Below are 139999 nucleotides of genomic sequence, written 5' to 3'. Positions count from 1 at the left end.
AAGGTACCTGCTCTGCTGTGCCTGGTGGCGTTTGGGTGGGCATCCTGCTCTGCTCCCTGGGACCTCCCCCTGCTCAAGAGAGACTGGTGCTGAGCTGACAGGAACAGGTACCTGCCTTGGGTACAAAATCTAAAAAGCTTAAAAAAATCATGACTAACGAAAAAGGATGCTTATTGTGGGGAGTGCAAGTGCACGAGTGTGCGCTGAGGATGACGTTCCCTTCGGCTCATCCGCTTCTTGTGCACTACTTGACCCTGACTGTCTTGGCACCGATCAAAGCCCGCTGCGGGTGAGGCTGGTGGTGCTCAGCGTACCTTACACAGTGGTGTGCAAGCTCATCGCTTCAGTAATGTGTGGGCACGTTCTCAGATAGCCAGGTGGGGCTGTGCATACTCATAAATATGTTTGCACAAGCAATCACCCACCTCTGGTGTGATGGCTTGGGGAGGGACATGGCCCTACCACCTGTGGGAGCCATCCCTGCAGGAGGGTGAGGCACAGCCACCATCATCTATTAATGGCACCAGGAGCCTCGTATCGAGGCCAATGGAGGTTGAGTAGTTGGTGCCAGGAGGGATTGTACTAAAGGTACACGGGAGCATCCTCCTCCTCCTCAGTCACCAAACCCATGTATCGTGTGAATGCTTGTCTAGAAAGCACACATATTTCTTGCAGTGAAGCAGTGTGTCATGTGGGTATCGCATTCTCCCACGTTTCACTTTTAAAGGCTCAAGCCTTAAAGCTTAAGGCAGATTCAGCTCCAAAACGCAGCCGTGGATGTCATCAGGTTGAGGATAATACTGTGGCTTTTCCACTTCATATCACTCTTGATCCGTGCTCGCCTGTTGCTTCTGAATGGGTGTATGGAGTGAGTTTCTGGTGAGGATAACTGCTCCTAGCAGCATGCTTTCATAAACCCAGATTTGGGGAACGCAGTTCATTCTTTTTGCAGTGATTTGCATTGGTCTTACCTCTTGTTGAATTTTGCTCTCTGTTAATGTTTTCCAGGCAGGTGTACCTAACAGTTGACAAACGACAGCTGTAATTACTCTGTTTTTCAGTTATTTCAGAGATCAATAGAGTGAACTTTAAATTATCACCTTTTAATGTGCTCATAAATAATCCTGAGCAAAGTCACTGCTAAGGGTTTTAAAATGATGCAACTTTAGCAGCTGCCTGGATTATTTATTAACATCTGCTGGAAACCATCGAAATAAAAGGTGAGGCTGGTGTTAACGTGTCACAGTGTTAGGGTTTTGTTCATTGTGTATAGTTTTTTAAAGACCCTAAAGCCACCTAGTACAGAAATTCCCTTAGCTTGGATGGTACTTTTTGTGCCGCATAATAGGCAAACTGAGCAGTTACCAGCTCTGCCGTGGTCCACTGAGCAAACCGTAGAGCAAGAGAGAAATTCTGATGGGTTGACTGTAACTGCAAATACTCTGGTTAACTTTTCCCCCTTAATTTCACTACATTGAAAATAATCAGACTTGATCTTTGACCGGCACGTACTTGTTTGCAGTCCCGCATTTTGTGCTGGAATTTCCTTGTGAGGCTTATGAAGTTTCAAAGAAAACATTTTGGTGTTTTCAGAAGACAGAAGTCAACCCAGAGCCCTTCAAACTTCTGCTTTTTCAAATCTGACCCGGGTTGCTGGTATCTGCCCTCATGGCTCACGTGCTGTGCTTGAGCTAAAACTTCCTTTGCATAAAAATGGAAAGCGCTGGGTTTGCTGTGACGGGCTCGCTGGGGGCTCTCTGTGCTGAGGGCTCACAATTTGTGGCCAGTTACATCTTTTGACCTCATCCCTCAACTCAAAGGAGTTGTCCTTTCGACAGCTCTTCAGTGAAACTCGGAGATTTTATTGCATTGCAGTGTGGTGATTTGATGGTCATTGAGCTCATGGTGCTGAGGAGGTGTGGAAGAAGGGTTGAAGGGTGGCTACACTAAGATGGTCTTGAGGGTCCTCACCGTAGCTGCAGGAAGAGCGGAGCTCCTGCCCTAGGAAGGTGTTGGAGAGCTCTGCTTCCTCATTCTTCATCAGAGCAAACATTACTGCCTGCAGGTCTGCTGTGAGAAATGAAGGCACCACTGGTTCCAGGATGGTTGAAGGCTCCTCTCTGGTGCTGTGGTGCTGTTTGGGTCCTGGACCAAGTGTTGAGATCCCATTTAATCTATGCGTGCAGGCTTCTTCTCCGAATAAACTGAAGGGTTTTGGGTGGGAAACCACATACGTGTGGACCTCAGTGTGCCCAAGAGCAGAGCCCTGGAAGAGGCGCTGGGCTCTTGCCTTTGCCTCATTTCTGCTTGCTCAGGCATTGTCGCCTGGAGCCACAGCTCAGAGAAAACTCTTTCATCTTTATCTGACTGCTTTCCTTGACTCAAAGCAAGGTCATGGCACCCACTTGTAGCTGGAAAAGTCTTGTGCTTTATTTACCCAAAACACACACGCAGGAAGAGAGCTGAAATGTAATCTGCAGCGAGCAGCCTCCCACTGACCAAAGCCTGCAGGGTTTGGGAGCGAGGCGCCTGGGGGAGCTGAGCTGCTGCGTTGTGCCTCTGCTGACTGCATCCTTATCTATGTCCGGCTCTTGGTGGAGACCCTTGTAGGCAAACCTTTACTTCTCTTGAACGCCCTTTGGTAATCTCAGTAGCATAAGTTCGTTCTCAGCTGCAAACAAGCACTGATCTTGAGGAACCCCACAACTTGTTCGGATTAAGCAGCATTGCACAAGAGTTTCTTAGCACTTAGTTTAGGTCCTCAAGACACAAATAAATGCATAGCAGGGGATGAAAAGCCTGTTGGTGGTGTTGGAGAGGAAACTTGCTGCTTTACAAGCATCTCGCCAGCTGTAGTGGCGGAAGGAGGTGCGTGGATGAAGGACACCATTGGATTTGCTTTTGCATTGATGGAAGTGTCACATTGGGGTGTTCTGCAGGAAACACTTGAGAAATGCTTGGAGTGAGATGAGCTCTGTAGGTTTGGGTTGCTTGGGTTTTGTATCCAGCACAAGCAAGTTTCAAGCCTGTAACTCCATCAGAGGCTCACAAGGGCTGTTGAAAACCTCAAGGAATGGAGCTTGCATGATTTGGAAATAGGAATCAGAGCTCAAGAGTGGAAAATGTGCCAGGCGTCCACATCTGGTGATGCAGATCATGTCTATAGACTGTTATTTTATCTGCTGCTTCTCAGGACATTTAGTCCTCATAAACAGGATTGTGTAACTCGAGTTGAGGGGAAAGATCAGGTTTTGCCCTTTAAAAAATCTTCATCCCTGTTGATTCAGATCATGTCTTAAGGAGAAGTGACAGAGATATATTTTTGCAACCTGCCAGCAGTGGTGTCTGTGGGGATATTCATGACCCCTGAGCCAGCAGGATCAGCAGCTTGAGCTGTCCTGAGCCTGGCACCTACACTTTGCATCCCACTGGTGCACATTTCAGTGATAGTTTCGTGTCCATCCCATGGAGGTGGCCTGAACCCAAGCACCTTCCCACCCCAGCAGCAGTGACCTTCTGCAGCAGGAGCAGTCAATGGAAGCGCTGGCTGGGAGTCAGGAGATGGGTGTTTGCACCTTCACAGCAAGCATCTAGGGCTGCGGGAGGAGGTGGGGATGGAGCAAGCTCATGAGCATCACTGCGCACTGCAGAGATGGGCACTGCCAGCCCTGCAGCGGGAGCTGGGCCAGCGGCGTCGAGCTCACGTCAGCTGCTTGTGGATGCTTCAGAGGAGAGCAAAAGGATCTAGAGGCTGATGTTACCCATTGCCCTGCTTGTAGGGAGCGCTTATTTTCCTTCCAGCTCCTCGTTGTTACTGCTTGATGCATATCCTGACACTAGAGGGTTTGTGGTTTTAATTAGTAATCCTCAGTAGTTTAGTTATCCATGCAAATACCCAGTCCTGTTCTGAATCCTCAGCATCCTGCAGCAGACACCTATACAGGAAAATCTGCACAATGTTAGAGCTAACAAGAACTTTGTGTATCAAGTTGCTGCTCTGTTGTTTCAAAGTACGTATTTTGTAGGCTATTCCGTTGCTTAAAATGAAAACAAGTCATATGAAGATCGAGATGAAACATTTTACAGCTAATATTTTCCTTCCCAGTTTGACTTCCAAATGACTTCTGTCATGTTCCTCCCAGCTCCTAATGGGAAAAGCTTGCTTTTGCTTTTCTGGAGCTCTTTCTCCAAAATCCATTGTTTCAGCTATACTCGGGTTTCAGAGTGAAGAGATCTGTTACTGGCCTGGTTTTAGTGAGTCAAAATTGAAGTATTTTGAAACCAACTTCTTAGCTCGATGGGGCAATGCTTGTTCTTTTTACTTTTTGCAGCACCTTGTACCATGGTGACCACGTATGGGATTAGAAACGCTGTAATCTCTGATAATGCCAAGCAATTAACAATCTGTGAGAAGCTGATTCTTGGAAGTGAAGTCAAAGGTTTTGCATAGTTATTCTTAGCAAAAGAATTGATGCTCGGGTGTCTGTGAATTCAAAGAGCAGCAAGCTGGAAAGCAAAGGTGTTTGGGGTTTTCTTTTTTCACTCCCCACACTCTTAAGCCGTGCAACCTAAATGAGGATAGGGCTGTTCCTGAAAATGACTGGAAAAAGAATAACTTTCTAAGGATCCCTTAAATGTGTGAGCTGCAGCAGCAATAAGAAGATATTTAGACAATACTTTAGCTATTGGAAAATAAACTTAAAATGAATGTATATTTTAAATGGTTCTTTTGCTTCCTTGTCATGGCTTTGTCCCTGTATTGGCTGCGTTTATACCCATTTTAGCACCAGCTGCTTATCTCTAAACTTTTGCTGCAGCACTAAGAGTACCTCACTGATTTCTCTTTATCTTATTGCAGGTAGAGCTTCACGTCCACTTGGATGGAGCCATTAGACCAGAAACAATCCTGCACTTTGGCAGGTGAGTTGTAGGGGGAAGAAAGCTCTGGGAACTGCAGTTCAAAAGCATCACCCCTTCTGCTTGTCCAGTTCTCCAGCAGAAGAGGCAGGCTGGGGAAGCTCTCCACCTTGCTGTGCAGGAGCAAACCTGGCTGCTGCTGGTCTCACCTTTGCACTTCGGGTCCTCTGGCTGCCTGGTGTGAGAACTATGAGCACATCCCAAAAGGCAGTGCTGCGGCAGGAGTGTGGTGGTCATTGGTCCTGTGAGCCGGGTGAGCTAAGAGGTGCCACTATGAGCAAAGTACAGAAGATGTATCATAAACTGAGCTGTCAGCTTTTGAAGTGTGCCCGGGCAGCAGCAGTCAGTGTATTCTTATTCCTCTTTTCACATCCCTAATTGCAAAAGCAAGTGTAATGGAAGCGGGCTGGGAGCATCTCCTTGGTGGTGGTGCTGGACCGTAGTCTTGGGAGGAGAAACCAGCTTGGATGTTCCTGCCCTCCTGACTGCTGTGTGCCTTTGAACCCCACATTGTCTGCCTGGTGCCAGCAGCCAAGGAGTTATGCTCTTGTGACCCAGGAAAGCGCTTGGCAGTGACTTAAAGAGAGGTTATTTCCTTGACAGAGCCCATGTGCATCTTCTTGCTTCGGTGTAGCTTGTGGGAGAAGCACCAGGGTAATCATTAACTGGTGCAAGGACCTGGCTTCATGGCTGTAAGCAAAATAAACATAAGGCTTCTTCCAGCTGTTCAAAAAGATAAATGGAGACTAACAGATACCCGCAGGTAGAGAAAGTGGCAAGTTTAATGATTTCAGGAAGCAGCTGTTGGCCAAAACTCTGATACTTTGGGGAGAACTCAGTCCTGAGGAGGATGGGAAGTGGTTCTGGCATCCCATGAGCCCAGCAGACTCCAATCCTGGAAGGAAATACTCTTTATAAAGTAGCTCTTTCTGCAGGGAGCTGCCATACGTTTTGCAGTGTAGTCAGAGTAGGGAGGTTAAGTCAGAGATATCCATCTTGTTGGTTGCAGGACGTTGGCACAATGAGCTGAGTCAGGGTTCCCCATGTCTCTGCTGGGGTGCAGGGCTGGCATACAAATCCCAATGGACAGAAGAGTTGCTGCTGGCTCCCTGGGGCTCTGCTGGGTCCTCTCAGCAAAGGAGAGATGCTGGTGTAGTCCTCAAGGAGGGTTGTAGGAGCCCAGGAGGCAGCAGCCATCTGAGGATCCTGTGCTTCTCCCCTGCTTAGGGCAGAAACCTTCACTGCCTGAGTGTGTGCTGAGTTCCCTCTTATTTTTAAACAGCCCTTGGCATGCCCTGGAGCTGCCAGCCCTCGGGTGGAGCAAGGCTATGCTATTCATGGGCTCCAGAACGAGTGCTCACACAGATCTAAAAGCAGTGGGGCAGTGCAGGAGACTCTAGGGCACTGCCTCAGTAACCTCACCCTGGGCACAGGAAGATGCTTGTGGTCTATTTTTAAAGGTAAAGAGCTGGAAATACATTTGCCAGCTGGTGGCTGACCCCATACAAACAACCCGGAGCTGCTGGGATGCACAAGGCTCCTGGGCAGTGGCTGAACTCCGCTGGTTTTAGAAACTTTGGCTCCAGTTCTGTTAGGTCTGGGTCAGGCTTTGCATCCCCCCTGCCCAGCCAAGGGGTTTAGAGCTGTGCCAAACCCCTCATAGCACTGAGTGTCCCCAGGAGAGGTGCCCTCTCTGCAGTGGGACAGTGTGCATGGTGCTGCCATGGCTGGAGGTAGCTCTGGGCAGGACACTGAGGTTCCAGTGGGCAAGAGCACGTTCCCTTGAGGCAGCTTTGCTGTAGGAAGGCTCCCAGCTACCGGGCCAGTTGGATGGGGCAGCAGCAGTTTCCAAAGCCTGACTCCAGTGTCTCTACACTGTGGGTTGTCCCAAAGCACTGTCTCTACAGGCTTTATGGAGGCAATCCTTTGGGAAGCACATGGAAGGGGTCAAGGAAATGGCTTTGCTGTAGGAAACTTTCCCTGGGCAGATGGAGGAAGATGTGGGTTGGAGCAGATGTGTTGGTACTATGGAAGCAGCAATGTGGGGAGGAAAGCTTAGCAGTGATGAACATCCCCTGCTGAGTGCCAGCAAGTTAAACTGTGCAGGTTGCGTGTGAAGGCTGAGCATGGAGCTGGTTTCCTTTCTACTCCAGCAGGGAATGAGCAATGCTTACTAAGCCCAGTGCCCTTGGGCTGCTTCCCTGCAGGCTGCTCATTGGGATTGGTTGCTGGCATCAGGACACTAAAGCTGTCGGTGTGTCTTTATTAGCAAAGGCACATCAATTCGCTGTAATTCAGCTTGGCAGGAAAGAGGATTAAAAACAAATGTCTAGTTATTATAACCAATTTAGGTTGGTGTGTGCAGGGTAGCAGGACGCAGGAGGCAAAGCCTGCCCAGGAAGCATGCAGCATCCTTGGCTGGCTGTCACCCCTCCAGGGACACCTTCACCCAACCAGGACTCCAGGTGCTCCAGGGAAAAATGTCTTCTTCCCTCTTGGAAGTGTTTAGGTGGCTTTCCCATCACCACCCTTTTGGTGAGAGCAGTTGTTGGCACTGCCATTTGCTCCTCTGTTGAAGGTAGACCCATCAGAGACGATGCCACCATGATGTTGGGCTTGGGAACCGACTCACTTACATTAAACCCATGCACGATCCTGGGCCTGGGAGCATCTCCATGACTTTTCAAGCCTTTGAGTCTGCCTAAGTGGAAATTAACTTTTCTAAGGAATTTTGGCAATTCTGCTGCTGGGACTGGGAGGTGCCAAGAAATAAATAATCCAGAGCCCCTTTAGACGAACTTCTCCTCAAGCTTCAAATGTGCTCTGGCTGTGTTCCTGCCAGGTCAGTCTGCGCTTGTATTCCGATTTGTTTGTGCTTTGCCTGTGTTTTGGATTGCCGTGCTCCCCGCTGAGATTCAGGGCTGTATCTGCAGGGAGATTTTGGAAGGACAACATGTGCTGTATCTTTTCAGTGAAGCAGTGGAGGTTAAAGCTGCCAGCTTGGAATGCGATTGCTGAATGGAATAGCTTGATTGAAAATGTGATAGCCTTCCCCATCAGTAACACGTGGCTTCGTTTCCAGGAAAAGAGGGGTTCCTCTCCCCGGCAGCACTGTTGATGACCTCCTGAAGCATGTCAGCTACAAAACACCACTGACGCTTACCCAGTTCCTAGAGAAGTTTAATCACTACATGCCCGCCATTGCGTAAGTACCCTGCTTTTTTGCTTCTTCGCCTTCATCCCATGGCAGGACCCCTTGACTAACATTGCTCAGCCTTGGAGGTCACCTCCAAGCGTCCCCAGGGTGTCCCGAGAGTGATGGGTGCCATTGCTGTCCCTGCAGGGGTGACCGTGAGGCGGTGAGGAGGATCGCCTACGAGCTTGTGGAGACGAAAGCAAAGGAAGGCGTCATCTACGTGGAGGTCCGGTACAGCCCTCACCTCCTGGCCAACTGCAGCGTGGATCCCATCCCCTGGGGCCAGACTGAGTGAGTGATCCCACTAAGCATGGAGAAGGCATGGCCTGTGCTGGCAGCCAGAATCTGGTGTAACCAAACCTCGTCTCTCCTCCCATGCTGGCGTGTTTCCACCTCTCTTTCCCATCGATAGGGTTTTTCATCTTGCAATGTGCTGCCATGTTTTAATGTCTCTTGCTTTGTGCACCAAATTCTGCATGTGCAGAGCAGCTGTGCTTAAGCTTCTGGCTGAAGCTGTTCTCTGCATGAGGGAAAGCAGCTCTCAGATATGGATTTGCCTGCCTGCAGAATGTGAATTTGAGCTGGTAGAGATGATGGACATGTTGGAGGGGGCTGGTGATGTGATCCCTTCTTTGCATGTCATTCCCTCTGTGATGTCTGCCTCTGATTAAATCACTGCTGGGCTTTGTGGCCCTTGCAAATGTGCTGTAGTGGGCACTGAGACGCTGTGCTTGCCTCTGCCCAGTTGCAGGCCCTTGTGTACCCTAATGGGATGCTCTGGCAGAGTGGGTTCCTCTGTTTGGGCAGGATTGGCATCTGGTTCCCTGAGGCTTTTCTAAATCTTTCTATCATCTTTGCATGCTTTTGTGCCTGACATGTGGTAGATCTGGGCATGGCATATGTGTAAAAGGTGCTATTCAGCTCTGGGCAGTCTCACTGGGCTCCTCTGGATGCTAAGGTGAGTGGGACCCCAGGCAGGCTGGGTTTTGTATGGGGTGTCCCATAGGGATGCTGGACTGGACCTGGGCTCCTGCCTGCCTCCCTGGTATGTATGTGGCCTCACGCTGACGGCTTTTCTTCCCTGCAGGGGAGACCTCACTCCAGATGAAGTCGTTAACCTCGTAAATCAGGGACTCCAGGATGGAGAAAGGGATTTCCGCATCAAAGCCAGGTCTATTCTATGCTGCATGCGCCATATGCCAAGTAATGTATTGCAGCTCCCCTGCTGCTCTGCTCCCCTTCCCTGATGCGTGGCGGGAGGTGACATCCCCTGGGTTCAGGTCCCCACAGAAATGCAGGGAAAGCCCCAGTCCTGTGGCCCTGAGTCCAATGTGGGACCAGACAGTGCTGAGGAGTAGTTTTTGTCTTGGTGGGGGTCCTCTGCTCCCTTCACTATGGGGAATGCTGGATGTAAGAGTGGGGGTCTCTGGGTACAACCAGTATCTGAAAGACGGGCTCTTGTGTCCTCTCCTGGGGAAGGTGTGATTTCTGCTCATACCTTGCTCCCTACCCAAAGGCTGCAGCTCTCCTTGGACCAGTTGAAGCCATTGCCACAGTGAGTGGTTGCATCAAGCTCTTACTCAGAGCAAGTGATGTGCTCAATACAAGTCTTTAGGGCTTCATTCAGGATGTGCTGCACAGTGAGAAGCCACCCTGTAATTTATGAACTGCTGAGAGAAAGGCAGAGATGCCAGCCAGGACTAGCTCATATTAAACTTGTTAATAGAATAACTGCTGTAACCCAGAGAGTTGGAAACTGATGAAAATGAAGATGAAATTGCGCATGTTTTCTTATGGGTTGGTATGATTTTGGGATTGTATGTACGCAGCAGGTGCCTGTTAATAATTAACACTGCCCTTTATCTCTGTTTCTTGGCTTTATTGCTAAGGGTAGGTAAGTGCTATATGAGCTGGTAAATGCATGTCCTTTCTCAGAGGTTATCTATCCTGATCAGAGATAGCTCTGAAAGTAGTTGTTGGCCACCTGTTACTCTCTTTCTCACTGATGCCATAAGATAAACCTCTGTGAGTGTTTAAAGTCAGTCTTACAGGATGCTGACCAGCTCTTTCCCACCAGGAGTAGTATCCATCCTCTTGTCTGGGGCAGTTGAGGATGCTCTGCATCTGCTGTAAGAGTCAGCCCCAGAGATCCCTCCCAGCCTGAACTCCTCAGTAACACAACACATCCGAAAGGCTGGTGCTTCCTTTGCCCAGCCTGGGATGGAGTGAAAGCTTAGGAGCGAGTTGAGGGATTTCTTCCGTGCACCATGTTACAGCCCCTGGGCTGTGCAGGTCAGCTTCCCTTGGGCTTGCAGCAATCACCACCATGGTTGGAGGTTGTTTCTATGTTATCTTTTCGCCTGCTCAAAGTGAGCAACAAAACAGGATGAGAGCAGTTTTATGTCTGGTAAATGATTTTTATTTCCCTTTCACTGGTGATGGACTGAGTTGGCAGCTTTTATTTGACTGAAGATGACAGAACTTTCTAGGAGTTTTTAGCATTCTTTATGAGCACCAAAAAGTAAATAGCCCTCCTACCCTTACAGCTATAGGTCCAAGATCTGTTCAGGAGAATGCTGGAGGTGTGACCCTGACGAATGCTTTCTGCTGAACCCTGGTGCTGTCTCTTCCAGGCTGGTCTCCAGAGGTGGTGGAGCTCTGCAAGAAGTATCAAAACAACTCTGTGGTGGCCATTGACCTGGCTGGGGATGAGTCTCTGAAAGTGGAGGATTCCTCCGAGCATAAGAAGGCTTATGAGGTTTGTTGAATAAGCTGCTGGAAAGAAAAACAAGCTATTGAGGGAATGTGTGTGAGGGGGGACACAGTGCGTTATTGCAACTGCACACAGCTGGGACAGCTTAAAACTTCATTGCGGCTATTGAAAACATTCCGTTAAATAGCAGAAGTATTTGTTTGTATTTCCTAAATGATTAATGACAGGCATCATTGCTTAAACATGGCCCTAGGGCTGGAGATCAGCACGCTACCCGCGGCTGGGGTCTGCTCCTGGGGCCACAGCCAAGGCTGGAAGAGACTGGCCTTTCCAGTCTGGCAGAAATCACCCAAAGCAGAGAAGCTGCATGTTTGAAGTGCTTTTATCTGATCATCTCAAATGCAAGCTCTGGAATGGCTTCAGGAGCCTGGTCTGAGACTCTCACTGGACCTCAGTGCTTTGGAGCGGCTCAAAGGGAAAGCTTCCTGCCTTGCTCCTTTTGCCAGTGGGATTTTGGGGTTGTTGGTCCCCTGCATCAGTGGAAGAGGAGGTTGTGCGCCATCGCTGTCAAAAAGGCAGTTTGCAAGCAGCGCTCAGATCTGAAATGACACAGGGCTTTCTTGGGGAAGCATAGAGCCAAGGATTCTAGGACCACCATGTCCAAGGAAACAGAGATCCTTGGAGAAGAAGCCAAGGGAAGCACTGTGTCCTCGGACAAATGGGTTGAAAAAGGGATTAAAGCACTCCAGGGAGGATATGATGGAAGGATGTTAGAGCTCTCTCCTAAGTGGAGGAGCTTAGGCTTCGGCAACCAGGAGGGTTAGTGGGGAAGGGTACCGAAGCATGTGCTCTCCCTGACCCCTCTGCTTGCATCCTTGGCTCCTATTGGAATAGTTAGGGATGTCTTGGGAGTGCAGGGGTGAGAGTTCTTGGTTTCTCTTCATCCTGTGTAGAAACAAGTGGAAGATCTCTGTGCTGGTGTGAGTCTGTCTCTCTTCTCAGTCTGATACTTCAGCCAGAGGGGCTTCCTCATTTAAAAGTGTCAAAAATTAGCTTTTTGGGAAAAATCAACACTCTCTTAAATGTAGAGAGCACAGAGTGCCTGTCAGGTCATTGTACATGGAGCTCTTCTGTAGGTGCCCCAGGCAGAGTCTGGCCTGTCCTTCACTGAGCCTAGGTGTCTGCTGCAAGATGGGGCTTGCAGCCTCCCCTCCTGACTGGGCTGCCTCCATCCCCAGCCCCTTGCAAGAGGGAGGTGCTGGTGTCTGAGCATCCCTTAATCCCTGCCGTGGGGGCTTTTCAGTTCTCGCACTTGGCTGCAGCCAGTCAGAGAGGTGGAAGTTCCAAAGACAGGAACTGCTGCAAGGTTCACGCAGAAGGGCAAGTGGGTGGAGGAGGGAGAGCTTCGAGCTTGCTGCTGTCTGGAGAGGAGACAGTGGTGACCTCATCTGGTAATAAAAGACCCTGAGGACTCTGGCTGGGCTCCAGGGGAAGGTAACCAGGCTTTCTAAGTTTCTCTGTGTCTGGCGTTGCTGAGCTCTTCTCTCACAGCCTGTGCTATAGCAGAGCGTGTGCGCTTCTCAGGGTGCAGGGCTTGTGATCTGCGGGCTCTTTGCACAGACCCCTATTGCTTGCTATGCCCTGTGAGCGGTGCCAGCCCTGGGGCTTGCTGACCTTGCTGCAGGTGATGGGACAGGAGCGTGTCCTCCTTTGCTTTGCAGGAAGCTGAAAGATGTGGGATTCACCGTACTGTCCATGCTGGGGAGGCCGGCCCGCCTGCCATGATCAAAGAGGTACGAGGAGCTCCTGGTGTGGGACAGAGAGAGGGGCAGAGGTGGGAAGTGCCCTGGCATCCCAAGCACTGGGGATAGAGGAGCCCAACTCCTCTCCTTATTCATAGCAGAGCAAACTTCAGGGACAGGCAGAGATCTGCCCCGACAGCTCGGAGCAGAACCTCCTGATGCTGGCTCAGTGATATGGGCTGTACCTGTGGTGGGCAGGGATCTCCGGGCAGGGAGGAGCAGAGCTGGTGCTCGGAGGCTGTGCGTGGTTTTCCTGTGCTCTCCAGGCAGTTTATCTCCTGAAGGCTGAGCGCATTGGCCATGGCTACCGTGTCCTGGATGATCCTGAGCTCTACAAGGAGCTCTTGAGAGCAAAGATGCATTTTGAGGTAAGGATGTCTGTTGGGAATGTGGGCTACAGCCAGGAACACAACCTGACACCCGAGTGCTGACCATGTGTATGGTGACATTGCCATTGAATCCAGATGTTCAAAGCTCCTCAGCAGAAATGGGGGGGATGGCGGGCTGGGATCTTTGCACTGGTGCCCCAGCAGCCTGCAGGAGGCACATAGCAGGGAGAAATGGATCCTGGTCTGGCTGAGGTTACATTTTGGAGGGTTTATTCACTAATTTATGTATCTCGAGCCTGCAGGCTCCTCCTGACACAAATCAGGCTGCTGTTACTGCAGTCTGTCTGGTTGGAGGGTGGAAGTTCCTGGGAGTTACTGGGCATGGACAGATTTCCTTGGCTTTTCTCCAGAATGGGTGTATCCAGCTAATATATGGAATATATCTATATACTTAAGTCAGTGGTTTCTTTATGGTTGACATACAGCTGATGGCTGACTGGCCATGGGAAATACCCCACCAGCTTCTGTGCTGTCGCACAGACTGTGGGCTCTTTGCATCCATGTCCTGGGATGTGCACCGGTCCATTGAAGTAGTGCTGAGGGGTAGCTATGAACAAAGCTCTAAACCTGTATCTGGCTTTGCCAGCATGCTTAGCTATCTGTATACACAGCTGGGGTTCAGATCTGTGTGACTGATTCTAGTTTTCGTGTTTAACTCCCCCAAACAGGTCTGTCCTTGGTCCAGTTATCTCACTGGTGCATGTCTTCCGGACTTTGGGAAACACCCAGTAGCACAGTAAGACTTCTCAGTTATGTGCAGTCTTAAATAACCAGGACTGGGGTTGGTTATAGCTGTTTTATTGCTTTACAAAGGTAACACACATCTAACAGCTTAGGAGAATATGGTACCCCTCGTCCTTTGGCATAGAGGGACCCGGTGCAGTTGGAGGGGATGTGGGGCTCTGTCTTGTCCCTCCTGCCCCTGCTCAGAGCTGTGGGGCACGAGATGCTGCACACTGGCCACTAGCCCTGGTTGGTGGGTGAGAGCTGAGGTTGCTGAACCTTTAGGTAAGAGATGCCCCGCTCCTTGCTACACCAGAGAAGCAGGTTAGTGCAAGAGGGGTGGTGAGACCAGCCAAGCCCTGTGTTTGTGTCCAGCAGTGCAAGCTACAGGGAGAGCCGTGAGGTCTCTTACTGCATTTTGCCCTGAGAAATCCATGGGCAGTGCTGTGTCCAGTGTTTTACCCACCGGTTCAACTCAATTTCATTGCAGGTTTAGGAAGGATCGTGCTAATTATTCCATAAACACAGATGATCCCCTCATCTTTAACTCCAATATTTACAAGGATTACAGCATAGTGAAGGACTACATGGGCTTCACTGAAGAGGAGTTCAAGAGAGTGGTAAGTCAGCCTTGTCTGGATGCTCTGCTGATGTCCCAGTGCAGCCCAGCACCACCCACTGTGTTTCTTTATATGATAAAGGGTTAAGCATTGGGCTTCATGGGGAACAGGTCACAGTGGAAATTGTCCACTGATGTCCTCACAGCAGGTCTTGGCAGTAAGGAAGGGAGGTGCCTGTTGCTTTTTTTTCTCTGGATTTGGAATTGCAGGTAGCTTATTTCAAGGCCTGGCTCTGAAATGAGAGAGATTGAGCAGGTATGGAAGTGTTTGCAGTTTTTGTATGTGTAACATACAAAACTGAGCTAGAAACACAGTCTTGATTACGTCCTCGGTTTTCTATTCACCCAGAACAGAAAAACAGGATAACTGTTTGACTTACCTGGTTACCAAGTGAAACTTTCCTGGTTTGCATTCAGAGTCATGCTCACCCCTTCCACCTTATGTGACTCCCAAGATACTTCATTAGATTGGGAAGTGCAGGATGCACTTTACAAGAGAGCATCAGTCCTGCTTTCAGCTCGGGCTGAAGAAACGAGTCCCTTTCTTCTACAGACATCACTCTCTGGGTACGGAAGGAGGAGCTAGAACAGCTCTGGGATGCTGGATCCACAGCTGTTCTGCTGCTGGTGTCCTGCTCTTGCAAAAGCCAGGTTATCCCTGCACAAGTCAGATGAGCAGGTTAAATTGCACAGCCAGGCTGTGTCTCAGAGGCAGCACATCAGCCCCCGGCAGAGGCTCTTCTGCAAACGGGAGCTGGGAGTGTAGGAGAAGGTATAAAGTACATATCCTAAACACTCCCAAGTATTGAAAAGCCTTTACTTTGCACCTGCCTTGTTCCTCTGGGATTTGCTGTGAGTGATGGGCCAGAGCAGTTGCCTTGTAAAATGAGGCTGTGGAAATGGATCTCGGAGTGGAAACATTACACTCTCCCTCGCCTATTGCTGCTCAGAGCCAGATGTTGGGATGTGCACAACCATGTGTTCATATCTGATGTATCTTAATGTCTCCCTTATGTTGCCCCTCTGCCTCCCCAGAACATCAATGCAGCTCAGTCCAGCTTCTTACCTGAGAAGGAAAAGCAGGAGCTGCTCAACAAGCTGTATGAAGCCTATGGGATGGTCCCCAATGCATCGTGATCCATCCCCGCGAACCAGCATGGAGCTGTGGCCCTTCCTCATGCGTGCTTGACTCTCCTCTGTGCTAGGGGGAGCACCTGGAGAAGGTGCCCAGGGTTGGTCTCTATTCCTGGCAGCCCTGTGTTAACCCCTACAGTGCTAAACAGAATGAGGCTATCACATACACCTACCTATACCCCCATAAACCCTCTCCCAGTGGATATCCAGTTTCCTATCTTGCTGGTGGGCAAGCAGACTGAAACTGCCTCCTGGCCTGACACCCTTCTCCATCTGCCAGTGTTTCTTTACTCCAAATGCAAACATAAGAACCTCCCATGCTTTTTTCCCCTCCTCTTCCCCTGCTTTATCTGTCCTGCCCCACTGACCTGCCTAGCCCTTGTCTGCAGTGCAGAAATAACCACCTTTAACTGTGCCTGTGGCCTAAGTTAATCTTCACCTTTCTAGGAAAAAGCTGTGTTAGAGCTGACAGGGAGTGCACAGGCACTTCAGAAACAGAGGCTTTATTCCCATCCGTGTTGGGCAGGAGGGTTTGGCCCTGGCTATATTTACCCAGGGTTAGCCTTGTACTAACAAGACTGGAACAAGAACAAGCTGGACACTGGTGCTCCTGCCCATGCACAGGTCTGAAGGGCATTAAAGAACCCCACAGGTTTTTGGCATCTTTTTTGGTTAAGGACTCGTGTCTCAGGCCTTCCATTGTCACCGCTGTAGAAGCACACACCTTGGGCTGTGTGCTCACAGCTGGCCGTGACCATGGGCTCACATGCATAGGAAGTTGGAACATATTTTTAGTGTTTTGGGCCAAAATCTGCCTTCTGGGATTTTCCCCAGTTTTGTACTCATCCTGGAGGATTCCTATGAACTGCAGTTTGCTCTTCCTCGATCTTTGTTTAGGACTTGGGAAAACCATGATTGATTGATTGCTTGATTGCCTGTTTTAACCACTCTGCCCTCTTCCTGACTTGACAACCTTTAGGCACTATTAAAACTGAATAAATTAATAAGCTAGGGCCCATTGTTACATGTTGACTTGGGTCCCACCTGAAATGCTTCTCTCACCCAACCACTACACTGGCTAGAAGTCAGATCTTCTGTTTGGTGGCGGATTTATGCGGAGACATTCACCAAAATTCCGCAGTTATTTTGGTGCATTACAGTGTTTTTACTTACCATGCAATAGAGCTGTGCGCCCAGAGAAGAGACCATCCTTTTCTTACATGAGTGTGTGGTGTGCTTTAGCATCCCAGGTATCTGCCAAGATGCTTACTCCAAAGATACCGTACCAAAAAGTTGCCTTTGACAAGGAGCCGTGGTCACCATTACCATGGACAGTGTATGAGACTGATCCAGTCTCAGCCACTAGCAACCACGTGCTGGGAGTATTTCCCTTCTTTCTGGGCTTCCATATTTCTTTTCTGAGTAAAATGCTCATCTCTGAAGTACACGGTGCATATATATACACATATATAGCTAGATAGCTGGGTATGAGAGAGTGAATTTCTTACTTTTATAAAGCAAATGATAAAGCATCACTTTCAAGAACATGATTGCGGTAAGAACCAAGCTTTTTTGGTAATTTTTCTCCAAAAGTTGTTTCTGAAGATGAGTTGCTTGTTTGGATTCTGGACAGTGGCTTGTTAATCCTGTTTAATAAAATAACAGATTTATATTAAAAGATAAACTCTCTTGCCTTTCTATTCAAGGGTGGCTGTTAGGAGCTGTGGTCCACAACGTGAGCCAGCTTACCCCTGCTAGAGCATGAGAGTCAATCGGTAGGTGTGATGGGGCTTTGGGAGCCTGATCCCTGCCTTCTCCTGTTGGCAGGTCAGAGCACTTTGACAGCCAGAGGAAAGGTACGCCTGCTCCCTCACTATGGGCGAGTTGGATTTATGGCTGCAGGTTGTTCCAACCTCACGGGTCCTTTTTCCTTTTGGTGATCAAAGGGATACGTGTCACTTTGTGGTGGCAGCGCCATCACTGTGTGCTCTCACTTTTTCTGGCATGTATCAAAAGTAGTTTACAATCTCTATTCCCTGTCACCCAAGTTCTACAGTGTCAGTTGATGCCAAGAGCCAGAAGTGGTGTAGCTTGGGCTGCCCGGCTGTTGGACTGCACTGGCCCACAGGCAGGGGAATGTTTGCTGAAAGACTTTATGATCATTTGGTGCTCAGTAAGAGTTCCGGGGGGTCTGGCATGCCCTTGTGTTCAATGAAATGAAAGGCTGGGAGCATCTGTGTGCTCAACAACATTGCAAGTCAGGATGTGGCTGGATTAAGCCAGTGCTCTTGGTCTTAGAGCACAATCAGTGGCAGCGGCAGGGCTGGCTCTTTCACTTGCAAGGGGAACCTGATGCCTCTCGCCTGTCCTTTGAGGGTAGCTGGCCAACAGGCTAATCACCTGCCTAATATAATTCTGGAACAGATATTTTCTGACCAGGAGAGCTAAGATTAGCCCACATTTGACTGCTGGAGGTCTTGCCTGGTGCACAGGCCCTCTGCACCGCCTTTTAGCTTTCTCTGTGTGTGTCAGCATGAGCCAGAAATATTGTTCAGTGGCAGTGAGGAGAGCTGGAAATGGGGCTTAAAGACCCAACTGTGTGGTCAGCCAAGCACAGAAGCTACCTGCTGTTTTGCCCCTGAGTGTGGGGAAATGGGAGCAGGCTCTTGGCCGCAGTCCGGGCACAGAGATGCAAAAGTATCCAGGCAGCTCCGGCAGCCGAGCTGGTTTGCAGCTGCCAAAGCAGCAGATGCAGCCACTACCTGGCTGCCAAATCCTTGTTTCCTGTGGAGGCTGGAGCCACGAACAGCTCTGTGCTGGCCCTGTGGCCATCACTTCCTGGACGCCCACAGACAATTCTTCTGTCTGGCACACGTTTCTCTGCTTATTTATGGCCTTGTTTTCTCTGATAAATCCTGAACTCGTAACATTCAGTTCTGCCTGAGGCTGTCAGGGTGATGCTTGTCCTTGTGTCACCAGTGGAAACTATTTCTGCCATGTTCCTGTGTTTGCCCATAGACCCCAGCCGGCCTATAGCTGTTTCCCACAGCTCCGGCAGGATTGGCTTTGCTGGAGCTGAGTGAAACATTGGGTGAAGACACCTCTTCCCACCAGCACCTTTTCTGCTGGTGTCTGGACCAGCTGGCCAAGTCCTCAGCCAGCCTTCGCTTGACTTTCTGTGGTAGTAATGTGGAGGCAGCCATGGGAAAGGTGCTGCCTGGCAGCAAAGTTGGGAATGTGGGGGCAGACTTCTAGGATTTTCTGTGCCCAATGGCATCTGCTTCCATCTGGGTGCTGCACACCCATGGGGTTTCACAGACCCAAAGAGAAGAAGCTTGTAACACAGCTCCATATCTCCTTGTGAGGGGAAGCTGGTGTAACCACCCTGAGCTGCAGCTCAATCAACTACAAGGCAAAAGAAAGGAAGAGGAAACATCCAGGCAGAAAAAACCCACCTTCAGTACTTGAAGGCTGTGTTATTTATTCCAACAACTTATATAGTTTTATCAAACCATCTTTAACACAAAACATGTCTCCTAAAAGAGAGAATGGTGTGAGATCCTACCAGAGATCATCTCAGCTAACAGTTTGCAAAGTTAAGTCTGAATTTCAACAGTCAAACCAGCAAAATGTTTCTCCCTTCCCCTTAACAATATCTCAAAATGCTAAAACCCAAAGGAAAAGATGCCTGTGGCTGGTGCTGCTGCGTCTGTAGGTGGAGCTCATCCACACAGAGCGGTGCTTTGGTCCTTTCCTGATGCTAAGCGGCAGCAGCACAGGTGAGTGGTGCTTAGCTTGAAGGCAGAGGGACTGGCCAGGCCCCTTCCCCACTGCCCACCCTGACGAGAGGCTGCATGGACAGTCCATTGGCCAAGTCAGGTCTAAGTTACAGATGAGGCTTAGAAAAACCAATAATCTACATTTCTAATCTATGGAAACAGAATAAATAATAATATAAATTCGCAAGGGAGGAAGGTACCTTGGACAGGAAAGTCTGATGTGTTTATTATTACTGAAATGATTTTTTCCCCTAGGGGAAAATTGCAGCTAAGGCATCTTGAGAATGGCTCATAGCACTACAACCACGGCAGTGTTGCTCTAAATCATTAGGGATAGGAGCAGAAGTCTTTTGGAGGTGCCAGTCCTTGTACAGCATCACGTAGCTCTCTAAACAAAAACAGTTGCAGCAGACACTTGACATTTGACAACTTGCTGTTCCAGGTTGGCTTTTGTCCACAGATTCAATAGCAAATAGTTGTTTAAGATGGCCCTCCTCCTGCCCATCCCACCCCCTGTGCACTGTCATGGGGAAGGGCTGTTTTCTTGCCCCTCTGGGCTTGCTCCTGGGTCGTTCTCAGAAGAAGTGGCATCACTTTGGCTTTCTGCAGAAGGGAGCATTGGGAAGAAAGCACTGTTACACTCTGCTGAGGACACAAGTGATCAGTAATTGCTATAGCTGATCTTATTCAAACTGCCACCTGAAGACCCGTCACTACCCTTCTGTGGCCAGATGCTTAGAGGATTGGTTCTCCCTTCGTGTTGCTGGAGTACAAACGCTTCTCAACACATCTGGTGATGCTGGGAGGGAGCTTTGGGGCAGGGATATGTTCTCCTTGTCTAACCTGTAAGGGCAACTTGCAAGTGCTCCAGGAATGTCTGCCAGACAGCCTGGCAGCTATCTCAGTTGCTCACTGTTAGAAGAGCTCCAGTTTGTGCTTACTGCAGATGGGTGGATGGACAAACGCTGGTATGGGCATGTTGAAAGAGGTACAGTTGGGCAAATGTGTTTTATAGTGTTTTTATAGTTACAGATGTAGGCTGGAGGAGTCAAAGAGCAAGAGCAAATCCTGAGTCTGCCCTTTGCAGCGGTGCTGTACGTTTTGCTGCTTATTAGTGGAATCAGAGTGGCTGGTTTGCTTGTGCTCTGAGCAGAGGATTCATGCTTCTTGTAGTCAGCTGGCTGGCTTATACTGAGCAGGCTGCTACCGCTGCCGTGTTTGGGCTACAGGGGAAGATCTGAAGATAGCTGGTGATGTTTAAATTCTTTCTGTTGTTATTTAAAATACTGTGGAACTATGTGAAGGCTGACTCAAAACAAAACAAACCCAACCAACAAAGAGAAAGCAAACCACAACTTGCCCCACACTTGATTTTTAGAAAGCCTTTTTATATACCTGATGTGTAATTTGCCCTGGGAAGGCTCTTAGTCAGTCCCTGTCTTGTTTAAGCATCAGTGCCTCTACAAACCAATTGAGCAAAGGACCTTGGCTGGAGTGTGCAGTGCTCATGTGCCAGGAACCCTGGGACCATCCCATGTACTCTTAAGAGCCCCTCAGCCCAGTGAGTCTCCCACCAAGCATGAAGGCACTGATGCAGCAAGGAATGGGATGTTCCTCTTGAGCATCTGTTTGATGCTCCCAGTGACAGCTGCGCTGCCATTTCATGCCTTGCCCTTCCAGCCTGTGTGCTGGGAGCTGGCCTTACTGGTGTCTGCAGCAGCTCACCTGCTCCTTCAACGGCGAGGTCACCGAGGTCCTCGGTCAGCTTGCGCACGCTGACGGTGGTTGCATCTTGGTGGATGTCGTGGACAGCGTTCCTCCGACCGGCCCGATCGCAGGAAATGAAGTCAGTGTACATGCTGGACTCTACCTCCATTGCATTGCTGCGGAGAAAACACAGCTGTGAGGCCAAGGATGCTCAGCAAGCCTCAACTCATGGCTCCCTCCAGGTTAGGTTACTCTGTGGAGTTAAGTTACTGCATGAAAAAATAGTCCCTGTAACTCTGCTCCGGTTCCTCTAACAGCAGCTACCAAAATCTCAGATATCAAACCCATCACGTGGGGCAGCGTGTGGGGTGACCCGTGGTGCTGGGTGACACACCGTGTTGGGTGAGGGCAGATAGGCAAGAAGGATCTGCCCAAGCTGCCTTTACTGGCCCTTGTTCTACCTTCCCATTGCAAAGCAAGGCAGACAAGGCATTTGCCTCTCCTTTTGAGTTCCTGGCCTTCTTTAAGAGCTGCAAGGTCGCTGGCTAGCAGCTTTTTCCTACAGCAAAACCATTACAGAAAAAGCCCTCCTTTCTCCTCAAAATGCCACGGGATCTTTGAACAGAGGCCAGATTTGGCTTACTGCATCGGGGGATGGGGTGAGGATCCAGCCTGAATCTGTAATGGGAAATGATCAGAGCGCTGATGAATATGCAGTGGAAAGCTTGGAGAGCAGGGAAGTATTTTCTCAGTACAGGGCTTTGGATCAGTACTGGCCTCCACTGGTTGTTGGATGTCACTGAGAAAGTGCTGGGCTGTAGTGCTTTCAGATAAGCACTTTAACATGTGAATATCAGCCCTTCTATGAGATCTCTGGATCCCTTCACTCCAACCTTGCGTCTGTGCCAAGCACAGAGCACAAAGAAAGGCTCGAAGCAGCCACTTGTCACACACGAGCTCTGCTGTGAGCCAGCTCCTAGTCCAGTCCTTAAGTTGTTGGGTTTTCACTTTAGCTGGTGGTTTAACTTGCCAGCACACAGAGCCCAGGGACCCCAGCAGCTTGGGAATGTGTCGCAGGCTGCTTGGCTCCGGGCACAGAGCTAGCGAGCACACACTGCCTCTGCACTGGTGACCTGAGGCTCTTGGTTCCTGCTCCTGTTTACTCAGCTTGGTTTTCTACATGGAAGTAAGAGATTAATCTTAATCTTATCTATTCACTGTGAAAAATGCTTTCAGCCTTGCTGATGTTGTCAATACTTGAAGGAGGTCCCAGTTAGAAATGCTTGTGTTCAAACTCAGCTTCTTGTCATTGACTTGCTTTTATGTCTTGGGGTTAATGACCCACCGAGAAACTTGCTCAGCCTCCTGTACAAATCTTGCTTAATATTGATCTTCCTACCAGGGAAATCTGCTGGCAGACTGCAAGCCTGGGCAAGAATCACACTCCTCACTCTATAATCTCCAATGTTATGTCAGTGGAAAGAAAATGCTGGTGAAGATGCAATAGCCAGGAAAAAAGAGGTTAAATTCCCCCCATTCCTGAGACCGAGCAGAGTGCAGTAACCTCAAACCTGCATAAACCCAGTGTGGTATTTCCATAGCCCAAGGAGCTCCTCTCTTGGCAGCAGCTCACTGGTGGGACGTGAGGCTTGGTCCCCCCAGACCTCCCAGGGGAACCTGCTTCTCCAAATCCAGCAAATCTCCCAGGGCTTGGCATCCATCTAGCCCCTGTTAAATGGGTAAAAACTGCGTCCTTTGCCCGAGGAAGAGATCCCAGCTGTTGTTGTTCCTCATCTTTCATCCTTCCTTTCCAGCTGTGTCCTTCCCAGGATGAGGTGTCTGCTCTGGATGCAGCAGGCTTGCTGCAGTGAGCAAAAGCACCTTTTCCATCATTCCCAGACAAGTCCTCACAGCTCATTGGAGCCCAGACCTTCTGTAGCTGCTAGACAGGTGTCATAGGGACTTGGAAGGCTTCCCTAAGAGCTGTCCACAAAAGCCTGGATCCATCTCCACATCCGTAAGGTCAATCCAGAGCTGATATGCTCTGTTCTGGGGGCTGGACCACCTAGTTCATAGGATGGACACCACAAACTGGGATGTAGGAGCTGACCAGCCCTCCTGGGATACAGCATTTTCCCAGTGTCCCTTGATGTCGCTGCCAACAGCAGATGTGCTCGGCTGCAGGAGCACTGTGCCAAGTGACTAATTGCCCCATCACATGGAAAAAGGATGGGATCGTGATTAAAAATAGGACCCAAGTGTGCAGAACCAGGTCCTACTCGGGCAGGTTTGGTTCCAAACTCGGTGGCCAGGAGATGGCGTGTGTGATTTATTTATTTCCATGGCTGGGAAGGTTCCTGCCTTTGGTTCTTCATGGAAAGAGCTGGAGAGGGGCGGATTTATGAGCAAAGCTTACAAATGTGTGCAGTTCCTTCAGGATTTTCAAGGTGGCGGCTCTCAAAAGCCTTTAAGGCAGATCCCCTTCTGCTGGCAGAGACACTCCAGCCTCTGCTTCCAGGAAGCTGTTGGACTGAGGAGGTGATGGGAGCGGTGGCCTGATAGAAAAACCTCATTTTGCACAGAGCATTTCCACATTTCCAGGCAAGTGAAGAACAGTTCAGTGGGGTTTTAGTCAGTGGAAACATCTTCTAACATCTGTCAGGGACAAGAAAGGAACCACCTTCCCTCCTGCCCATGTAGACCTGAAACTGCGTCACCATGGGCAGTCATTTAGCGGTGGCAGGGGGTGCAAAGGGGGTGCATCACCCAGTGGCTCCCCACCTTTGATTTTCATGCCTCTTTGGGCCAGCAGGAGGGAATGATGTGCCAGCTTTTGCCAGGCGTTGTGAGAATAAGCCGGCAAGCACACAAACACTGCACAAAGGTTTCCAGGGCACCTCAAAGAGATGATTCAACTTGTCCCCAGAGGGTCATTTCCTGCCTCCCTTTCCTCCTTGCTGTTGAGGGCAACAGAAACAGTCGCTGTGCCCTTGATGCAGCGTGCCAGCCGGCGGGGACGGGGCAGGGGATGCACGGCATGGTGACAGAGGCCATTGGCATGGGGCTGGGACCTGCTGCACGCTCCTCAAAAAGCTTTTCTGTGCTGCTTGGAGGGAGGCTGTGTCCCTTCCGCCATGGGAACACGGTGCTGCCTGTCAAGGGCAGCTGGCCAAAAGCAAGGAAGCCCCTTGCAAGCTGCCACAGCCACCAGACATCCCCAGAGCCGCCTCTGCTCCTGTGCCCTCCCCAAATAACCTGTGCCCCTCTCAGACCCACTGACAAGCCTGCATTTAATTCCCGTTTCCCACCTTGCCTGCTTCTCCACAGCACAGATCCTGGGCACTACAAGCAAAGTTACTGCTAATAATACAAGAGTGGCCTGGAACAATAGAAATGACCTGGAAACACCACGGACAGGTTAAACTCGGCGCAGGGCCGAGCGCCTGCAGAGCAAACACAAGCCCTGTGACCCGAGCCAGCAGCCAGGGCCTGACTCCAGGGGGTCGGATGGATGTTACAGTCACACCCAGCCCCAGATTCCAGTTTCAAGGAAACCCTTTGCACGATGCTACATCTGTCCCTTGTCTAGGTTAAACTGTAAGCTTTTTATGGCTAGGAAGGGCTATTTTTGGGCTCTGTATGGATGGTGGCTATCAGCAGGCTGTGCTGAATCCAGCCAGCTCCCTCTCTACCACCTGCTTTCCTGCTTTCTGCTCTGCCTCTCTTACCTCTTGCTTTCCTCTTTACCTAACTCGCCCTTGCAGTCACTGCAAGGGGTCTCTACATGAGAGGAAGCCTTGTCCATCTGCACGTGGCGTCTGTCACACGTTTGGGCATAGGGCAGGTTAATCCCCTGCTCAGACATTTGTGGCACAGCACACCTGGGCTGCTGTGAGGAAGGAGGTTCCAAGGTTAAACACAGCAATGGCTCCGGGCTTCACTAAGCCTGAGTCACCTCCCTGCCTTCCTTTAGAGGCCTCTCTGCTCCACTGGGACACCGGCCCAAGGAGGGAACCTGCTCCTCGCCCCTGCTTGGCCACAGCAGATCCCAAGGGCACCCTCGTCCCGGGGCAGGAGCCCCAGCAGACACGTCCTGGGTGCTGCTGCCGGCTGCGGCCCTGCCCCTGCCCGGTGCCAGAGGCCGTTGGGAGCAACCGCTGCGGCGTCTGCCTGCAGGTCATGGAGTCATGGAGTCGTGTAAGTACAGAATGACAGGATCAGCCGGGGTGGAACACAGCTTTAAGCTCATCCACTCCAACCTCTGCCCCAGCACTGCCAAGGCCACCACTACCCATGGCACTGAGGGCCTCGTCTATGTGACTTTTGAACCCCTCCATGGGCAGTGACTGCAGCCCTGCCCTGGGCAGCCTGTTCCAATGCCTGAGCACCCTCTGGGGCAGGAATTGTTCCTCAGCTCCATCTAAACCTGCCCTGGTGCAGCTTGAGGTCGGTTCCTCTTGTCCCATCCCTTGTTCCTTGGGAGCAGAGCCCAGCCCCTCCTGGCTCCATCCTCCTCTCAGGCAGTTGTAGGGAGCGATCAGGTCCCCCCTGAGCCTTCTCTTCTCCAGACTGAACCCCCCCGGTCCCTCAGCCCTTCCCCATCACACTGTGCTCCAGGCCCTGCACCAGCTCTGTTGCCCTTCTCTGGCCCCACTCCAGCCCCTCAATGTCTCTCTTGTAGTGAGGGACCCAGAACTGAACACAGGATTTGAGGTGCAGCCTCACCAGTGCCCAGCGCAGGCAGACAATCACTGCCCCAGTCCTGCTGCCGCACTGGTGCTGATACAGGCCAGGATGTTACTGTCCTTCTTGGCTCCTCTGTCCCACCGCCTGGCGGGGGACATGCTTTCCCATTTCTTCGTATCACACCAGAGGATCTAACACTGTTCTTTGCCCCCCAAGCTTCTGCAGTCATAAAGACACGAATCCAAGCTAATCCTTGCTGTGTTTCTGGGGTAAAATGTCAAAGTTCTGCCATTCAACAGGGATGTGACCCTCTCTTCTGCTCATGCATCGCATCCCACTTCTCCCCCTTTCACTGCCAGCCTGCAGGGACCAAGGCATGAAGCCCTACAGTCTGCCTTCAAGCTCTCCGCATTGTGTAGTGCCCCTTGCCCTTTCATTCCAGGGTACAGTGACTATTATTAGCCCTCTCCTGCTGGGGCCGGATCCATAACAACAGCAAAACACACTCAGCAGCCCTGCTGGGCTGTTAAAATATTTACAGTGTGAGATGGTTTACTGCAGAGGGGGGCCTGGTAGAGCACAGAGACGGGAGCACCGGGATTTCTGTGCTCCCTGTGGCTCTGCTGCGAGGTTTCCTGCTGGGAGAGTCACATCCAGTGAGGAGGGGAAAACAATCCCACAGGGCTGAAGCCAGCACTTGAGGTCAGGGGGTTTCCACCAACTCTCTGACAACTTCCAGCTGGAATTTCAGCAGATTTTCCACTGGGTCTTGTCTGGGAACATGCACAAGCGGCTGCACATCAAAGGAGGAGCGCTCTGAAATGGTGTTATCAGGGTTACAGCGTATTTTTAGACCTGTGCTTGTGCCTTAAAGGCCTTGCTATTGCTCGTGACCCCCATGCACTAGAGCTTAGATTCACTTCAGAAGCTGAAGATGGAGATGTTCTGCTGGGAGCCGAGTCTGGTAGTGGCTACATAAGCAACAAGCATTGTTAATGCTGGTGACAGGGTCTGCACCAGGCATGGAGCTTCCCTGCTGGGTCTGTGTTCTCCAAAATGTGGTGGGAATGGGTCTTGTTGGCCAGAATTGCTGTGCCCCAAACTGCTGAGCCCCAGCTTCCTGGCTGGGTGAGGAAACAGGCAGGACCACGGCAGCAGCCTGATCTCCTACCAGGGCATGTGTGTCCAGCTCACATGCTGAGCAGCTTCTTTCCAAGTGAGAATAGCATGGAAAAGCCTCACCACACTTCAGTGGTGAAGAGATGTCAAGGTTGGCTATGGCATGTGGCATTTTTGGAAGACTTTTGCTGTGGGATTCCTCATAATAACTCTGCACCCTCTGGCTCTTCTGCTAAATACAGTTAATTCAGCCAGCGCAGACATCACAGCATCTCCAGCCACTGCAGCGGTTTTGCAGGTTCAGAGCTTCCAGGGCTCTCTAAGACTTAGTGGAAAATTGTAATTCATAGAGGAGGAGCAGATACTACCGTGGGACTGAGGCTCTGTGTGCGTAAACAGATCCCTCCTTTTACAGCATAAATCACTTAATGCCTGTACAACTGGTAGCTGATTGCTTAGCCTCAGGCTTAAGATTAGGCTTAGACTGACCCCTCTACAACTTCACAAACCTTGCATTTAGCTTTACCAAGCACCCCAAACATCCTCGCCTCCCTCCTGGCCTTTAGCACATCCCCAGGGACCCTCGCTGCAGTGTTTCTGCTGTCCCAAGGCACCTCTTGCTGCCCCACATCCTCCCGGCAGTGCCTGGCTCCAGGCTGACGTAAGATGCTCCAGCCGGATTTCAAAATCACGGCTGACCTTGGCACTGGGGTAGAGCGAGTCCTTGCGGGTGCTGCTGCGGTCCCCAGGGGAGAGGGGAAGGCTTGGGGAGGAATGGGGGAGGTGGAGGGGATTGCTCAGCACCACCAGCATCCTGTTAGCATCAGGATGTGTAGGAGGGAGCTGGCTGTCCATCCATCCGTCTGTCCACCAGGATGGCAGCCCAGTGCCATGCAGCCCTGCCTGCCTGCATCCCCATGCCTGGAGCAGGCAGGACCCCTCTTGCAGTCCCATGGGGCATGAGTGCTGAGCACCTGCTCCAATAATCCTCTGCCACTGGAGAAATCATGGTTTGCCTTGGCAACCAGGGTGTGATGGAGCTCTCTGCTCCTCCCTCCCCTCAGCACCGAGCCTCAGCTGCAGCTTAAGCCTCTTCTGCAGCTTCTCAGTAAGTTGATTAATGGAAATAATTGGTCTCTTCATGCATCTGCAGACAGTTGCCGTGACAGCAGTTGTATTTTTGTTTTGCTCCCAAGTCGAGCTTGTTTTCCACATCCCACAGCTCTGAGGTGCTAATAAATCAGGGCACTCCACTCTGCCCCCCCTTCTGAAGGACACACATCCCTCTGAGGGATGGGGTGGCACAGCGGGATGAGGCACGCTCAGGACACAGAAAGCTGGCACCTTTCTGCTCCCCATTTATCAGCCCTCAGGCTCGCACTGGCTGGACACGGTGTTCTGTGTCCAGCAGACAGCAGCGAGCTGGACCCCTTGTGGTTGCCCAGCATGGCCACAAGCACCCGTCACCTTGTGAGCCAGCACCCTCTGGTCCCCTGCAGAGTCCCTTTCAAAGCTGTAAGGACTATGAGGCTATGAGTCCCTTCTCCATTAGTTTTATTTCCTCCCAACTTCTTATTTAACTGCCTTTATTTGTCAGTTTCTTTTTACATGCACAAAACCAACAACTGTGTGGAGGATCTGCTGACGCCTGAACTTACAAAGCAGACAAACCACAGACCAGTCACTTTAAACCCTTCAGCTGCAGAAGCCCCACAGCTGCTATTGCAGGCATGTTCCAGGAAGACTCATGTATTGTCCCTGCTTGTGATTTGCAGACACCTCATCACATCCAGGCCATGGGGTGGATTCCTTTGCAAAGGGGATCCCCTTCACACTCGGGTTCCCTGCCTTCCCCAGAATAATTCAGGAAGAAAAGTCCCTGCTGGATTTCATTTCAAGCCTGGAAACTCTCTGGTGGTCCCATAGCTTTTCTGATCACACCAACACACTGTGAACATCACCTACTCAAACCCTGCTTTAATTCCTCACCCAGGGATGCTTATCCCAGCACAACATCCCCAGTACCTTCCAGGCTTCCCTGGGCAAGAAGAAATTAAGTAATTGCAGAGGAGATGCAGCTGGGGCTATTTTCTAGCAGAGTGGCCCTGGTCAGTATAAAAAGAAGGTGAAACCATAGCAGGTTTTGATGGGATAGCTGTTTCTGGGTGGAGGAAGAACTTTCTACAAGGAGAGAGGTAAGAAAGGATGGGTCTTTATTTTTATGTCTAGCAGGAAAAAGAGCAATTTTGTCCAGCTTCTGTTTCTAATCGGAGGTGTGGAGTTCTGCTGCTGTGTGAAAGCAGTGCTCACATTGCTGCGGAGGGAGCTTAGCTTGGAGGAGGTGTTGTGCAGGCTGTAACTATGCAGTTTTGGCTGCTGCTAGTTGAGGGGGCTCTGCTCAGCACAGAGTGCATGAAGCTGAGGAGCCACCTGCCTTAGCTCTTCCTCATTCAGGCTTGCACAATCCCATAGGAACTCACATCCAGCATCCAAAGGGTCCCTCTGCCTCTGTGTGGTGTAAGGGGCTGAGTGAGAAGGTGTGAGAGCCCTGGCAGCTCCCAGCAGTGCCTAAAAATAGCCAGGGCAACTCTTAAAAGCATCAGTGTGGAATGAGGCTGATTAGCAAAACCAGGCTCAGCTCTGCTCCCTGGAGCTGCCTGCCCTGCCCCACACACCCCACTGCACAGAAGAAAGCCACCAGCAGGACTCCCACCCCAGGGGCTGGGAAGGGGGAAATAGGGGTAAAAATCTGTCTTTGGGAGCTGTGAGAAGGGTTGGATGGGGGGAATGGCGCTATTGGTGCCTTATGTATGATAGGAAGGGAAAGTGTAGGAGTTAAAAACAGCTGGCAGTGACAGGTGGCTGAGCTAAGCCCTTTTGGTTGTTACCCACTGAAATCTGGAGTCTCTTTGGATGTGCTACCTGGCTGGGAGCCCTACCTGGGCAGAGAAAGCACTGCTGGCCTGCACACCCCCTTCTCTGAGTATTTTTGTGATGGATAGGGAATTTCTGTACATCTAGTTCAGGTGACAGCAGCTTCTGATCCTTTCTGCAGGCAGGGTAAATCTGTCTACAGAAGTTACCAGGGATGTGACATTTAGACACAAGTTGAAGCACTGCTTGAGACATGCCTGTAAGATCACACTGGGGATGCTCAGCGATCACTGCAAGTTATACTGTCAGAAAAGGGAAAGGTCCTAAGGAAATGAATTGCCAACTATTTTATGGTCCACTGAAATGCAGCCTGGGTGTAGAAGAACATGGGCTTTCTAGCATACATGGAAAAGGTGCTGGATACAAGGGGTGAATTGCCCTGTGAGACCTGTAGGAGGAATGTCTGCATGCACCGGAGTCCTGAGATCCTATATGGCCACATCTGCAAACAATATGACTGTGGTAGCTCCAAATAGGGGAATACTTGGTGCAGGAATATAGAAAGCAGTGAGATGATCTAAGGACTGAGGAGATGCTTTCAGTGCAGGGGCCATGGCAGAGAGACCATGGAAAGGACCATGAGCTGGTGGCTCTGCCACTTATGCAAGTGCCACAGAAGGTCAAGCTTTGGGGGTTCCCTGAATCTGCCTGGGCTGACTCTACATGCACAGGAAAACCTCACTGACATGATTATTCACAGGGGAAAAAACCATCCTCATGTGAAACATGCAGGCAGGATTAGCACACCACATCCTCATTGCTGGCAGGGGAGAGGCCGTGCAGCACTGCTTGCACCAGGGGCTGCCTGTAGAGTCAGTGTTGGAACAGGGCTTGGGACAAGTACATGGCTGTAAGTGTGGAAGATACAGCAGGAAAGTCATTATGGTGGAATTGTTGATATTTTTTTCCCTCCTTGTAACAGCTTTCTAGCATCTAGGAATTGAGAGTACAGAGGGAGGTCAAATGACTCTATGAAACGAGAAGGAAAATAACCCCATTCCTGTTTATGTAATATCTCCTTGTGAATACAAGTTATATCAGTCCATAGTGTGAATTCCTACCTGATTTAGTTGACTTTCCTTCTGGACATGACTTCAAATGAGTTTCATACGCAGGATGCAGCAACTTCTGCAGAAGGAAAAGAAAATAAGCATAAGAAAACATCTGTGCTTTTGTTGGGAAGCATAAAGCTCAGCTGCTTTTCCCACTGCCTGTGACTAGGACAGCAAAGGGGACGTGGGGTTTGACAGAGCTCAGTCTGAGCCTGTCTTGGTGAGCATGGAGACACCGACTGAAGGGCTGCAGACGGTGGTGGTCATATGGCCCCTTCTCAGGAGGGTTTGTGCTACTAAAGATGTGGTCTGTTGTATCTAAAAGCAAGGGAAGTACAGCCAGGGCCTGGCTTCACGGAGAAGTTCTCTTTGGTTTTGCTTCTGCTTCTGTTGACCTTCTGTAGGTGTGCTAGGGAGAACTGCAGCAACTTGCGTCTCCTGACCTGCACCATGGAGGGACCCTAGGGCTGCCTTGAGAGTATAAATGAACGTTGGTTTGCAGCTCCACTGCCCTTTAAAGAAGTGAAACTTCCAGATAAGGCTCTGAGGCAAAAGGGGAAGCTTGATCTGGTGCTTTTGGTTGCCTTGCTGGGTCCTCCGGTTTCTCTGCTGTTTGCGCACAGCTGTGCCTTCTCCTGTTGTCCCCAAGCCCTACTCAAAGCCATTTCCTCTGTGGCCTTAACATCTGTGGGTGCATTGCAATCTCCTGACCTGCAGAGCCCAGCCAACAAGACACTTGCTTATTTTAGCAGCTGTTTCAGCTTTCAGGCTTTTTGGAACATCATGGACTGTGCTTTTTTCACTTTATCCCAGGGACAAATATTAGCAGAACAGAAAGCAAGAGATAAACCATTTAACCATGTAAGCAGTAGCTCACCCAGCAATTCATCTGCCTGGTCCACCTGGGTTGAGTGCTGCTCTGACTGGAACTATTCCCCATCATTTTCCAACGTAAGACAGATCTACAGCCTTTGTTTTTATGACCCACTTTTTAAACTCCCAAGTTATAGAGCTGACTACTTGCTGGCTCTGGCCTTGCTTCAAGGAGGGGGCACTTGCTGCTTTCTGTTTGCCCATCTGTTAAATGGAGCTATTAATACTTGCTCCCCTTGCTAGATGCTTCAAATATTTGTAAAGCACTTTCAGATCTGCAGATGACAGGTTTAGAGAAGTGGAAAATACTAATTATGATCCTGACAGGAGCCAAACAAAGGCACAGGGATTTAACAATATGCTTTTGTTGGTGTTTACCCCATTTACAGTGAGGTGCTTACTGGAAAACACTTGACCGGAAAAGAAACAGTATTCTCACAACACTGGGAATATACATCACCCCTTTGGGGCACCAAAAAAGGCAAACAAAAGCAGGAAGGAAGAAAGCAAGGCAACTTTGGAAATCCATGAGTCTCCATTTTCCTCCTTTGCCTTCCTTCCTCGCTCTGGCTCCTGTGTTCCGCAGCCCAAACAGTTAAACCTCCAGTGCTTCAGATGTGTTGCAAAATATCTCCAAATACGTGGCCCTCTGCCAAGAGAGGCTTGAGGCAAATTGGAGCAATGATGCTCTGAAGTAGAAGTTATCACTGAGCAGCCCTGTTCCTGATGGGATGTGGGAGGAAACCCCCATTTTCTCTGTCTTTCAAAAGAAGAGCTGATCTCGGAGACAGAAATTCTTCAGGAGCTGGTATTGCCTTCCCAGCCCTACAGCCCTGGCTCTGACCAGATGTTTCTTCCCACAGCCTTTGCTTGGGGGTTTGGAATCTTCAGATCTGAAGCTGTGCCCCTTGCTCCACCTCTAAAGGTTCAACCTCTTCTGGGTCATGCAGTCCTGGGGCAATGGGCAGAGCTGTGAAGGCCCCACTGTGCAAAGGCTGGGCAATCCCCCACACAGAATTCAGAGATTTAAGGGTGGTGGATTAACCCATGCAGTGTGACTAAGGATGGGCTAAAGCAACTTGTTAAGGGAATCTTGTAAAGTGTTCTTTATCTAGTCCTGTAATCCATCAAGGTAGCATGGATTACTTTGAGATCCCTGTGGAAATGTTCATTGGATAGCTATGCATCCCTACCCCATGGTATCAAGGAGTTACCTAAAAGGGACAAACACACAAAATAAACTCGAGGCTCTCAGCATGGCTTCAAAATTAATTTAGCATGACTTCAAAATGAATATCTGTTCACAAAAAACCCCTCCAGAATACTTCTTGGCAGAATTCAGCATTATTCTACACAACAGCTGCTCTGGTGCTGCTTTTGATCCAAAGAGGAAATCCTTTCTGTTTTCAAGCAAGGTGATGGCAGAAGGGATAAGGCTGTTCTCATTCTTGACTCCTGGGTAAATAAGAGGCTGGACACAACACTGACCAGAACAGGAGCCCTGTTCTCCCACAGCAGACTAAGGCTGCCTCATTTGGTGCCTTGTCCCCAGCATCCTTGGCCTCAGGGGTACAAGAAGCCTTGTAATTGTAGTGAAGTCACTAGTTACTCTGAACCAGGAGGTTTTATAATCCTTAAAATGCAATATCCTCTTAATCATACCCAGGATTGTTTTGTTACCAAGATAACTACTTGATATCCATCAAACTGCCTTCTGAGCTCTTAGTTTCAGTATCTCGAGGCAATGAGCACTGCAGATGAATTGCACTTTGAGGAAGCAGTAATTCCAACGAAGTCAATGACACTCCGGTGGGGATATGTTTGGCTCATTACATCATTGCAAGTATCAACAGAAGTTGCCATTGTGGTGCTCACTGGGGAGTTCTTGAGGCAGCAGCTTGGCTGGCAACGTGCCTGCATGAAAGCTGGGGTGGAGATGCTGTGCAGAGAACACCAGGGCTGTGCTGGGAAGGAAACATTTGGGACCTCACCGTGTGAACCAGAAAGGGATGTGTAAAGTGCATATCACCCCAGGCTTGAAGGGAATGAGGGTTCTGACAGAGGGGAATAGGTGGTTCATAGTCCAACTGCTGGTTTTCCTGCTCGTGCTACATGTGCCAGCTGTGTCCTGGTGTGATGTCTTGGCTTCTCCAACTGCTGTTGTGACAAAGTCCATTGAAGAGCTGAGTATTTCCTTCTCCCTGGCTCGTGCTGGGAAGCTCTGGGAGCAGCTCCCTTTATGGCTTGGTTTTTCCTAGTGGTGGGCTAGAGACAGCTAGAAGGGTGGGTTTTTTCCCCCATTCATTCTCTCTAAGATAGGTACTGTAATGGAAAAGGTGTTTTCTGGATCAGTCCATATATACAGATTTGGTGATGCTAAGGGAACACTTGAGAGTGTGGAGAAACAATTGGAATATGAAAATGGGAGAGACCCAAATGTGGTGGCATAAAATGGTAAACAAAAAGCTCTGTTGAAGCTTCTGCTGTTCCTTATGGAATTGTAGGTTCATCTGATTCTGCCACAGGCCTGTATGAGCCCAGGAAAATCATCCGCTCTGTGTGTAGCCCACGTAAAGTAGGAACAATGCTGGTAGTTGGTTGCCCAGACAGGCTGGAGGGATTAATGCACAGCAGTATGCTGCAGGCTCTGAAATGTGGGAGATCAGGAATTGTTAGCACCTTGGAAAGTGTTTTCCATAGTCATTTTGGGCAGCAGGGTTGTGTGTGCCTGTGGGTATTCCTCTGAGGGGGCTCAGAAGTAGATTTACTTGTCTTTGGAAAAAAGAGAATAAAGGAAAAAAGCAAACCTCCACATTGTAGATCACTCTGCGCCTGAGCAGTGCCTCAGAATCAGCCATTGGGTACAGAAATGCCAGCGGTTGGAAGACGCATGGCTATGAACACTCTTGGGTTCATCTGTTCAGGACCAAGCTGCCTACACTGGGAGCCTATGTGCTATATTTAATGGTCTCCAATTCTCTGAGGAATCAGGCTGCACTCTCTGGAAAGCACCCCTAAAAATGATAGCATGGGGCACTCGTACATCCATGTGGAACAATGTCTGCAGGACTCAACGCCCCTTTCTGTCCTTGAGGTATGCTAAGCAGTACTGGTGCATCCATGTTTGTGACTGGTCATTTAACCTGCATCTATGCCATAAATGAATGCAGCCATTGAGGATCTCTCCATGCATCCTTCTTTGCCAAACACTATCCCTCACGAGAGCGGAAACCTGACAGTTTCTCAGTTGGGTGGCTGTGCACTGCACTGTGGCCCTTTCCAGCCAAAAGTCTCCAAAGCCAAGGTCTGCTCCCAAGGTCTGCACATTGGCCTCACTGCCAACAAGCAGCCCAGATCTGAGTGTCTCTGCCACTCGGTCAAGCCATCCCTGCTCCACAAGTCTCCTCTCACCTTTGTGCTGCTGCAGCATCCCTGTTGCGTTTGACCCAGTGTGTCTCTCTCCCAGTCTGAGCCACCAGCCCAGCCACCCAGGGCATAGCTTCTGAGTTCACAGCTATACTTGGCTCTTGTTCTACAGAACCATTTACCCCATCCAGGCAAAATGAAACGTTTCTCAAACACCCCTTTGGAGCCAAGGCATTACATGCATGTGAAAGCTCATCACTGCGGCTCCCTACCAGCTGCTTAGGGGAATCCAGAGAAAGAAGAGAAAGGCACCCAGCTCCGAGGTGGAGGAATTTGCAAAGCCTCCTGAGAATACCACCACACAGCAGTTCTTTTTTTATCCCAAGACTTTGCCTTATAACACATTTGCTTGGAAAGCTGGATGCCAGCGAGTCTCCGAGCCTGCTCCTGCTGCCGCTCTCACTTGTGCCTGCAGTTCGACGGGGAGCCCTGCAGCTCCTGAAGCCATAAGGATGGATTCACACCACTGCCCCCCGCAGACAGCATGCTGGGTGCCTGTCCCACAGGCTGGCATCTACTCTCCCGCAAGCACAGAGCCGCCCAAGCGCTATAAGGGATTCCCTCCAGGACTTGCTCAGAATAAATGGACTCAAGTCAGAAATGAGGCCAGAAATCCCCACGGGGGTCACTGATCCACGCGGTCCTTTGTGCTTTCCAACTGCCAAGCCTGCTCTCCCTGCTACTCCTTCGGAGCAAGTCTTGAACTGCACGATTTTCCAAGTGAAACAGCTGCCACCTCCCTGCCATCAGCCTACAAACCGCTTCTCCCAAACACAGAGAAACCAGGATGCAGCTCAGTTTTTCAGCCCCATGGTCTGTGGGCAGCAAAAATCTCGCTGTTCACAGCCGGCACGGTGAAAGTTAACTAAACAAACCCCCCCTTCGTAATGGGGCTCCAGCTCCCACGTTAGGGCGGCCGGAGAGCAGCCCCTTGGTGTGCAGCCCAACAGGTCTCCTGGCCACCAACCAGCCCAGCCCATCGCCAGCCCCACGCGCCCGCAGCAGCATACACAGCCCTACTTACAGCCACCCGGCTCCCGCTGCTTCTCGAATCCCAAGTTACGTGGCCCCGCTGCTGAGGAAGAGCCGGAGGCTGGATCTCACCCTCCCAGTGTCCCTGCCCACCGAGGCGAGCAGCCAAGCTGGCCGGGGGAGTCACAGCCAGTTTCAGACTTGCAGTTTCCTTCTACCGGGAGCTGCTAAATGAAGTTGCACTTCTGGGGCCAAGGGGCGTGTTTTTCTCCGCTCCCGAGTCAGTCCCTGCCTGCTGTAATCCAATGCTCATCCTGATGATGTCAAGCAGCTACCGCTCGGCTCCTACCTTACACCGGCAGGAGGGATCTGTTTCCTCTTTGCAGGGATCTTTGTTTAGCTTCGCCTTGTAACCCCATCTCCTGGCAGCTGCATGTGCCCAAACATCCTTCCTTCAATGCTGGGTGCTGAGGCTTTTGCTGCAGGGTGCTTCCTCCCGCTTGCTGCTTCCACAGCCTTCTCTGGTGCCTCACTCAGATACGTGTCCCCACTACATCCCACCGTTCATCATCCCCATCAGGGCCTGGCCAAAGGCACCACCATTCCACTCCATGCAGCCCCGGGCTATTTTACCAGGTATAGCACTGGGAATGTGCATCCCAAGAGAAAAATAGCTTTGTACCTTTTTAGAGCTCCTTTTGCTCCATTGACTCCCATGGGGTAAAAGCCAAGCTCATCTGTCCCTGGGTGCTATCCTTATTTGGAGGTGAAATGCTGAGCCGGTGACAGGTCCCAGGAAGGTGTTTAGGGCAAGGCAATACTGCACATCAAGCGTATGCCTTTGTGTCTGCCCTGCTCACAGCCTGGGAGTCCTCAGGGAGCTCAGGGCCAATGCAGAAGAGGAAGTTTTGGCTGTTCTTGGCACCACAGGGGCTCAGGAATGGTGGTGGCACCTCCGCCTTGGACACCCCACCAGGTTGCTGAACCCAAAAGAACAAGCTGGTTGCAGTGGCAGGTCTCTGTCCTCCCAACCCAACCCCAGCAGTGTGGTGGGAAGGTGTATAAGGACGCAGGGTGTGTGTACTGCTGCCTGAACACATGCACTGGAACAGGGCTCGATAGTGCTGATTGCTTTACTTAAGGGAGTGAAAGACTCACTCTGTCCCTGTTGTAAGGACACTGGGATCCTCAGCCTTGTAAGAGGGAGAAGCAGCATCATTCAATTGGAGAGCACAAAGAGTGTTTGCCAAGGACCTGCTCCAGTCCCTGCTTCAGATAGATGTGCTTTTATTTTAGGTTGTGTTCAAAGTGAGCAGTGTGAGCCAGGAGGACTTGGCTATCCCAACCCACGTCTTGCTGAGCACCAGACACACAGAAGCGGCATCTCTGCCATCCTGCAGCTCTCCTATAACAGATGGGCCCCATTCACTGCTCGTGAGGAGCACCAGTCCTGCCTGTCCTCCTGCCCCAGCACTGGCTGTGCAGCTGGACCTGCTCCATCTCTGCTGGCCTCACTGCCTCCAGTCAGGATCTCTGTGTGTGCCTGAAAGTGTGCTGTTTGCCATGACATACCCACATCCCTGCCATCGCACGCAGGAAGAGATAAAACACCAACAAAAGCAGCAGGCAGTGCAGGAAATACTCTGATAACGATACCGAGGCATGGAGGAAGGGGAGCAGACCTCAACAGAGCAAAACATACCTGCGCTCAGTGCATCCCCAAACTGACCTCATGTAGCTCTGCCTCCTGGTTCAGCTCAATTTTATTTCAAAGCCAGCCCTGGGAAGCCAGTTTGGTATTCTGAGATGTATCATTTGGCACAAAGTCATCCTCTCCAGGGCTTTTGAGTCACGTGAAAGTAAGTAGTAACTTACTTTTGCCCCGCCTGTGTTTGTGAGATGCCATGAGGGAGGAGGGCTCTGCCACACTGTGCCAAGGGACCAGTACAGCTCCAAGAGGGTGCTATGCTGGCTTGGCCACAACTGCAGTTTTCTCTTTACTCCAGCTTGTATTTGAAAGGGATCCAGGCTACAGCTTTACACTAACGCCATGACTGTGGGGTTTGAAGGCCAAATCTGGTAAGGATGCAAATGCTACACCAGCAGCCCAGTCATTTTCTTGGCAGTGTGTGGCCAGCACCATTCCAACGCAGGCAATATATAGCAATGGCAACAACAGAGCACTTAGGAAAGCTGGGAGCACAGTATATGTGCTTTTAAAATAAGATGTCTTCTCTTACTCAAACCTCTCAATCCTGTGTCTCTGGTCCTGGGAACAAGCACCCCAAGCATCCATCAAAGAGTCTGTCCTCCTCTCATGTCCTTCCAGTGACCTCCTCATTGAGTACCATCCCTTACAAGGAGTGGTCAAATGTTTTCCATCAGAACTCTTTTTAAGTAGAAAAATGCAGTTTGAGATTTTCTTCAGAGCTTTTCTTTTTTTCTTCTTTCCCAGACTAAAAAAATAAATCCTAAGATGACAAAAAGCTTGCCTGAAATCTTAATACATTAAGGTAAAATGAAAGTTGATGTTATTCTCTGGAAATCCATCTGAACTTCTAGCTCCTTCTCAGGTTCACCATCTCGTATCCTATTGCTTCAAATGCTACAAGATGTTCACCCAGAGGTGTGGGCTAGAAATCAATGCAGTCCTTATCTTGTTATAGTGAGAAGATGTTACAGCTGCCTGGGATGGCATGCTGCGTGTGACGGATAGCGTTACAGCCTTGAGCCATCTGATTCAGCTGGATTCACAATCAGCATTTATTTCACTAGCACACTTGTCTTCGATGAGGATTTTGCTGCCTGTTGCATCCATCTGCATTATACTGGGCTGTCCTATGTGATCCGGGACTGGTGGTAACAACATTTGCCACTCTGGACAACAGGAGGTTTGGCTCTGCTCTGTTGGTGGCTGCTGCTGTTGACCAGACAGTTGATCTGCAGAGAGCTGTGGCTTTTTCTCTTAGCTCTGCATCACAGAGTGGGCTGCAGAGAGCAACACCCAAGGGACGAGACGGTCCTGCAGCCTCTGCTGCAGGTGCCACCTTTGCTGCTCTGGGGCAGCACAGGGCAAAAGAGCACTGCACAAGGAAGAACAAGAAGCTGTCCCACAGGTTGAGTGTTAAGCTTTAGCTGAAGGAGGGACACACTCAGAGCACTCTAGCAGGGCAAGTGTCAAAATGAGGTGAGAGCATCCCTGCGGGTGCTAACATAAAGAAACTAGCCCCCAGAGCAGTGCTGCAGTGCAACAGAACCCACCAGCACAAAGGATGCTCTTGGGAAGCTCCAAAGCCCAAGGAGACAAGCTGTCACTTCAGAAGGATCTGACCTGCCTCTGACCTGAATGTTGTTGCAGCCTGAGCCTCGCTTCCCTCAGAGGCTTGTGCTGCCAGCACGCTGCAATCGCCCGCTGATTTCGCATGAAGCCTCCTCACGTAAAAGCAGCTTCCCGCTGCATTTCCCAGGCATTGAGCTCTCCGTGTCATTTGATGTCATCAAGATTGCAAGGAAATGGGGAATGGCACAAGATACGCATGGAAAAAATTTTGACAACCTGATTTTTTTCCAGACTTCCTCCTCCAAAATAAACACTTAAACCTTTGATCAAAAACTCTACACAACATATTTCAGTGGTCTGCTGGTCTTCCTAAGGGAAGCGTGGATGTCTTAAGCCATCAAATACCAGCTTGCACTTGGAGACTTATGAGAAGACGAGAAACAAACAGGTAAAAGCAGCTTTAGTGACAAGCTGCTCTTTGCTGTCAGAGGAAGGACATGGTTTGCTCTTGATTAGGGAGGAGACAGTGGGTGCCGGGGTGTCTGGGTGCCTGCCTTGGTGCTCACACCCATTTTGTTTTTATAGAAGTTGTTCATGCAGAAAGGCTCCTCAACAAGTGAAACACAAACCAAAGCTTGTAAGGAGGCTCAACTCATTAGCAAACCCTTCCAGGTCACCTCTCTCAGTGGGCAGGGTCGGAGGGTCTGGCCTGGCAGTGGGGAGCCCGTCTTAGCACTGGGGCAGGCACTGTGGCTGCTGGCACGGCGCTCGGTGTGGGGCTGACATGCCAGCAGGGCAGAGCACGCTCAAAAACCTGTTTACTTTGAGCTGAGGCTATTTTTAGCTGCAGTAATCTGTGCAGAGATGATAAAGCTTTTCATTGCAGAGCAAGTGGCGGCGCTTGGCTTCTGGGCAATTTCACTCCACGAGCTCATCCGTTCCCACTTCACAGCCACTGTTTCCCACAGAACTTATCTCCTCTCTCTGCTGAGCCAAACACCTCCAAAAGGTTTTACCCAGCCCTGGCTAGATAGGATGGAGTCTCAGCCCAAACTTACGTTTTTTTTTCCTTAAGGAATTCAGTTTGGAAAAGTGAAAATATTTTTAATCATCTCCAAAGCCTTTGCTGAAAGCCCAGCACGGACACGCACCCTCTAATCCTTCATTTCTGCAGAAATCCTTCTGTCCAAAGGCTCTTGCAAAACAAGCCACTGAATAGTTACCTCTTTGCTGCTGCCACAAATACAGGCAGGTCTCAACCTTGGATCTCATGGCAAGCCAGAGTTGTCTGTCAGTGACAGCTCTGCCCTATGACACCTTTTATCCAAAGGGTCCCAAAGCCCGTTACAAACTCCCTTACACACTCTGTACAAGAAGCACTTTACCTGCTGCTGATAGGAGAAAGCGCGGCAGCTGGCTAGCGGCACAAAGACTACAAACCAAGCATAAACCCTGCTGGGTAAGGGATTTGTTTGTCTAAAGAAATCCAGAAGCTTCTTCTGTGTAAACCCACAAAGGTCATGCATCCAGCACATGCTTCATCAGAAAGTCATCCCACTGGTAAAAGCTTTCTTGTTTGGGAGGCAGGGTGAATAGCAACATCTCTGTCAGTTCAGGGATGTATTCAGGGGAAGAATATGCAAGTATTAAGTAAACAGGTTCATTCCACTTGTGAAGAAGGGTCATACACAGAAAGAGCTAAACATGATTGTCAGCATGAGAAGGAGCAGCAGGACAAGTATTGCTTAAGTTGATCACAACTGACTGCTTGGGTCTTGCTGACAGAGAAGCAGGAGATGATCTGAGGTCCCCACGCAAACATCCCTGCCCTTTATCCCTCTGTTTCTGCTCGAGGAAGTAGCTGGAAGAAAACAAGTATCAGGCAGAGCTGGCAGTTGTGCTTCTACCTTTTGGGAAGCAAAAGGGTATGATAATAAATGAGAAGTTGTATAATGTGTGCCAGAGCCACCCAGCCAATGGTTATGAGTTTTCCTCAGTGTTTGGCAACCAGACAAGGTTTCCTGATGCAGATGTGCTGAAGCTGTGTAAATATTTTGATCCTGACTTGTGCTCTCAGCTAATTGGGCTTTCACGTGCTTTTATTCCATGTACTCTGAACAGAGTACTCCTGCTTTGGAATGGTGAGGGTTCAAACGTAGGTTATGAGTCCCCTGTTGTGGCTCAAACGACTGCAATCTTCAGGCTGCACCATGTACACTCACTCTCTACCTACAGTCAGGAACAAACTCAGCCTGACCTCCTGGCATCATTCCCTGCTTTCCATGCTGGTTCATTAAGGGGATACATGTAACTAGATGCCTTCTCATGAAGCAGCTGGCCACTGTGACAGCCAGGATAAGATCACCAAGGCTGTTGCTGTGTCCTGTGCCATCCCGTTCCCTTAGACATGGAGCCGATTGTCTATTCTAGCTGCTCCTGAGGCAGCAAAGACTGAGGAGGGGCAGCATCCCTGTGATTTGTCTGAGAGCAGCAGGAGTTCAGGGCTCTCCATGGGAACAGCTCCATGTTCTGGTCAGGGAACAACATATTCTGTTTGTGCTGACAGTGTGAATGACATTAAACCCAGCATTTGCCTGGTGACCTGGGAGCATTTCACCAAGCATTGCATACAGCCCTCTGCTCCCAGCACCCAGAGCTGGGCTGGGGGCTTTTAAACCGGTGTAAAGTATTTGCTTTTATGCAGGATTACAGCTTTTTGGACACAGAGTTGAGAGTTTTCACACAGATCTCAGTTGCCACACACTTTTATGGATTAAATAATTTAATTTTAAAGCATCTCTAAGTAATTCTCTTCAGCGTTGTAAAGCTTCAAGTATCTTTATTCAGATTATCCATTGCAAGAACAATCTAGCAATGGCACTTAAATAGACATCTGCCTCCTCAAGTTAGCTGTAGTTGCTGGGACCCAACCAACTGACTGAGCTTCTAAGCAAGGGGATGCAGCACCAAATGGGCACTTGCACTGTAAGAATGGCTACCCCAAGCAGCCTCAGCCCTCTCCATCACTGTGGCAACCAGCAGATCTCACTGCTGGACATGAGGTGTGTGCTACCCAGCAACACTCCCTGCTTTTCGGCAGAAATGGGAGTTAAGCTAAGCAACCAGGAGGGAAAATCCTCTTTATCGTGACTAACAGGCTGTTTTAGTTATTATATATCCAAGTATCCAGGCACTGCAACGTATCATTAATAATACAATTAAATTTCAGCAGTGTTCAAGGATGAGTTGAACAAGAATGTAGCCAGTTCAGCATCTAGAAGCATTCCTTTGTGCCTCTTCATTGCTATGGGAAGTTCATCCTCATCTCTCCACCAGACCTGCCACTTGTGTGCTGAAGGCAGAAGGTCACCAGCTTTTCAGTATCTAAACCAATTTGAAGAGTAAGTCTGCTAGGTATTGCATTGTTGGCTAACAAGGAATTGTGTGAAACTGAGAACTAGAATTAATGAAATAACAGACTCCCCTTTTCCCATATGTATTTGCACAAAGCAGAAAAAAAGACAACTTGTTGAATCTACTGGTTTATTGGATAAATTTAAGTTACAAAATTAGAGAAACCTCATAGATTTGATACTGAAATGTTGGAGGGAGGAGTGCATGATCTTACCTACAAAGTCATTACTGATGTGGAGTAAGCCACTACAGGAGGGAGTTCTTTAACCCAAGAATTAATACAGGGGGCTTTTGTGCTATCAATTTCAGCCTAATTTGCTGCATGCCGACTTCCTCATTTAAACAGGTTATTTTGGCAAGGCTCACCAGTACCTCAAACTGGGACACCACACAGACCAAACAATTGAGCTGTGCCTGCTGGCTATGGATCCAGCTCAGGAAGAGCCAGGAGCTGACACTAGCACCATCAGTGATGCCATCCAAACAAGCAAAGTTTGGGAAGCTGTTAGAAGTCATCTTTAATCATGCAGCATTTTCAGTTGAGTTCGTTTAGTTCTAAGCTGGGTAATTACACCCTCATTATTTTTCCTTTTACAATGAAGACAAGACTGCAAGCCAGGCAGAATAATTCCTCCTGCTACCGTTGCCAAGATATGATAGCACATCTACGCCATAAGGAATGTGTCATGGTATCCACTTTATTAACTGTAAATAATGGCTCTTCAGTCAAGCAACATCTTAACACCAGCTGGTGCCTAACCACATAATGCTAACTAAATTTCAACCCCTACAGACAGAATCAAGACCACCAGTGCTCAGCGTATTCCTCATTGACCAGCATGTGTCAGGTTTTGCACATTATTTTTTTCACCGAAATTAGTATCTGGCTACAATGAGACTTTAATTCTAAAACCACAGAATCTTATCTAAAAATAAGACATCAAAGTTGCCGTGACAGTAAATAGAGACCGGGATTAAGGGAGTAGTGGTAGATCAGGTATCAGAGAGCAAATTCATCCCATTTGTCATCTTCACTGGCTAGAGGGAAAGCTTTGATTAGATGCTTACCTTATTTCAAGGCAGTGAGATGAAACCCATCCAAGCAGGGCAGGAAGAGTATAAACCTCGTTTATACTGCTGTATCTCACCAAAGCCTCTGTGTTCTTGCAAGGACTATTTCTCTGCCCGGAAACCACTGCTAGTGCAGTGCAATTTTCTGAGGTGCACATGGGCACCAGTGCATTTGTTTCTCCTTGGCTTTGATGGCTCTTGCATGAAATTGGTTGAAAACTGTTATGATGTCAAGGCACTGGGTTCTGCAAAGACCCCTAAAAACACAGCAACAATACAGTTATACTAACTAATATGCTTATTAAAAATTGTTAAGCCATCCTTTAGAGCCTGAAAAAAACCCAACCAACCTTCGACATTATCTTACAAAGACAACAAATGCAGGACTGAACTATTACTTCTGTTGGGGGAAATCACTCTGCTTCTGCCAGTGAAACACTGTGAAGGTCAAGCTTAGCAAGGTGCCCTGCTTTGGCTTCCTATGAACATTCAATTTGGCAATATCATGAAACCCTCAGCATACTTTTAAAACCCCGTGTGTGTGATTTGTAGTACAGGCTCAGGGCTTGAGTGTGTTTGGCAGCAGGAAGCCAGCTTGTAAGATCTGCTGATAAACCAACACTCAGCTCTCAGTTCTTCACCTTCCTTCCCTTCCAGAGTTAAGCTTATGACTGTTTCTGTCTCCAGTGCACATGGACAGGGTGAATACTGAGCCTTATCAGCTCCTGCCTTGGGCAAACTGACTTAGACTCTCTCAAGCAGCAATCCTATTGAACTCAATGATGTGACTACAGATAGTATTGTGTTATTATACTCCCCCAGGGTACTTTTTTTTTCCCCAAGTCATCTAGGATGGAAAAACATTTCTATGAAGAGTGCCATGACTCACTCTCCAATGCAGTGGAGGTTCAGAGCAACCAGAAGAGTTAACAGCACATCCAACCCCCAGTAGTAGTTCAGGATTTCTAAATACAGAGTTCCTTTCCAAACTGGATGCCCATTTTTGTTATCTTAGAAGTATTTCTGGAACTCTTGGCCAGCTTTAAACAAACAGGGAGAAATATTTGTGACGATAACGTGGTCGAAGAGTGTTTGGTTAATGAGTCTTTCTAAGCTGAAGGATTTCACTTTTCTCATTTCTTTAAAGCTTGAGAACAGAAGAAAAAATTGCTCTGGTGCTGTTAAATCACAGACCCATTCCAGCTATTGGCTTTGAAATAACAATCATTCAACTTTGCAAATATCAAACGTGGGAAGATTTATCTGATGCATGTATATGATCCCGTGAACTCCTTCCGCAAGGAGAAACCATCAAGCAGTCTGTGTGCTGGAGACACAAGGGAAAAGAACTGTTTTCCCTTCTTAAAAAAATACAACAACATAAGCAACTGTAACATGCTAAATGCTTCCTGGCACGAGCGCAAAAATGCAACATCTGAAATGTCAGCTGGTACGCTGGGAGGATTTACATGACTTAAAAGATTTATGAGTAAAAACTATTTCCCTAGCTTCAGAATTTCATGGAAAGCAATGGAAGCAGTGTGGGGAACAATAGGAAAAGAGGGGGAAAGAAATCTCCAGCTAAAAGAAATTACTATGGACAGTATGATCCTGGATTGTTCTTTTTAGTATGTGAAAAAATTGGGTCGGGCACTCGTCTGATTTTGAGCTGTGAGGAAAGAGGAACAAACGGAGCCTGCCATGGCTCCGGGATACACTTGGTTTCTCACATTACAAATCGACTCACATAGTCCTGTGGCTCACCTAAAGGCACACAACTTGTCACTGCTCGAGGCAGGATTAAATCCGGAAATTCCTGACTTTTCCTCCTACTATTGTTTCACTAGAAGCTGTTCTGCTGCAGTGATCGCTGATGCAAGAAGGCTGGCCAGCTGGATTGTAGTGCAGGCTCTCGTGGGAGAGATGGGGTCACAGACACAGGGGAAATAAATCCTGGCTTAATAAGTAAAAAATAAATATATCAGGCAAGGAAAAAACAGTTGACACAATAAACTCAGCAACATCTGTAAGTGTGCTTGGATGACACCCAAGTAGAAGATTGGCTTGCTTTGTGGCTATCCAATCTTGAAGTGGCTACTTAAAAGCAGGAGGAACCTCAATGCCCTGAACAGCCTGAAGTTCTCTGGCATCAAACCCAGGGCTAGATCAGCATTCCCAGGCAGAGCAGAGGCTGATGCCTGGCTCTGCTCTAACACTCTCCCGCCTACGGGGCTGGATGGGAAAGGTGCCAAGCTCCAGTAACGCCTCTGGCTGCAGAGCTCCTTCTGGGACCATTACTACCAGCTCAGCTGGCGCAGGGCTAAGGCTACTGCAACAGCGCCAGCATCTCTGGGTCAGATCCTGCTCCCCAAAGAGTTCTGTCTGGGCACCTCATGCTGTTTGCAGGGATACCATGTTCACCTCTCACAAAAGGACACCTTTCACTCCCTCCTCCTTTTTATCAGCCATCTGTTGCTAGTCCCTTTCATGGTTCATTCACAGATGTCACTGCAAATCTTTTGTACAAAATATTCCCTGCAGCATATCTCTGTTTGTCTTTTGTTAGGGGATTTGTTTGGTTGGGTTTTTTTACATATATAAGCTTTCATTTAATGTTATTTAAACACTTTTCATTCCAGAGTATTGGATAAGGGTGAACATTTATCTCCATCTGTTTTACCAATAACCCAAACTAACACAGTTGCCAGACCAGAGCACATGATCTGAAGTGAACTGAAGTCAGTGAAAAGGTCTGTGGTGTCATTTTAAGGACTTAGAGGAGATTGAACAAAGGTGTCCTATAAAATAAATTTCTGGCCAAACAAAACTGGAAAGACACAAAGATCACAATTCCTCTGTCATAACAGGAGTGAATCATCCAGTTCCATAGTCACTTGGGGTGAAAAAGAAAACAGTTACTCAATCTCTCAGGAATTTAGACACTGGAGAATATATTATGCAAGTTTTAGCAGCATTACTAATGGCCTTGAAGCGCACAACTTACTATGACTCTCACTCAGCTCAGCACACTGCAAATAAGATGACTCACGTATCCATGACATGGTAGGAAAATAGAGAGTCTAAGAAGTGCAGAGGCAGGTGCTAATGCAGTCACAGAGCACGCAGTCAAGGGAAGAAGAGAATTATAAAATCGTGAGCAACAGACTGCAGAGAAAAGCAGCTTTTGTGTTGGAAGACTTGAGAGTGTGGATGAGGTTGGTTTTCCTTGATCTCAGATTGCGGGGGCTGGTGAGTGTAAAGCCGGTGGGAGAAGAGCCACACTGCTGGCAGCAGTCCCCTGCACTTCCCTGGGGAACCACAGCAGACAGCACATGATAGCCTTTGCATGTTAGTGGTGAGTGAGGCCTGGTATCTACAGTGCATGATTAGATTAGACCCCAACAAAAGTCATCTGGGAGCTCCAGAAACTTAAGAGTATTTATATTTGGGAGGATTTTCTACCCTGCTGGAATATGCTTTTGTTGAAGCTATTAACACTGACCACTTAAAGACAATTAAACCCACTGGTGGTTTCAGCTGTAGAAGTATTTTGCCCATTATTTAATAATTACCTCATGGATGAAGGACTTTGATGGCTATTCTCTAAGCACGGTTTAAAATTGAGATGGTAGAATAGAACTCAACCCAAATCCTGAACTATACAGCTGGAGAAGCAGTTGTCATAGAATCATAGAATCATAGAATCATAGAATAGTTAGGGTTGGAAAGGACCTTAAGATCATCCAGTTCCAACCCCCCTGCCATGGGCAGGGACACCTCACACTAAACCCTGCCACCCAAGGCCACATCCAACCTGGCCTTGAACACCGCCAAGGATGGAGCATTCACAACCTCCCTGGGCAACCCATTCCAGTGCCTCACCACCCTCACAGTAAAGAATTCTTCCTTATACCCAATCTAAACTTCCCCTGTTTAAGTTTTAACCCTTTACCCCTTGTCCTGTCACTACAATCCCTGGTGAATAGTCCCTCCTCATCATCCTTGTAGGCCCCCTTCAGATACTGGAAGGCTGCTATGATGTCTCCACACATCCTTCTCTTCTCCAGGCTGAACAGCTCCAACTTTCTCAGCCTGTCTTCATACAGGAGGTGCTCCAGTCCTTGATCATCCTCGTGGCCTCCTCTGGACTTGTTCCAACAGTTCCATGTCCTTTTGATGTTGAGGACACCAGAACTGCACACAATGCTCCAAGTGAGGTCTCACGAGAGCAGAGCAGAGGGGCAGGATCACCTCCTTCGACCTGCTGGTCACGCTCCTTTTGATGCAGCCTAGGATACGGTTGCTTTCTGGGCTGCGAGCGCACACTGCAGCCGGCTCATGTTCATTGTCCCTAAAGAAGACTTTGTAATTCTTCATGCTTTGGAGATCCAATCAAAGCACAGTTATAAATACTGTTTAAAGCCAAACACTTTTAAGAAGTCCAATAATTAGGAGGGTTATATTAGAAAACTAATGCAGATACCTCAAAATGTGGATGTTTATGCAGGCCAGAGCACAGTAGGATGTTTAGACCCATAGATGGGTCAAGGCAACTCTACTGGAGAAACACAGATGGTGTATGATTTAATTTTTACAGGTGGTTTGACCCAGCCATTCCAATTTGCAATTCCCTTCACCTGCCTGAAAGATTCTGGATGGTCAAAGGATTTTTCAATCATAACCTGTGGAATCTGTTACCTGAAAAATACAGCCCATGCAGAGCAGGGACCCTCAGATACTCTGGGGAACATTAGGGAAAGTTCTGCATTTTTGTTATTATGAACGGGAGACCCTTGAGATTAACAGGAATAGCGCTAACGCACAAGCTTGAGTGACATTTTCATATGAGCTCAGTTGCACAAAGGACTGCAGAGAACGACTTTCAAATGACTGTATCTGACACATTTCCTTTAACTATTAGCTGATTTCAAGGGTTTATTCTAGGCATGTCAACTAACATATAGATATGTATGCAACGTAACATATAGATACATACGGGATGCACCATTTCATTCTGCTGTCAGAACTGATTCACATACCAGAGCAGGGTATTTTTGTACAAACTAGGATAACCTCCTGCCATATCCTGTCTCGTTCCCATAGCTAACAGTCACTAGACTGACTTCATCCTTATCTCCTGTTAAACACGTGTGGTTTGAGGTGATGTTAGGCAGAATCAGAGGGGGGTTAAAATCAGCCCTTGGAAATCTCTTGTTATGTGGATGGTGGAAGGAAAAAGCTTTTTATCTGTATCCTTTGTCTTTCTCTGCATAATCCAGTGCAGGATCCCACAGTACTTAACAAAACTGTCGGTCTCATAAGTTTCCTGTGAAGAAAACAGACTCAGGATTTAGCTGAGTTTCATCACCCTGTTAGTAATACACCTACGAAATTATTTACCCAGGATTACTGGGAAGGGAATGCAGAATTTTGAATTCTGCCTTTATTCTGCACGTATTCATGTGAACAAACAGCAGGGATGTGACAAAGCCTTCTTACAGATCCAGCTGATGCACCCGAAAGAGTAATATAAATATGTTAATAATAAAGGCTCGTATCTTGTCTGAAGGAACAGTTTCAATGATTTATTGTGTGATCTTTTTCCAAGAGAAGTCTGTATGTCCTCATGAATGAGGCTGATTACAAGAGAGATGATAATGTTAACATTATGTTCATACATTCTGAATGTTAAAGTTGCTTTGGGTAATAAGTGGCTAGTTTACTGAACACTTTTTGTCATTTCTTGGTGATTTTAGATGGCAGTAAAGGCATTCCCGTTACTTGTCATTCTGATTATTTATCTATCATCCTGATTATTTGTCCCTTTCTGTGATGGAAGTGGGTTTCTTGGAAAGGGACTGTGTGGAGGAAAGACGGCTGTGATGCAATGGGAAGTGACGTGCAATAGCTGGGATTGCTAACAGCCACAATACATCCTGTAACCCAAACCAGTCAGTTCTGACTCTGCCCTGTGATACTTCGCAACACTAATGCCAATTAAATAGCTCCAGAGTGCTTTTCTAAACTTATGTGTAAGCTTTTGTCACCTTCTCACTGCTGTCATTTCCTCACAGCTACCTCTCAGCTATTCCATTTGCTCCCAGGCTTCAGCAAGGAGGAGTGCAGTCACTCAGCTGTCTCCCTCCAAACTGCAAGTCGTGCAGTATGTCAGTAATCCAAAACCAGAGAGGCCCCCACACTCTGGGCAGCAGCAGAACAATGTCTCTTTTCACATGGTTCAGTCCTCTACCTCTTCTTCCTTTTTAAAGGAGTACATCTCTGCCTTTTACAGCTGTACACCTCCAAAATACGTGCAGCCTAGTGTGAACTGAGGCAGAAGTGTCTCCTTGAGAAACCCCACCTCTGAAAGGCTCATGAGCCTTCCCACTTCCACCCACAGCCCTGTTACAACACTTTACAGCCAAAACTCATGGACAACAGTGACGTGGCTTATCTATGACTTAGTGCTCAGCAAAACATCTAGAAAAGAAAGAGGCAGCAACGTGGCATGTCCATATCCCGATGGGACAAGGGTGGGAATGAGTTACAGATGACCACAGTTAAACAGACCCTTAGTGATCGATACAGGGCTGCACCAGGGTGGCAGGAGGCTGCCCATCCACTTCCTCAGGCATCCCGGTGACTCAGGTGCAACTCATACAGCTCCAACGCAACCTTGGCACGGACATGACGCTTGTCACCACGCCTGGTGACACCTTTTGCCCTCGGGAACATGGGGGGTCAGTTTTACCCATGCAGACTGGGCACAGGGTGCACCAGGGTGCCCTGCAGGCTATGGGCACTCAGGGGCAGGGAGACACAACGCATTCAGCCTCATTAGTAGACGTTAGGCAGAAGCTCTTCCCTGTGAGGGTGCTGAGGCGCTGGCCCAGGGTGCCCAGAGAAGCTGTGGCTGCCCCATCCCTGGCAGTGTTCAAGGCCAGGTTGGACACAGGGGCTTGGAGCAAGCTGCAACAGTGGAAGGTGTCCCTGCCCGCGGCAGGGGTTGGAAGCGGATGAGCTTTAAGGTCCCAACCCAAACCACTCTGTGACTGTGAAATCGCGTGTGGCCGGTGACAGCCGGTGGTGCCCGGGGGCTGTGCGCCGCCATGCTGCCCGCCCTTGACGCCACGCTGCTGCCGTGGCAACCGCTGCGGGCCGATATCCCCAGCCGCCTCAGGGTATCGAATGGCTGCCGGGTCTGCCATCAGCCTCAGTCATTGGCTGTCCTGCTGGAGGAACCGCCCACTCGCTGACGCTTTAGACCAATCAGCGTCCCTCCTCCTCGCGAACGCGGAAGAAGTGTTCGTAAACAACAATTCCCCCTCCCGCGCCCTCCGTCGTCCCTGCTTCGCCTCCCGCTGGAGCTCGGCTCCATCCTGCCTTCTCATTGGCGGGTAGCCCCCCACCCCGAGTGAGGACAGCCAATGAGAAGCTGCGGCTCTTGGATGGTGGCCTCCTGACACCGCGGGGTGGGGCTGAAGCAGGAAGTGGGTGGAGGGGGTTCGGTGTCGTCGTCGTTGCCGCCGCCACCATCATCATGGGTGCTGTGCTGGGGGTGTGCTCCGTGGCCAGCTGGGTGAGTAGGGTAGCGGGGACTGCTGCATCGCTTCCCCGGCGCATCCCCCGCCTTCCCGGGGAGCCGTGCGGAGCCTCCGCCGGGGGCCCGGCTCGAGCCCGCGGTCGCTGACCGCGCCCGCGGCCTGTGGGTAGAGGCTCGTCCGGCCAGCGCCGGGAGCCCCTCGAAGCGAAGCGGCGGAGGCTGTGTTTGTCCCGCTCCTGCCCTAGGGGAGCGAGGCCCCTTTGGCCGGGAGGCGGCCGGGGCTTGCCCTTGCGAGGCCGTGTGGGTGCCGCGGGACGCTGCCGCCCCTTGCAGCCAGGCGGCGGGTGCGCGAACCGAGCGCGGGTGATCAGCTGGTTATTCACGGGTGTTCTCAGGCCGGACGTCAGTCAGAAATGTCGATTAAACGGTGCATCTGCGGAGGGAGTGGTGTTTCTAAAGGGAGTTGGGCTGTTTTCCTGCCTTCGTGTCGTGGAACGCCGTGTGCGGGGGGAGCGCCCTCACCGTGCCTGTCTGTGCCCTGCAGATTCCCTGCCTGTGCAGCGGTGCCTCGTGTTTGCTGTGCAGATGTTGTCCCAACAGCAAGAATTCAACAGTGACACGGCTTATCTATGCCTTCCTCTTACTCCTCAGCACTACTCTTGCCTGCATTATGTTGGCACCAGGGATGGAAGAGCAGCTGAAAAAGGTATGGAGAGGAAGACACCCAGATGTGCCTTGTCTCTTGAGATAAGAGACTGTGTGTACTGAATGGCTTCTGCCTGGAATAGCAAACTCAGTGAATATACATTTTTAAGCTTGAAACATGACCAGACCTGGAGATTGACAGTCGTTTATCAGAGGCCTTGTGCTTTTGTTTCTTAATCTTCCTGGATGCTTTTAGTGGTGATATGGGGAAAGAAACACGATAATAGGGTCTGTGCAGGCTGGCTGAGCACAAGGTCTCTTGTTATCAAATCTCCCAGAAGACAGCTGACTGAAAGCTTTAGTTCTTAGAGTGCTTAAAGAATGTAATTGCAAATGCAGATGTAAATTCACAATTGAATGTGTCTTTGCGCAGATACCTGGATTTTGTGATGAGGGGCTTCACACGCACATACCGCACCTGGATGGCTTTGTCAGCTGTGATGTGTTTGTTGGCTACAGAGCTGTCTATCGAATCAGCTTTGCCATGGCAGTGTTCTTCTTTCTCCTCTCTCTGCTCATGATAGAAGTGAAAACAAGTAATGATCCAAGAGCCTCGATACACAATGGGTATGTGTGTGAGCCAGTTGCCTGGTCTGGCTGTTTCCTCTCTGAAGTTTTGTTGCTGAACACAGAGTCAAATGTTTATGTGTACATTGACAGCCTTGTTTCTTTTGAGTTGAAGAGAGAGTAACACTTTAGTCTCCTAAAAAGCTTCCTATTTATATAACATATTCAATGTACTGATAATTCTTTAAGGTTGGCTCACTGAAAGGGAGATGCTCTAGGCACTGCTCTTTATTTACACAGAGATGTTGGATTTCACCTAGTTTCTGTTGCCATCTTTGTGCTGAATCTAGTGCTCTTTGGGTCAGTCCAACTCAGCAAGGTAGCAGAAACTGGTTTCTGATTGGCCGGCCCTTCTTTCTCCTGATCATCTTCTCTCTTAGATCTTCCTTTTCCCTTCTCCAAGCAGAACAGTGCGCAGTTAGCCTTCCTCCCTGTGAGGATGAGCTGATAACTCAGTGTTTGCTGGAGCAGGGGATCCTCTTTCAGCAAAGCTTTCCAGCCAGTCATTCCCCAGCCTGCCCTGTTGCACGGTGTTTTACTGTCCCAGGTGTTTGTATTTAGGTGTTTGTCTTTGTATTTGCCTGTGCTGAACTCTGAGGTTTCCGTTAGTCCGTGTCTCCAATGTAGTGATGGTTGCTTCACCCTCGCTCCTGACTGGTGAACGGCTTTATCTGTAATCCCACTGAACACGACTTTTTTTTCTCTACATTTCTGCTAGACACCCACCTATGTACAGCAAGCTGCTTGTAGATCATGCAAAACATGACTATTGTGTGCAGAGCAAGACCAGTATTTTCAACTTGTATCTTCTTTTAAAGGTTCTGGTTCTTCAAAATAGCTGCCATTGTGGCTATCATGGTTGGAGCATTTTACATTCCTGAAGGGCCATTCACAAGAGGTACAGTTAATACATCTTTACAGACTTCTGTTTAATAAACTCAAACTGTTTCACAGACTTACAACTTACAGTTGCAATAATTAAAGCTACCTTGGAGAAGACACAGATTCTGCCCTACTTCTTGGTTCATCCAGTATTCTGGTGACCAACTGAAGTTATGGCAATAAGGGATCTGTTTTCAAGTGCATAGGTTTGGGTACTGACAGTTTAATCCATGACATAATCACTACTGGGCTGAGCTTTCTGGCACTAGTTAGTTTAAAGGCAGCTCAGAACACTGAGCAGTGCTAAATACTTCCCTAGAGTCTTTGAAATATCTGTGCAAGAAACTTTTACTGTCTGGCCACATCACAGGAACTTGAAGGGGTTGTTGACCCTCAAAGAAGTGCGGGATGATGGCACTATGTACACAAAGATGTCTTGTGTTCATTCTGAAAACATGTTGGGCTAAACATTCCCGTGCTCAGCCTGACTAGCACACTCTTGAATAGCTGGGACTCCTTATGTGCTTCGGCAGGATGGAGGCCAAAGTGATTAACAGCATCTGCATTTCTAAGCATAGTTTCAGATATCTTCTTTATTTGTCTGCAGTATAATTAGGAGCTTTTTAATTTTTATTATATTTTTTAATTGGGGTAGCATGCAGATGATGAAAGCTAACCCCGTTTTTCATGTTCCCTTTGCTAGCTTGGTTTGTTATTGGTATCTGTGGAGCCGCTGTCTTCATTCTTATCCAGTTGGTGCTTCTCGTGGACTTTGCTCACTCCTGGAATGAGAGCTGGGTTGAGAGAATGGATGAGGGAAATCCTAAATGTTGGTATGCAGGTAGGAATCTTAACCTGTAAAAGACTTGTTGCTGCTGGCCACTGTTCTGCAGAGTATCACTTACTAGTTTGCAAACATACCTAGAATTACGCTTTGCAGTCTCCTTGAATCACTCCTGTCAACATTTGGAATGAATAGCTGCAGCACTGCCTTTTTCTCACTAGATAAGATGCAAAATATTTTAGGCTTGTGATTAGCAGATCCAACAGTCATAATAAACAACACTTGCCTAGTTTGCAGTGAGTGCAGAGCTGGTAGCCTGGATCTCTTCAACTCTAATTTTGCTTTGCTACTTCCTCTCCTGAGGTCCTCAGGAGCCCAGTTATATCCATGACTGGCTGCAGTTCAAGACAGAGCGTGCCTCAGTGCACGCTCCCAAGCTGATTGCTAAATGACAAAGTGCTGATTGTTGTCAGTCTTTGCTCATAGCTGCAGTATTTTGTAGCTTCTTGTAAAGAAATAGCAGAATGGAAATGAAAATGGGTAACCTCTACCATAAAGGGGGGAATTCAAGGCTTCTAAATAGACAGTGAGAAGCACGTAAAAAGCACTCTCATTTTGACACCATGGCTTGACATCAGTTAAACCAATTAAACTGCCACTGAAAGGCAGGTCTTATTCTCCTGGTGGCAGTGTTGGCTTTCCTCTGAGCTGCGCTGCTTCATGAGCCAAAGCAGAAATCTGGCAGTACCCCAAAAAAATGCATTCTGCTAGTATAGTTTTCTGAACCAGACTTCCACATGAGGAGTAGGGACTGTCTCATTACAGTGGCAGCTGGTCATTAAATCACCCTAGATGTACTGTTAAATTACATGGCTATTATAACAGTTGTGTTTTTTTCCCCTCCAGCTCTGCTGTCCTGTACAAGCTTGTTCTACACCTTGTCACTGGTTTTTGTTGTCCTCTTCTATATTTTCTACACAAAGCCTGATGGCTGCACTGAGAATAAGTTCTTCATAAGCATTAATATGATCCTGTGCATTGCTGTCTCCATTGTTTCTGTCCTTCCAAAAGTACAGGTATTATTTTTCTCTGCTACTTTCTTCTGACATAGAAGGCAGGGAAGTAAGAAGGATGTAATACCGATTCAGTCAGATTTAAGAACTTTAAAATTTGGTTGTCATCATAGCTGTGCTAGCTAGGAACATTTGGGAAAAAAAAAAATGTAGCTCCAAGACCAAGGCATTATGAAGTGGTGTGTTTCCTGAAGATAGATGTTTGAGCTAACATTGTTTTGGGCTTCGTTTCCATGTAGGGGACTGCTAGCGTGGTTTTTGTGGTGAAGATTCTGGCAGAACAGAGAAACTTGTTAGGGAAAAGCAAAACAAGTTGGGAATTTATTGGCTTAATGTTATGGCTTTGAAATTGTGGGTAAGTGTGTTTAATGAGGGGAAGTTTGCGTGGTTCTTGATTCTGAACTGGCAGTGCTTAAATAAAACACATGCTAGATTCCTGTCTACAAAACTGTGGGGCAAGTTGGGATTAAGTCAGTGAGAAACCATAACTGAGGCTTGGGCACAGAAGAACTGGGTTTGGTTTGTTATTCCTTCCATATTTGGGTTGCTCCCTGCATAAATTGTATTACTCTTAAGGTTTATTTTTTTTCCCCCAATCTTTTGAACTGAAACAAAGCCCAGTGCATATCTAAAAACTAAAGATTCTCATGCTAATAACTGTTGGCAGTAGGGTAAAACTGCCCAACTGTAGGTAAAACTTGCCTTTTTGACCTTGGCTTGCTATTTTGTCTTTGAACAGGAGCATCAGCCTCACTCTGGCCTCCTTCAGTCCTCTGTTATCACGCTCTACACCATGTATCTCACTTGGTCAGCCATGTCCAATGAGCCTGGTAAGCAAAAGCAGAAGCTGTTGAAGTGGCTTATAGTTAGTTCAGATCACTGTATGGGGATTGCTGATCTATCTGGATAACATCTAGTGAGGAAATAAAGCATCAAATTGCCTCTTTCCAGAACTAAACTGGGGCATTTGAGGGTAACAAAGCCAGTGTCAGGACGTTCTCATTTTACTTATTACACCCTTGCCTAACTCACAGGAAGGGAAAATGTTCCATGCCATAGCTGCCTCTGGGGAATTGATAAGCAGCTAAAGGGAATGACAAAATGCAAGCTTACCTGTCATCTTTTCTCAGCTAAATGCTGGCAGAGCTCATTTCTGTCTAACCTGCCTTGAAAACCTTTTCAGAACGAAGCTGTAACCCAAGTTTGTTGAACATCATTACCCAGATAGCTACACCCACCATTGGTCCAGCAAATACCACTGTTGTACCTGCTACTCCAGCTCCGCCCAAGTCTCTACAGTGGTGGGATGCCCAGAGCATTGTTGGCTTGATTATCTTTGTCCTTTGCCTCTTGTATTCCAGGTGGGTTCTGCACTGCTATCAAATGATAAACCATTGGGATTTGTCTGACTTTTTCTGTTTGAATCAGGGTCTAGCGAAAAATGTACCTGTGTTTATTCATATCCAGCTGCTGTCTCAGGCCCGAGCCCAAATATGGCTGATAAAGCTGTGTTCTGTTTTGTGGATGGGTTACAAGACCTGGACTAGGAACACTGTTTAATTAGGGTAACAAAGGCTTGGGTGAGAAGGATCTCCTTGGGGAGCTTCCTGTATTTTCAGATGGATTTAAAAAACATTATTTGCTTGTCGTAGACATTCACAGTGATCTGTTGCTTGTTTTATTAGCAAACATGCCAACTGGAAAAGGAGTTTTTAACCATGTCTGTCTTTGGGTATATTGCAGCATTCGAACCTCAAGTAACAGCCAGGTGAACAAGCTGACACTGTCTGGGAGTGACAGTGCCATTCTGGAGGAGACTGTGGGAACAGGCAGTGGGGCTGCAGAGGAAGGAGAAGTGCGCCGTGTCATGGATAACGAGAAGGATGGTGTTCAGTACAGCTACAGCTTCTTCCACCTGATGCTATTTCTTGCCTCTCTTTACATCATGATGACGCTCACCAACTGGTACAGGTAAGAGTAAGACAGAAAGTGATGGGTTGTATGTACCAGGCACTGCTTCTAGTTGGATAGGAGACTCCTGCCAAGCAGGTTAAAGTGCTGTCTCTGTGCTATCTGCATCAGACTTGTGTCTTCTTGTGTCTTTTTTTGTTCTGATTTAAGATGTAAAAAGGCAAAATCAGCAGCTGCAGTCCTAGTGGACTGTTTCACAGCTGCAAGGGCAGGAAGTGCAGTTATTATCCTTCAGATAGGCAAGCAGCAGGAAGGAGACTTGTGACATTGGTTTAAGGTGGCCTCCCAGGAAGCTTATCAGAGTCCAGTGTAATGTTACTGGCTCATCACTCAGGGAAGGATGTGCAGGGACACCCATACATGCCACTTAAACAGAGATAGGGTTTCCTAGGTCTGTCTGGAGCACTTGGACGTATCCAAGTGCACTAATGCACTAATATCCAATTTTAAGTTGCTGCTGCAGCTTAAAACTACTTTCCCCAGGACTGTCATATTATTCGAATGAACAAATACACTTACAACTGCCAGGAGTCTCTTGCATAGGTCACTCATACTTCATGGAATCACAGACTGGTTTGGGTTGGAAGGGACATTAAAGCTCATCCAGTTCCACCCCCCCAGCCACCCCCAAGGGACACCTCCCACTAGCCCAAGGTTGTTCCAGTCCCTGTCCAATGTGGCCTTGAACACTGCCAGGGATTGGGCAGCCACAGCTTCTCTGGGCAACCTGTGCCAGTATCAGTTTCTTTTAAGAGTAGCACACCAATGTACACAAGCAGGTTAGTTTTGAAAACTGGGTACCAAGAACAACAGGCCTATGAAGGAAGGAAGGAAGAAATTGCTGGTTTAGTAGTCTCACCACACTCCCACAAAGGTTCTTGCATTGGAGTGTCTTGAATGACTGTCCTAACTTCAGATTCATATGAGAGGTAGTAAGGAATAATGGCAGGTGCCTTCTCTATCTATTAATTGACTTTACTTTTTAGCCCTGATGCAGATTTTAAAACAATGACAAGTAAGTGGCCAGCCGTGTGGATGAAGATAACCTCCAGCTGGGTTTGTCTCGTCTTTTATCTCTGGACTCTAGTGGCTCCTCTTGTCCTCACTAATAGGGACTTCAGTTAAATGGCTGAAGCTTATGGAAGTGGGGATTTTTATGCTGAAGGCCAAAATGTTCATGTATTGCTTTAGTTATATGGTCCATGTTACTGTTGCTTATGTTGGTATGAGTATGCAGGTGGATAGAAAGTTATATATTGCCTAATGCTTGATGCAGGATCAAAATTAGTATCAGTTATCTGTTTTAACCTTCAGTCATAGTTATCTTATTACAGCATTTTTAAAATTCACTACAGCTCTGCTGTCAAAGCACAAAAAGTATCTGTTCTGTCCAACAGCCACAACCTTTCTATTGAAGTGACATTTAGCTAAAACACAAAGTAATATATTTTAAAGAACAATTATATTCAGCATAATGCACTAATATGCCAACGCTTCAGTTCCTGGAAGTGTAAGCTATGCTGCTTGATTTCTACATTCCACTGTAAAAGTTGACTGAAATTATACTTACCTTCCTGTGTTGTGGCAAAACCAACCCCTTATTCCTCACCAAAAGAACAGAACTTTGAGGTTAAAAGAATTTTAACTCTAATTCCTTTTAAGACTAAACTTGCCTTTTCTAAGAGGCAACTTCTATGGTAAGGTCTTTTTTAGTATCTTTGCCAAATACTGTGTGGTAAGTGTATGACTAGCTTAAACAACTTTTGATTATGGTGGAAAAATAGAGCTTCAAATTGATTTCCCTTGTCTGACATGCTTACAAAAATAATGTATGTGAAATGATTCTTATGGGCACTACGGCATTTGCACTGTAAACTTCTTTGAATAAAGTGGACTAACTACTGGCACTGTCCCAGCTCTGTTGAGCAGTGTTACGAAGCAGCAGTTATCTCCAATGCAAAATACTACATACAGTAATTAAAATGCTTATAGTGCTGCAGTATCCACTTGGATGTGACTGGATGTTTTCACCATGCAGCAACTAGTAAGTCATAATGTATTTCTTTTGAAACAAATAGCATCTTCATGTGTTTCTCGATGTCAAATCCTGTCCCTTGGACTCTGCTCAAATATAGTTTTCAAGTTAAATTTAGTTCTTCAGTAGAAAGGAACACCTTTCTATATAAAACCATGGCAATTATAGTTGATTGCAACTGTGTGTTTAGTGTGCAACCAAGTACTTGTTGCTATTGGCTTCTACGGTAAAATACCCCAACATGACACAAGACAAAGACATTTAAAATATCAAATTAGCAGCTGTTACAATGTGTTTAATCACCCAGTCATGCATCAGAAAAGTACATGGGTTTGAGCACTCCATTTTATAAAATGCAATATAAAAATAAATTTTGTCAAAATAAGATGTACACTTAAACCACCCAACACCTCTAGGCCTACATACAACAGAAGGCAAAAGTATTAGTTTGAATAACACTATGATTAACTCATGCCAAAATGAGATTTAACAAAAACCATACTTCACCGAGTTCCTGAAAATACCTCAGGGTTTGTAACACCCATTTGCAAGAGTATAAATTCAAGTACTTTTATGTACAGAATGCAGCTACCTTTTGTCCCACTCAATGCCAAAAGCCATGGTTGCCCAGTGCAGTTCAAGTATCTTTCCTTATGTGTTGGATTTGGCAGGGATGGCTTATGGACTGGGCAAGGCATATAACCTCTGGGAACAAAGTTAGTTCAAGTGGAAAAAAGAACAGATCTGGTGTAGTGCTGTAAACAAAAAGAAACCAAAGCCCCCCAGCCTGTAAGCTTCTCCTATCTATTCTCTTAACTTGCAGATAAAGACTCTACATGTAAATTGTTTATTTTCCAAATGCTGGTATGAGACATTTTGGGAACAAACTGATTTCTTTGCTAGTAAGTGCTAAAGCTCAAAGAACATTCTCAGCTCAGTAGTCAGGCGCATATAAGACAGAGCTGTGCTTTCTGCAAGACAAGCCAAGCACTGGTTATGAACCTAAAAAGGGGTTAGTGATAGAGCTCAATGACATTGCAACTCAGTGTCTGAGTTTTAAAGCCAAGAAAAAGAGCAAATTAGAAGTAACAGATGCCTGATAAAGATAAGCCTGGCTTAGTTCAAGCATCCTGACATCAGCTGTTCAGCAGACGGCTTTAACAAAAGTTCTGGAGGCACAAGACCAGCTATTTTCAGCATTGATACTGTAGCCTTATCTATTATATTTAAATAATATGCCATATTCTTATTTTCTCTGTGAGCAGAGGAGAAAAGGGCAGGGAGAAATGGATCTAGTTTGCCTACTATTTAAGGCATGCAAGAGAATATAAAAGCCTGAAAAAGGGTGTAGAAGTTCCTCAGCCATCTGCTGGCCACAGTGAGGTTGTTTTCTTTTTGAAGGACATTAAATTGAAATTTGAATATTCAGCCTCCCTCTCTGGTAGTTCTATGAGGGGACCAAAGTAGCTGTTCCTATAGGTTAGCTGTCAAAATACCACCACTTCAAACCCTGCAGCACAATTAAGGAAAGCCTTCATCTCTAGGGAAAATGGTTCTTCCTATTTTTGTTCTTAATTGTACATAGTGGCTGGAATTAAGAGGCACTAAACACCACTCGCTCTATGTTCTGGCAGTTAAACAGTGTGGGCAGCCACTTGCCTGTCTTAAGTCCTGGTGCTGTGTGCTACTGTCTTGCTAGGGTGGCACAAAGAACTGAATTAATCTCTGCAAAACATGCAGCTTGTTCTGGTCAGAGATGAGGAAGTGGCTAGCAGTACTCTGACCTTATTTTAAATGGTGATGTTGGGTTTTGTTTGGTTTTCCCCATACTACAGGTAATAGTTGTCAAAAGAGGAGTAAGAATTGGGTAACAGAGTTAGGAAAAATCAGATGGTTTTCATCTCTTCCCAATTTTAACCTAAAACAGTTCAAGTGCTGAGTTCCCTACTCCCCCAAATTCTGATCGCCACACAGAAAGAAAGCTTCATGGTCTACCCCTTTTCAAAACCCAATCTCCTTTTATAATGCTTGGATGAGAAGTATGGCATTTGCTTGTCCCTAGTTCCACAGTCAGGTCTGCTGCCACATCAGGAAGTCATTACAGTGGTAGAGGAGTCTCTTTTTGGCAGTGCAATTGTGCTGCAGGGAGACTGAGAGGAAGACAGACATTCAAAACAGAGATTGGCACTTTGAAAATGAATGTCTGAAATTCTTAAGATGCTTTAGTTTTCTGTTTACAGAAACGACTGGTACCTATAATGACACTTGGCACTAAATAAAGATTTCAGCCAGAGAAAGTGCTCTAGAGGTAAGTCTCCAATTAGAAGGGATGTTCTGTTTTGTGAAATATTGAACTACTTTACCTGGAACTAACAAGCTGTGCTTTCCTGGCCCTAGTGAGGTTTTCCATCCACACTATTACAGTGCAGAAAAACATGTGCAAAGAGTGTGCTAAGAGTTAAGTTCTAATTCAAGACCATTAAACAGACTGAACTTGAGGAGTGGGAACAGCTTATTTAGACATAGGTATCTTACCCTGATTTGACAGCGGAGTCTTAGTTCTGTCTCTAGACAAAGACCTAGAGGCACAGGCATACAAGCTACAGGTAAACACTGCAGAGATGATTAAAGTTTAACTTCGTACAGGAATGGGACAACCAAAGACAAAAGAGGTCAACAAAGTTGAAAACAAAGTTGTAACATTCCACAAAAGAGCCGACAAGCACAGTGAACAAAATGCTACAGTACCAGGAAATTTAAGAATGTGCTTTCAAATACCCTATCTGCATTTGGTTTCGCAGACTTAAACTCAAATCCTGCCCAAGGTAACAACCTAAAGAAGCACCTTGCTGTCATACATAAAGTATTGCCTTCTATACATCATACGCCAACTGCTACAAAGCATCCTTAAAATTCCATGTATGAGTTACTTACCCAACTCATCACAACCAGCTGAAGAAAAGAACAACTGACAATGTGGGAAGGTGGGTGACATAGCTGTTTCTTATCTGGTATTGAACCTCATTATTTGAAGCTGTTACCTAATCAAAAGCCATAGTACTTGATCTGAAAAGCTTCCTGTTTTCTGAAAATGAAGATTGCTTCTGTTTATAATAGGCTTTGGCATAGATGTTGCACTATTTGATCCTCCAGGTATAGTTTTTCGTACTGTGAGGAAGTTTCAGAGATGATCTCCAGGCTGATATTCCTGAAAGTTTTGCTCTGTATTAAGATAAATATTCATTGAGATATTTCAGAAATACCAACTCACAGTCTGAACCAAGTGATAAAGGAGAGGTCAAATCAGACTTTTATGTTTTTAAGCAATCTTCACTGACAGAACTACATTTTGCAGGGTTCAAAAGCAGTTTTTTGGTCTTGGATTATTGGTGTTTGCAAAAAGGGAAGGGAACAGATGGTCACAGCTAGTAAATCATCATTGTCACTTTTCACCTGTGTGGGGAGGGGACAAGAAGCTGTCAAGCTTACCATCCTGTAATATTAGGGTTTTTTTCCTTTATCAGTAGAAGAATAGGCCAGTTTGCATCATTCACATGGAGATTGATGAGCCTTAATATTCTACGTAACTGGTGCTCTTTGCCTTTATCCTCCCTGAACTTTGCCCTGCCCCCACTGTGCACTTTTCAGCTTCCTTTGGTTCTACAGTGTAAAGTGCCTTTGTGATCTGTCACTAAACTGCAGGTTTAGGGGTAAGGCAGAGTTCACAGCATCACCTATCAGAACAGATCTTAACTGTGCTGGAAACCTTCCCTTACTGGTTTTTTAGTAACAGTAATAGAGCTGAGGTTTCATGCCTCGCAGAGAATCATCACATTGCTTTTCATCAGCATCCCCACTCCCTAGCATGTCATGGGGAGAGCTGTCACACGGGAGAAGCAGCTCTGAGAAATCGTGCTGAAAGTCCTCTTCAGAGGCCAGCAGCAGCTCATTCCATGCAGAGGTGTCCAGCTTCCCTGCAGTACCACCATACTCTTCAGGAAGGATCGCTGGTGGAATATTTTGATGAAGGGAATTCAGATCACAGCCATGAAGAAAAAACTGAAGAAAGCAGAAGACAGCTTTAATAGTGCATATGAAACATTTTACAGCAAATTACTGAAACAGACAACTAACAAGCTTATTTTGAGTTCAAAAAGCAAGTTTTAGAAGTGACAGCCTTATAAGCAAGTGGCAGCATACAACAGTGGGCAGGTGCAGTTAGACATAATAGTGTTGAAATCCGAGTCTTAAGTGCAGCTTAAATCCCACCAAGAGAGACTTAACAATTGCCAGTCTGTGCCAGGGTTCCAAATTCAGCTTGTCACTAACTTCCTTCCTGGGATTGGAAGTACTTATGCTTGTGGGGAAAAAATCATCCTACATCCAGTCCAATAGAGAGAATATTCTTGCCATGCAGGATGCTTCCATAAGGGAGAAGAGCAAGGCAGGGGCAGCACAGCTTTTCTGTGACACCACCTCATAAACAAAAGAGTTATTGCCAAAATAATCCAACCCTAGGGGTGAAATTAATGTCTTGGATACATACCATGTGTATTAAAGCTCCATATTAATACTATGCCAATATTAAATTCCTCAAAGCTTCTCTCTTGTGAAGAATTTTCCCAACAGGCATATTTTAGGGATTAAAGCAGAAAAGACCAGTTACATCAAGTAAGTGGCACCAACATGTTTATAGCTGTGAAGGTTTTCAGTATGTTTTACTGCAGTGGGCAAGCAAGGGACTTTCCAACATAACATTAATGTTAAAATGACACAGATCCTTACCCGGTTTGCTAGCTTTTCCTTCAGAAAAGGCTTGATGATTGCAAAAATGCCTTTGAATATACGAGGTTCATTTATTATGTTAACAGCTTTTATTCGAATGGGGAATCCATCCTGAAGGGTAAAGAATAATGTTATAATGCAGTATATAAGACATTTGCCATCTTCCTCTTTTTAAAACCTCCTGAGACTGACTGCCAGCACAACCCACTGGCTCCCAAACTTTCAGAGGTACCAACATAAACCAATACAGCAACAGAAATGTACCTTGTAATAGAGAATAGTTTTAGGATGTGATCTGAGAGCATAAAGTCAAGAGACAAGAAAACCTTACATTGAGAAGTGTACTGCTGTCAGTAAATCCTGATTTCTTATGTTGTTCATCTCCCCTGGCAAAGACACTTAGGTGATCACTGTATTCCCAACCCTGATAAGGGGATGCAGTTAGGAAGTGATGACCCTGGCTTCCAAGGAGTGTGCCATGCTCAGACCCACAACAGGCTGATTCAGTGTGTCCAGCTACAAGATTTAGTACCCAAGGTACTCTAAAATGTTTTTCTACATCAGGAAGAAATCTGTACCACTATTTTTCTGCCATTCCAACTGTTCTGTCATGCTAACCGCAAAGACAAACAGGCTCTGCTGCCGACAGAACACAGCGTCTCTTCCACAAGACAGTTTGAAACAAGTTAGTTTTAGTTACAGGATTTCTGCTGGACAAATACAATTGCAGAAACATTTTTCTGAGGCAAAAGCTTATGATCAGCAATTAAGGTCTTGTGCCACAGCAAAGTTTCTTTCCCTTGTAACCAGCTCTACATATACAAAGCAAGCAGTCAGTGCTTGGAGTGAAAAGCAGGCAACATGCACTGCAGGAGTGTTCTTCTCCTTATGAAGGTCAGTAAATTAGCTCATCTTTACCAGATACGCAGCTCAGCAAGGTTGATGCAACATGTTTATATGCCACCTATACCTTTGTGTCCCTCACCAAGTTCAGCTTTTGTTTAGAGAATAGCTTCCACTTATAACAGCAGGACACCCATTACTTCATTTGTACAAATTAAATACGGGCTCAGACAGTTAAATGACACATTAGGATCATAATTTAAAGGAGTTCTTACATGGGCATTCATAAACTCACTAGTTTCATCTCCATAACTTTCACTGATTCCCCCTATGCCTCCTTATCCCCCTCAGATACAGCAAAGATTGTAACCATCTCAGGCCAGAATCAAAGTAATGAGGGAATTAACCCATTCAAGAGAAGTTTTCCTTATCTCACTCCTCCAGGTAGTACGGCAGAACATCAAGTAAAATCATCAGAGCTCCTTGCCACTTTGGCCAGGTTACTCCTCGCTCCTTTCACCTTCCTACTTTGTACAACTCCACTTGTGTTACACCCTTGCTCCAACTTGTTCTCCATCATTTTCCTTCCCAACATCTATTTGAGGCCTTTTATTCCTGTCTCTTTCTCTGCCCCTTAGGCTGAAAAAGCCTCTCTTCCTTCAGGAAGTAGATGGAAATCCGCCTCAAATCGTACCCACTCAAAAGTCTCTCTGCCAAAATCTTTGCAGCCATTCTTGAACTTGCACTTGCCCAGTGGTCAGCTCCATCTGGCTGACAGGAACCATTTAAATAACGAGCCATTCCTCGGCATTTAGGCAAAGCAGTGTCTTCTCTCTAGCTGTAAGTCAGTGCTCTCCCTCTTCCTTACCACAACCTAGCAGAACTGCTTTTTCCTGTTCCAACGCAAAGTTTACGTTTCTAATGCAAACTTAGTGTTAGGGATGTAGAAGTCAAAAAAGGATAAGTGAGGTTAAGTTGGCAACGGTGTTAGAAACTGATTGGGCAGAGACATGTTTTAACTCTGCTAGTAAAAGCCAAGCTTCTTAAGTTGCTGGTGACAGTCAAGAACTCTAGACACAGAAGCAGTCATTTACAATGCACAACCTCATTTTCCCACCAGTTCAGGTCTTACCTGAAGAATTCCAATCACTTTTTTGGCTACAAAAGGACCAAAATGAGACGCCTTAGATAAGCTGACTCCTTTGTAGTCTGCCAGGATTACAATTCCATTCACCTGGGTCTCTTCGGACTGAATGAGTTTTTCTAACGTTAAGTATATGGCACGAATGTTCTCAGTAATCGGATAATTACTGGGTGTCCATCTGTCTGAGGTTACAAGACATGGATGGTAAGTTGGAGAGTAAATACAAGCTAACAATAAACATTCCAAAACCTGATTTTCCATTTTCCTGGACTCTTAAATATTTAGCCTTTAATAGCCACAGTCTTAGTTCAGAGCAGCCTTTCTTAAGCAAGAGATAAATGGCAACTCATGTTTACTTCAGGGAGCAAAGGCAACGGTTTTAAGAACCCCACTGTCCACCCAGCACAGGTTATTAGAAGCAGTTTCAGCTCAGAAAGAAAGCAGGTTAATGGAAAAGAGGAGAATGGATGAAGACAAATTTACAGCAAGCCTGGCAGCAGCCAAAGTACATGGAAAGCTCTGATTGTTTACACGGGAGTCAAAGCCACAGACTCCTCTCTCCACTTACCGTCACATGAATTACAGGCTCCTAATGGCAGGCCAGCAGTTTCAGTTTGAGTTACTACATTAATTTCTCTTGAATCACCTAATATTTCATCAACTCACCTCACTGCATTTTCATTTTGACACAACTGCAGTTATTGCTGACACAGAAAAAGGAACCAGTGTAACAGTGGCTAATGACAAATGTGTCCCTTCACAAGTTAGCTTTCCAGATTTCAGAGAACCTGTGTACTCTGTCTAAATAACCAGCAGGGAACACATTTTTGGACCAGACACACCTTGAAGATGGAGAACAAAGACATTCATGCATTTCAGTACCTGGGCGGACGCAGACGATGTGGCGTCCCTCAGGGTCCAGCCGAGGCAGCACAGTGACAAAGCCTGACTCGAGGACAGGCTTTATTGCGGATGGCTTCAAGTTATTGAAGACCTCAGGCCAGCTCCTCCTGCAGGTGTGGTAGTTCACCAGAAGCTGAAGAGCTCGATCGTAATCAAACTTCCTGGCTCTGAGGAACCTTAGCAAAAAAGCATCGTCCAGGCAGGTCCCCAGGGAGGGATAGTCTTTGCACACCATATCTCGGAGCGCCTGCACATCACGGAGCCTCCATTCAGGTTTCTCCTGGAGCTCTTCCCGGGCTTTGGTAATGAGATCAGGAGACAATGTGCAAACATACTTTGGCCGATCTGGCAAGAACTCGCTGTCTGATGGAGACCCCGCTGATGGACTCGTCCTGGTGCAGTCGCTGTCTCCTGACATAATGTAGCAGGAACCTGTCAAGAACCAAGCGCTACAAATGACAAACAATCCCACGGACTAAGAAGCACATTTATTATTTACATATTTATTATATCCTGTATCCCTCCTTCTCCTGGCTGAAGAGAAGGCCCTTCCAAGAACTGGTACTACAGCCAGAAGCACAGTTTAGACATATAAATCCTCTTCCTAGGATTAGAAAGCACAGGTTTCTCTACTGTCTTTATCCTGCATAGCAAGTAGAGAACTACTTCAGATGAAACCTAACCAAATAAATGAAAATTAAAATACAGAATTACACAGCTTCATTGCAAAATACAGCATTTAATTTGCCTTAACATTTATTCCTATGTGCAACTGGAAACTAAAGCATCTCAGATAGGCAGGATTCTCGTAATTGGTCAAATGACAGCCTCTTGTGAGGAGCCCTCACAGCTGACCCCAGACAGCCAGGAGTTTTCATTAACTCCTCTGCGAATAAGTGCATTGATCACCATGTTCTGCCCATGTGAACGTCCGAGCCATTCAGGAGGAGCGGAATTCGGGACCTCGCAGACTGGATGAGCAGGTACAAAAGGTACAGGTTCTTATGTCAGCACCGTGTGGGCAGGCTCAATCTAGTTACCGTTTGCCGCCAGTATTTCTGAACTGGGATGTGAATTCCCAAATCCAGTAGCAAATGGAAAGAGATGAATGAAAACCCATTAAATGTCAGGATGGGCACAATTCTTAAGGCTCTTTTCCAACCACGCTGATTCTGTGACCCAAGCCCCCGGCCCCTGACAGCCGCAGCGGAGCCCCGCGCCCTGCCCGCGCTCGGAGGCCCCCGCAGCCGCTCCGCTCCCTCCACGCCCTGTCCCCACCGCGGACCCCCATGCCCCCGGCCCCGCCGTACCGGAGCGACCCGCGCAGCTGCGCCGCGTCCAGGCAGCGGCGCCCCGGATCTACAGCGGCCGCAGGGAAGTGACGCAACGCCACGTACGGCAGGGGCGGTGCGGGGCGCTCGGGCGCCGTGTGTGTGCTTTGGCGGCGGCGGGTCCCGATGGCTCCCGGCGCCGCGAGGCTTCGGGCCGGTGGTGCGGGGATTCCCCCGCCTCTGGTGTGTGCGCGGTGCAGCGGGGGGGAGCGCCGGGACCGCTCCGTGTGGGGCGCGTCTGCGTCTAATTCAGCTCATCCGCTTGTACAGCGCCGTTCGTTAAACCAGCCGCAGCGGCACCGCTATATCCTTGTATGTAGAGATCGCTATCTGGATGAAGCCCTCTTCGGGTTGATGTTCGAGAGCGGCCGTGCTCGGGTGGTGACCGGGCACGTCCTCAGGGTCTGCCCCTGCCAGAACGGGGCCTCCCGACACAGAGCAAGTCGGGCAGGAGCGCCCGGTGTGGATGAACAGGGAAGCTGCAGCTGCCGCATCCCTGGCAGTGCTCAAAACCAGGTTGGACACAGGGTCTTGGAGCAACCTGCTCCAGTGGAAGGTGTCCCTGCCCGTGGCAGGGGTTGGAGCTGGATGGGGTTTAAGATCCGCTCCAAACCATTCTACGGTTCTATGGCCAAGCCGGTATCTGAGACAGCGGCGAGCTCCGGGACTGCGAGCAGAGGAGCAGGGCAGCCTGGATGGGACCACAGCACTGTCTGCGGGCCCTGGAGCCTCTCCCCGTCAGCCAGAGCTCCCCAGCGAGCCGAGAGGCAGCGCAGTTGTGGCATTACCTGGGCAGAGCTGGGGGGCCTCAGAGCAGGGTCCAGGCAAGTGCAGCCGATGGGAGCAGGGCCCAAGAGATGTGCTGGTGTAGCCTGAATTTAAATGGCATCAGAGGGACTAAATGGTGCTGAAGGGAGGATTTCTGTGGTTTGGGTAGGGGGTTTTTGTGACTCTGGTTTGGTGTTTGAGGGGCCAGAAAGCCGTGTCCCACAGGAGTTCACATGGTGATGCCTGACCTGTCTGCGTGGAATTTGTAATAACATTAAAAAAAGATGTTTATACCCAGGCTTGCTGCATTAAAAAACGTTCAACAGAGCTACGGGGGGAGGGAGGGAATGACACACGTTTAACACCATCGATTCAGATTTTGATTGCAAAATGGGCTCAGCATCCTGCTGGGAACTGTTCCTAGAGCTCAGTGGGCTCTGCTGTTTTCTCTTGGCTGTAACCCTTTTCAGCCAGGAGAGGGAGTCAAAGACAGTTGGACAAAGAGCGGGATTCCCGGGAGCTGGCAGAGGGAAGCAAGGCCCTTCTGCAGCAGCTGAGATTCTGCTTTGATTTATTTTTGTTCCAAGGTTTCATCCTTCGAAAGTGGAGAATATTTCAGCGGCACCATGGAAACAAACTGAGTGTGCCAGAGGTGTTTACCAGCAGGGAGACCTCTCAGAGAAAGGGAGTACATTGGTTCATCCCCATGCTGATGTTCCAGTCTAACCCTGCTTTGGGCGCAGCCAGCTCAGAGCTGGGTGCAGCCTGGCCAGCTGGTGCCGTAAGCTAGGGCTAGTTTGGAGCTGTGTGAATTAGACCTGTTTGTGATGTTGCTCCATGCCCTTCCCAGTAGATGGTGGAATAAACAAGGGTGGAAGGGACCTTAGGAGGACAAGAGACCTTTCATTGCTCCTGTTTCCATTTACACAGCTCCTGGGCACAGATACTTGTGACACAAGCATGGGGAAAGCAGCCAGGCAGGATCTGGAGTCCCAGGGTAGAGGTAAGAGCCTGAAGCTGTCAGCTGCAGACAGTTTGGAGAGCGTGAGAAGGTGTGTGTGAGGAGATGGGTCTGTGGCCACTGAAGGGATGAAGTTTTCTGGGTGCACCTGATCCAGATAATTGCTGAAATTAGCATTGGGACAGAGCTGATCTGAGAAAAGGCTTTGAAACACCCAACAGCTGGGAAATACTGGAGCTGCAAACAGGAGTTTGTGCTACAGGTTCCAAAATCAGGTTGGAATTTGTACCCCTCAAACAAGGGAGGAAAATTCAGCAGGGAGGTGGCAGTTCCAGACCTAACCGGTTAATAGCTGCTACAGCAGGGTGTTAGAAGTAAGCAGGGATGTTTGAAAGCAGTGACGTGTGAAGGAAGCTCTGCTTTGAGGAACAAGAGATGCAGGAAACAAGCGAGAATCAGTTGCAATCATATTGAGAGGTATGAAAAAGGATGTTAAAGCAAGAGCCTTAGGCAAGTAGGAGAGAATAAGGAGGGGAAGTAGAATTGAGAATTCTGCATAGTGAAGAAGGGCTGGGGGTGAAATATGATTTGAGGATGGGTTCCCAAATGAAGTAACTACCTTACCTCAGTTTTGCTTATGTGGGGAATATTGAACTCAAGGAGGGTGGTGGGTGGTGGATGGTGATGGGGTGAGGGGTTCAGTCCAGGTTGCAGGGGAAATTGTAAAGTATTGGCACATGAGACCACAGGAACAGTAGCAAGAGGTTTTGTAATTTGCTCTACCTGGTGCTGGCATCCTGTGGCTAGGAACCAGTAAGGGCAGAACCAGTCTATAAGGAAGTAAAAGCTAAACTGAAAACAAACATCACATCCAGGCACTGACAGTCCTCCCCTAGCTGGAGAGTTGTGTCCTTACCCATGGCTGCGGGAGGGAGGACGACACAGTGCAGCACATGCGTGGAACCCTCCCCAGCCAAGAGGAGGTGAGCCACTTCATCAGCTCCAAATCTACAGTATTTGCAGGAGCCTCCGTCAGGAGCTGTGCTGCCTGACCTTGGGAACCACACCTGGAGCCCCATGCGGAATCCAGCCCTTCTCATGTCTCCTATCACATGTGGTTCATACCTTTCTCAGCTCTGCTCCTGGGTGCTCCCGCGCCCTGCCGTTGCGTTATAAATGAATGGCTGTTGGTGTTGGTTGATATTTAATGAAGTCCATGTAATACCCTTCACTCATTTACTTACCCGAACAGTTTTAATACCCAGCCTGGGAAAGTTATCTTGGCTTGTTTAAGCTTTTCCACCATTAGCAATAAACATTTTACAGTCTTGGCAAGCTGAGGCTGAAAAGAGAGCATGACTTCAAACAGCATTGCTCACAGAGAAGGCTTTAAACTGATATTAAATCACTAAACTGTGCAAACATAACAGTCCTATAATAAAGATAATCTATGTGTAGGGGGGATCTGGTCCTTTGGGTGCAGGTGGAACCTGTGAGCTTCACAAATTACACAACCCTTTTGGGCAGCTCAGCATCAGAGCAGAGAGTCCCGTGGTGCTAGGTGAGGTCTGTCCATGCATGAGGTCCTGTTGTATCTCAGACTTGAGCTGCTTCTGTTGTGCCAGTCCAGCAGCGTGGAAAGGATTGCAGGAGAATGATGGCCCCTGTTAATCCCCCAGGCAGGGCCACACCAGGCTGGTATAAACCTGCTCTGGACGTGGTGCCTGGCTTTGGGGCACTTGGCTATGATACAATCCAGCAGCTATTCCTCTGTGCTCAGGTGACTGAGAATATGTGCCCTAAATTACCATGAATGTTTGTGGTCTCAAAGCCTGGAAGTGTCCATCCTCCAGGACAGGCTTCCATACCTGTTTTCTGCATGTCGTGATGTGAGGAGGGGAATCTCACAGATGACAACCTCAGCTGTAAGAAGCAGACGCTGTACTGCAGAGGACAGCTCCTGCTCTGCACATGATTTCCCTATGCATATAGGCCAGACTCACGTGCAAAGCTAAAGCAACAGCAAACACACACAAAAGCTTGGCAAGGAATATGCTTGGCAGAACCCTTGAATGTTTTAATTATTTCAAGATTTCTGTAGTTTAGTTTCTAAGAATCACAGAATAGTTTGGGCTGGAAGGGACCTTTCAAGGTCTTCTCATCCAACACGCGATTTACTCTGAACAGGGACAGTGTTTTCCCACTGGAAAAATTGACCTAAAAATACCACTTTCACGGATCTTTTCTTGGACATCATGAAAAGAGTTCACAGATGGAGATGCTGCTCTCCAGGAAATCATCCTTAGTCAAGGCTGCAAGCACAGAAGAGGACAGGAAAAGGTTTCATTGTGTTTTGTGGTACCCTGGTACACTGGAAGGGAAGCAGTTCTGTGTTTGGATGGGTCCCTGGCAGGATTAGCCCTTCCAGGGTGCTGTGAAGGTGCTGCTCAGGGACCCGAGCTTCTTGCAATGGCTGCAGTGCTGCTGAGTGTGTTAGAGCAGTAAAAGCACTCGGGTTTGCTCCTGCAGGAACCTGCTTGGTAAATGGTGTAGGGTGCTTTCCAGGGGAAGAATGAGGGAAGTGCTGCTGCTCCATGGGTTGGACTGAGTGCTTTCACTCCTGGGGCTTTCAACCTGGTGTGTGTCACAAGCCCTTATATCAGTGGGAAGTAGTGAGGCAGGGTTGTGTGTTGGAGTAACCCCTAAGCAATATCTCAGGACTTACACAGCCTTGGTGTGAAGGAGAGGAGCTACGTGCAGGAAATAGTAGGATTTCAGTGGAAATACAAGAGCCTGCAATGCTGGAGCTGTGTCCTCTGCTGCCTCCATGGACACGCAGCACAGCAGGTCTCCAGTGTGCTCTCCCAGGTGAGAAGATGCCACTTTCATCCCGCACCTTAAGGTAATTTTAAGAGAGGACTAAAAACCACCCAGCGTGAGGATCCAAATGGCCGTCCTTCACCTGTGTTCAGAAGTGCTGTAGTCCAGAGACAGGGATTCTGGGTCTGACACTGAGGTTTCTCTTTGCTTATTCTGCCTCAAGCATTTTTCTCAGTTGCCTCCTATTTTAGCTGGTGCATGAGATGGGGACCTCCATTTCTGTTTAGGTGAACGTGTAAGGCGTTGTATCCTCTGCAAATCAGCTCTAAGTGGATCCTAGGATATGTGTGAACCAGTGTGCTCCATGTCAGTGGTTCATGGTAATACTAACCCATCAGCAGGATTAGTTACTGGGTGGGTTTAAGGCACAGTGAGGTTTTGGGGAGTCCTGAAGAGGACCAGAGGAGTGTATTATTGAGTTACTTTGTTGTAATGATTTTCCTGGTCAGTGAGGGGCACACATCATGTTCCAGCCAGTGCTAACGCCTGGCTTGGCAGCTGCAGTGAGGAATCCCTGTCCGACTCACAGCGCTTTCTGCTGTGGGTATGTATCCGGGCAGCTCTTGCGCTGTTTATCACACCCATAACAGTGTCTGGGAGGAGGTGGGGAATCGGAACAGCTTCCCCAGACTGGTGTGGGGTCCCCCAGGCTCAGAAGGGCTCTTCTGAGATAGGGGAGTCACAAGGGAGTGCAGGTCACAGCCAGGCAGAGCTGCCAGGCATGAGGGACTGAAATGGAGCGCAGCCCACAGAGCCCGGTGGTCCAGGGCTTGAATGGGGAGCACTCTGTTGTCCCCAGCAGCCTTTTTTGTCTTACACAGGACACTAAACTGAAGGACGTGACTGCAGTCTTGTTTGTGCCAAGTTCTCTTGCTCACCCCACACCTAACGAAGCTGACACTATATTGCCGCTTTTATTGGCCTGGCTGGCAATTTTTCAGGTGCTAGGTGTGTTTGTGATTATCAGCGTCACACCTCGATTAGGAATGGGGAGAGGGATTTTAAACATGCCCACACCTTACCCTTCCTCCTCCAGGCTCTCTGAATGGAAGGGGGTTGCACAGTGTGTGTGGCTCAACTCCCCAGTTGGTTGGTGATATTTGCACTCAGCCTGAGGGAACTGGCCAGCCTGGCACACAGAACTGCCTGGCTCAGCAGTGCCACGTTGCTGAGCCGTGCCTGCTGCCTCTTGTTGTCCATGACTATCTGTGCCTCTGTGTGCGCTTGCAAGTTTAATAGCAGCAATAGCTGCCTTTGTCAGAGATGATATGCAGGCCATAAAATTCATTTGCTATTCTTTATTCTTCTCTCCCACTGAGATATGGAGGCTGTGGAAAAGACTCCAAAGCGTGGTGGCTGCTTCAGATGAAGGTTATAGAAAGGATATGGAAAGAATGTATTTCGTAGTGACCAGAGGACCTAAAAAATACTGCTTTCACAGATCTTTGCTTGGACATCGTAAAAAGATTTCGCAGCTGGAGATGCTGCTGTCCAGGAAATCGTCCTTAGTCTAAGTTACAGGCACGGAAGAGGACAAGAAAAAGCTCTCATGTCCAGAACCAACATAAGGAAGTTGTGCCTTAAAGGCTGTCCTTACAGCAGCCGTATCCTCTGATGTGGGACATTGCCTCTGGGCTCCAGGGAGCCCAGCAGGATAAAAGACAGCCCACAAGTGGCAAGACCAGTGTCTCAGGGTGATTCCTGGATGGAGTGACCCAAGAGGGGAGGGTTGGGATCGAGGATGCCACTTGAGGACAAGGATGTCTCTGGGACAGTTTGTGGGTTTTATTCCAAGTGAGCTGAATCCAGCAATAAGAAACCTTCTGTAGGGACTGCACTGATTTAAGATTAACCAGGTAAAGGGCAGCCTTGATAGAGCAGTTCATGGGAAGGAATCCAGGAGAAATTTATTGTTTCAAAGGTTTGCTATTACATATATGGAGTTTTTAGGGCATATACGCAGGTAAAACCAGCCACGGGTGACAGGGTTCCAGTGGCAGGCAGAGGAGCCCTTGGTTTTATCCCACTTTAAGGAGAAGGAACTAACTCCTTTTCCTTCTCTTGACTGGACTAACCACTCAGTGGCTGTGTGTGCTAACACATGTCCTGCGACTGCCTCTGCTGACCTTGTGCAGGCATTTAGTGATGGCTTTGGGGCTGTCATCATCTAATGGTCAGTGTATTTCACTTTATCATCTTATTATGCCCTTATGTTCAGTGTGCCTTTGGCTGTACCTGCTGCCAGCGGCAGGATGGCTGTGGTTGAACCAAAGCAGAATCATCACCCAAAATGCTCAGAAATTACCTTTAAAATAGAAGAGAGACCTCATCTTCAACATGTTAATAACGTATCTTGTCTTCCTTTGCTTGGCTTTCATAGTGTGATTGCTTCAAGTCTTTAAGCTCCCTGGAAGCATGAAATCAAATATTTATTCTTCATGTTTGTTTTCCTTTTAATGAAAATCAAGATTGCCATTCAGTCTTATGATGCCAACACATGTGGCTTCAGGACAGACACCAGCTAACATTAGCCTTGCCAGGAAACAGTGACAGCTGGCGACAGCATCCAACACTTGTTTGGGCTTTTTCCTCAATACCCATACGCTTTGTGCTCAGACCAAGAGGGAGGTGAGCCCCTTGGTTTGAAACAAATCCTGCCAGAAGAAAGAAATCCGTCTGTCTGGGGAAAGTTAGAAAATAGTTTTGCATTTATTTCTTCTCTTTTTTTTTTTTTTTTTTTTTTTATGCATACAAACTCTAGTGAAGAAATAGTCCTCTGTTTCCATTGGAAGGCAGTAACCGGCAAAAATTAATGTACAGTATTGAGGAATGCTTGGTGCAAGCAGACCAGAAGGGATTCCCCACAGAGTATGTCTACGTACAGGAAAACAGGGTTGCTGCAGTTGGAAAAGACAGCCTGGTTATTATGGGGGGTGGGGGTGGGTTTGCATTTAATCTCCCAATTATAAATAATCAATGTGATTTACAGAATAATTTACAGAAAATGATTGGATTCATCATTGCAATAAATTACTCGGTCTGATGCCACCACTGAGAGACAGTACAATACTTGTGACACCGTCAGCGCAGGCAGAGGTGTTTCATTTTTGCCTTGGAAATCAAGGGGCAGATGTGCAGCTCCCCTGGCTGGGCTGGCTCAGATTCCTCCCTGCCAGGGGCCTCTCCACAGCCATGGTTCCCCCAGCTCCAGCTTCCCCAAGGCCAGCACTACACACACATAGTCCATGGTTGGTGAGAGCCGCTATTGCCTTGCGCTGCCAAAAGTGACTCAGGGCTGAAGCCCTGCAGGGCTTTGCAAGTTCCAGCCCTGCTGGCACCCAGAGAGGCAAGTGCTGGGCATGGGAGGGCTCCTTCCCTGCATCCAGCTGTAAATCAAAGGTCACATCTGTGGGGTTTTGGCACAGGCAGGCACAGAGAAGTAGGGACTGGCAGGTGGGTGCAGAGCCAAGGCTGGGGCAGACCCAAGGGGCTGGGGGACACAGGGTATTTCCTTGCCCTCTGTCATTCCCTGCAGGACCTGAAGCATTGTGATTTTGAGGTTGCTGCCCTCAAACCCTCTAAGGTCTGAAGGAGCCATAATGAGTTCTTATCATGTTATGAAGAGCTATAAATCTGTTATCAGCCACTCGCTCTAAGCTGAAGGAGTGGCACTGGATTGGAAAAATAGATTATATGGCATATAGCAGCATTAAAGCTTGGTCTGAACTGAGATCCTAGTCACAATGCTCCCAGCACTTGGGCAGCCCAAGGTGTTGGTCCAGTTTGTGAGGCTCAGGCTCTTCTCACCCTCACAGGTGTCTCCCCTTCCTACGTCCTTCCTCCTGCTTCCTTCCAAATAGGCATCCAGTGGTTTTGTGACTGCTGAGAAGCAGTAGCGGGGCCAGTGATATTTTGGGCACTGCTGCCCACTGCCAGCCTGCACGGGGATGACTCCATCCCATTAACTGGAATCTCCTGAACCCCTTGGTCCCCTGACTTCCCAGTTCAGGTAGTGAGGAGGCAGTAAGTAGTGTAGGGGAAGGGTTTGGCAGTGGTTGCCTCTCTGAGCCTTGTGGTTGGGGGGGGTGATCGTGGCACAGAAATAACAAAACACTGCAAAAGACAGAAGGATCCAAACAGTGGAAGATCCTCATGGGCCAGACTTTGCCGCAGTGTCAGCTGGAAAGATGTGTTAGACCTGGCTGGTTTGGGGGGTGACACCATGCAAAGACCTGGGGCTAGCCAAGGCTGAGGAGAGGTTCTGGCAGTGCTGCCTGGGCAAAACCCATGTGGTTCACCTGATGCGATGCTCCTGGGGGAGCTGCCATCTCCATCAAGTTTGGCTGGGCTGGGGACTGTGTGGGGAGCTGGCGTGGCTGCGGGAGGGAAGCCCTCCATTCACACAGCACAGAGAATTGCTTGTTCGCTGGGTCTGATGGCTGAACCAATGCTGAGAGGTGGCAATGGGGGAACAGCCCCCAGTCACTGCAACCTCCCCTCAGAGGGAGGCAGAAATCTGGCCCTTCTCACAAGGACTGGGGGTTTCAATAAGGCTTCAGCCTTAGTTCTGGGGCTCAGGGCTGCCCATGGCACGTGCTGTCTGTAGCTGCAGGAAGACAGCTTTTGGTGGTGGTAGACCAGTCCAAGAAGCAAGTCCGTGTGTTTGCGCCCGGGGAACTCTGGATGGGTTCTCTTTTCACAGTGACAGAGGCAGTTTGGGCTTTTCTCCCACACGGTCTTCTGAATGAGGCCAGCTGGTCTGCAGGTTGCTAGATGACCTCCTGTTTCGTGATGGCAGGTTGTGGGATGGAGGTGGGCTGTTTGGCCACGGTTGCGATGGCTCCAGGCAGCAGCTTGTATTGCTCCGGCCCTGAGCCCGCAGGTGGGGATGGCTGTGGAGTTTCTGGAGTAGCTACAGAGAGAGAAACAGAATTAGAGGGCGGCCTCATGGATCTGACAGCACTGGGATCTGTCCTCAGTCATGTGGGGTTCAGGTGCAAGCAAGGCAGAGGCTCTGTGCTGAAGCCATAGCTCCCGATGGCTTGTGTGTTTGCTGAGGGGCTGCCCAGATGCACAGGCACGGTTAGATTCTCTTGAAGAGGCACAATAATGAACACTGAATGAGTCGATTTGCTGGAATTTTGACCTGTACTGGCCATTTTTTTGCTCAGCAGAGGCCATCTCAGCCCAAATTCCCATGTGGTGCCCTGTGTGGTGGCCTGCATTTTTTGCAGAGGGCAAAGCAAGGTCTGTCTGCACCATTGAAGCGAAGGGGAGCCTTCCCACTGATTTCAGTAGGCACTGGATGGGATCATTCTTCCTTAAGGGCTATGTAAAAGTTACAGTCTGCCAGGGAACATCTTGTTGAATCAGTCTAGACTAATCTAATCTGACCTAACCCACCTCTCTGTTTGTCTTTCCCTCCTTTCTGCATAGGAATTTCTCACACACTTATTATCAGAGGGTCTGTCCTGCATGGAAATCTGCTTGCGAGGTAGAAACTTCTTTCAAGGCACACTTGAAAGCTCAGTTTCTCCGGGAGCTCTCCATCGCTCAGGTGATACTCACACATCTGCCCGTTGTGCATCTGAGGAGGCATTATGTTGGCCACAATGACGTTTGTTCCCAGGTTCTCCTGGATCAGATGAGGGTGCAGGGGGTGGTGAGCATGCGGCGTTTCACTTGATGAGCCTAAAAGACATCAGTTGCCACAATAGCAGGAGACAATTCAGTTGGGCAGACCCACTGCACCAAAACGTCCAAGGCTTTGTGCATGATCAGCTTGTGCACACGTGATTGGAGCACACCCTTTCCATTTTGTTCCATGGATGAGGAAACTACCTCACTAACCCCTGCCTGCTGCCTGCATTTCCTTATAAAGGATTATATTCCTCTCCTCCTGAGTCACACCTCCATGTAAAGAATAGCACAGTGGCAACTCTTCATTTTGTTTTGTCCCATTGGATGCCTCCCACTAGAAAATCAGGGACATTCTTTCAATCTGAGCTTTCAGGTCTTTGTGTTTTGATGACTCCTTTCTGACACAGAGGAGGATAAGTGAAATGGCTGGAGGGAATTTGAGGATTGCACAGCAAAGCTCATCTACATGCAGAGGGCTGGGGATGCCTCTCTAAATGCATACAGAGCTACTGCATCTCTTTAGGTGAGCAGAAATGGAGGACTCTTTTTAGCACTGTCAATGCTAGGAGGAGATGATTTTGTGTGAGTCAAGGGCTGACCTGCACACAGGCTGTCTCTACCTTTTTCATGTAGGAAACAATAGCTATGGAGGTTCTCAAGGGGATGGTGATCAGGGAACACTGAGAGGACCCTCAAGCACTCACCTCCCAGCAGCATCTCTTGCAGCAGGTTGTCAATCTTAGCCATGCCGAAGAGCTTGACGAACTGGATCTGCTCTATCATCTGCCACGTGATGCTCTGCAGCACCGGCAGCAGCAGCAGCAGCTCCCCGAAGCGGCCCCGTGAGTCATACTGCCGGTCATTGATGTAGTCCTCCAGGCTGACCTGTACCTGGTACCGCATCCGCTTGATCTTGGAGGGGTCGCTCAGTCCTTTGGCATCTGAAACAACCCATAGAACCGATTGTCCAGGCTCCTTCCCTAGGAGCTGCCCTTCAGTAACCGCATGAAATCTGGGTGCAGGCTGAGGTGAGCTATCTCTGATTCTCTTATCATGTCTAAAGGATGGTTTTTTCCTTCTTAGGATGACTTCTCCCCTTCCTCTAAGAACAGTTTCGCCCAGAGAGGAGATCAGGCAGCATTTTGACAATTCGGGTCTGGTATTAGTTGGCATAACCCAAACTAGTCCCCTCTGCCGGTAACTCTCACCAAGCTGGAGCATACCTGGGTCGAAGAAAATGATGGCTTTCAAGCAGGCGTATTCATTATCGTCTATCTGCAGCTCCTGGAAGGGGAGGACCAGCTCGTCCAGGATGCGGATGGCCACACGGTTCACCTCCACCAGCTCAGGGCAGTTCCGGGGGATGATGTGGTCATTTCCTTTAGACAGGCAGCACAGAGAACATCACCTTGTCATTGCCCAAGACTTAACAGGGGTAGCAAGGAGTTCAGAACCCAAGCAAGCAATGCCGGGATAAGTTTGAGGGTGGAGGACTTAAAAGGGTCCTCCCCCTGCCCTTTCTCTGGCTCAGCCCTGCAGCAATGCTGATCCGTGTTGCCAGAGCAGCCTCTCCTTACAGAGGAGTCACTCAAGCAAGCAGAAGCTGACCAGGGAGCAAGAGCCTTTTTCTCAGTCACACCATAGCCTGCTTACACAGACTTTGTGGTCTCAATGTGAATGTTCATAGCTCCCCAGCTTTGCCACATGTCATGGCCTTGATGTGAACGTCAGCCAGGCCTAGCTGCACCCAAAGGTTGTGTGGCCTAGCTGCACCCAAAGGTTGTGTTAGGCTCACTAAAATACAGAGGAGCTCAAGCCACCACCCTGGAAAAAGGATGTCTGCAAACACTGAGCCACCCTCTCCTTCACCCGACAGGGAAGCTTCACAGAAGCAGATGGGCTGGGTGCAGAAAGATGCTCTTTACCTAGCAGCAAGACATCCTTGAACACCATGGACCTCTTGGCAGCTCCCAGTAACAGGTGTTCACCTGCATGTGCTCGCAGCAGCGCTACCTGCAAGGGCAGGGAAAAGTTATTTGGGTGATACAGAGACAGACACAAGGTTGTGATTCCATGTAAGCAAGCCCAGCATTCAAGGATGGGGAGTGAGAGCCCCTGTCTAGTCACAGTCAGAGAAAGGGATCAAACAATGGTTTACTCCTGTGCATTAACATCTCTAAACCCATCAGGACCAGTGGCACCTGAAACACCCCGTATTCATAGCACATGTCGTGAGCAAGACCATGCTAGACTGTCCCAGGACCTCGCACCAGCAGTGGAATGTGTTACCAGTGGGTCGTCTGCAGACAAGGCAGCTCCTACAGTGTACAGAACCAGTGACCACACTCCAGCCTGGGAAGTGGGGAGAAGTTCAATCCACTGCTGTGAACAGTTGCTGTCTCTCTGGAACATGCCCGCTTCCCACTGAAATCACGCTTATGGGGACTTGCATCCGCCCAGCTGGTGGGGTCACCCTCTGGCCATTCATTCCCACCACAGCAATGGACATTTGGGCCAGGAAAGCCAAAGGGATGTTTTTCTGCCCTGATGTTAATGATTGAAGTGTTTCATTTTACACCCTCCAGCAGCTCCTGAGAATGTTCTGAATCTTTTGCCCTCCTTCAGTTAAAAATTCCAGAGATTTAGGCAGAAACAGAAGTTAACGATTGGACAGCCTGACACAGAGGCTTCTTAATGTCCAGCCAGGAGCCTCTGCTGGAGAAAACAATCATTAAACATTAATGGAGAGACTCTGACAAGTGTGTCTTGATGGGAATGGTGCCCTTCTCCAGTGTGCTATCCCTCAGCATCTGACAAAGCCAAGAGAAGTCTTACCCTACCAGAAGTGCCAGGGGAATGTGTAACCCGTGGAAGAGAGCTCTGGTTCGAAAAGATGCTCATGGCTGAGAGAGGGATATTTGTTTCTTGCAGAGGGTGAAGAGAGTTATGCAAAATAGAGTGGAGGTCCTTGCAGAAAGACTGCGCACACATGATAGTGGGGAACCTTTATCTGTGCGCCAACATCTAACCTCTCTCTATCGCTATCCAAACATGGGTGGATACCTTAGCCAAGCTCCTTGTCATTACCGGAGCTGCACAAAACTGAGCTTTCCTGTCTAATGCAACTTGGAGAAGGATGGAAAAACTTCAAGTCCCAAGGGAGAGTAAAGCCCTCCTATAGAAATTACCTGCCTAATACAAAGGCAAGAAAGCTCAGTTTGGAACCATCATTTTTGTTTCTGTGAAATTTGCTTGTTTGAGCAGGGTTAAATTCAGTTACTTCAACAAGGCAAAGCCATCTCATTTGATATTTACGCTTGCAGTGATCAACCTGAAATATGTCACTCTGTTGTGAACTAGGATAAATATTTGAGTTGTAACACAACAAAGTAGAATTTAAACTTCAAAATGAGTCAGCTTTGCCCACCATACCCAGTACTTTGAGATTTTGGTGCAGAGGAAGAATAAGGGGTTGGGTATGACTTTTCCTATAAAAATGTTGGCTGTGGTGATTCATTCTCAGGCAACATTTTAGTGGCAATGTAAGAGCATTTCCTAACATTAAATGTTCCCACTGGACGTGTCTGGACTGGCTCTTATGTCCCTTGGACAGCTGCTTGGACTTAGTTTCGTCCATTCCTGTTCCCGGTCAGTCTGTCCTTCCTCCTGCACTCCTCTGATTATCTGCTGCCTCTGTCCTCATATTGTCATTCAAAAGCACATTAGTGCATCACAGTCTTTCAAGCCCTTTGGGACAGATTGGGAGCTGCTCATGATGAGAGGTGGCTGGTCCTAACAGACCTATTTCAGATGAGCCAAACCCATGGAGCATGCTGAGAGCAGCCTCTCCGCTGCAGGAAGGCAAGGTCCAGACAATGTCATCTTTAGGTTTGTTTTCTTCTTTGAGAAATTTTGCAGCCCCACAATGGTAAAATGAGCTCACGTGGAAATTGCTGTAGTTTGTAGTGTTATTAACCAGGTTTACTGCCTCTGTTCCAAATGGCACAAGGATGCAATGGGTTGTGCAGAGCTGCCCCGAGCCTCCGCTGGGCTCAGCCTGTGTGCTGGGTAAATGTCATTTGCCACTGGAGTCCATTTTGCTTTTCATACTTTTTGAGTTGTATTTGCCTTAGGAGTTTAACAGATTTCTCACCATTTTAAACAATTTAGCACTTGCACACGATAGAACAGAGAGAGACATGCTCCTATGTTAATAGTGCTGAATTCCCTAGGGCTCTGTGCCGCTGTTACTGAAGAGCTCAGATTTAGGTTTTAGGGGGTTTTGATCAGATCTTACTTTCTGGATATCTGTTTTCTTCATGGTATAAAAATTACCTCTAGGTCTATAGGGCTGGAGACTGATCCCATCTGAAAAGAACACATCGGGTCTTGTGACTGTGCACTGGACAGATTAGAAATATCTTCCTACCTGTGCTGGCCTCTGCCAGAAGTGCATTACCCTGCCGCCAGTGCTATCTCTTTGTTAAATGCAAACATATTCCTGGTTTTTAACCCTGCCTTGGGAGCAAACTTACGTTTAGGTTCAATAATTCCACACCAGGAGAACGGATACAAACATGTGGCCAGGCAGGAAGCAGAAAGATAGACAGGCAGGTTTGTGCTTAAGTTCAAGAACAAAGTAGGCTAGGAATTTGTCCTACCAAGTCTGATTACCCTTAGCATTTATATAGCACTTCAGGTATTCAGAGTGCTGCACAAACTGTAAATAATAAATAACTGACTGAAAGACCCATGCAAAATATGCATCTGATTATGTACCTAATTTGAGCTCAGTGTTATCATGACTATGCTCATCAACTGATCAGCTGCACATGCAAATGGCCTGTGCTGGCATTGTATGGATGCCATTCCCAATCAGCTGCAGCAGTCAGGATAACAGTGTCAATGCACCTTTCCTTTGAAGGTCTCAGCCGCCTGGCTCTCCTTCAGCTCCCTGCTGCCTTCACCAGGGCAGAGCGAGGTGGAGTGGATGGAGGGACGGAGGGACTTGCCTGGTCATCCAAGGGCAGCTCACAGAAGGCAGGGATGTACTTGGCCCATTCCACCAGCACCAGTAGCTGCTGCTTCATGGACTCACACACATCAGAGATGTTGGCAATCTTCTTCCCTCGGATGTCTCCATTGAGCACTGGAACTGGGGTTGATATCTGGAAGGAGAGAAGCAATTCTTTAGCTTTCAGTGCCACAGAGGAAACATAGGCAGGAAAACACCCAGCCTGTGGGTTGTGCTGATGCAGGCTCCAGCATCAATAATTACTTTCTCTATTGCACACCCAGCCTCTACAATACATTTAAACTCATTTAAATTGAGATCAACTTGGGATCTGTGAACATGGAATGCTTCGGAGCTGAGGCTGTGGATCATCTTGGTAAGCTGTCATGCCTTGGACAGGCTGGAAGGCATGAAAGAAATGTTTCTAAAGTGAAGGTCTTCCTTCCACTGAACAACTGTGCTCAGCCAAGACCCAGGAGAGAGCAAAAGGATTTGTGTAGCAGTCAGCCTCACCAGTAGCCAGGACACATGCACCCAGTGCTGCTACACAAGCTACTTGTCCCACTAAAGGGCAGAGAACTGCTCCCTATTTCACTCTGCTCCAGTAGTGCTTGTCCAGACCTGCCTTGTCTGCTTTTGCTAGGACACCTGCAGGCTTTGCGTCTCAGCTTTTAGGCCCTTCTGGCAAAACTGCTGATGTACAAGCATGCCCCAAAAGAACTTTTTGCATGGCGAATTATTTGTGATTGCAGAGGCAAATGGGGCCATTTCATTTACAAGGAACAAGCCTCACAGCTCTGCAAGTACTGTCACACAGAGCCTGAAAGAACATCTCCCCCAAACCAGGCACCCAACCTCCTCCCTGGTTCTCATGCATAGCTGCTTACCCAGCTCATCTGAAAATTTGCCCTTAGTCACTACTTTATCCTCATGCTCCCGTAAGCAATTAACTCAAGCCCATCGCTGCCCTCCGCCTGCCCTCTGTGCTCTTGTACAACATCAGCTCTTCCTGTCCTGTTCCTGCCAGCGTTTTCAGCTCGGACCTTGCCAAGCAAATAGGATTCTAATGCCACTTGCACTTTTTTTCCCCCCAGGTTGCATTACCTGGAAGCTTTCCAGCTCTCGAGCTGTTATTGAATAAATACGATTGTAAAAATCTCACCATGTATTACCCTAATCGGAGAGCCCGGAAGGCTTAGCAAATAAAGAGAGACCTCTGAGTGAGTGACCCAAGATCTTGGAGAAAGCAGCTCCTCAGCAGTATCTTGTTCTAATTAGGTAGGCACATAAAAGTTACCAATTACCGCGCTGGAGCCTGCCTTGTTTAATGAGTCTCTCCGTGCTCTGTGGGAGAGCAGGAGCTCCGCTGGATTTGTCGATGGTTGTAGTTTTTATCAGCAGACCCTGCTCCACACTTACATGTGATGATACAGGACTCATTGTCCCAGAAGTGGCCTTCTCTTGCAGATCTGGTGACTTGAGACCCCCTTATCTCACACCTTTGGCAGCAGCACCAATGTTATTTATATAGGGTGTATAAATACATTAGGGCCTGTGTAGGACAAGGTGAGATGCAGGATGAGATTGGATATGCTTCTTGTGTACAGGATTGGCCCTTGTCCCTTCTGGCATATCCCCTGCTTGGGGAAGTGGACCTTACAGCCTAAGCACAGCTCATCCTGCTCTGAAGCATCTCCCAGGACAGCCTTCGGGGTAAGATGACCCTTGAAGCAGGAAAGAACATGGATTGCCAACTCAAACACCTCTTCATGTTCCCTGGCACAAGGAGTGCTGCTCTCCCCACCTCCCATGAAGAGTGGCAGCTCTTGCCTCCAGCCCCATCCTCATCACTTGTTCTCACAGACAAACCCTCCCCGCAGCCTGTGCCCTCCCATCCTGTCCTGTGTCCTCCCAGAGAGTGCTGCTCTCATGTACACTGTTTGCAGTATCCAGATTCCTAAGTCAGAATCATCTTTTCAGGTGAATGCTCTAGGAAATCAGTCTTGGCAGTATGCTTGTGGAAATGGGGACTTAAAAGCAAACACTGGAAAGAATATCTGCATAAAACAAACATGAAACTGATTCCTCATGAAACCGCAGGAAGCCACAATCTGAAGTTCCCAGCAGCCGATGGGAAGGGAGATTGTTCATGTGAGGCCAGCCCCTCAGCTGGCTTAGGTGGCTGCAGCTCCTTGGATTTCAATGATTCTACTCTATTTTCTTCCAGCAGGCTCTCCAGCCTTCATGTGTCACAACCAAGCAGAACAGATTACTGTGTATTACTACAACTGAGATCTGGACCAAGGAGCATTAGAGGGATGGTTTCAGGTCACAAATGCCTTTGAAAAGCCAACGTTGAGTTGGCAGATAAGTTACTTTTAGAAAAGGAGTGGTGATTTGGTGACTGTGCTGTTAAATACTCTCTGGCTCCACTAGCCAGATAGTGCCTGATGCTTTTGTATTTGCCAAAGAAGAAAGAGAGGTACCTGTTGTGCCAGGACTTCTGCCTGCAGTAAGACATTGATGGAGGGCAAGCTGCTGTCTTCATAACTTGATCTGCGGGTGCTGATTCGATCCCGTTCATTTTGTACAGCTGCAAGAGAGTTATTTTGGCTGAGCTGCAGCTCCTCCATGCAATGCACACCAGAAACTAGTGCAGACTTTTGGCATTCCCTTTCTTTAGAAGCAGTTTCCCAGCTTCCCTACCTGGCAGGGCAGCTTTGTGATGGGATGCCTGTGAGACCTGTCTACATCTGGTGGATCTGTTTTCAGATTGGCTTTATTAGGCTTTCCTGTGATGGGATTATTACAGAACCCAAACGCCTGCTTCCAAGCTTGTAGACTTCAATGGGAAAGTTTCCTTTCAAAGGATCTGGTTCTAAGTCTTTTGATTTCAATATAAGGGGTCTGAAACAGTGGCCACGCTCGCACATAGCCCAAAGCTTATGTGTGAAATGGAGGAATCTGCATGGCTTCCTTGTCTGTCCACATGACTTCTGTGTGCTCCTTTGGGAAGTTCTTGCACCAGGTAGGTGCAGTTGGAAACCTTCCATCTAAGCTACGATAAGGAAGGAGGTGCAGAACAGCTTCTATTTATCTATCCAGAGCAACTGAGCTCTGCCATACCTTATTGTAAAGAGAGTCCCAGGACAGGTTTGACCCCAGCGTGCCTCTCTGCACGGTCTTGAGTCTATAGACAGCAGCAACCAGAGCAGAAGCAGCAGTGCTGGGGGAAGGATTTGCCTCTGTGTGCCATGAGGCTGTGGGCTGGCTGTAACTCCCCATGGCCATGCCAGTCAAAGCCATCTGCTCAAATAAGGTATTGATCGATGGCAGGGAAACAGAACAGTCCCTGCCTTAGGCTGGTGGCTCTCTGGATTGATACGTTCTCAATGTATAAATCCACCTGATAAAAAGCAATAACGAGGCTGGGCCAGAAGCAAAGCCCTGCAGTCAGCGGCTGTAAATAGGAGCTCTCAAGGTTATGCTGCTTGTTATCAGTAGCAGGACCCCGAGTTCAGTCACGCCATGATGTTTTCCAAATGTTTGCTCAGTATTAGCTGGTCATGCACCTAATGTAACTTCTATTGAATATTAACAGACAGCAGCAAAGCTCCGGGCATGGGATGAGTGGGCGCTGCAGGGAGAGGAGGATTCCTATGTTCTGCAGTAAGAGCCAAGCCAAGTTCCTTGCAATTCCTCATCCTCTTTAACAGGGAATAAATGTTCCTGCTCAGAGGTGTTCCCCCAGGCCGATGTTCCTGGGGAAGCCACCCAGGTACCGCTGGTACTTTTCTGTTGTCTTCAAGGACCCCTTTTCTCCTCAGTTTCTTCTCAAGGGGGTGTGAACTGTGGGGGAGCGCAGGGTTTGATTTCTCTACATGGAACAACAGGGCCAAATGCCTCCTGGTTGTCCCTTTGCAGACATCAGTGGCATGAGTTCTGTGCCATGCCAAGCCACGCCGCTGGGCTGCTCCTGACAGCTTTTCCCTCTACCAAAGAGCCACAGCAGCCCCACTGCACATACTCCTGAGAACAGAGCAGGGCTAAGAAGAGGGTGGATCCTGTCCTGTTGTGTCTGAGTCATGGGGACCTAGAAGGGTGCAGAGACAGAGAGGCAGGGAAGGTGGTGGGGTGGCCCTGGGCCATACAGGGGGGTGGGTGTCTTTAGTCATTGCATATGGAATTAAATAGCCAGAATGTTCCACCTTGCTTTGGGTTTTTCTGCAGTGGTGAATGTATCACATAGAAGTAAGCTCTCTGCAGAGGGTCAGCAAGAACTTATATGCATATTAGGAAAAAAAGGTGCAAAATGACAGCTGGACCTTTGCTGGGCTCACCAGGCCGGCCTTGGGTTTCATGGTGACAACAGCACTCAGAGCAGTTTTCCCAAAGTATGCTCAAATTTCCAGGCCTTCTTGGAAGTTTCTGCTTCTCAGGGATGTTGAGAAGCATTCCTAAACCGCTCGGATGCCCCAGGTATGTGGGGGCACAAGTGATTTGTGTGTCAGTGTGAGGGAGAATGGGCTGAAGAGGCCCACTGTGATTCGTGTGTACAAGCATGGGTAATTGTGAGACTCAGGCAGGGTCCTGTAGCACTGTCATGGGCTTGTCTTTGATGGCATTTGAGAGGTGCCCTGGGAAGTGTCCTGACACTGAATGTGGGAGCACAGAGGGCCCCCATGCCTTGCCCTCAACTGTTGGGACAGTGACTGCTTGCAAGGGCTTTGCATGGGTGGCAGCAGGCAGGCTGGGTACATGCAGGGCCCACCACTGGAGGCCAAAACTCTTCCTCTACCCCCCTACAATGGGGGTATGGCCTTGGGCTGTGAGGGCTTCCTCCAACATAGGCAGACAGTTTGACTGCTGCTGGGGGGAGCACAGGGAAGCCATGCCATCACCCACCTTCCTTCTTCATTCCTGCTCGGAAGCACTTCTTAAGCCTGCAGTATCGGCACTGGTTCCTTTTGTCTTTGTCTACCACACACTGCCTGTTAAACCTGGGAAGAAAGAGGAGTGTGAGGAGCAGCAAGACTGAGCCTGAAGGCTCCAAGATAGAGAGCAGGTTCCCAGATGCTCACCCTGAGAAAGGAGCCCCGGTCTGTGCCATTTCCATGCTTTAGCCTGAGGTTTCTTCTTTGCACTGAACATCTCAGCCCTCTGCTCTACCTCTGGGTGTTCAATAAGGGTGGATTAGAGCTGACAGCCACATGCAGGAGCTCAGGCTGCTGGCCAGTAAGCATAGGATGCTTGAGGTGCATTAACAAGCCCCAGTGAAATTAAGAGTGTGAGCCAGGAGAGTCAGAGCCAACTTGGTAGCCTCTATTGTAAGTTAGATCCCAGTTAGAAGGGAGGAAGGACGTATTTATGTGAATTAAAAAAGGGTAGAAGGTTGTTCTTGAGTCAGTAAGGTTAAGAGGTGGGTTTAAGTCCCTGCATCTCTCCAGGGCTGTGTCCAGGCTTGTTGGTTCTGACCTCTGAACAGCATCACTGGTGTGCAAACAGCTCTGCAGCCACCTGCACTTCAAAGAGCACTTGGGAAGCAACCAGCTCCTTCCCTCCACACTTGTATCACCAAATCCATTGCACATGGTGGGGCAAACACTGGTCTCTGATGTGTGTGGCTCCTGCGTGCAGCACAGGCCTGGTGGCCGTTTGCAGCATGAATTTTACTTGCAACTTTGCTCTAATTTACCGGGGCTTGATCAAGCTTGCAAAGTAAAGGCAAAGGTGTACGGAGCTGGGAAAGGGCTCCCAGCCATGCTGAGCTCTGTAGCTTCTGAAAAGGCTTGTTGCTACCATGCTTTTTAAAGGCCTCAGATTTACCCAAATGGTGCCTGAAAGCATCTTTCTAAGCATTTCTGTAGCACTTATGTAAAAGCCCTTGCCTCCAAAGAACTGGGCACTTTGGCTTTTCCAATGGAGCTGTGGGGAAGGCGCTCCCTGGGCAGCAGCTTGAATAAACCTGGGGTGCAAGTGCTTCACGTGCACTCATAAACTTGGGGCTTCTTTCTGTCTGACTCAGATTTGAGTCACGTTGCTCTTCACGTTCTCCAAGTGGCTGTCAGGCCATCAGGAGTAACTCACTCGAAAAGCTGAGTGATTTAGGCACTCTGAGCTGAGGATTCCGTAGTTTCCTCTGTGACTGTTTATATGTGGGTTGCTCAGAGCAGGGGACAGGCAGGTTACAGTTGCTGATAGCACAGGAGAGCCATGGGCTACCACCAGTGACGCAAGGCGCATGCTTTGCTGCCCAGCTTGTTGCTCCTCCTGTCATCACCTTGCTTGCTGGCCACACAGATAGTTGACCACATCCATTTGCAAGAGCATGTGCTTGGCCCTTAAAGAATAGGGCAAGGCCATTCTGGGCAAGAGTCTTTCCCCAGTGATCACTGGAGGTCAGTCCCACAGTGGCAGCAGTCTCTGACTATTCCCAGCTGCAGGGTGAGGTCAGGGAAGGTGGTGGAGGATGCAGAGAGGATGAAGGATGCTGCTGCACTTTGAGGGCTTTGTCATTCAGCTCCTAGGGACTGTTTTGTCTCAGCCACATTACTCTGTCCCCTCTGTCCTTACCTGCAGGAATACATGTGATTCTTCCGGACACTCCTCCTGAAGAAGCCCTTGCAGCCATCGCAGCTGGAAGCCCCATAATGCTTCCCTGTGGCGCGGTCCCCACAGATGGCACACAGTGCACTCACCCCGATGCTGTTGGAAGTGTTGAGGTTGGCTGCTTCTGATGGAGACGTGTCTGCTTGGGGAAGGACACAGGAAGAAGAAGATGTTGAGAGAGACAGACAACATTTCCTAACTCAGTTTCCAGTGAGAGACTTGATTTTTGGAAGAACCTGGTTAACTGCAGCCAGAGAGAGCCAGGTCAGAGAGGTGCGTACGAACTGCTGGGATGCTCCGAGTGTGTTAAGTCGTTGCATTTCGATGGTGCCAAAGCTCCCCATGTGCCAGGGTGAGAAAGCTCTTCCCAAAGGCCTGATTCCAGCAACACCTTCAGACAAAGCGGAAGCCCAGTTGCAGGAGTCACAGAGCAGAGCCAAAATTCCTTTGGGATTTGCAAGTACTTTGGCCTGCAGTAGCGTGGCCAGAGAAAAAGCTGGTGCAGAGTTAAAGCTGAGGTATTACAGCTCAGGGTGAGCAGCTGATTTATTAGAGAGATGTTTGTGTTATAGCACTGAAAGAGCCCAAGGTAGCCGTGAGCAGACACTATTAGAGAAATGAGGTGGTCAGCTCCCTTTCCTGAGATCCTCTGTGCCAGCTATGGAGCACCAGCCTGCACTGGGGTTCTTCAGGAGAACAAGACTTTTAGTGCATATAAACTTAAATGGCTTCAGCTGGAAAACTCATGCGGCAAACACTACCTGTGCAAGGAAGGACTGATTCAAGCTAGATGAGGAAGAAAGGGTGATGCTATGATGTGGAGGAGGCTGTATGTTGGGCATTTTCCAGAGTCTGGTAGCACCACAGCTGAGATTGATGTGTCGCATGGTCCTTACAGTCAGGCACTTGCAGGGCTGTTTTGGGAGGATGGGGAATTGCAACAGCCTCTGTAGAAAAGGACATCTGAAGGGCTCAAAACCATACAAGGCCTATGCTAAAACCCCTCCAGCAAGCCAAACAAACCACAAGGCCAAAGGGATGAGCCCTTAATTCAGTTGATCTAATTGTCCTCTCCTATGTACATTTTCTTGTATCAGCACAGGCACATCCCCCTGCCTCAGTGGAAACCCTGGTTGCAAATGATAGCCAGGATCTACAAAGCCACAGGAACCTGCTGGGATTTGAGTACTTGAGTCTACAGGTGTCTGGGTTTGGCAGGGATGCAGCTATCACCCTGGGAGGGCCACAGCTGCTCGCACTCGGCACCCAGCAGAAAGGGAGCTGGATGCTATAAAAAGGCTGGTCCCAGTAGGGCTCTGTTCAGTAGCTGGAGCATGGTGCTGTTGAGGTAATGCTGCTTGGGATAGGGCTCTAGTTCTTACTTTGCAGAGAAAGGGCTGTTGCAGCAGCCGCTGCACAGCCTGCTCGTGCTGTCCCTTGGCAGCAGTGAGCTAGCATTGGGGATCTCAAGCCAGCCCTTTCATTTCCCTGCTACCTTTCTGTCTTTCTAATTCCTCGTGTCCCTCCTGGATTTCCTTCTAAGTCAATTTGCTGCCTCTCCCTATTCCTGCCTGGCACACACTGGCACACAGCTGCATTTCTGTGTGGGCAGCTGTCCTTGCAAAGCTCTGTTCTCCACTCCAAAGCCCATTCTGGCTGTTCCTTGTCCCTTTGAGAGCTTGCCTCCAAAACCATCCTTCCTTCCAGTGCATCCTGAGGGCTGGGCTGGGTGCAGGTCATTCCAGACAGATTAGATTCTGGACAGATTTCCAATTTCAGCTGAACATAAGACTTAACACAAGAAAGGAAGAATTGATTTACCTATGACCACATTACTTGTGTGTCTGTGAGTGCCCAGGTAAATCCCTTTCTAGCAGTGTATCATGCTGTAATCAGATGAACATAGAACAGGAAAAACTGGCACCATTATCAAAGAAATTACAACATCTTCCTCTAATTGCCAACCAACAATAAAATTATTGCCTAATGGATAATTTTCCAATTAAGGTTATTTCATGGTGCCAGGAAACATTGTGGCTGCTGCAGTGAAGTGGGTTTGTGATTTGGAGTTAAGGTAAATGGAGGAATGAAAAAATCTGACTTTAATTTGAGACCTCACAGCTGAGACCTGTGTTAGGACAGGAGCTCCTCGAGAGGTCCCCAAGCCTGTCTGAACATGGGATGCATTTGATCTGTGGCGAACTTGCTCAGTGCTGAACAATCACCTCTGGGCTGGAGCTGATCTCTCCTGCAGTCCTTGGCCAGGCTGGGAGGCAGAGGTTGTGTGGGCAGTTGTTGGAGTGCCAAAGCAGCTCTGGAGGTAAGACCTGGTGTGGAGCTGGGCATAGGAGGAGGAGGAGAGGCGTTGACACTGCCTGACCCAGCTGACTCATCCACCCCAGGGTGTATTTTGTATCTCACTTGATCTCGTCATATAAGATTATCATGTCCCTCTGCCCTGTGGAGGCCAAGTCACAAGCCCCCATGCAGGAGCTCCTGTGGGGAGAGGGGCACAGAGATGGAGCAAGACCTGGGTTTATCCCAGATGGACATTGGCAGATCCGAAGGGGATGCTCTAAGCCCTGAGACCCCTGGTGGGTAGCACCAGCCCCTGGGAGCAGAGAAGGGGCTGAAACCATTGGGTGCTGGGGCGTTATTGCACAGCAGAGCCACTTTGGCATCACGGTGTCACGTCTGTGATGGGGTAGAGCCATAACACAGGGAAGACATGTACATGGCTGTGAGAGAAGAGCCTGTGCTTCTGGGACAGGGGTGCCCAGCAGCCTCAGTGACACAGCAGGCAGGGAGAAAGGGCTCAGGGGGGTCGTTTTCTCTGCTCTGCTTTGTTTAGTCATTAACCTCATGTTTAGAGAGACTTTAGGGGGGACTTGGTGAGGAATCTCCTGTTATCTCTGAGCATTTAATCATCAGGACTCCTTGGTCCTAAATGGGTGGGCCAGTGTTGCGAATCCTGGATTAAGTGTGATCCTGCCCTCCTGAAGGGATGGGAATGCTCCTCCATCCCCACCAGGTCCCTTTCTTCCCTTGAGGCTGAGCCTCTTGACCCCGCAGCACTGAATGGAAGGGCCGTGGCCTCAGGGCAGTACCTGAATCACTTTCCGTAGTGATTTCCACCCTTGCCGGGCGCTAAGTGGCTTTCTGCTCTGGGAAAACCCATCTCCAGTTGCCGATGGGCTGGGACTGGCTCTGCTCTGGAGCCGCAGGCTGCGTAGTCTGTCTGATGAACCACCAGCAGCGTTTCACCCAGTCTTTCGGCTAGTCTCTTCTCTTGGTTGTGATCTGGGGGCAGAGAGACCTCCCCTGTGCTTAGCCCCAGCCCTCGTGCTGAATGTCTGGTGGGAGCCTCTCATTGTGCCCGGCTCCATCCTGCCTGTGCTGAGCACAGCATTGTTCACTACCTCTGCTTTTCCCCAGGGAAGCAGAACCCCCCCCATGATCTGCTGGGAGCTGCTGACTGATGCCCCTGCCATGCGCTAGCCCTCCCCGGGACCATTTCAGCAGCCACCCCAAGGAATTCTCTTCCTGCATCCCCTGGTGCATCCCACCACAACGGAGGGGAGAAGACGGAGGGGACTTACCGTTGCCCATAGCCAGCACCTGCATGTTCTCAAACTCCAGGGTGGTATATGCCGGGTCTAGCGCCGCGCTATAATCTGCCATCTCCATGTCTATTAGGGCTTTGGAAAGGCGCATTATCATCCGCAAACACTGGCCAGATTGTACCGATTCCCTTGTCCGAGGCTATTGGCCCTTCTGCCTCCCTCTGTCTTCGCTGCGTCCCTATCTGTTGTCTTTTATTTCAGGTATTTCTCTGAAAGGATTTGCTGAGCCTCAAGGCCTATACTCCCCAGAGGGGTGGAGGCAGGAGGCAGGGGGTTAATCTTTAATCATCTCACCCACTGTGAACGCTGCTAAGCTGCTTTTTTTTTTTGGTGGAGCAGCAGTGATTCTTGTTGACTGTTTATTATTGCATCTCAAGGCACTCTGCCGATCCCGGCTCCCATGCGCAGGCAGGGCACGGGAGCAGGCACTGCCGATGAGGGAGCACCTTCCCAGGCTGTTGACCCTGATGCTGAGCTGCTGCTCTTGGTCTTAACAGTACTTGGAGTGGAAAGCTTGGAAACCCCCCTGACAGGAGAACAAGGTTACTCTTCACTTCTGTCATTGCCTTCTCCTCTCCACTGCTGGCTGTCTTCACCCCTGTTTTTCCCTTCTCTTGCTCCCAACATCCTTCCCACCCCTTCTCCTTTCCTCTCCCTCCCAGTCAGAGAAGGTCAGTGCCTGCCTGGCAATTTACACGTTGCTATGCAAAGTAATGACATATGACTCCTTTTACTTCCCTATAAACAGAGTTTTATGGGGGCTGGATGCCCTTATAAACAGATCCTACTCTGCAGCCGTGCCCAAACAGCAAGCGGGGCTGGGGGAGGCATGGACACCCTGGGCATCCCTGGGGCTGCTCCTGTCCCGCTACCAGAGCCACCCTGTGCCACAAGCCCCCAGCCTTGGGCTTCATGTAAAATCCCGCTCTGCAGTGGGGTTCTTCCTTCTGTGGGTGCGGTTGTCACCAGCACCATCGGTGGTTCTGCTGCTTCACTCAGAACTTGGGTTGGACCCTGCTTGTACGGAGCAGGGGGCCAGAGCAAGCAGCAGAGCTGCCTGTGCTCTACTTGCTTATCTGGATGCTCTCCTTCCCCCTGCCCCTTCACTTTAGACAGGACTGAGATATTTCAGCGTAATAACAAGATCGGTGACTGGGAATGTAATCAATGGCTGGATGGCATTGGCTGCAAGGCCCTGGAGAGCCAGCCATTAATGGTTCGGTATCAGCTTGCTCTGCGTTGAAAACATCCCCATGATTTCGCAACCAGGTGACTGAGTCCATAGGCTGCTGATTTGGGCTTCCAACTGGCTCGTGTTTGTGCTTCCCAGCACCCCAATGCACCCCTAGCCCCTTTGGCACCCAGAGCTGTGCTGTGTCATGTTGTGGCATTGCTGCCACAACGTGACACCAAGGTCTACAGCTCTATAACAGGAAATGTCTTTGTGCAGTGATGCTGGTGAGGATTTGCTGTTCACATTTTAGGAGCACAAGGCACTATTCAAGCAGCCCTTGGCCCCTGAAACTGTGACCTATATAGCACCTCCAAACAGCATTTCTGCCCTAAAACTGCAGGTGTGAAGCTGAGCACAGGGCTTTCTCACTTGGGACTGTGATAGATGATCTTCTGCTGCAGGGGGAATGTGATAAATGATCTTTGCTGCAGGGAAAACAGTCATCCGGTCTGCGCTCCCGATGCTCTTGGCACTCACGTGCCGGTGGCTTTTCCCTTTGGTAGGAGCAGTCTTGAGCCAAAAATTGTTTTCACAATGAGCACCCTGGGATGGGGATACTAAGGTAGGGCATAGCCCCCTCCGTGACCTCATTCCAGAGACCTCCATCCCAATCCTGGCCAGGCCACGATGATCCCTTTGATTAGATAAATGCTACAGACACTACCTCAAATATGTGCAGGATTTGCCACAGCGTCTAGTAAAATATCGTAAAAGCATGGCCCGTTCTGCTCTGCTCAGCAAAACAAACCTGATTTTTGAATAGCCTGCTGAGCCAGGAAGGCTGCAAAGGCCGTTTGCTCCCGGGGCAGGAAGGATTAAGAGGGCCAGGAATAGAAACCGGTGAGGCAGCGTGTGCAGGAGAGCGGCAGATAAGGAGCGGGGAAGTTTGGAGAGCATTAGGTGGCTCATGAGGCCAGGACTGTCAATGGGACGTGGTGCTTCCCAACCGGGGTTGTGTTGACTGTCGTTTTCTCACCACCGGTGTCCTCCATTGGTCACCAGTGCCCCCTCCCAAATCCCTTGTCTCGGACCTGCCAAGGACACCGTGTGATTCCTTTGCCCTGGAGATGGGCTCATGATGGAAACACGTTGGCTGCTCCCTGAGCATGGTCTCCCTGGCAGTGTTCTGCCTGGGGAGTCCTTGTCTCCCCCTGATGTCCCTGCATGGTGGGGTTTGGGACAGCTTGCCAGTGTAGTCATGGCTTGTACTAGCCAACAGGATGCTGCTGCCCTGCAGCTGCTTTAGATGGAGATGTTCAAGTCAGTGGCTGTTTGTGGGGTGGATTCAAGCACTTCTGTCCTACGGGAGATGTTTTGTCATTTTTATTCTAGAAAGAGACACCTCATAGCTGGCAAACCCCCACTGGTAGGCAAAGGCTGTTCCCAGACTAAGTGCTCAGGGGAAATTCAGCCTTCAGGTCCCCTCCTCTCTCCTCCTGTTCCCATTTTCTGAGCCCTCCACCCACTATTTCCTAGCCAGGAGATCCTGCAGAGGAGACCATGGCAGCTCTGGGGGATGTTCTGTGCCAATGATTATTTAATTTTTATCTTTTGAGCAGTAAATCCTTTCCCACAGTGGCACATCATGACCCTAATTCTGCCTCATCTATATATCCCTGGCTGGTAAATTCATCCAAAGCAAAAGGAGATTCCCTGAAAATAAAATCTATGCTGCTCAGTAAATGAGGGTCAGGAATAGAGTATATAATAGAGCATTTATGGTAAGGATGTCATGAGCTACCGTGCTTGCTAGCTCTTCATGTTAAGTGGGTGAGCAAGCTCCTCTCTCAGGGCTCCTTCTGCCCTTCTTGACCAGGGTGTTGAAAGATTAAAGGATCATTGAGGTTGGAAGGGACCCCAGGGTCTCTACTCCAACCTCCTGCTGGAAGCAGGGCCAAGGATGGAGACCACACAACCTCTCTAGCCAACTGATGCTTGACTGTCCTCATGGTGAGTAGGTTTCTCCTTAGACACTGTCTGAACCTCTCTCCCGTTGTTATGGCCATTGATCTCCTCTCACCACGCACCCTGTGAGGAGCCTGGCCACATCTCCTCAGTGCCCCTGTGTGGGTTATGCTCCTGCAGGTCCTGCTGGCCCATTCCTGCCCTCCAGCATTGACCAGATCCCCCATTCTGGGGTCACCTGCAGCTTTCTGAGCATGGACAGTGACCAGGCAGCAGTGAGGAGCCTGGGGCCCTCCTGCCCTTTGCTTTCCCCTCTCACAGCTCTGCACTCTTAAGAAATCCCTGGCAGAAATGCCAGCAGGACCAACCTCTCCTTACACAAGTGATGCCACCACTGCCTCTTGCAGCCCTGACTCCAGGTTGCTCCCATGTCACTCACAGCTCCAAGGCCACTGTGGGACTGCAGTGGCTTCTCCTTGGCATGCAAGCGAAGCAGAGATGGGCTTGGGTCTGAAACCTCTCCAGAGCAGGACAGCCCTGAACAAGGCCAAGGCCCCCACTCATCCCACCACCATTTTGCCAAGCGAGCGGTTGGGGAAGCGCGAAGCCCAGTTACAAGACAAAGGCCATGAGTCCATGAGTCGCAGGGCAGCGTCGTCTCCACACATGCAAAGGTCCCTTCTGCCCTTTTTTTTTTTTTTCCCCTTTGAAATTTCAAATTCCAGTTTGTGGACAAAGTCCTGCCTATCGGAGAATATAGATCTCCGACCACTGACCAAACTCCACTCCAAGCAGTCCCGAGGGCTGCTCTTCCCCTTGCCCGCAGATGCCTCCGCTCAGCCCCTGGATCTGCTGGGATCATTCCTTTTGCACTGGAGCAGAGTGCTCGTGCTTGCATAAAGAGGATTCTGTGTGTTTCAACCTAAATGTCAGCGGCTTCCTTGCTCCGCACGGAATGGGAAGGACCATCGGGAATAACCAGGTAGGAACCTTATCACCTGCAATTCATTTGGGCAGCCATTGCAGATAGAAAACAAGAAGGAGAAACAAGAGCTTCCGTTGTGCTTATATCAGCAATTTTAGCTCATCATTTAAATTAGGGAAGGGGGGAAAAGGCGGCTTCAGAGGGGATGAAAAATGAGAGGGAACATGAGCTTTTGGAGGCAAAGCCACTCCATATGGTTAACTGATAACTCCAATTTGCCTCTTCCCTCTCATCTTTTCTGCTTCTCCTGATTAAGCTCAACTTACTCTCATGCTAATCATTTCTTGACCTGTTTATTCTACATTAAAAAATTAACAGAGAGCAGTTTACTGCATGACTTGCTCACACAGCATTGCCACACATTAGCAGGTAGGCTTTAAGCCTCCACGCAGGACTTTTGGGTCTAACAGCCAGTCTGCGCAGCTCGAGGATGAGCTTTTTTTTCCTGTTTTTAAAGAACAGCTTTTTCTAAAGTCAATATAAATCCCCCTCCCTTCATGCCTTAAGTATATTTGCTCTGTGGCTATTTCCAAATGGGAAAGATAAAGCCAAGGGCTCATGTTTTGTCAGACTTTTTGTAAACAGGGATATTTAGGCCACACTGTCAAACCCTTCTGACTTCTACCATGCCATGATTCTGGAGCAAAGTCGTCAGTGCATTAAAAGCATCTCCAAGGAATTTGGCAGGGTCTGGGGAGGTGCAGGTCAGTGCAGCTGAAACAAGCCCTCAGTTCAAGCAGAGGATCTTTGTCTGTGCTCTGGGCAGTCGTACGATGGACACACAGCTGGGGTCAGTGCCTGCGTCCACCCCACAATGTCCCCAGCAGCAGCGAGAAGTCTCCAGTAAAACTGACGATTCAGCAGAAGCTGTTCAGGGTCTGTTTGCCCCTCGCCAGCCTCACAGAACATGTCCTTGCCCCAGCAAAGCACCTTGTGGAGGTGAACCAGAAAGATCCACCACCTGCATCCAGGGACATGGATCAAAAAGATCCAGCCCTGAGAGGCAGGAGGTGACTACAGCCGTGTGCCAGACCTGGTCCCCGAGGGAAGACACAGGCATTTCATCTTCCTGTGCAAAACCAGATCACTCTTGGTGATTCGTTTTCCCTAGTGCTGTGGTTGGCACAGACACTGCCTGGAGCTGGGGGCAGTGTCCAGGGCAGATGATGCCTGAGCAGACCTCAGACATGCTGTCACTGGTGAGCTTGTGACACGCAGTGGTACCCTGAGCTCCCCAGCACCGCCCAGGGTGATGGAGGCAGCTTCCCCACAACCTCAGGTGTTTCTCACCAATGCTAAATCTATCAGAAAGTGGCCAAATCAACCAGAACTGTCCCCAGGACATAAAATCACCTTATGGAGAATCAAAGCAGTTTTTGGACATGGGGAAAGAGATACTTCAAAGGAGGTTGCTTGAACTCCAAAAGCAACATGTGCGTTTTAGCCAAAGCTGGGATGAATGTTGGAGCTGGAGGCAGTTATTGGAGCTAAAATAAGAAGCTGGTATGTAAAAGCATTAGGAAAAGAACTGCAAACATGAGGGCAGACAGACCATTTCAGCATATATTGATAACACTGTGCATTGCTTTCATCCCAGGACCAGAAAGGGGTTTATTATCCTGCCAAACAAAGGCTCAGAGCACTTGAGGAAGTAATTACTAATACTCTTTGGGAGCCGTTGCTTTGCTAGGAGAGTAAGTGTGAACTGTTCTCAGACCAAGTGAGGAAGAGGAACTGTTGATTCATCTTGCATTACCCCATAGGCTGTAACTCATCCTGAGCTCCAGCTCCAGCTGCTGATCCCGCTTGCCTCACCTAAACCACTAAAGCGAGCGCTGTGCTCCATCTAAACCACAATCCAGCACTTTTGAGCAGAACACCTTCTTGCTTATGAGGGAGGAAACCTGGGAAAGCACGTGCTTTGCACAGCCACGTGCTGTTTCAGGTTTGCTGTCTGCACTGGCAGATGCTCAGCTTGAATCCAGCTATTTAAGCCCAGTTTAAATGGGAGAGCAGAAGCCGCAGGGAAGCAGCAGCGGTGGAGAGGGTTTGCTGCTAGCAACGAGCACCTATTGCTTTCCATGCCTCACCAGCTCATGTGTTCAGTGTGCCAGGGATCTCAGCAGCCCACATCTGGAGTTGTTTAGCAGATTAATGTAATGCCTTTGTAACTGAAGTAATCTTATAACTTCCCAGAAAAGAAGAGCCCTACAGAGCGCCCTATTTAGCAGTTTAGAGATCCTCTCCCTTCACCCCTGTCATCCCCCTTGCAAGGGATTTAGATTTCATTGACTTCTGCGTTCGTTATACATACATGAAACAGCCCCGAATCGTTCCAGCTGGTGAAGCAATGGGTGGAGAACAGCCAAAATCAACCAAGCAAGTTTTACCTTTCTTTTTTAAGCTGCTTTTCTCTTTTTTTGCAAACGTGGATGCAGCCAAGATGGGGACTGAGCCCCAGTCACTGCTGGGGCTCTCGGGATCAGCCCTCACTAGAAATAAAGGCAAAGGACTGCAAAGCTGCTGGGGATGTGGAGGGATTGTTCAATGGGGCAAATCTGAGCCTGTGTCCCCGAAGGAGGGCAAGTGAAGGGCTCATCAAGGGCAAAAAGCATCTTCCTGATGGAAAAGTCACCCTGGGTGGGGAGATGAACTTTGGGAGAGCGTCTCAGGAAAGGGATGGGAGGCAGCATGAGGAAGGTGTAAGGTTGCTGGAGCACTGGTCAGGTCTGAACTGGGGAAGGTAGGCTGGGCGTGGGGTAAAAATAAGAAAGCAAGGAGTGGCAAGTTAAAATTGGAGAGATTCTGGTTTCTGGAGTCAGAAGGAAACAAGTCAGTGCTAAATGCCTTTTCTCCATAGGAGTGTGCAGAGTGCCTGAATAGGCACTTGTCCCCAGTGTCCTCAGTCACCGGAGCACACCAAGTGCCAGAGGGGTAAGTGGGAGCAAAGTAGCACCCTGAAGCTCCATGACCACAGCAGCTTTGCACCCCTGCAGCCGATGGCCACCACAGCACCTCCCGTGCAACAGAGCATCCTGTCTACTGCCACAGAAACACACAGCAGCAAGCAAGGTATGGGAACAGGGGAGCTTTCTACAGGCGAGGTTTGTTGCATGGGGAGGGGAGAAGATCACGCAGGGGCATGACACTGCAGTGCCAACTGCTTGGCTGTCAGCTAACAAGCAACATAGCCAACAGCTAATTAGCCTCTGAGCATTTGACCTATGTCTCCAAGACAGGATAACACTATTATTTGTCCCTTTACGTTCCTGGAAGGCCCAGTGCCATTGGCCTCTTGTATCATAAAAAAATTAAAATATATTATGACCATAAACTACATCATTTGAGGAAATGAACCATTTCTTAGTAAACCAATCATGGGACACGGCAACCATGAACTTTTCTAAATCAATCGCCACTGATAAAGAGCACAGGTATTTGCTGGGAGCAGCTCCCAGCACGTGGCTCCCTGTGGGTTGCTGCTGTGGGGAGTTCGTCCCACGGGATGGTGATTTGGGATGCAGGCTGCCCCAGGAGGCACAAACCCCATTGTCAGCACAAGCTCTGCTTGGGGAGATTGCTCAAGCAAGAGGAGCCCCAGGATTTTTGCTGTGCCCCAGGGTTGAGTGGAGGCTGTTGGGGTGTTTTGTGGACGAGGCTCTAGAGGAGTTCGGGGTTTGGGATGCACCAAACATGTCCAAGTGCCTGGAGGGCCCCCAGCAGCACCCTGAGTCCAGTCAGCTTCCTCACTATGGTCCCTGTGGGAGCTGGCTGGTAGGGGACGTGAGCTGGAGTGGGACCCAAAAAGACCTTTCCTGTAAGAGCTCGGTGCAGCCAGAACTGAAACTGGTGTAGTTGCTTTTATGCTTTGATTATGAGGGCTGAGTAAGCCCCACTGCACAGCTCTGGCTAAGGAGCTAAGGCAGTAAAACAGGGCAGGACCAGAAGTTGTGCTGGAGGTTGGCAGGGTGCATCCCTGGGCCTGCTAAGGCAGTGATGACAGGCACTGGGAACTGGACTGAGAACGACCAATTCATTTCCCAAATGACACAGCCGGGGTGTCTGTGGGACACCAGTCCGTCTCCACCATCTCTTCCCCCAGGAGGCCCAGCACCCACCCCACCATGCTCCTGAGTTAGGGTATCTCTCTCAAGAGCCCTAGAATCAAGCTTGGGGACAACAGCCATCACCACCCACAAACCAGAACAGAAACCAGGGACATTGGGGTCCCCTCAGATGCAGACCAGCGGTATGTATGTGGGGGATTAGCATATTTTGCTGCTCTGAAACCCCACTGGAGACCCTGGGGGTTGCCAATGCCCTTCATTCACATCGCCTCTGCAGCTACTTCTCTACCTGCAGTGAGTGCCAGCGGGAGCGTAGTGGGTACCTGGTTTTTCCTGGAGCAGGTTGTATGTGCTGCCATTCATCTTCTCTGCAGGTAGAGCTAGGGGAGTCTCACCCTGGGACGGGGCCGTGCAGCCAGCGAGCCCCCCGTGGGCAGCGGGATACCAGCCATGCCCAGAGCTGGCTGTGGTGCGGCGGCAGGGACGGGCTAATCCCTTAATGCTGGTCACAATGAGATTTGATGGGGAGCAGGAGTTTGTGCTGCAGAGCCGCAGGTTTTAAAGGCTTCTGGCTACTACCCGGAGAGGAATTATAAGGTGGCTCTGGGTCTGTGCCCTGCTGCCAGTGCCCACAGGCTGCTTTCTGGGCCACCTTTCTGAGGTGCCCTCACCCTGGCCTCAGGCCTGCTGCTGGGTTTGTGCAGGGCAGCTCCGGAGGCTGCTCCAGAAAACATGCCTGGGTGTGTTTAACAGCAGGAGTGGGTCTGACTCCCTCTCTGGGGAGAGGCTGCCCGCTTTCGCTTTAAGATGTTTCTATATAAATACCCAGAGCAGCATATCCTTGAGAAACGACCTTTGTTGTCCCTCCCAGACACCATCATAACACGCAGGGATGGGGATGTGGGGATGAAGCAGGGTGGCAGAGGGAGCTGTGTGCCCAGTCCCTGTCTTTGGGCAGCGCTGAGTTTTGTCCCTCAGACACGTTTCTCCTCTGCAGGGAGTGTGTGCCAGCACATGGGGCTCTGCTTGGCCCGGAGGAGGAAAATTAGGTGTAGGATTAGTGTGCACTTCGCTGGGTTTTCACAGGCACTGAGCAATACATTGAATGCTGGAAGGGAGAACTGGGCACCTTGGCAATGCAACCCTGTGCCTCAGCCATGGCCAGGAGCAAGCATGGCCTCTGTACCCAGAAGAACCATCTCGGGGCCAAGCCCATCTGAAGCACCCATTTTCCTGCGCTTTCCTTCCTTCTTGAATGGGTTTCGTCCCAGCAAGCCCACTTCTGCTTTCACTGTGCTAAGGAGGAGAGAGCTCGTTCCTGCCATTCAGAGACATTGGATTGGATCCTGAGCACCATCTCAAAGGTGTAAGTCTAATGGAGCTAAACCGTTCCTAAACCGTTCCTGTCCCATCTCTGCAGCTCCCACCCAGGGCTGCCTGTGATGCATTCCCATTAATTTGGAATGCATGCAGCTGGCAGCTGCCAGAAGACTCCTGATGAGTCAGGGATGGGGAATGACCACAAGTCTGTACATTGGCTCCATGCCCAGGGAAGGGGTGCGCTGATGCCCAGCTTGCCCGCATGGAGCCGGGAGCAGCATCGAGGGCAGGGCTGGGGCTGAACTGTGCGTAACCCTATGATGCCTCCCTTCACCCCTCTGTTTCCACACAGGTTTCAATGCCTGTAGCACAGAAACACACCCAGGTCAACAGAGATTTCTCTCAGACAGTGGCAGTCCCTGAGCACACCCATGGATGAGCTGCAGGCAGTGCCCACCTCTGCTTCCACCAGGGTATCCATGGGGCGGCAAAACTACCGCCTCCATTCCACTGCCATTTAGTCCCTGATGGCAGCAGACTCTAGGGAGGGAAGCAGCCAGGCTGTGGATCTGAAGCCTGGCTCTTTGTCCCCTTTTCCCTCCTTTTTATTCCACCCTTCATTTCCCTGTGCTACCTTTACCCTGCCAATGGCTGTTTCCCTTGGGCACCCATCAGTGCCCTCTCTGTTCCTTCCTGCTGGGGCACCTCGATCTGGCTGAGTCTGCCCATCCTTGGGGAAGGACCTGCTCATGTGCCATGGTGGCTGCAAGTGAGAGGCCACGCAGCTTGCTAGATGGGGGCCTGCAGCACAGGCAGGGCTTTTTTCCACAGAGCAGTTGTTATTTTATGCCTCCTGCTGAGCCCCACAGTGTTGCCCTATCCATTAACCTGACATCCTGAGCAGCCTCACAGCACATGGCCAAATTTCCTTGGGTGACGTTAGCAACAGTGCATCCTCGTCCCAGGCTGAGCTGGTAGTGGGATGGACCCTGCTATCCTGATGATGGGGTGGGATGCAGGACCTGCCCAGCTGGTTGGAAACCAGGGCAGGCTGGCACACTGGAGAGGAGCAGCAGCTTCTTATCATGGGATATCAAGGCTTTGGGGACCATGCAGCAAAATACTGAGCCTCCGCTTGGAGCAGAATTGGGGAGAGAAGTGGCTGAATGGGGCAGGAGGAGCAGCACTGGGCCATAAACACAGTGTGGTGGCTGTCGTTTATGTGTCAGCAAACACCTTGAGTGGGCTTGACTATTGATTCTGACTGTATAAAAGAGTGTTGTGGCACTTGTTCAGGTTTGTGCAGGTTTTACAGCTCTTGTTCTGCAAAGTGCTCATGTATTTGGTTTTGCTTCTCCCTTCAGGTCTATCTGTTGACATTGGCTCTCCTGAGCAGAGCGTTGGGCCACGCCAGGAAGCTGAGTATATGACTCTCCTTGCGTTTCCCACTTTCCCAGGGGTTATCGCCTATGAAATCTCACACACACCCATGGCCAGAAAAGGTTTCTGATGCAGAGGCAGGTGAAAGGTGCCCACTGGTCCCACAGTGGTGAGTTTGGGTGCCCCATGCTTGGTGGCTGGAGCTGAGCCACCTACCCTGCCAGAAGGGCTTTAGGGTGGATGGGCAAAGCCACAGCAAAGGCAGCCTGTGGTGGGATGAGCATGGTCAGAGGTCTATAGAGCTGCGAAGAAAATCAGGGCATCAAACCAGTTTGGTTGTGCAGGGAAGGAGAATGTGTCAGGGCTCCCATTGCAGAGGAGATGGCCTATGGTTGGTGACCCACAGCGGAAGGCACACAGTATCACCCATTTGCCACCTCCAGTCCTCTTCCCAACAGAAGATGCCAGCACTGGCTGAGCCTGCAGGGACACTTAGTGCTGGGGGCTCAGAGGGCTTGAGCCCACGGTGATGGTCCCCAGATCCCCATCCACCCCTCAGCACTGGGGCTCCTGGTGCCATGAGGATGCAGCCAGGGTCCCTCCAGTGGCTGCAGCATTTTGGGATAGAAAGTCCTGTACTGCCTTGCAGGCACTTCAGCTTTTCGAAGCCAGGATCCACCTGCTCCTCAGCTACTGGTGTCTTTCCAGAGCCACTTGCTCTGTATGGAGCTGCTTCAGTGCATCATCCAGAGCCCACTGTTAGTTTTTGACTGACACCGTTAGTCTTTTCTGAAGAGATTTGCTGGGTAATTTCTGCTGATGCTCAGGCTGAAGCTTGGACTGGGCTCGTTCCTTGAGGGTAATTGCTTCTGGGACCTGGCTTTGCTCAGAGGCCCCAGTGGGAATGTGGTGCCTGTGCCCAGGGCAGAGCCATCAGCCCTGGGTTCATGATACAGCCACTACCTTGAAATTTGCCTTTCGTGAAATTCTGCAACATTTGCTCTTTCCACAAACATTTCTGCCAGGAACGCTGTTTGCTCCAATATTTGAGGAAAGCAAACAGAGGGGGAGCCTGAACACAAACATCATGGATGTTTTTTCGCAGTCTTTGCCCTGCTCTAACCCCAAGCCCACCACAGAGACACTTGTAGGTGATCCCTGTGCTCCAGGTACCCCTTGGCTCTGCCCTGTGCGCTGCCTGTGCCCACTGCTGGCCATGATCCCACTGCAAATACTGCTGTATTTCAAAGAAGATCACCCAGACCTTGCTGCCTGCAGGACCACCGTCGCTCACCACCCCTTTGCACTCACTTTAGACAAACATCATTTTAATGCCGTTTGAGAAATGTCAGCAGAAGACCAACCGAGCCCGTCTGACCCACACACCTACACCCGCCCTGCGGAGCTCGAAATAGCTCTCAGCCACTCCTCAAGCCTTCCCAGGCCTTGTGCTGCTCACCTCCCAGAGCTGGAGCTCACCCCAGCCCTCTGTGCTCACTCCCATTGTAAATTGCCATGGTGTTTCCAAGTGAAGCTGCAGACCAGGGCGTGCTGCTGCCTGGTTAAGTGCTGGGGTGAGGCGGCTGCCCCGGTGTGGTGGAAGCTGCAGCCCTGCTACAAATGCAGTCACTGTCTTGACACCAAGCAGCATCCCTGCAGCTCCCAGCGATGCAGAGCATCCCCTATTCTTCCCCGAGGAGACCCTCTTCCCTCTTCCCCAAGCCTCAGGATCAAGCCAAGGCAGCTAAAGCAGTGATTGTTCCTCTTGCATCCCATCTGAATACCAGGGCTTATTTCTGGGTGCAGCAAGACCCTGCTCAGCGGTTTCTTGCCCTGGTAAGTGCTGACCCTGCCAGTGTTATAAATACCACTAACAGTCAGTGGGGATGGTAGGAGTGGGCACAGGGAAGGACCCGTGCAGGTGTCCCAAAACTTACAAGTCCCTGATGGCCTCCATGCCATGGACACAGAGCACAAGGAGTAAACAGAGGAATTAAATAGCAGCTGACATGAGAAATCAAGGGAGGGAAGCTCAGTTTGGGTAGTATCTAGTGTAAAGCTATAATTAGATCAATTTGTCCATGGGAAATAGCTGCTTCATACTGAAAAGTAAAAATCCTCAGAACTTCTGCCTCCTCTTACGTTCTTCACCTGAAGCTGTTCCCACATCTGACCAAGCTGCTCAAGCAGCTCTGGCGGCTTGCAGTTTTCAGCTACTTTCCAGAGCTGCTTTACTGAGCTGGCCCTGCTGTAACCACCGGCTCCGGGGATCCCTGGCTCTGAGACACTTCCAATATACAAAGGAGAGGTGCTGCCCGTGCTGGGATTGAAGGAAATTGCCAGGATTGTGCCCAAGTCTCATTTGGAGGACTAAGGTGGAGCTGGGGTCTCATCACCAACTTGCTGCCCCTTACACCTTCTCCATACCCTACCCTCTCACACACTCACTTGCAGCCTCCCCTGGGGATTTAGCACCAGTGCGCCTGGAGGAGCCCTTTCCAGCAGAGCATCCTCCAAATCCTTTACACCAGGCACAGGTCTGATGGGAGAGAAATCAGTGCCTCCAAGGTATGGTTTAAGGGGAATGCTGCTGACAGTCTGGGGCAGAGATGGATGGGGAGGGTTGAAGGAACTGCAGTGGGTGAATGCCTCGCTCTGATCTTATCAATGCCACTGCTGTAAAGAGCAGGCTAGACCCACTCGCCATCCTGAGGCCAAGTGCCAGCACCCAGCTTCTCCCTCAATATAACCCTGGCTTCAAACAGATGCTGAAATGCTGAAGCCCCTCATAGATGGGGAGACAGAAAAATCAGGAAGTCTTTCCATCTGTCAAAGGAAATTGAAAATGACCCCTCCAAGGCTGAAGGCTCATCTGGTGGATGTGGTGTGCACCATCAGCTGAGCCCCAGCAATGCCCTAGGGGTGGCTGGGGCTGGCTGCACTGGTGGAACTCAGCGCACCACCACTGCCTGGAGCATCCCATTGCTTTTCAAGAGAATAATCTCCCCAGTGACCCTGGAAAGGGCTTGGCCACCACTTTGCCATCAGCCCCATGGCACATCCAGCTGCTGTGCCCACCCTGCCACACAGCCCAGCCCCACAGCACTGCCAGGCACTGCCCAGTCCCCAGCCCTTCCTTGCCTCTATTTGGTTAACTTTTTCACCTGTTTTATTTATGAGGACTCCCCTCCTTCTGCCAACACTGAGCTTCCTCCCCCTTTGGTCTGGGAGGCCCTTCTTGCCTTTCTATTCTTATTATTTTTCTCTCTTCCCCTTGCAAGGCCCCAGGCTCAGCCCCACGATGGGCTCGAAGGCAGAAGTCCCATGGCTTTGTTTGGCCACGGGAGCAGATGATGCGATGTGCAGTGACTCTTCTCCAGCCACCCTGCGGTACCCGGCCCTGCCTGTGCCTTCCCCATGGCTCATCACTGACCCTCAGGCTGAAATATTGGGGGAAAATCAGGATTAAAACAAAAAATCAGGACAAAACAGTGGCAATGTGTGCCTGCCTGTGCTGGAGGTCACTGATGTGCCAGGGCGGGCAAGCGGCTGCTCCCATTGGAGCCAACTGCAAGTGGGCAGAATAACTTAACCGTAAGTGATTAAAGAGCTTGTTCAGCTCCTTGCGTTGCGTCTGCCAGGCAAAGCCTGTTGCTCACTACAGAAATGAGGTTGGGTTTGCACCCTGGGGCTTAGGGCTGGAGGTGGCACCCGCAGGAGGCTGCAGCCTGGAGCAGGAGAAGGCACCACCCAGAACAAGGCCATGGGCAAAGTGCGAGGAGGTGGCCTGGGAGTCCCATAAACCCTCCTGAGACCTGGCTGAGTGTGGGCTGGTGAGGCTGTGTGTGTTCGTGACTGAGGTGTGGTAAAGGAGAAGGGGAGCAGGATATGAAAAATGCAGTGAAGAGAGGCAAGATACCATGATGGAGAGGCATGGGGTGTGATGGGGAGCCAGGCGAAGTGATGGAGAGCCACAGGGAAGTGATGGAGAGCCACCAGGAAGTGATGGAAAGCCATGAGGACGTGATGGAGAGCCACAAGGAAGTGATGGAGATCCATGAGGATGACGGAGAACCTCGTAACTGTGAGACCTTGTTTACTGAGGCTTTCCTCCGCATGCTGGCCATGCCCAGGGAACTGAGGTTCCCAGACCACATGGAACCAGCCCCAGCCCCTCGCTGTGCAGGTAAGCTGTAGCATGGGCACATTTGAACCCATCCTGAGGACAACAGTGGTCTGGTGACAGCCTGGGCAGGGGGACCTGTCCCCTGGTGCCCGTGTTTGTTGGCAGAAGGCATCTAGCACAGCCAACAAGAGCAGTGGCACGGGGCTGTTCCAGGCTGGTACCTGCTGTGCCATGCAGGGAGCACGGGCACAGGTCTGGTGTGCATCTCCCTGCAGGCAGGCTCCCTGCCTGCTGCTCTGTACCACAGACACTGGAGCTGCTGCTCATCCGGGCACTACGGTCCCTGCTGGGAACCTGCCCAGCCCCAGCCTTGGGTGAGAGCAGCAGCACTGGCAGGCACCCGCTGTGCCTGCTCACACAGCCCTGGCATGCCACAGGCACCACAGCCTTTGCACCGGGGCTGGCTGCATGTCCTAAGGCAGCGTCACCTCCTCTCTAAACTGCTTCCTCTTGTGCTGCAAGCAAGCCCTGCAGCAGCCCCTTGCGCCAGCTCTGCTCCCTTGGGCACGTGCCTCCTTCTCTGAGCCAAGCAGAGTGAAAGAGAGAAAGCACAGAGATAGATATGTATTTATACGATAGAAAGGTCAATTGGGGACCCTTTTCCTGCCTCCATCTCCAGGTACCTGAGGCGGTGGGGGCCAGGCAGCGCGGTGAGGCCGGGATGTGGGGCTGGGGGCTGCTGCCCATTCCCAGCCCCGCTTCCCGCGAGCGACGCTGGGGCGGCAGCGCGGGCGATGGGAACGCTGTACTCACCATATGGAGCCTCCATCTTAGCGCTTAGCTGGGTGCTTACATTGACCATGTCTCGCCGGCTACTGCTATGGGGACTTGGGGCGGAAAACCCGAGGAGGTAGAGGAATAAAAAGAAATCTAAATAAATAAATCGAAATGTCTTTCACTAAGGAGCGAGGTGAAGGCAGGAGGGAGCGCGGAGAGGCAGGGCGACAAAACCTGCCTCTCCTGTTATCTTATTGATTCGCTTAATCAGGGCTAATGTGGGTGGAGATGTTAAATAGTAACCAAGCTCTTATGGAAACCAATCTGCAAGGTGCCGTTGCTGTAGCTATAGTAACTGCTGCCAAGCTAGAAACTCAAACATGGCTTTTACTGGACTCTTTTGGGGCTCCCGTTTCCCGCCGGTGTCAAGGCCAGGGCAGTGACGGGCTGGGATTCATCCCTGCCCGCAGGGGGACAGGGAAGCTGAATCCGATTCCACCGCATCCCGGGTGCTGCCAGTTTTGTGCCATAGCCCATCTGTGATGGGGAAAGCACAGCTGAGACTGCCCATGGGCAAGGGGCAAACACCACATGGGGGACCAGAGGCTGAGGGGTGAGCTGTGGGGCTGGCACGGGCAGAGCAGAGCCTGGACAAAGCACAGGGGACAAAATGCCCCAGCCATGAGCCGAGGCTTGTCCACTCCATGTGGAACCAGAGGGATCACTTGGGGATGGGGGGCTCAGGGATGCTGCAGTGGGATGCAGGGTGGTACCCTGAGAACAGCGCCAGGGCACAGGGCAGTCACAGCTCCTTCACATCCCTCTCTGCTTCCCAAACTGAGGGGACCTGTAGCGTTCCACAGCCACTCATGGATATCTCTGCTCCTTCCAGGACCACAGCACCAAGGAGGAGCCCTGAGGGTTTCACAGTCCAGAATGTTCCTTGTGCCACCGGTGGCTCCATGCTGGGGCAAGCAGGGCCTTATGCAAGAGGTGTTGCTGGGATGATACCAAATATATGGGGAATCCCAAAGGAGCGTGCATTGGAGCAGAGCAAGTGAGGAGAGGACCGCTGGGACACAGTGAGCTGCATCGCAGGAATCACAGCCAAGGCCTGGGAATTTGGGGACCCCTGGGTCTGCTGAATGATTTGAGGTCCTAGGGAGGGAGGGGATGTGGATAATGGGGTGCTCAGTGGCGCTGCGGGTGAGGTAGGGCAGTGGGATGGTGTGGGGATGTGTGCCATGGAGCGGGGACACACTTGGGGCTCTCCACTTCTCCAGCTGCTCACCTCAAGGGGAGCATATTGGTATTCACCTACAGCAGCCTCTGCCTTAGCACGGGTGGGGGGCAGTGGGGAAAGCCCCCAAGCCTGCAGAGCAGGGACCACGCCAGCCAGCCCCGCTCCCCTACACACCCTGAAACCATCCCTATCTCAGGAAACAGGGACCTGAACCATTCCTATTTCCCGCAAAGTGGAAAGCAGCCGGAAAACACAAGTGCTGCTGGAGCATATGTATATGCTAATAGTTATAAATGCTAAAATATATAATATTTTATATAATATATAAATATATAATATATAATAATATATAATATATAATAATATATAATATGCTAAAAATTACGATCTTATATTATAAAAGCAGTTTCCTACACTAGGGATGAAGCAGATTGGACAGCCGGGCTGCTGGGGATCAGTGTTATAAATAACTCCTTTTCACCCCATCCCCATTCCTGCAGGCTCCTCCTGGGGCTGCAGCCCTAGAATCAACTGACGTGATTGGATTTGAGTCCGGTGAAGCACATATTGTTGGAGCAGCCCCCTCCATAGACTGGGGGGCAGGCTGAGCATGGCTGCCCCACCTTGTACGGCACTTCTCCCTGCCAGTTGCCCCTAAAAAGAGAGGAGAGCATCACCTCTGAGCACCACCGCCGGCATGGGAGCGAGGGTGTTGGGAGGGTTCCCTCCATGCACTCACTTGAAGGCGTAGTTGCAGACGAGGAGGACGGCGTGCCGCAGCGTGCTGCCCCACACATGTACATTGGTGCATGTGCTGAGGGCACAGCCTAGGCGGCTGGAGGATGCCCACACCATCTGCACCGGGATGGAGAGCAGGAGCTATCAGTGACCATCCACCCAGGCATCCCACATCCACCACCCCAGGACCCCAGCGCAGGGCTCCGTCCCACCACGGAATTGCATCCCGCCTAGCAGATTCCTTGGGTTGGAGGCTGTGCCCGTCATAGGCAATGCTTTGTCACCAGAGGGTGATCTTTTGCTGTCCACCTTCTGCCTGCAGCCCGTCTGCCCCCTGCTCACTCCAATGAGCAGCAGAGTCTGGGTTGGTTCTCTAATTTACCCAAATTAGATCCCAAACCTCACCCTGAATCACAGCCAGCAGCTTACCCTGCACACAGGGGGAGCAAACAGCACCAGAAGCTCCTCCTAAAGCCTCTCCAGGCTGAATTTCTTCCTTAAAAATGTGTCTTGCCCATTTGCAACCCAGAGTGTCCCTGAGCATCCCCATGGATGAGCTGCACAGGAATGCAGACGCCCAAGTAAAGGTTGGAGCCGCGCAGAGGAGGTATTTAGGGATTGGCACTGGGAAGCAGAGGGAGGTTTTCCATGTTGTGCTGGCCAGGCTGCCGGTGGATGTGCCAGGGGATGAAGGAGCTGCATTCCAGGTTGCTGACACAGCTGGGTGCTGTAAAGCCGCTCCGTCACAGACAGGATTCATTCCTGCACCCATCCTGCAGGCACAGTGCCTGCTGCCAGCCCTGCTGCCAGGATTCCATCCCAGACCCCAGCTCTGCTCACTGCACCGGGGCTGTGTGTGACGCTCACCTGCGTGTAGTGGCTGCAAACAGAGCTGCTGCACTTGGAGGGGCAGCGGGGGTTGCACTCGCGGGGGTGCGGGAAGGAGTAGTGCTGCTTCTCCTGGTGCCAGGATTTCACCATGTTGATGACAGAGCTGGACCTGCAAAGGGTGCTGCAGGTAAGGTGGACGTCTTCCCCCTTAGGGCTCATGGATGATGGAGAGGAAGGGGAAGGCTCCACTTTGAGGGATGGGGAGAGAAGTGGGTTTTAGCACTGCTAGTGAGAAGGGGCAATGACATCCTTGTGCCAAGTCCACTTGTGGAACTGGTGGACACACAACCCTCACTTGAGGTCCCTGAGTGCTCAGTTTCATGGTGGAGATCCAGGACCTGCATCCCCCTGGTCCATGTGTCAGGCAGACAGGGAATTGATGCCATTCTCCCAGATGAGCACCTCTGGCTTCCTGTATTTACCCTTCTGCAAGAGCTGGACCCCCCATCTCCACCACAGGGGCCTTTATGTGCCCCTGGTTGCATCTCAGTCCTTTGCAACTCCGGCTCAGAGCCTCCCTGCTCCTTGACCCAGGGGTGGCTGCAGCTCCTTCTCCTCCAGCATTGCAAGACGCGGGGGTTCCCAGGAGCCTGCTCTGCCTGCAGGACACTCACCTGCCCGAGTGGATGAAGAGGTTCTGCCCCACATATTTCATCAGCTCGGGGGGCCCGTGGTGCCACAGGCAGCGCGCAGCCCATGCCTCAGCTGCCCTGGCCAGCCGCTCATCCCAGACCTGGCCAGGAGGAAAGGAAAAAGGCAGGCAGGAATTTTGGCTGCCCAGAGGAGGGAAGAGGAGAAACCCACTCTCCTGTGCTCAGGGAGCACCCATTGGTGTCCAAAAGCCACATCAGGCTGGAAAAAGCCCTGGGGCAGCCATCCCACAGCTGGGAAGCTCCCAGATGTCACAGCCATGGGACCAGGGGTCCTAAATCTGCCCCTGGGTGAGCACATCACCCCATTAGGACTCCATCCCTCCTGCACAGAGACTGCATCTGCCCTGCACCAGGGACACGGAACATCCCCTAGGACAGATGATAGCCACAAACCCTGACATCCCCATGTGTGGGTGCCCCATCCCTACCAGGTTGGGCACTCACATCCCAGGTGAGCCCCTTGACCCCACCAAGGACCCAGAGATACTCTACTGGAGCCTGACTCACCATGTACTCCATGTTGGCGGCGGGGGGGGACACCTGCGCCCGCACTTGGTTGTGGTAGTCCAAAATCATGCTCATGTCGTGGCGGGAGAGGAACCGCTTCTGATGGCCCCGGGGGACCCCCGTGCCCCACTGCAGCCCCGCGGCTCTGCCCCCGGCAGGGGACAGGGGCTCGGTGTCGTTGGGCAGCAGGCGGGAGCTGGACTCTTGTGGCATCCAGAAGCCCACGGCAGTGAGGAACAGCGGCAAGCGGAGCACAGTCATGCTAGCCCGGCCGGCCGGATGGGCCAGTGGCTTTCTGCTCCTGCACAGAGTAAAGGAAGATCACCGGTCCCTGCGACCAGCACGTGGGTCTAGGAGGGAAACCAGCACAGGCACCACTCAGGTTTGCAAACAGCCCTTCCCGTTTTGCTTTTTAAAGTCAATCTCCTCAATAACATCGCTCATCACAGCAAATTCCCCAGCACCGGCAGGGAGATGTCTTGGGAACTGGTTTTCTTGTTGTTTCCTTTAAAGAATAAAATCAGTACAAAACCTCCCCCATCTTTTCAGCCATTGCACATACCTGTCAGGCAGCGGTTAAACAGGATCATGCTGAGAAACTCGCTGCAGCCTCCTGCCCTGTAACTTCCCACATGTTTGGTGTGTTGAATAAATCCCCAGCACAAATGGCAATCTCATACAGATAAAGAAATGCACGGCAAAATTCTTCACCAGTAACAAATTCTAACGATTCCTTCCCTCAGGGGAAGACAAATCAGTGCCAAAAGCAGAACTTTCCGCCTTTCAAAAAGAGTTCTAGAGGAAGGGAAATGAATGAATGAAATATTCCCCCGTCTATCGGCCGACGTCTGCCTGGCACTTCCCAGCATCCCTGCCAGCCCTTCCTCGGAGCAGCGGGGAGGTTGTGCTTCAAACACGTACCTTGAGGACTGAGCAGAGCCCCACGCCGGCAGCCTCTGGGATTGCCCTTCGCGACCAACCTGCGGTGGCGGCTGCAGGAGGGGTTTAGCTTAGCCCAGGCGGGCAGCTCGCTGCAGCGCCTGACGCATCCTGACTGCTCCCGGAGAGGGTCATAAGGTTCGGAAGGAGCCCTGCGCTAGGGCACTTATAGGCTGCCGGGTGCCTCCACACACGGGCGGGCTGGCAGCAGCACTGAGCCCTGCACGATGCTGCCGGGGGGGAGCGAGCAAAGCCCAGCCCACCCGTCCATCAGACAGCGAAGGGCGTTTGCTGCCGGATGGGAGTTTAACCTGTTCTGGGACCTTCACAGCTCTGTCACCTCCTCACCCCCCGCCGGCTGCATCTGGGCGGCAGATGCAGAAAACGGAGGAGGGTTTTTTTCCCTGGTGATGCCCAGCCAAAGGCATCGCAGGGAGAAAGAGCCCTTCCCCTGCTGTGCTGCCTCAGGCTTGCGCTAGTGTCCAAGTGTCTGTCCCCAGGGAGGGGAGGTGGCTGCACGAGTCTGAAACCCGCGGACAATCCTGCAGCATGAGGTGTGTTCCCTACAGCGTCCCAAGCGGTCACCATGCCTGGGGCCCGCTGAATTATTGCAGGTCACAAAAAGGTGAGCCCGGCAGGCTGGAGGGGCTGCTTGCAGTGCCCCTCACGTCTCTTTCTGCTACCTCTGCACTTAGTGTGAGTGGCCACGTGTGAGCTGCAGCGGGGCTCGCTGCCGTCATCTCCCCATGCCACGGGGCCACAGGTAAGCAAGGCTCTTACTGGGTTCACCAGGGCACAGGTGGCTTTGGAGCCAGGATTTGGCGTTTTGATTGCATGAAGGGGAGCACCAAGGCTGAACTCCCTCTCCTGAGCAGGCAGGATGCACAGAGGTGGAGACATGGAGCTGAAACCAGCACGTGCCCAAGGAAAACTGTTCCTCAGAGAGGGACACAGGGAGGCTGCCAGGATGGTGCAGGGAGGAGAAGGCAGTCCCACAGCAGCAGCTTCTTGTCCTCACTGGTTTGACTGGGACAAGGATCCCAGGCACACAACTCCTGCCCCATGCTGGGACTGACAGCAAGTCCAGAGCCCGATCAGCTGCACCCAGCACCCCAGAGACCCACTGTGCGGCAGGAGCCGACCAGGAGCTCAAAGAGGAGCAGACCCAAGCATGGAGCAGGAATAGTGCCCAGGTGCTGAGCTGATGCACTCTATTAACACAGCCTCACCCTATTGTGAGCCTCTGCTGAAACAGTCCCTGTGTATATTTTTCCTGGCACCTGCTCACCCATAAAGCAACTCAAGATGCTGCAGCCCGCAGGGAATGGCTGGAGACATGTGCTGAGGGATATTTCCATCCGCTCCTCACCCGACGAGTGGGATGATGCTTGCACCAGTGAGGAAACAGGGCAACCACTGCTGAGGCATCTCCAGTCCCTCTGCAGTGCCTCAGGAAGGGACCCTTAGTGCAGAAGGCAGCAGCTCCCCATGAACTGTGGGGCTGAGGATGCTGTTGAGGGCCATGCTGTGCCACAGATGCCAGCGCTGGGCAAGACAAGGTGTCAGGATGTCTGCCATAGCACACCAGCTTCCCACATTGCCTGTTGTAGAGTCTAACCAGCTCAGCTTCCCCTTCCCAGCACCAGACCACTCCAAACACCATCCACCTCTCTGCAGGTGCCATGCAAAGCACCATCCCCAGTTTGCCAGTCCTACCAACACCCCTCGTTCATGTTCACATATGCAGAGGTGGACGCCAGCTCCAGGGCTGGCAGCGGGACAGCCCTTTGTACTGCACCGGGACAGCACATGCCAGGGCTGCCTCCTTCATTCAACCTCAGGTATCAAATCTCTCATTAGTAAGGCTGGTAAAGGCGGTTGCATTCCCAGCGGATTAGAAAGGCAGATGGGGACACACAGCAGCAATTGTAACTGGGCAGACTGGGGACATGGTTTGGGCAGACTGGGAGAAGCAGCCACACATGGAGGTGGGGAGGGCACAGGGGCTGTGTTATGGAGAGTTTCGGGGGGTTTTGCCAGAGCGGTCACCCAGCACTGTGAATGGCACAGCTTTGCATCTGAGATGGGCTTGGAGTGTTTGTTTCCCTGGGCAGAGCAAACCCACTGCAGCTCCCACTGCCACACAGCAGCCGAGTCCCCAGCCTCTGTGTGGGGACCAGGCGAGGGTTTTGTCCTGGGTGCAGGTTGAAAGCATTGCTTAATCAGCACTCCGTGGGACAATCTGAATTCCAGGAACTGAAGGGAGCTTGTATCGCTGTCAGGCATAATATCATGCAGCCAGACTGGCGCAGCTGCCAAAGCACAGCGAGCCAAGAATCTGCGCACGCATTCAGCTGGATGCGTAATGATTCTGTAAGCAGCGGGCGGCCAATTTCATTTTAATGAGCATCAGGAATAAAAAGAGATAAATCACTGCGCTCACAGTGCTCTCCTGGCAGACACACCCACTGGTGCTTTTAAAACCAGTGGACATAGCAGCTTGCTCCAGAATAAGCCAGAATGGGACTTGCAGGGTTTCTCTGTCATGTTTGTTTCTCTCATCTCTCAGCTTCGGGCATCACCCACCAGCCATGGTTCAAGGCAGCACACAGTAACATGAACAAGGCTTTGACCTTTGCTGTGGTCACTGAGTATCCCTATGCCTGGAGGTAGTCAATGTGGTTTTCCATAGCAGAATCCTTCTCTTTACTAGGGTAAAACAAAACAGAAGAAAAGCCCTGTTTGAACGAAACAGTTTTTCCCAGGTAATGCACAAACTCTATTGCTCCAGTAAAATATTGCCCTCTTACGAGCTGGCAGAAAGGATCATTTTCCAGCTTTGCAGGAAGCTTTCCTCAAGTCCTTCCCCAGACACCACCAGCAGCTCCAGCTGCCCTGGTGCCCACCCTGGCAGGGAAGGAAAGTTGGGCTTTTGACATCCTTTTGTGTTTCTAGAGCCCTGTAGAGGTCCAACACATCCAGAGCTTGGTTTCTCCTCATGCTTCATGGAAGGAGATCTTCCTTCTGACTCGGAGATCAGAAGATTTCATCTCCACATCTTGTGATGCAAGAAAACCCAGCCTGAACTCCTGTACAGTTATCTGTGATCTCCCTGGAGTGAAACATGCCATTGAGCTGCACCCCAACTGAGATCAGTCTTGAAGACTGGGGACTTCAGAGTCCTCCTCCTCGCTAATTCAGACCAGTTCCCTGTAAATGTTGAATCCCTTTCTGAACCAAGCTGAGCCTTGGAGGAAGAGGTGTGGAAAAGTCAAATCCCACGCTCAAGAGGTAAACCTGCTTTTGTGGCATGAAGTAAAAACCACTCGTTTTGGGGCATTAACTAAGGTGTCCCTCGAGGCTAATGGGGGATCTTACATGGTCTTTGTGGTCAATAGGTGGGTGGCAGCCCTCACACCTCTCTTCCCATTCCCCTTGTCACTGTCAGAGCTGTGGTCCCCACCAGCAGCCCTACAAGGCAGCTGTGAACACCACTGGCTCCAGCCAGCACCAAGATATAATTGGAGCTTTTGAAAGGTGAGAAATGTTTCTGCCAGCTCTAGAAATAAACGTCTCTGAAGTTGAGTGCTGCGGGCGGGAGCTTCGCATGAAGGTATTCTTCACTGTAAGTTTAAGGGCTAAGTTTAGAAGTCTACTTAACGACTCGAATCCGGACCATGGTTAATTTGATGTTTGCTAACAGTTCATTTCTCAGCTATGGGTGTGTGATGGTCTCATTGCACTCTGCCGACGTGAGAGGATCCAACAGGTCAACGGAAAGAAGGGCTCATCTCACTGCGAGTCAGCTGAGACTGACACAGACCCAAACCTGGGAGCCAAGCATCAGCTGTGACCTCCTTGCCAAATGCTCCCAGGCTCAGTGGTGGGAAACCCATAGGTTCCCCGTCCCATGGGGCAAAACCAGCCTGCACAAAAGACATCATCTGAGGCAGGCATCCCACACAGTAAGCAGCACCTGTGCAATGGTCAGGAAATGCTGCAGCTCTGGCAAAGGGCTGGATCAGCTGCTGGTTGAGGGCTAGTGGATCACAGCCTCGAAGGCCAGACCTTGTGAAGTGAAGTCAGGACACCCTGGCAGCCTTACCATGTAATTTTCTCGCTTGGACAGGTTTGTGCCACAGCCTGAGTGCAGCCCCTGTGACTTCACTCCATTCCTTTCTCCCAAGACCAAAACTGAGATAGAAACTGAGCACCTGGCCCTGGTTCACAGGGGGGTTTTCATGGCTGCACAGGGAGGTCTTGTTCTTGTTGCTCCTCTTCTCACGTGCCCAGGCCCCCACTGTGGCACCAGCAAACACCCCCCAACCATCCCCACCAGTGTGCACTCACTAACACCCCCCAACCATCCCCACCAGTGTGCACTCACTAACACCCCCCAACCATCCCCACCAGTGAGCAGTTCACTTTCGCCAATGGATTTGCTACAGAAAAAATCCTGACCTTGCAGGATTATGCAGATTCCAATCAAGGTCCAAAGGTCCAAACACATGATCTGGAGTGCAACTGAACACACCCAAAACAGGAGTGATTCTCCCCACTTCCTTGGTGTGGAGATGCACTTCTCAGGGTCATTTCTCCTTCACATGCTGACATTTGAGTCCCTGAAAACCCTGGAACTGGGTCACCTCATCTGAAGATAAGCCTCTGGTCTGAGGATGCTCTGAGTGCTGGCAGCTCACTGAGCCCACTCAGTGAGCATCCACCACTTTCAAGTACAGAGGGAGCTGGATGAGGGATCCTGCAGCTCATTGACATCTCTTTCCATCACTGAGGCTGTGTCCATGCAGCAGCACAGAGGTCTGGCAGCGGCTTGTGCTGACACATCCATAGTAGTGTGACCTTGCCCATGTGCCACGAGCGTTGGGGAGAAAACAGCAGCGAGGTTGGGCACACCCATACCTGGAATACACACCCCATGGGGACCTGTGTTTGTGGTGGCCAATAAGGACCACAGCTGATAAAGTTCATGCTGCCCCATCCTCCCTGCTGCTGCCAGTGAGATCTAACTGGCCTGTGCAGGCAAGCGCGGTACAATCCAGCCTTCATCCTGCTGACAGCTGTGGTGGTGCCAGTGCCCGCAGAGGCACCTGGCAGGTCAAGGCGGATGCTCAGTGAAGGAAAGGGCAGAGCCCATCTGCCCCATGGCCGACGTCTTGTAGGACAGCAAACACAGAGCTTGCCAGACTGCTGTTGCTTTTGGCACAGCCCTTTCCCTGCTCCACTTCCCCAGCAGACGCTGAGCGCGGTTTTACCCCGGTGTCCTGTCTGCTGCCCGTGTGCTGCTTCCAAACTGAGCCTGCCTGGGCGGTCAGGCCTCTGCACCCAGCTTGGCCTGCCTTGAAAAGAGGGGAGATGAGAGCCATGCGGAGCACCATGGCCAAGGCACTGGGATGGGGGCACCCCTGCAGCATCTTCCCAGCAGACATTCCAGAGCCAAGGGGAAAGGCACCCTCAAGGGCTGCACAGAGTTCGCAGCTGGACCCTGTTACAGCCTCAGCACATCCTTTTGTGTTTGTCAACATCCAGCTGTGGGTTCCTGGCTGAGAGAGAAGGAGGGTGCCCCAAGGGCTGAGTGCAAACACTGGTGGGTGCTGGGTCAGGTTTGGGCAGGGGGTGAGGAATGAGCCTAGCGCCATCTTTTTGCATCCTCCTCGTCTGGTGCTCAGCTGTTTCTAGTTTTTCCCTTCCCTTTCTCTTATTTTAGCTGGTTTTTTCATGCTGTGCTGATAAGAGAGAGGAAACCTGGGAGCACTGCTGGGTTGTTTGGTGGCTGGGGTTAGCTGCTGGATGCCTGCATCTCCCCCTTCATCAGCTGCTGCAGTACAGACTCCGCAGACAGAATGGTCCAACAAAGCCCTCTTTCCAAAACCAACACCTTGAACCCCTGCAGGTGGGTTGGGGGAATGTCAGAAACTAGAACTTGACAAATTCATGGAAGTGTTCCATGATGGTATGTCTTCTGGCACCGGTGGCTTACAATACCCATCATTAAACCTGTGGGACCAGGTAGGAGATGCAATGTGCTCTCAGACTCTGTGAACAGCTGATGCCCATCTGGGATAACTGGATGAATGCAGTGCCTATAAATCTACAGCAGCAGTATTGAAAGCAGGGTTGATTTTCTCCCCAGACAAGAAAAGGCTTTTCCTCTTTGGCTGTTCCAGTGGTGGAAAGGATGAGACATCCCCATAAGTTCATGGACCATGCTAAGGGGAAAACCTCCAGATCTCCTCACTGCAGTGATCTGTGTCCCAAAGTGGTTCAGTAACTCAACAAGCCTCCCCTCTGTGCCTGCCGAACCCCTCCAGCTGTCTCACACAGATGACTGTTGAGGTGATGATGAGGGCTGATTGACTCTGACAAATATTGACCTGTTTCTCTGGGTTTACAGAAACCTCACTCCAGCCCTGGCTTTGAAGTGGAGTTCAAAGCCCCAGCAACGCTGGTGTCTTGTGGGGAGCGAGCTCTCATTGGCGTACAGAAACATTGCCCTACAAGGAGAGGAACCACCTCCACTGTCCTCCTTGGGGGGCACTGTGCACAACACTGGCATCTTCCATCATTTCATAGGGTCCTGCTTGTCTCCCCACACCAAGGTAAGATCTATTTTGCCAACTGTTTGGAGCCTACATTAAACAAACAGCCAGTAGAAAGGTCAGCAAAGTGGCAGAACATGCTTCCCATGTGGTTTCTTTCCTAGCCTCTGAATGGTGCCAACAGGGATGGGGCTGAGTTGCACATCTGTGGTGAGCTCATATTTAAAAACCTAGCTTGGTCAAACTGTACAGATGAACACTTGTGAAAAGAATCCTGTTTCTTTAAGTGAAGCTGGCAAATGCTCGGATTTAGTTCAAGCATTAGGATGTGCCTTTAATTTCATTTGTAATCAAACTTAAAGCTAGAGGGGGGAACAAGGATGTTGTTTATTCTCAGAACAGCAGGAGCACAACCTTCACCACCCACCTCCTCCTCAGGCTGTCGGTGACACCCTCCTGTGCACTGTTAACCCCCTTCTGTACAGTCCTTTCACTTGGCAAGGCTCAGACTGGATCGCTATATTCTGTAAGATTTTCTGTTCCAGGCAGACCGCAATGTGCTTCTGGTCTGGTCCATTTCCTGATGGGAAACTGAGCCAGACTATGATGAACCAGTAACGGTCCTGACTGACAATAAAATATCATGAGATGCCTTGGAGAAGGTGCAGGAGATCCCTAGCAAAGGCTTCAGGCTTAATCTGCTGTCTGGGAGCATTTAACCCTAAGGACAGTTGTTGTTCTTCCATACGTGGTGGGACCCCATGGGTACACACAACAAAGCAAGCACTCTCGAACTCCTGGAGAAGCTAAATGGAAGAGGGTTGTTTTTTGCTGGCTGGGGAAAAGGGTGATAAACCAGAGCCCAGGCATCAGGACAGCTCTGGGCTTCCCCATAAGGCAAATTCATCTCTTCACTGCCCGAGCCCTGGGGATGGCTGGGCTGGGCATTGCTCAGCACGTTTCACACTGACACATCCTCTCACCTCACTGTCTTCCTGCCCATCTTGGCCTTCAGATGCACCAAAGGTTAAAGACCACACCAATGAATTCCACAGCTTGGGGCACCCTTGTTTCTCCTGCTGAAGGCTGGGGTGTGGGGCAGCCCTGTGGTGAGAGAGCACAGCAAGGCGAGCAGAAGGCATTGAGCTTGATGAACACAGGAAATGCATAGGTAAAAACCTGAACACATTTCTTACAGCAAAGGCAATTTATTATATTAAACATCCCCGTTCACACTGTGACAATCTTGAATGCAGCGGGTGTTCAGCAAACCCTTTGAACATCTTCTGTAATTATTACTTTTTATCTACAGAGCGTTTCAATAGTCATTATGGTCAGGGCAAATTCAAAACATGTTTCCAGCCAGCACTTGTATAATTAGCCAAGTTGGTAAAGCACGGATTGGATATTATGTATGCATGTTTTTTTAGTTTTACAGTTAATATCTGTAATTATACATTTGACTGAAACAGCCACAGCTCATGTTATGTGGCTGGCTCTACCAGTTACCCAGTCAAGAAACCAGCACTATTAACTGTGGCCCCTGCAGCTAATCAACACAAAGTCATTTCCAAATTTGACATCTGAATATAGATGACTGATTCTTTCCTGCAAATACATGAGCTAAAAACACACCAGTAAAGTCTGAAAAGTTCCTATTTCTGAATTTGAATGAGTAAGCACAGACCATTTCCTTCCCATATTTGACCAGCTCCTGTAAACAGTAGTTTCTTCATCTAAGAACATGTAGTATTTTGGTACGGTAGCTCAAGGGCCACCCAGCAAACGGTTTCGTGGAAATTGTTGTTGTGAGCTCTGCATGAGGTTTAATCTATCATTAATAATCATTACAGAAGGGAATAAACGGAAACAACAAATAACACTTTTAGCACCTGGCTAACAGGAAGGTGAATCGGACTGGGCCGGAGCTCCTTCCCAAAGACTGCTGCTCAGAGAGCCCTGCCTGCTCAGCCTGCAGGGAAAAACCTACCCGGCAGCTACCTCTGAAGGACAGCACAGCAAGGATCAAGTGAATTTCAATAGGCAGATGTTGGGGGTGAGGGTTTTCTGTGGCAAACACAGTGTGAATTATACACTGTGCAAAAAGGGGAGTACGTCAGCAAGGACTCGGTCATCATAGCTGCTCAAGGAAGTTGGGTGATTATAAACATCAGTAATTCAGACCGTTTTGTGCCCATGCTCTTGTGCACTCACATGCGTTATACTTTTTTTCCATGTGTAATCTTGTCCCCACTTCATTGGCTGATGGGCTGTTTAATTTGTATTAAAGAATACAAATTATATTTGTATATATTTATATATATGTATTTGAATACAAAGCTCCTATTAGGCAAAGAAAATATAGCACAAATTCTGCTTATGTAGCACCTCTCATGTATTAAAGAATACAAATTAAAGGGATAGTAACTATTTTACATCTTTGTGAACTCTGGTTACTTTTAAGCTCTTCAGGTCATTATTGTAGCCTACCACAACCTCACAGTTGTCTCTGAAAGAGGTTTAGGAAGGAGTAGAACAGAACCTCTCCCATATCCAGCTCACAGTATGGGATACAGAGGTTAAGGGACTTGCCAATGGCTGGAGAAGGGGGTTTATCAGAGCCAAAAATTCCACCCACCTCCTCAGAATCCATGCTCATCACAGGACCATCCTCTCCTGTATATTAAAACCAGTTGTTAGTCTGCTGTGCTGCAATCTGGCTGTGCAGAACAAGGAATGTAAATATTTGGTACCAGTAAGTATTAATTTGTAGCATTAAGAAGGTTTCTGCAACTGAAAACTGCACTGGTTCGTCCTTATGTTTCTTATGCTTTGCCCCACATCCTAAAATATTTCAGTCGTTGGATATAACCACCAAATATGCTGAAAATTCCCTGCAGCTTGGATCATACCCTTCCTATTCATTTGAGGAGAGATGGAGGGGGAATGTGCCACCTGAAGAGGTTTTCAGCAAGGGTTCAGTCTTTACAAATTCCCTGGGGTTAATTTACACACTTTCCCCCCCAAATTCTTGCGGTTTCAGGACTGTGAAGGACCTTTCCCATTTGTTTGGGCAGCCACAAGGTGTTTGTTAACTCACAAAGGTGGTGAGTTAACATCATTTCCCTTCTATCTCTCCACTCCGCATCTTGTCTGTAAATAACAGCATCTTTTCACAGGAGGGAGACTTACCCTTGGTTCTGATCAGACTGGGGCTCGTAGGAAGAGCATCCCTCCTCATCAGAGACTGACAACAAAGGTGTAGGCCAGTGTGAAGGCTGCTGCGCCTCTGCCCCAGGCTGCATTTCAAAGGCATCACTGACACAAGGGAACAAAGCACAACATAAACTGACAGTGAATAGAGCAGGCTGCAGAGCAAAAAGCACTGAGGTTGATGGATGGTGTCTCAGCAGAGGGCCAAAGCTATCTTAAACTCCCAGCTTAAGCTCCTATTAGGCAAAGAAAATACAGCACAAATTCTGCTTATGTAGCACCTCTCATGTGAACGTTCCAGGACGTTCCATGATCAAATTCAAACACAATCAGTCATGGAGATGTGAGCAGCGTTCACCAAGGAAAACAGGGAGCTGGGAGGCTCAGCAAGAAGCACCTGGCTTCCAAAGGGAAGGGCTGGGGACAGTTATGGAAAGCAGGGTGTGGGAATTGCTGTGAGGCAGGAGGACAAGCCAGGAGGAGAGAAGGTCTCCCAAGTCCAAATGGGACATTACTTGTGGGGTAACTCGGCCCCTCCAAGTGTGTAGACACAGACTGGGGGCCCTGCTGATCCCAGTGGGCAGCGTGCTTGGATGAGCACCTGCCGTCTCCTCCTGATGCCCCTGGAGCACACCTTTCCTGTGGTGTTAACTGGCCCCTGAGAACCCACCCTACCAACCATCTTCAGCTCTGAAAGTGGTTCTACAGCTCCCAAGGAATCTGTCCCTGCACATGTTAGAGGCAAAATGTGATTCCCCAAGGAAAGTAAAACAAACTGGGGGGGGGGTCTTGGATAAAATTAAACCAGAAAGCAAACAGAAGAATTTTAACCAAATAGTCTGGAAGATTTCGGCTTGAATCAGGCAGTGATTTGATGAAGTTAAGGAAATAGATACAGAGAAAGGGAAGGACAGTCACATCTGCTATACCTGAGAAAGTAATTCAGTTTAGTACGGTTTATACCTGTTGCAGTTCAAAGAATGCTCTTTGGGAACCTTCTGCAATCCCCCTAGAACAAACCTTATTCCCTGTTTCAGAATATAAGTTTTTCTTCTGTTTTAAAAGACCTCAATTCTTCTCTGATTCTTTACAGAGGAATGGCAACTGCCTCCTCAGAAGGACTATTGGCCTTGGCTGGTGCACATGGCAGCAAATACATGGCCCGACAGTAGAGATTTACTCTCAATCTGCAGGACACCTGGACCCCGCTGCGCTTTGCTCACTGCACTTGCGAAAATCCGTGATTTACAGAGATAATCCTCAGACATTTCAAGCTGGGCTGAAGATAGACACATTCCCAGCCCATGCCATCGATTCCATTCATTTGGAACAGGTGCCAAGCGTATGAAATCCTCCTGCTGTGTGGCAGACACCATAGCATGCTTCATTAGCAACCAGCCGAGCAGCTCGCCACCTCCAGCTCGCAGGCGTCGCAAACAGACTGAGACCCAAACCTGGGAAGCAAAGGGAGTGAGGTTTCAAAGGCAGAGGGGGATTTAGGCAGACAATGCCGGACTCTGTATAACCTGCTCCCAACCCCTCTTATCCTCACTCGTTTGAGTGAAAGCAGCTGTGTGTCTTTTGTAATTCAGGGGTACAATGCTGTGGCTGGGAGTGCCAGACGCGGCCGTGGCAGTCCTATTCAAAACAACACCTAAACAAATTGCCAAATGCCATCTACCTCGGATAACCTCCTTAGCTGAAACCCTTCGTATCTACTGGGGCTGCTTTGATGTGTCCTTCTGCCCTTTCAGCACAGATGTTGTCATAGATTTGCTGACGATGACTGCAGCCGGCTTTGAAACGCACTCTGGCGAGCAATACTTTCCCATCCTGCCTCAGATAGGGTCTGCTTTTTTTGACCCCTCCCACATTTTTCTTCCGAGGCCGCTGGGATGAACAAAGGCTCTTTGTTCCTTTAGCCATTTCCCTGCTTGCTGGTGCTTTTTGTCATGTGTTAAAAACTAAGTTGAAATGACAGTGGCAGCAGTTCAGTAGATGAAACGGGTCTCAAATACCACAGTGACGGCCAGCGCTTGGACATCTCTTCCAGCTATAAACATGGGCAGTGAGAAGGTGTGGGAGCCTTAACAGCCCCAGAGATGGTTTCTGCCTCTGTCTTAAGCCCCAGGATAAACATAAAATTCTACTGTGTGGAAACTGTCAATTTTTCTCTTGGATATTGTGGTAAGACCCTGTCTTTCGGAGGAGCTGACTCCAGGAGTGGTGGATGCCAACTTATAGGACAGGAGAAACAGCCTCAAGGTGCACCAGGGGAGGTTTAGATCAGAGAGTAGGAAATATTTATACAGTGAAAGGGTTATCAAGCGCTGGAGACAAGCTGTGGAAATGGTGGAGTCACCATCCCTGGGGTATTTAAAAGACGTGCAGATGTGGCTCTGAGGGACACGGTTTAGTGATGGACTTAAAAGATCTTAAAGGTCTTTTGCAACCTAAACAGTTCTAGCATTCTGCAGTGCAGACACTACAGCCCATGAGCCCCTTGGATGTTCTCTTCTGATGTCCTGGTGCAGAAGCATCCTGCCCATCCGGTGATGGATACAAAACACCATCTCGGTTCTCATTTGACAGAAGACAGTGGGAAATGGAAGCTTCTGAGCACATGTTTTATTCCTCTGACCCGGATGTACAGGGGGACCTTTCCTTGGTGTAGGACACTCGCTCCGGCACAGACCCCGCACCCCTATGGATCCCGTATCCCCAGGGATCAGCTCCCACCGCAGCCTGCGCAGGCCCTGCAGGGGGCGCCCTCCCGCCGCAGCCGCCTGGCTAGCGCCGCAAGGGGGCGCCCTAGCGGTGCGGCGGCGGGCGGGGCCGGTGCGCGGTGCCCGGTGTGTGACGCGGTACGGCGGCCGGGCGGGCTGCGCGGCGTGCGGCAGGGATGGAGCCGCTGGAGCGGTGCGGGCGCTGGTTGCGGGCCGCGCTGGCCGCTGGGCGGGTGCGCCGCAGGCTGCCCTGGCTGCTGCTCGCCATCGTCGTCCTCGGGTCCGCCCTCAAGGACGGCGACCTGGTGCCCGAGACGCCCTTGCAGAACAAGCGCAACCCGCTCAACGTGTGAGGAGAACCGGGGCGGGCGGCGAGGAGGGAGCGGGGGCCCGGGGCGGGAGAACGGGGACAGCAACACCCCCTGCCCGGGGCGTGGAGGCCGGCGCTGGGCCCTGGGTGGCCTTGTGAGGGGTGGCTCCGTGTGACCGGTCTGGGCCCGGCAGTGGGGTGGGGTGGGGGGGTGTCAGTTGGATTTCCTGGTCCTCACGTCTCCTGTGGGCTGTGGATCTGTGAGAGCGAAGAACAGTGGAGTTTCTCACTCAGGTTTTATTGGAAAGGGGGGGAAAGCAATGTTTTCCCTTCTTTATTTCCCAGGTAATTCCTTATATTTGAGTAAGCAGGTAGTTACCAAGGTATGTAAAAGCACGCTGAAGAAAATAAGTCCTTCAGCGTGTTTTGTAACAGCAGAGTTACTGCCATCCTTTTCTAGCACTTAGGCAACGGTTCAACTGCCTTAGTCACTCCTAAACTGTCTGTGAACCTTGTGAAGGGGATGGGGAAGGTGCTGAGCCCGGCTGGTGCACGTGTGCTTTGCTTGCTACACATCAGGCAGCGCAGCTGAAGTTGCTGTTTTCCCCTCTCGCTTGGGGAAGTTTGTACCTTATTGATTCAGATTTTTCATTTGGTGATGTGTGGGAGAGGAGCTGCTTTTAGTGAGATTAAAAGGAAGGGCTGGCAGGAGCACCTGGGGAGTGACATTGATCTTACAGTGAAAACATGCAGCAGTTCAGCTCTCCCTTTTTAGAGGCAGGGTATGTGTACTGACAGTCCCTGAAGCAGCTTTTTCCCCCACAGATCACTGCTGGTTTACTATGTCAGCAGCTTCCTTTTGCTTTTAACTGTCTCAGTAAAATGAGGGGTTTATTTTCAGTTCCTATTCCATGACAGCAGCTGCAGTTGCCACCCAGATGCCACTTCTACTATAAAATTAAGAGTAAAGGAGGCACTCCTCAAAATCCTGGGGCAGGCCCTGACAGTCTTTGTTAGGGTCTTAATGAAGGTACAGAACTCTGATCCTACTTGTTTCTGTCTTTGGTGCTGAAGTGGTGTTTAAAGGATGACTGCATGTGTTGAGCCACAGCTCAGCTGCAGACAAGAATTCTCTGGTTTCCAACCCAGGATATGGGTAAGGATGGCGCTGTACAGTTCCTTTCTCCCACCAGCTGATAGGAAGCCAGCTGCATTGGAAGGTCTAATAGGAGAAAGAAGATCATAGACTCTGATCTCCTTAGCTCATTAGTAAATTCACGTGCACATGCTCCACTCCACTTTAAGATTTGAGGACTCATAGTTAACACAGTACTGTCTCTTGCTAAACAGGATATCAACCCATCATCAGCTGGTTTTCCAGATTTTGTAAGCATTACAGCAAAAATTATCAAGGCAGAGAGTGAATTTAGAGGTGGAAGGATTTGTGTATGCTGAAGGAAAGCTCATCAACTGGAGAGACAGCAGAGGAGCAAGCACATTGTGCTGCTTCATTTACTTTATAAAGTGATGACAGAGGAAAAGCTTTATGGGCTCATTAAGGAAAAGAGTCAGCCCTTCTACTGTCTTATTCAGTGATAAGAAGTTGAGGTTGTGAAGGGCTTTAAAAGTGAAGATAATTGAGATGAAGAGAGTCAGAGAAAGGGTTACTGTGTAAGGGTGGCAAGCTAAAAATATGTTCTTCACAGCTGCAGTTTGAGTAGGGCAGAGTTGAGCGGGTTTGTAGGGTAACAGTGATTGCAAAACTGAACTGCAAGTCTGAACAAGGGCTTTAGGTCCAAGGGAACACTGCCTGGAAAATAGTAGAAGTACCTGGTTGAGGAATTATTCATGTGTTGGGCCTGAGAGTGGGGAGAGGGTTCAGATTTTAGCTATCTTTTACTTTGATGGGAGTGCACAAGTGTCTGATTTAGACAGTTCTGAACAATGACCTTGAGAACTTGCTCCTTCAAGCACCACCCTCAGTTCCTGTGAAGTTTCACACATGCATGTTTCTCTTTTGGCTTTTCTCTGGCAGATACTTTGTGAAGGTGGCTTGGGCATGGACGTTCTGGCTTCTGCTGCCCTTCATCACGGTGACCACCTACCATTTTGCCAAGAGCAAGCTCCTGTATGGTCGCATGAAGAGCATTTTGACGGTGCTGCGGCGTCTCAGTGCACTGCTGGTGGGCACTGCTGTCTGGTATGTCTGCACCAGAATCTTCATGTACATTGAGAATCTCACCGGCGCGTGCTCTACCTCGGGTAAAGTCAGCGAGCCTCACCGGCTGTTCGACAACAAGCATGAATGCCACCAGCACAACGGGATCTGGAATGGTTTTGATATCTCAGGACACTGTTTTCTCCTCTCATACTGTGCTCTGATGATCGTGGAGGAAGTGGCTGTGCTGGAAGGCTTGTCCATAGACCAGAACTCTAAGCTGCGTGTTGTGATCAATGCCTTGTTTGTTTCCTTGTGTTTTGTCACCATGATCTGGGTGTTCATGTTTCTTTCTACTGCCCTGTATTTCCATGACTTCAGTCAAAAGCTTATCGGTGCGCTGATAGGTCTGTCAGCTTGGTATGGGACATACAGATCTTGGTACTTGAAACCCTTTTCTCCTGGACTACCTCTTCCAAATATACCTTTGAGTTCAAAGAAGTACGGTTATAGCAGATAAAATAAGTTTTAAAATGTTGGGATTTTGCTTTCAGTACTGGAGTAGTTGAGTGTAGGAATGGTTGCTATATTTCCACTGTAAGGAACAAGGTGATGGGTTGGAGGAAACCACATCTGTGCTAGCTGATGGCTGGCAGGTGGTAATGAGCTTCTTCCTTGGGAGAAAAATAACTGGTATTGGAAGAGGTCTGCTCTTTTTTAGGTGTTGCTGACTGGCATTCTCATCAAAGAAATCAGAAGTTGGATCTGTTTCTCTTACACATAAATGGAGAAGCAGATCCAAGGCTGGCAGAGGTCTCAGTGTTGCTAACATATCAGTACTCGTCAAAGCAGTATATAGCTGCGTTGTGAAACTAGAGTATCTCATGTAGTCAAATGTTAAATACACTAACTTGCCACAAATGCCTCTTAGCTGTGTGCACCTTCTGCAACAATCTGAGTAAATCTGAGTTGTAATGTCCTCAGCAGACTGTGACTTTAAATTCATGCCTGCCTTTGAAAAGGAAACTCTTGGAAAACAAGCCTTAACTTTCTCCTTAGGTGTAGTACCTGTAAATAACATTTTGTCACTTTATTCATGACACAAAAAAATCCCAAACTCCTTCCCACTTTGCTAAAACGTCTGATATAAGAATTGAGGTTTTAATGTTTTAATCTGACGAGTTGCACCCTTTGCAACAACGAGTACTTTGTCGTATGTTTCTTCTAGAAGAACAGTGAAATGCTGGTGTTGCAAGTTAGCTTAACCTGCTAAGCTTGGTCTGCTTGGAAATGAATGAAACAAATTGTTTATCCTATGGGCTGCAAAGCAGTGTGCTTGAAGCAATATTTATTCTTGCTTATTCACTGTACCAGCAAGCTGCTTAATTTGATTGCATATAAAGCTGTGGCCACTTTTGATGTGGCTGGAAACCCACTACTGAATAAAACACTACTATTTATATAATGAATTGATAGGAGATGGGATGGGTTTACTCATATCAATCAGACATTTAGCGTAATTTTTATCTTGAAAAGCTTTTTATTGTCTCATAAAGGCTTATTCATGACTGTGCAAAAGTTGTTTTGACAGTTGTAGTGATGAGCAAGATGGCCTAAAAGGGCTCTGGGCAAGGTAGTGCCTGCTGTTCTGAGAGTGGGCTTGACCTGCCTGGAGCATTTGACTCCAAGGTGATTATTTTGCTGAATATAGGGTATGATGCACTGTAGTCTAATCTTGGTATGTTCCTTTTTGCCGTCTCAACAGCTCTCTTCCAGCAAGAGAGCAACAGCGTTTGCAATAAATACAGCAGTGTTAATTCCACACTTGTGGTTTGCCTCTGAGGAGAGCCAAATTCACCCGAATTGCCACTGAATTCCGTGGCCAGCAGGAGTTGTTGTGTGTCCTTAGAAAGCACAAACCACCTCGCACGAAGAAGCTGTTTCAGGAGGTTATATATTTTCTGTCAAGCTCTTACTTTTGGTTTTGCGTTAAATTGCCTTTTAAGCTGACTCTTTGGAAAATTTGCACTGATTAACTCATGTTGGGTTAACTTAAATTTGTTTAAACAATGCAAATTCATTTGCAGATATTCTTTTGATGTAATGTAAGCCTGCTCCCAATAGAGTTAAGCTAGACCGCAAGCCACTTTCACCGTGAAAAAGGATTATATTCCCAGAAGATTTTCTGTTTTAAGTTTCTATTGTAGGTTATCTTTATGTAACTTTGCTATATAGAGGAGGCCTTGGAACAGGAAATGCTATTTATTTAAACCAATTGACGTGCTGAAATTATGTTCAGTTTCACAGATGTTTTGTGCAATCACTAGATGGATACTTCTGTCCACTTCTAACGGTGTCATACAAACTTTTTATTATGGAAATAATGTAGGAGATGGTTATTCTCAAATTTTTTATTTAAATAATGAAATAAAAATCAGTGTTTGTGTCTTTGAGAATCTGTTTCTGATGTGTTTAAAAGATACTGCTGCTGCTCTTCACTTCCTGAATGATCCAGCCTCCCGGTATTTTTGTGCTTATGGTCATACTGATGCTGATAATTCTGCAGCATTTGAATGGGTGAATATAACACAGGTTCTCAGAACTACAGGGTAGAAAAAGAAACAAAAGCAAGCCCTGCCTGACAAAGCCAAGCGTCCTAATGTGTGCCTGTTACACCAGGCAGTTCATTTTGTATCCATGGAGAGTTGCTTATTGTAGCAGAGTGAAAGCCTGTTTCATTGATGTGTGGGGAAATTCCCATGGGCTGTAATACTGGTTATGAGTTTGGAAATCTTTGTGTACGTGGCTTTCTCAGTACCCAGAGACCATGAACCAGCTGTTGGCTCAGAAGGTTCCTGTGTGCTCCAGACCTTCTCTTTGTGCTTTTCGACTGTTTAAGTCTCTGCTTCCTTGCACTTTAGCTAGAAACTAATGGTTGCAAATTTTCTGTTCCTGTATTTGCCATTACCTTTTCCTTACTTCCTTCCCTCTTCCAGATACACTTTTATCATTAAAATAACAACGTGGCCTTTCTATGACAGATTTGCAGCCAAAGAGAAGCAGTGCTGGGAGTACCCGGATTTGATGTCCTGTGCCAAGTAGCCGGATTTGATGTCCTATGCCAAAGGCACAAATCAGCTGTCAGCAGGTATTATTTGTTTAAAGTTCTTTAAAGAAGCCTAACATTTTAAAGGTAAGTTTTCATATTTTGTAGTGAATTCCAAAAGACAGCAACTAATCAAAAGAAACACTTCCTCTTTTCCTATTTTTTGTCTGCTTTTCTGCATTAAAGTATTCCTCTTGTTCCTTCAGAGCTGTTTTTCCGTGTCTGTAGAATTATCTAGGGGATTTTTGTCTCCAACATCTTATTAGCATATTACTTAATGTATGTTTTCTAGTTTTTCATTGCCTGTATTTGTCTAGCCTATTTCATGGGCTCTCTTTCAGTCCTCCCCCAGAAGCAGTGTTTGGCCTGAGGCAGAGGGCCAGCAAGGAAGGAGTCTGAGCTAGAACACAGTGGGAAGATGAACTGGATTAGGATTCATTTCACTCTTCACTTACCTGGTTCTCTTCCAAATGTTTGCATCACTGGAGGCAAGATCAGGCAAACAGGAAAGTTTAGATCTTTTGTAAGAGCCCTCTGAATGGTTCCGACTTTAAATACACTTGAACCTGGGGTTTGATTCTTCCTCAGCATCTTTGTTGAAAGCAGACTCGTTCCATGAATGCTTCACTGGTGCTAGATGGTATTCTTGGTTTGCCAGTTTATTTGCTTGTATTGAAGCTTGGGTTGTGGAGTGGCTGCAAAGGAAAGAACGCTGTTTTCTGTGTTGATGCATGGCAATTCATGTGTGAAACCCGCTAATGCCCTATGGTGCACATTAACAGTAAAAACCTGTGGGGGCTGCTGTGATATATTAAATGTTTTGGAAATTCAGCCTTTAGTTGTGAGCATAAGCCTACAGTCCCTTTTTTTGTGAAATATCTGTGTTTTTTCTCACTGTAGCTTAAAGGAGATCCCTGCAGCTTCTCTACAATCAGCCTTTTCCAGCTCTTTGCCTTTGATCAGCCGCTGTTTATCTCTGTTCACTTAAAAACCTATTTCCTGGGATTATTTCTTTTCAGAGCTTCATCATGCCTCCTGGAGCACAGATTAGCAATAAATGCTCTTTACCTCCGCTGGATGTGTTGCTTTATATATATTTTTTCTTTCCTTGTTGTAAGCATTTTGCCAAAGCTTAAGATGAAAGTAGTTAATTCTAGCAAAAAAAGGCTGTTGTGACTCTGAACTTGTAATTAGCTTGTTCAAAGGAGTTGGTCTTTCACTGTAATGGTGTTTACTTGAAAGGAAGTAGCACAGTCCCTGAAATTTGAGGCAATTATGTAGTAATACTTAGTCTGAAAGGTTAATTATTTTTAAGCTACCCTCTGTCCAGCACAAGACCCAGGCAATGCCATCTGTCTCGAAACAAGCTAAATAACTTCTCTGTAAAGCTTCGGAACTATAAATACGGCACAGAAAACAAGCAGTAGGTGAAGAGCTTTCCCAGCCTCTCAGGAGAGTTGAATATCAAGGGAAAGCAGTACTTGGAAAAATGCCCTTTCTCAATTGTGCTTTTCCCTACAAGGTATCCAGCAGAAGGAGATCTGCAGTTGTCCTTTGTCTCTCCCCGCTGGTGTAAGGCTGAAGAAAGGAAAGAGTGGAACAAAAGTGAATACAATTTATCATCTTTTAACTTGCATCTCCGAAGCTTTTTTCCACATCCAGTCTGGGTTCATTTTGCAGTTTTAGGTTGTGTATATTCCCTCAGTCACATAATTTAATGCATTTAATCTATGGGAAGCACACTTGATGTCTGAGCAATAAATAGGCTCAATATCCTCAATGTAAATGTCAGCTCTCTTCTGAAATCTCTGCCCTGAATCCTGCTCTGCCTCTTTTCTTCCGTATCTCATGAGACTGGGGAGCAGAGCAGTGCCCAGAGCTTGGTTACACGCAGTGTGACTGTATCAGTGACAGGCTTCACATCGTGACTCACCACTGGAGAAAATTCAGCTAAATAGGTTGTGGCTCAAAATAGTGATGGAGAAAGCCATGCAACATGAATTGAAAATTAAGATGATACTAAGCCCGAAAAGCCTGTTAGCTTTATATCGGAACGCATGAACTGCTACCCCCAAATCTGGCAGGCTTGTGCCGACTGGGAATGGTGCTCAGGGTCTGCCCTCTGGGTTTTGCTGGTGGTGGAAGTGAGCATGAATTTGACATGTGCTTGGTATAGTGTTGTTCTAGACTACAGCTCTTCCAAACAGCACTGTACACTCTTGTTGCAGCTTTGCCATAGCCTGTCCTGACTTTGGCTTTTCAGAAGATTGACAGTGATAGAGGTTTGAGGTTTTGAGGAATATTTTGCTGTTAAAAAAAAATGATGCCATGGTGTTCTCTGGTTTAGTTTGATAGGAGAGGGTTGGTTGGGTTTTTATGCTTGTGGCCAAGGATCCTCCCTATTGCTACCTTGTAGTGGTTGGCTCCGAGCGTATGGAATGGAAAGAGGTTGCTTTTGGTAAGCAAAACCAGAAGACTGTTCCAGGAGGCTTGCAGGGGAGTGGCATGACCTTGTGATGTAAATAGCGTGTGCAAAGCCATGCTTCACTATGCAGAATACTTAGTTCTGTGTCAAGAAGTGCCTGCAGCATTGTAAAACACCCTCAAACCGGGTTACATGATGTTCTGGTCGTAAAGTAGCTTTATTTGAATAACTCTTCTGGAGCTAAAAAGGATTTAGGTCGCGGGAGAGACGGGGTGCTGGTAGGAAAGAGCTGAGACAGGAGGCAATGGAAGTAGGGGGATGGATGGTGTTATTTTAAAAGAAGTGCTTTCCAAGCTGTCATTGATCTGTGCTATTAATTAAGAGCTTTTTAACAAGGCTGCATCTCCTTCATTTCTTAGCAGGTCTCTCAGAGGGTGGGAATGGGAGGCGCTGTGTTCACTGATGCAGAGCTTCACAGCCGGTGGGCTCCTGACAGCAGAAATGTCTCTGTAAATGTCCCCAGCTGTGTGCGGCAGGAGAGCAGAGGAGAGAGGAAAGGGGAGCTCAGAGGAGCCCAGGAGAGAGGAAAGGGTTAGGACAGCAGAGGGGCAAAGGTAAAAAGAGCTGAAAGCAGGTCATTGTGCAGAGGAGAATGACAAGAAGGAAGGAATCTGCTCTTCAGCATCAAAATTGCAAGGAAATAGAAACTATGTGCTTTAGCAACAGCAGTTGCATCTGCAGGTAGAGCCTTGGCCTGCAGCACAGGTTACTGCAGTGTGCAGCCTCTGCAGCTGCAGTGATAGACATCTGTGTTCTGACAGCGCGATTGTTCATTTACATTATTTATGGCATATGTGGTGTCCTTCCTTTCACTGTGAGGCGTTTAAAGCAGACTGTTTTCTCTCGGTTTAATCCTTCAGAGGAAAGCGTGTAAAATGGAGAGAGAAAAACAATGTTAGTAAATGTGTCATTTGGGCACATTTGGAAATCAGCATGAGGGAGAAGGCAGGGAATTGGTTTGTCACGACTGTGCTTTATCTGAGAACACAAGTTCCAGTGTGTTCACTACTCCTTGAAATTGTAGATATGGTATTTGGAACGGTTTGGTCTGAAACCTCTGCAGTGTGATCTCTGAGGCCACGTTTAGGAAGTCCTTCAGGGGGTTGTATTCTTTGCTTATTGATTAATCCCATATTATCATATTTTACATTATCCCTGGCCATCTCAAAGTACTGTTATCATATTACCCCATAGTATTTTAATCCCATGTATCTCTCAGAAACCTGAGAGATTTGGTTGCTGTCATTTCCTGCACTGTGGATCAGGTCTACATGGATTTGGCTTTGATCTAAGTAATGCCAGTGAATGCCACCAAACACAACCTGATGCTAAATATTTTCACAAGCCTTAATGTTTTGTTTGCTGTTCTCGCATGGGGAAGTCCTTCATTTATTTTCACAGCAGAAAGCTTCCCATTGCTTGAAGGAGCAGCTCTTACACCATTCCTCTTCCTGCTGGCCAGGTTGCTGAACTGCAGCTGTGTGGTGAGGAGGATTTTTTGTGCATTGGCAGCCCTTGATCTTAACTTCTTTGCAGTTTGTGACAGGCTCTGTGGTGAGTTCCCTGTCCTCTGGCAAGCTTAGGCTTGAAATCCTTTATTCTGCGTGGAGAGGTCATGCAATCATAGAATCATAGAATAGTTAGGGTTGGAAAGGACCTTAAGATCATCCAGTTCCAACCCCCCTGCCATGGGCAGGGACACCTCACACTAAACCATGATACCCAACGCCTCATCCAACCTGGCCTTGAACACTGCCAGGGATGAAGCATTCACAGCCTCCCTGGGCAACCCATTCCAGTGCCTCACCACCCTCACAGTAAAGAATTTCTTCCTTAGATCCAATCTAAACTTCCCCTGTTTAAGTTTGAACCCGTTACCCCTTGTCCTGTCACTACAGTCCCTAATGAAGAGTCCCTCCCCAGCATCCTTGTAGGCCCCCTTCAGATACTGGAAGGCTGCTATGAGGTCTCCACGCAGCCTTCTCTTCTCCAGGCTGAACAGCCCCAACTTTCTCAGCCTGTCTTCATACGGGAGGTGCTCCAGTCCCCTGATCATCCTTGTGGCCCTCCTCTGGACTTGTTCCAACAGTTCCATGTCCTTTTGATGTTGAGGACACCAGAACTGCACACAATGCTCCAAGTGAGGTCTCATGAGAGCAGAGTAGAGGGGCAGGATCACCTCCTTCGACCTGCTGGTCACGGTCCTCTTGATGCAGCCCAGGATACGGTTGCTTTCTGGGCTGCGAGCACACACTGAAGCTGGCTCACGTTCATTTTTCCATCGACCAACACCCCCAAGTCCTTCTCTGCAGGGCTGCTCTGAATCTCTTCTCTGCCCAACCTGTAGCTGTGCCTGGGATTGCTCCGACCCAGGTGTAGGACCTTGCACTTGGCAGGGTTAAACTTCATAAGGTTGGCATCAGCCCACCTCACAAGTGTGTCGAGGTCCCTCTGGATGGCATCCCTTCCCTCCGGGGTATCAACTGAACCAAAAACGGTCTTCTCCATCCCTCAACAAGCAAAGGAGAAAGCTGCCAGGCAGCTGCAAGGCTGACATGTACACATTCAGTTTTCATAATTGCGTCTTTTGAGCAAAACCTGTAGGAGTTAAAGGGGTTTGGAAGCTGTAGTTCTATAAATCTGACCAATGGGAGCTTATTAAACACAAGGCTTGGGAGAGAGGAGGGAGCAACTTCTCCTTGTGAGATTGCTCAATGCCATGAAGCTCCATCTCGGAGGTGCTCGGAAGGGCTTGGACTTGACAAATAGCCCCTGATTTTTTCCTTCTGATAAGTGCAAGTTCCACATTTCAGCACAGATACAGATTTTAAGGCCCTGAGGTGCCTAAAAGCACATTTGCCTCTGAAACACAGAGATTTGAGAGCATAAAAATCTGCTTGGATAAATAAGGACATATAGGATAAAACTTAAGAAGGGCCCTGAGCAGGGTCAGACCAGGTTCCCAGAAGTATTTGGGTCAAGATACAGCATGGGCCATTCCCTCTTTCATTCCCTCATTCAGTGTTGCTACAGGATTGCTCAGCAGTGAATTGTAAGGTGGCCCAGAGCAGACATTTGCTCCAAATACTATCTGTAAGGTGCCTCACCTTCCAGCCTTGCCCCTGGGGTGCTGCTGTTACCCCACACCTTGCTGAGAGTAAAATGTCAAGTCCTGGAGTGAGAAAACAGAGGGGGTTTGCCATCATTTTCACATCTCTGTGTACAGAAGGCACCTTGGGCATTGAACATTGGGCCAGTGCCTGGACCGATGTCCATGTAATGCAGAGGTCTCCCATTTTAAGTGGAACTAGAGCAGAAAAAGTCTGATTAGGCTCAGATAAGCCAGAGGGAAAGCAACTTTTTATGATGACAGCCTGTAATCACCACAGGGCTGCTTATAGTAACTCACTAATCTGGATTGATTGGCGTGGTAACATTCATCTCCTCTTTGTTTCAGCATGGTCTTGAGCATCAGTCCTGCCTCTGCCTGCCACAGTAATTGTCTTTTATCACTCTCACAGATTGCTTTTCCCTGGAGCAAAGTCCTGGTATTTTTTCATTACCACAGTAGGGAAACAAGGCTCAGAGACAGGGAATAGCACTGCCTCCACTGTTTTCTGCTGTTGTTTTTCATTTGTTCCAAACCAAAGGCTTGTTAGTGACTATTCCTAGCTGAGAACCTGTACAAAGCCCATCACTACGGCATTTATGGCTTCCCAGCAATCCAGGAAGCAACCAGACTGACAGCTCCCTCATGTTGGTCCGAACTGACCTGTGTCTTGTTCCAGATGCTGCTCTGTTTGGCTTCCTTATTATAGTTGCATTTTAAGCGTGCTCCAAACCAAACTAACACTTATTTTCTCCAGTGCTTAGAGTTCCGATTTGCTCCATGATTTTACATTTATTCTTTGGTTTAAAAAAACAAAGGAGAGGCAAAGTAACCAGCAGTAACCTTCTACCTCATTCTTGGGCTGAAATCCTGGGAATGGAGTGAGTATTTGCTCTTGTTCTTTCGGGGTTTCCTGGCTTTGTATCCCCATTAATATTCCTTTCTACACCAGGCATGTGCATTTTATCAGCTTTTGGAAATCACCAGGCAATATGTATATAGGACAAGGGACAAAGGTAAAAGACTGACATTTGGGTAAGGGCTTCATGTCGGTGTATCTTTATAATTCCAATTTAATTTATACCTTAGTATTGGCCAATGGACCAGATGAACTGTGGGTCACCGTGTGTGTTGTTACATCTTTCAGCTTCAGCAAATAGGATGGCCTCAGGGGACCCTCTTCAAGAAGGACCAAAATAACTTATTTCTTCCAATGTCACTGATACCACAAAGCAAATCTGTAACTGTATTTGGGACAATGTGTGTCTGGTATTTCACTCAGCAGCCTCAGCTGCAGGTCCCTGGTCAGTGTGTGCAGGGGATGGGTTTGGGTTCTCATGCACCAATTTCAAGTGCAGCTCTAATCACTGCAGGGGTAACATGGATACCACAGCACCTTTGCAGCTCCCCAGACTGTGGCACCCCAGGAGCACGTCAGACCAGCCTACACAGCTGTGACAAGCACAGCATAAACTTGTTCATTCTGCACTAATCACGATGTGCTCATCCCCTCTAATTCCTGCTCAATAGCCCCAGTTCTACGGCTGCCAGGTTGTACCAAGAACCAAAGCTCCTGGGAAATCCTGCTGCTTTCAAATACACGAAGATAATTCTCGAGTTGGAGGCAAATGCAATTCATATTACTTCAGCTGCACTTGGCATATGCTTCCAAGCCTAGAGATGCAGCTAGGGATCACCGGGGC

General features: G+C 49.2%; 7 protein-coding genes across 13 annotated transcripts in view; 3 read left to right on the top strand and 4 right to left on the bottom strand.

Moving 5' to 3' along the window:
- The window catches only part of ADA (adenosine deaminase), a 19525-nt gene extending 2407 nt beyond the window's left edge, over positions 1–17118 (top strand). The window contains exons 2-11 of the mRNA XM_080627779.1: positions 4859–4920; positions 8000–8122; positions 8261–8404; positions 9201–9316; positions 10747–10871; positions 12548–12619; positions 12895–12996; positions 13686–13753; positions 14231–14360; positions 15395–17118. Of these exons, the coding sequence (XP_080483905.1) occupies positions 4859–4920; positions 8000–8122; positions 8261–8404; positions 9201–9316; positions 10747–10871; positions 12548–12619; positions 12895–12996; positions 13686–13753; positions 14231–14360; positions 15395–15496 (1044 nt within the window). The 3' untranslated portion in view covers positions 15497–17118. The remainder of the gene's footprint in view (positions 1–4858; positions 4921–7999; positions 8123–8260; positions 8405–9200; positions 9317–10746; positions 10872–12547; positions 12620–12894; positions 12997–13685; positions 13754–14230; positions 14361–15394) is intronic.
- A 2677-nt stretch (positions 17119–19795) lies between these two features.
- On the bottom strand, positions 19796–36216 carry PKIG (cAMP-dependent protein kinase inhibitor gamma; the record flags this gene model as incomplete). Its single annotated transcript, XM_080627764.1, has 4 exons — positions 36094–36216; positions 30780–30846; positions 20998–21155; positions 19796–19875 (listed from the first exon to the last, which is right to left on the bottom strand). The coding sequence occupies exons 3-4, from the start codon at positions 21146–21148 to the stop codon at positions 19796–19798; spliced, it is 231 nt and encodes a 76-aa protein (XP_080483890.1). The 5' UTR covers positions 21149–21155; positions 30780–30846; positions 36094–36216.
- A 14890-nt stretch (positions 36217–51106) lies between these two features.
- On the top strand, positions 51107–62312 carry SERINC3 (serine incorporator 3). 4 transcript variants are annotated; one of them, XM_080628084.1, is made up of 11 exons: positions 51107–51385; positions 51894–52055; positions 52428–52621; positions 53440–53519; positions 54207–54344; positions 55194–55363; positions 56100–56190; positions 56544–56721; positions 57104–57331; positions 61593–61674; positions 62168–62312. In XM_080628084.1, exons 1-10 carry the CDS (start codon positions 51347–51349, stop codon positions 61639–61641), a joined length of 1329 nt encoding a protein of 442 aa, XP_080484210.1. In that variant the 5' UTR covers positions 51107–51346; the 3' UTR covers positions 61642–61674; positions 62168–62312. The 4 variants fall into 4 exon arrangements, with proteins under 4 accessions (XP_080484210.1, XP_080484212.1, XP_080484211.1 ...); XM_080628086.1 differs by having other exon boundaries at positions 61607–61674; positions 62168–62307; XM_080628085.1 differs by lacking the exon at positions 61593–61674 and having other exon boundaries at positions 62168–62280.
- Positions 62313–62513: 201 nt separating this feature from the next.
- On the bottom strand, positions 62514–68027 carry TTPAL (alpha tocopherol transfer protein like). The gene is made up of 4 exons (XM_080628087.1): positions 67021–68027; positions 66127–66320; positions 64152–64262; positions 62514–63425 (listed from the first exon to the last, which is right to left on the bottom strand). The coding sequence occupies exons 1-4, from the start codon at positions 67457–67459 to the stop codon at positions 63150–63152; spliced, it is 1020 nt and encodes a 339-aa protein (XP_080484213.1). The 5' UTR covers positions 67460–68027; the 3' UTR covers positions 62514–63149.
- Positions 68028–77750: 9723 nt separating this feature from the next.
- On the bottom strand, positions 77751–109746 carry HNF4A (hepatocyte nuclear factor 4 alpha; the record flags this gene model as incomplete). Of its 4 annotated transcripts, none has more annotated exons than XM_080628243.1 (10): positions 77751–77893; positions 78550–78672; positions 79326–79562; positions 79845–80000; positions 80547–80634; positions 83634–83789; positions 86122–86228; positions 88541–88635; positions 90209–90383; positions 109698–109746. In XM_080628243.1, 10 exons carry the CDS (start codon positions 109744–109746, stop codon positions 77751–77753), a joined length of 1329 nt encoding a protein of 442 aa, XP_080484369.1. The 4 variants fall into 4 exon arrangements, with proteins under 4 accessions (XP_080484369.1, XP_080484367.1, XP_080484368.1 ...); XM_080628241.1 differs by lacking the exon at positions 109698–109746 and adding an exon at positions 93844–93964; XM_080628242.1 differs by lacking the exon at positions 109698–109746 and adding an exon at positions 93844–93958 and having other exon boundaries at positions 90209–90386.
- A 1685-nt stretch (positions 109747–111431) lies between these two features.
- R3HDML (R3H domain containing like) lies at positions 111432–113954 on the bottom strand (the record flags this gene model as incomplete). Its single annotated transcript, XM_080627840.1, has 5 exons — positions 111432–111558; positions 111644–111759; positions 112510–112642; positions 113148–113266; positions 113694–113954. The coding sequence occupies 5 exons, from the start codon at positions 113952–113954 to the stop codon at positions 111432–111434; spliced, it is 756 nt and encodes a 251-aa protein (XP_080483966.1).
- A 13350-nt stretch (positions 113955–127304) lies between these two features.
- Positions 127305–130116, top strand: FITM2 (fat storage inducing transmembrane protein 2; the record flags this gene model as incomplete). Its single annotated transcript, XM_080627778.1, has 2 exons — positions 127305–127477; positions 129474–130116. The coding sequence occupies 2 exons, from the start codon at positions 127305–127307 to the stop codon at positions 130114–130116; spliced, it is 816 nt and encodes a 271-aa protein (XP_080483904.1).
- Positions 130117–139999: the final 9883 nt, after the last annotated feature.

This window comes from Psittacula echo (assembly GCF_963264785.1).
Source record: "Psittacula echo genome assembly, chromosome: 12".
Taxonomy (NCBI): domain Eukaryota; kingdom Metazoa; phylum Chordata; class Aves; order Psittaciformes; family Psittacidae; genus Psittacula; species Psittacula echo.
The sequence above is the reverse complement of the archived record's forward strand: the minus strand, read 5'-3'. Positions and strand labels throughout refer to the sequence as shown.

Coding starts and splice junctions, on each gene's coding strand:
- SERINC3 (XM_080628083.1), top strand. CDS start 51,347: ATGGGTGCTGTGCTGGGGGTGTGCTCCGTGGCCAGCTGG. Junction 51,386..51,893: donor TGTGCTCCGTGGCCAGCTGG/GTGAGTAGGGTA, acceptor TGTGCCCTGCAG/ATTCCCTGCCTGTGCAGCGG. Junction 52,622..53,439: donor AGAGCCTCGATACACAATGG/GTATGTGTGTGA, acceptor CTTCTTTTAAAG/GTTCTGGTTCTTCAAAATAG.
- TTPAL (XM_080628087.1), bottom strand. CDS start 67,459: ATGTCAGGAGACAGCGACTGCACCAGGACGAGTCCATCAGCGGGGTCT. Junction 66,321..67,020: donor CATCGTCTGCGTCCGCCCAG/GTACTGAAATGC, acceptor TTGTAACCTCAG/ACAGATGGACACCCAGTAAT. Junction 63,426..64,151: donor AGGAAAAGCTAGCAAACCGG/GTAAGGATCTGT, acceptor TGCTTTCTTCAG/TTTTTTCTTCATGGCTGTGA.